Genomic DNA, 124,117 nt, shown 5'->3' on the forward strand with positions numbered 1-124,117 from the left:
ACATTTGTAGTAGTACTATTTATGTAGAATAAATAGCAAATTTTTCTGTGAAGGTGCGTTGATTTTTCCATCAAACAACTATACGAATATATAAATATATAAGATTATATTATTTACTATATTTATGAAATATTTCATTAAAATTATAACTTTAATGAAGTTTTTGAAATTTTTCTTATTTTTTAATAGTGTTTGAAAGCACATTTTAAAACTTATCTGTGATTTTATAATTATTTAGTATTTAAATAATGAATGTGGTAAAAATAATGACATAAAATTTAAAATAAACCACAGAATAGGTGTGAAAGGAATGAAAAAGTAAGAAATATTAGTAAAAAAAAATGATATCTTTTTGTAATAATTTATGTGGATGGAAAAACTTATTAAAAAAGTTAAAAGTATTTTGAAATTGAAAACAACGAAAATTATTAAGTTGAAAAAAAGTAATAATAAATTATTAAGTTGAATAAAGAAATAAAAGTAACATGTGAGCAACTTATACAAAGATAAAATCACATGGATGTAAATATTAATTTAAGAGTTAAATATGTTTTTGTCCCTCAAGTTTAAGTGCAATTTGGAATTAGTCCCTCTTCAAAATTTTGAACTAATTTAGTCTTTCATATATAAAAATGCATGAATTTAGTTATCTTAACCAAGTTTTGTTAAGTTTATATGACGTTTCAAGCGCATTTTATGATAGTATTTGAATTGTTTATACCATTTGATACACTTTGGCTTTAATATTAAGTCAAATATTATTATAAAATGCGTTTAAAATATCAAATAAACTTAACAAAATTTGATAAGAATGACTAAATTCACACATTTCTAGAGATGAATGTTTAAATTGGTATAAAATTTTGAAGAGGGACTAACTTCAAAATTCATTAAAACTTGAAGGACAAAAAACATATTTAACCTTTAACGATCAAATTGAATCATAAATTAAATTGAAATACATTTTTTACTTTTTCTACTTTTAAAAAACAAATTTCCTATTTATCCTAAATATTATCGTACACATTTTAAATGAAATGAAAAAGTGAAAGGATAATGTTGTTGATAGGGTTGGTGTGAGAAAGTAAAGGCACCACACCTAAGAGATATTATTACTTCAAATTCAAACGTGATCCTTATGCTTTTAAAACTTTGTGGTCCAAAACTTCTCCTTACAATCTACACTATTATTTACTCTTTAGTCCTTCTTACGATAAAGTGAAAATATTTAGTATATGAATAATGTTTACCTCTTTTATTTTCATGATACGAGCCATAGCATGTAAAATATTATATAAGAAATAAAATTAAATATGAAAACAATTCATAATTACACAGTTGAAATGAAAAAGAAAACACAAGGTATAAAATATTTTGTCTTAAGAAATTAAACAAAATTAATAATAACACCAGTTTAGTTTTTTATAACACTAATAACATTATCATTTCAACGATTTTCTAGCAAATATTTATTTATAAGATTATAAATTTACTTGTTATTCACTATTGGTGTAATTTTGTTATCTTATAAAAAATTGTAAAAAAATAAATTTAAAATCTATTAGTTTAATTTTTTTTATTCATTATTTTTTGTTGAGGATTTTCCAGAAATATCGAAACATATAGATCAAAAATTAGAATAAGTTAAATCGTGACTTTAATACAATTTGAAGTTTAACTAAATTTTGATAAAATATAAAATTATAAAGGGTTAAATATGTTTTTGATCCCTTATGTTTCAGTGAATTTTGAAATTAATTCATTTTCGAAACTCTATATCAATTTAGTCCTTCATCTTTAGAAATGTGTGAATTTAGTCTTTTTTACCAAAATTTATTAAGTTTATTTAAAGTTTTAAACGCATTTTATGATAATATTTGAGTTAACATTAAAGTAAAAATGTATCAAACGATATAAATAATTCAAATTCTATCATAAAATACATTTAGAACGTTAGATAAACTTAACAAAATTTAGTTAAAATGACTAAATTCACGCATTTTTACTAAATTGATCAAATTTTTTAAAAAAGAACTAATTATAAATTTCACTGAAACTTAAAAAAAAACATATTTAATCCAACTATATATAGGTTTGTATTCATTTATAATATCATAATTTCTGTATTCTTAATTGATGTCGTATTTCCTATAAAAAATTGTTTAATATTTTAGAAAAAAATTAAAATTATACAAAAATTAGTTATAATATGAAAATCACATTTAACATTGAAAATTTGATGAATTGTATAAATAAGAAAAACAAAAAATAAGTAAAGAAAGGGGTTAAATTGGCAATCTAAAGAATTAAATTATATGAAAGGTGAAGAAAAGAAGGAGACAACGTAAAGCATAAGCTCCTGAGAACATCTAATTTCCGCTTCTCAACATTATTATTGTATAAAGTAAAATTTGAGGTGCTTCTTTCAACAACCTAGTTTCTCTAATGTTCTCACCAAAGAACACCAACATGTTAAGACAAGTGTCATGTGATTGTGGGACATTTCGTAAATAGAAACTTCACCCTCCTCTCACCAATTAATTAATCAACCAAATGTCATGTCAACTTTACTTTCTAAAATTTCAAAAATAGTACCAAAAACAAAACATTCAATTGTGTAAAATTTGTTTAGGTTTTGCTTAGATAATGTTTAAAATATCTAAAAAGGCAATTCAAAAATTAAAATTAAAAAGTATAAATTTCCCGATTACTAAAATAAATTATGGTAGCATAAAAGTACATTTTTTTTATCACTTTTACTATTTGTTTAATAATTTCAATAGTATAAAATTGGTTAATGGTTTATCTCCACACAATTCATAAATAAAGAAGAGGTTCAACTAGGTTCACATATTTCCAATCATTAAGAAGAGGTAGTAATCAACTCACAGTTATAGATGTCAATAAAGGAAGAAGGTTATAATAAATTTTGAAATTAAATTATTACATTATTTGCTGTACCAAAATTTTATTATATATTTTATCTAAATTATTATATTTTAACTTATTAAAAAAAATTAAAATTTTCTATATATAAGCTCAAATTGATTTAGTTTCCACGTGTTAAAATTCAAAACTGAACCTAGCTCAGTTTTTCTCTTTGGTTCAGATTTTTGATCAAATTATGACATGCCTCCTGATAATAATGTCTTAGTGTTTCAAACACTGATTAATTAATTATGTATCATTACATATATCAGATCACATATTTCATCTAGATTTTCCTCTTTTATTTTCTTTTTGTGTATAATAAAAGATATTTTTAGTACAAATATAAATCTGGACAACTTTAACATATTAGGTGAAGGCGTGTATCACGTGTATTAATATTCTCCGCATATACTAAGATATGGCACCTGAGTGGAGCCCCCAAATATTATATTTAGTAATTTCAAACAATTATAGTTATTCTAATATAGAATATATATATATATATATATATATATATATATATATATATATATATATATATATATATTACTTGTAATGCAAATATATATAACAATAAATTATATTTAATCTGTAATTTAATACTAGATAAATTCTCAATTATATTTTTTATGATGTAATTTGATATTTTTTAAAGATGTTATTAAATATGTTTTCTATATTAATATTTGACTTATCAGAAATACTATTGACAATTTAATGTCATCTTCTTTTGATAGGGTGTTTTGTTTGTTCTTACATATATTTTATTCTTTGGTGGATTCATGTGTTTAAGACCATAGCACTTTGAGTATAATATTATTTTATGTGTCAATATTTTGTTAGTAACATCATATCTTCATAATAATAAAGACTGTGCAAATCACCCAAACAATATATTTTAATGCTATAAATATCATAATGAACTTAGTTAGTTTCTACTTCTATTTGTAGATTCAGCCATCTAATAATACATTTTTTTACTATTAAATAGACCGATAAAACTAATGTTAGCATATAAAGCAATTGGTTCATGTTATCAACAAAATTACTATTTCAAATTCATATAAATATTAATTATAATTATAAATTCAATACGATATTATAATACTTCTGAATTAAAATAATTTATGAGGTTAAAGTTTTTAACTCACTTTAACTGGAGTTTGCTTTGCAAGGAAAAACAACTCCATCATCACTCACAAACTTCTAATCAAAATAGATGAAACTCACATCATATATTATAAACTTATAATATTTTTCTTATTTCAAAGTATATATCAAGTGTTGATGAATATTATAAAAATATATATGAAAATAATAAACGATTAATATTAAAACATAGAAAGATATAGCAAATTTGAAAAAAAAAATATAAAAAAAGTAATTTATTCTAGACCTATTTGTAAAATCTAAAAAACATCCATTTTGTATTAACTATATCTTATAAACTAAAAAACAAAAACAATTTTTTTTTGGATAACCTTTATTTTATATATAAACACTATAGTTAATTATAATATAATATATATCTTAAGTTAATAAACATTTTTTAACTATTACAGAATTATATATTTTTTAGTAGAATTATAAATAGTATGTTGTCAAAATACAATTACTAAAAAAACAAAAACTTCCAATTTTGTTATTCAATCAGACAACTCTTATCCAAATACAACCACAAAATATTTTTGTCTCCCTTTATCTCTTGACACCCGCACTCTATACCACTGTAGCTCTTCAATGTTTTACTGTTCAAAAATCGTTTTTTTACAAATAAATTTTTGATAAAATTAACAAAATAAAATAATTATTTTTATAAAAGTTACAAAACTAAAATAATAAAGTTTTAGGATATCTTTTACCAAAAAAAAAATAATTGTTTGTCAAAGTTTGATTAAAGTTTGTCAAATCAAACTGTTAAAATATTATTTCCCTTTACTGTTACTTTGTTTTTCTTTTAATTGTTTAACACTAATAACACTATCATTTGTCCCAGTAACTTAAATTTTACTCTACCTTATTGTTCCTATGTGGTGGTACTTTAGTAGATAAACATTATGACAAAATATTTAATGAAAAAATAAATAAATAGACAAGAGTAGTACTATAGTTAAAGTCTTTGTTACCATATATAGGTACAACATTCGAGAGTCAAGATTTAAGTGATGTTATTTATTAGAGATTCGTTATTACCCTACACACAGGCAATCTTTGTAAACTAGCAAAATAATAAAAACAATTGCAGAATACAGAATAGTTGAACTTATTATTTTTTTAAAAAAAGTTAATATACACGCAGAAGATTGAAAAGTAAACTAAATTATTGGAGCGTAAAATTAGGTTAAAGTTGAGAGATAATTTTTGTGGTGGAGGTAACGAGTTAGGGTCTATATAAGGAAGCAAACCCTGGAGGAGGAAGATGCAAGAGTAAGTTGAGATAAAGAAGAAGCAGTGAGAATATGAAGTTGGTGGTGTTCTTGGTTGCTACAATTCTGGTGGCATCTCAATGCCATGGCGCTTCCTTCAGAAGCTTCCCTCTCCGATTGCCAACCGGTTATGGCGATGGTGCGAGTTACGGCGACGTAAGATGCGCCAGTTGGAGACTTGCCGTGGAAGCAAAAAACATCTTCGGCTTTGAAACCATTCCCGAACAGTGTGTAGAGGCTACAGCCAACTACATCGAAGGAGGACAATACCAATCAGACTCCAAAACCGTTAACCAACAAGTTTTCTTTTTCGCTAGAGACCGAGAAATCCATGAGAACGATGTGGTTCTGTTCAACATAGATGGAACCGTACTCTCCAATGTCCCATACTATTCTCAGCATGGATATGGGTAAACTATCTTCTCTTTCTTCTATATCAACTGTTTGTTTTTGATTTGTCATGCTCATGCATGACTTGTAACGTGTTGATTATTCTGATAATGTTATGTTATGAATGATTTTGTGAAATAGATCGGAGAAATTCAATTCCACACGTTACGACGAGGAGTTTGTTAACAAGGGTAATGCACCAGCATTGCCTGAGACTCTTAAGAATTACAACAAACTTCTGGATCTTGGGTTGAAGGTTATCTTCTTGACCGGGAGAAGAACAGACAAAAAGGCTGTAACTGAAGCCAACTTGAAGAAAGCTGGTTACCACACATGGGAGAAGTTGATTCTCAAGTGAGTTTTCATTCTCCTAAATGATTAAGTTTTGTTAAGTCTTTCGAGATAGGATCACCTGAGAGACGGTTAGGAATTCAAGTGTCGGTCTAAGTTCTATATTGGTTAGAAATGAGAAAGCACTATATAAGAATAAAGACCTATAAACTCATTGTCTTAAGGTTTTAGGTTGAGAGTAATATCAATTTCTTACATAGTTGGACTCAAATCTCATTAATATTGTATCTCTCCAGTAAAACTCCTTCTCTAATCCTAACAAGTTTAACTTTGGGTTTTGATAATGAAATTTAAAGTATTGGGTTTTGGTTGTAGGGATCCATCAAACAATCAAAACTCAGTTGAATACAAATCAACTGAGAGAGCGAAGCTGGTGCAGCAGGGTTACAGAATCATTGCAAACGTCGGAGACCAGTGGAGCGGTTTGAGCGGACACAACGTAGGCATCAGAACCTTTAAGCTGCCTAATCCCATGTACTATATTGAGTAGTTGATGACAGCAGTAGCGTGCTCCTATGTATGAAATAAGATAGGTCATGCAGAAATGGAATGAGCTTGAAATAGGAGCGTTAATGGCTGTGTATGGATTTGCTTTATGATGTTGTGATGTACGTGAACAAGACACATCAGAGACTCCACTACGGAGTTTTCTCTCTGTGCCTTTAATAAACTATGGAACTTTTTAAACTGCTATAGGTACATCTTTTGTTGTTGTTTGTTCAACGTAAAGTATTATATAAGATATGTGTAAAAGATATATATAATTAGCTAAGTTTTAAAAAATAACTTTTGGAAAAAGAAAATCATTATGCCTTTGTGGGACATGCCAAACAATGGATCATGTATGTTCTGAAATTTAAAAAACATTTGTAAACCAAACCAAACCAAAAAATTTAGATTATCATTTGGATTGAAATTTAAAAATTGATTCAACACTGTATGCACAACATAGAGTGGGAAATTGTAACATCCCAAATTTCGATATAAATATGGTTTTGGAGCATCAAAAGAAATTGATAATACAAGTATATATTAAATATATATTTAGTATAATTTTCAAAATTTATAAATAATTTTTCACAATATTATATGTAACTCTAGTACAAAATATAACAATAATATTTTAAACATCTCAAAACTTGGTCCTTAATATTTAGGCAAGCTTGAATGCTCTGCACATATATTTTAAAAATAACTTGCATGATGATATAATAAAGAATCTATAATCACTTCTAAAAAACTTATATTTTTTATCAATTTTGTTTTTAAATTTTTTTTCAAAGAAAATACTTATAAATTTTGTTATGAAAAAAATTGGCAGAAAATTGCTGTCAATTTTTTTACAAAATATTTTGTATAAAACACTTTTTATAATAAATTTTATAGATAATATTTACGAATTTTATAATTTTATAAGATTCTTAAAAATAAAATAACAGAAAAAAAAAATCTTTTTTTATAATTATCTTAACAAATTTATAAGAAAATTTACAAAACAGATTCTATATAATATAAAATTTTTTAATAGTGAATACAATTCTATTCCTATCGGATCTCATTTAATAAGTAATAACTCAAACTTAAAATAATAATATATAGCATATTATTACTCTCTCAAATAAATCATAGAATAATTAACACTTCCGGAAGACTTGATATATTGATTGAATTCTATAAAACCATCCACATACTACATTCGTCCTCTTTAATATTATGATATTCCATCAATACATTACATACATTAAATTCATAATTATGGAGATTATTAACTCTTACTCATAATTCATAGCATCAATGTACAACTTATAAGGTTTTATGCCTCTTCCCATAATAAAAGTTCTTGCTATAGCAGTGGGTAATATTTGATGGATCATGTTTTGAATGAATATTATTGAAGATATAATTTAAAAATTTTCTCAGCACACTTGACTGATAGATATTTTACACACGATTCTTTTACACATGTCAGTTGACGTATTTCTTAATAATTACTCAATTACTCACGGTTTTTAATTTTTCAAGCGAATATGGAAAATATATGTTACTGTTCTCACATTTTGTATTAGTAAATCAACATGTACACTATCTCACAAGCACTTGGTTAATTTTATCGAATCAAAATTATTGTTTTATCCGAATAAACAATATCAATATTTATTATATATGTTTCGGTACACCCAATAAATTTTACATTGTTTAGGAGTCGAAGTCAAGCGAAATTTAAATATTTCTACCTCTTTAAAAGACAAAACTGTGACGAACTCAAACGTTTCAAAACGGACAATTCTTTGGGATGAATCTTATTTTTGTAACATAAAATAATATGAATTTTATTCTGTTCTTAACATCTATATTTATTATAGAAATCAAATTTTTAAATACAAACATTATTTTGAATATTATATTCAACGTATTATAATAATTTTATTTCACCATCTATTTTTAAATTAGAAAAAAACATCGTGATGATTCATCAACATATTCAATTTAATTATTTTAGATTTTAGTATTCATAATTAGACATTTTAACACAAGTTGAAATATAATTAATTTATTATTTAATTTAATTTTTATATTATCCATCCCTTTGATAAATATTATTATATAAACAAATTATTCATAAAAATATAATAATAATTAAATTAATTATTATAATGACAATTAAAAAAAACATACAAAAATATGAGTTTCTAACTCCTCTTTACCATTTAGACAAATCATTTGGATATCTCAACCTAAAAACAAAAAATACTTTATTACAAATTAGATTATAGATTCATTAAAATCAATGTATGATTTTGTACGTAATATGTAATTTTGTACCTCATATATGTAATTTTGTACATACTATACATACATTTTCTTTTTCTTTTTCTTTTTCTCACATTTTCTTTTTCTTTTTCTCACGTTATTACATAAAGTAGAAAATATATAAGTATTGAATTTGTTGATGGGATCACAATAGTTTATATTTATCGATATATTAAAGAAAGAAAGAAAAAAAAAAACTACAAGATAAAAGCAATTATGATATGCAAATGAAGATTGACATGGGTTTGATTTCATTCTTTTATAAACCATCCATCATTAATAATCGATATATGATTTTGTACCTTATATATAATTTGTTACATAATATCTAAGTTATACATAATTTATGATTTTGTACATAATATATGTACATTTTTCTTTTATTCTTCAGGTTATTATCCTATAGAGTAATAATTGTATAATTATATGAAAACATAGAGTAGGACTATAACTCAGACTATTTGATTCTTAAGTCACAAACAACGTTTCAGCTGTTGTAAATGCTTATTAATGTTTCCTTCCACTTGAACTTTGACACTTCAATTTGATGTCATTTTTTGTCATTCGTATCGGCTGACAATCTGCAAGTACCCATTTAGTCATCTAGTCATCATGACAGAAGAAATTTTTTTCATATATTAATTTGTTGATTATTTATTATTTATTGGATTCAACTAGATTTTATTTTATGCATTTACTTCCTTGTTAAATTTTTGATTTATTTTAATAATATTAGTAACAATATTCATTTGGTATCGTGAATGGAACATGAAATATGAAACTGTGAAATATGATGTTTTTACTAAGTACTAATCAAATATTAAGCATAACGTATATTGTGATAGATGCTCAGTAATATTGTAGACAAATACTAGGCAAACCTGACCATGAAACTAATATTGCAAAACATCCAAGTTAATTTAATGGTTAATATTGTTAGACAAAGAAACTTAACTACTTGAATGATGTATAAACTAAATATTACCAAATAAGCTAAGTATGACCATGAAACCATGTCCATTGATGAGCAATTGAAGGGTACAAATCCAGAGAACACAGTAAAAATAACAAAAGAAATTATTTCTCTCTCTGATTGGCCGGTATGTTTAGACCTTCTCGTCTCCTTGCACTCTAAGAAATCTTTTTATTTTACTATATAAATTATCGAGAACAAAATATTTGTAACTAATATATTGTTAAGGAAAGAATAAAATTGTAACGATTTTTTAACAAAATGTCTACAAATTTACCATAACTTATATTTATAATTAATTTCTCACAAATTAGAGAAAATATATATTTAAAATTTAAATATTCTATAATTAATTTTAATTTAAATATGTAAAGTTATTATTTTTAAACATAATTATATTAATTAAAATACAAAATATAAATATATATATATATATATATATAAATAAATAAATTAAAATACATTTATGTCCTTAGTGGTCTATGTATTTAAAAATGTGTAACGTTATTTTTCATTAATACTATATTAATAACGTTAAATATGTGTCACGTGATACTTTATGATTTTTCTAGTCTTTTTTAAATTATCATACATCATAATAGTATTATGCCATCATGTTATTAACTTAATCTCAGTCCATATATTAATTATTTTAATTTTAATTTAATTTATATATTTACAATTCACTTAATCTCAATTTTGTTCTAATTTTTATTAAAATAACCAATTTTGTTCTTCTTTTGAAATTAATAACAAATTTAATTATTATGTAAATATAGTATATTAATATTTTTATTAAACTTGATACTTTCATATAAATATTGTACTACTATTTCAAAAATAGACATTAATTAAGATGAATCAAAATCTGATAATCGAACTAAAAAAATTAAATTGGAGACAAGGATAATATTTGAACAAACAGAAGCTTTCTAAAAAAATAGACTAGATAAAAAAAGAGAGAAAATTATAAAATTATCTAGAATATATATTATTCTATGAAAATGAAAAATCCATTTTTTAAATATTATTGATATTTCAACTTTTAACTTTGATTTCAAAAATTGTATTTAATATTAATCAAAAACAAATAAAAAGAATATAGAAAAAATCGAATATCAAATTCGAAAAGAATTGGAAAAGGATCCGTTTTAAACTTTATTTTTGTTATTATTTAACTTTGGCAAAATATTTAACATAACCCAGCAATATTTGCATATAATCCGGTGATGTCTGTATGTACTTTCATCCCATGATATTTTATTTTTCTTATTTACATTTAACTTAGGGTAATAATTTAACAATACAATAAATGTATTTTTAAATAAAATAATATAGTGAAAGTATTTTTGACATTTCGCACTTTATAGAATTGCTTTATAGAATTGCAGAAGGAGGAAATTATGAAAGTGTGAGTGTACGTAGAAATAGTCCTCAGAAAATGGGGTTTTCTTCCTGCACCCCAAATATTTCTTCTGCACCTCCAAACTTTTCATAAATTCCAAAACTACTCTTTTAGTGTTTTAAAATTTTAAATTAATCGATCTTTGTTTCTCTCTTCTATTTAATGCCTCACTTTCTTTTCATTCAATCCTAGCTGCTGCACACCCCCCAATCTCTCATCTGCCCCACTCTTCTCTCCAACTTGACCCACTTGTCGTACCCCACTCCTATTTTTTTTTTGTCCGCTGTCCCTCTTCCTTCACCATTCCTCTCCAACAGGTAAGTAAACATATCCCTTGTATATTTTAATTTTTTGATTGTTTCTGCCATGTTTGGTTGCTGTATGTAGTTATTATTTTTATTTGAATATAGATTTGTAAAAACACAAACCCGGAAGTCAATTATGGAAGTGGACTTCCATGGAACCAGTTTCGGTTGACCACGAAAAAAAAATGGGACTTACGGAAGTCAACTTCCGTAGTTAAAAGTGAGTTCCCATATATGACTTCCGTAGAGTGTGGCGTGACTTCCATACGCGGCGACTTCCGTAGGCGTACGCGACTTCCGTAGGCGTACGCGACTTCCGTAGGGCGTACGCAACTTCCGTACGTACGCAACTTCCGTACGTACGCGACTTCCGTACGTATGCGACTTCCGTAGGACGTACGCGACTTCCATAGGACGTACGCGACTTCCGTAGGACGTACGCGACTTCCGTAGGACGTACGCAACGTCCGTAGGGCGTACGCGACTTCCGTGACATTTTCCGTAATTTTTTTTACTTAATTTTAATTTTAATGTAAACAATTTTGATATTAATTAATTTTAATTATTATTAATTTTAATTAATTATAATTTTAAATAAGTAAAATTTAGAATAATTAAAATTTTAGTTATTTAAGATTTTGAATAATTTTTATTTTATTTAATTTTATTATTGAGTAAATATAATCTAAAAAAATTAGAATTTTAAATAATTAGAATTTAAAATAATTAAAATTATAGAAATTTACGATTTTGAATAATTTAAATTTTAATTAATTTTATTATTAAGTAAATATAATTTTAAATAATTATAATTTAGAATAATTAAAATTTTAGTTATTAACGATTTAGAATAATTTTAATTTTAATTAATTTTATTATTGAATTAATTTTATTATTGAGCAAATATATGTATAATAATTATAATTTTAAATAATTATAATATTGAATAAATAAAAATTTAGTTAATTACGAATAATTTTAATTTTAATTAATTTTATTACTGAGTAAATATAATTTTAAATAAATACAATTTTGAATAATTAAAATTTTAGTTATTTAAGATTTTCAATAATTTAAATTTTAATTAATTTTATTATTGAGTAAATATAAATTTAAATGATTATAATTTTAAATAATTATAATTTTGAATAATTAAAATTTTGGTTATTTATGATTTTTGAATAATTTAAAATTTAATTAATTTTATTATTGAGTAATTATAATTTTAAATAATTATAATTTTGAATAATTATAGTTTTAATTAATTTAATTATTGAGTAAATATAAATATAAATAATTATAATTTTAAATAATTATAAATTTGAATAATTAAAATTTTAGTTATTTACGATTTTGAATAATTTTAATTTTAATTAATTTTATTATTGAGTAAATATAATTTCAAATAATTATAATTTTGAACAAATTTATTTGAAATTTATTTTAATGTTAATATAATATAATTTAATTAATTATAATATTAATCAATTTTATTTATAAATAATTATAATTTTGAATAATAATAATATATTATAATTTTGAATATTAATAATTATAAATAATTATTATTTGTTCGAATAATTTTATTTGTAATTACAGACATGGCTAGGACAAGAGGAGCACATCGTGGTGGCTCAAGTTCTTCACATGCTGATGCTTCTGAGGTCATGAATAATCCTCTAAATCTTTATAGGGCCCAAGTGAAATTAGATTCTCGTTCACTAGATATGAATGCAAACATAGCAGAGAAAGTCAACCCTGTAGATGTCACACCAACAATCTCAAGTAATGGCAATTGATATTTGTTGGTTTTGTAGGTGGTGTCCATCAAGAATACGATATTAAATGCATTCAACAATTTAACAGAATCAGGATGTGTCCAAAACAGATCACTAACCACTTCAGATTCTTCTAGACATCTACTCCAATGGATGTAATTATCACAATCTAACAACATCATCAAGTGTTGTAATTCAGTTCTTGAACCTCTCAACGATCGTTTATAAGTGTATCTTGCATTATAAATTTGCTTTATCGTTGTGACATTACACTCACTATTTTCTTTGAGAGTGAGTAGAAAATTTGCTGGCTTGACTTGACTCTTAGACATGTCAACAAGCAAGGATTGTTCAGAAGATTTTAACCTCCCAGCAAATGGGTGACCAACTAGTGTATGAGACACATCATGGTTATGATATCCACACATTACCTTCAACATCCAACCATCTCCATTACTAATAGGTTTGCCTCTGAGTTTAAATGGACAATCACATTTTCTTGTGCCAGAGACACTAGGCTGAACATCGGATTTATACTTCCTATACTTACCACCCCTTTCACAGCCTAACAATACATACGTTTTCCTCCCAGGTTGATCAGTAGCTTTGTCAGATCTGATAGTGACAACAACAAAACCAAGATGAAATGCTATCCCTCGAATCCACTGAATCAACTCATCTCGTGTTGAAAATATATGATTAGTCGTAAAATTATTTGTATAGTCTTCATCACTCATCTTATTTCTAAAAGAAGAGAAATCTGAGATGAAACTCGAATTTACTTGTGAATCCATAAAATTTAAAGGGAGATCGTCCATCTTAGATAACTTTAACCACCTATAATCTAACATTAGTAATCAATACCACTTTTTACAAAATAAAATAAATATAAAAAAATTAAAATATTCCTCAAACAATTAAATAAATATAAAAAAATCAAATATACATAAACGCTCAACCATAAAAAAAAATAAAAAAAAATAAAATCAATAAAAAATAAAAATATTCATTCAAAAATATAAAACAAACACATAATAATTAAAACACACAAAAATATAAACAAAAAATAAATATTCATGTAAATAAAAGTTAAATAAATAATAAATAAAACATAAGTTATTATTCAAGCCGTAACAAAATTATAAATTACAAAATAAAATAAACTAAAATATCACTGAGTCTAAAAGCATGGAAGTAGAAAAGTGAAAGAAAAAAGAAAAAAGAAAACTTAGTATAGCGAAGTGGAAAATTGAAAAAGAAAAAACAAAGCTTAGCCATCTACGGAAGTGGAGTGGAAAAGTGAAAAAAAAAAAAAAAGCATGGTAGAACATAGAAAGCATCGGAAGTGGAAAAAAAGAAAAACAAGATAAACCACTAACTACGGAAGTGGAAAAAATTTACTCACCACACTACTTACCAAACAAATACTCGACTTCCGGGCGAAATATTCACTTAAAAACCGGAAGTCCACTTCCGTAACACTGTAAACATTTTACTTCACCGGAAGTCCACTTCCGATTTAATCATACACTTCCGGAAGTCGACTTCCGTTTCACACATACATTTCCGAAAGTCGACTTCCGTAGGAGGAAAAAAATAATTCGATTTCCGTAAAATTTCACTTGTCTCCGGAAGTCGACTTCCATTTTACATAAACACTTCCGGAAGTCAACTTCCGTATATGGAAAAAATAACTTGAGTTCTGCATGACACTTCCGTAAATAAAAATGACTTCATGAAATATTAAAAACGTACCAACATTTATCTCACACATAAACTTATCAAATATAAACTTCTATTCTAAATGCGTACCTCTTTTTCTGAGAAGAAACGAAGCAAATGGAATTTCACACCTCAACCACGAAATTTTCTGCAGTGAAAGTGAAAGTAAGTGTAAGTGCAACTGTAAGTGAAACTAAAGAGGGGTGCAGGGTATATAAACGACTGGCCGATAATTAATTCAGGCAGCCAACTAACTCTGCCATTCATAATTGTTTAATTATTGTGTCTACCTAATTAAACTTTTTTTAGTTATTTAATTTTCCAAGAGCATAAATGGAAGAGCATGAATATTTGAAGGTGCAGAAGAAATATTGGGGGTGCAGGAAGAAATCCCCCAGAAAATTAGCGAGCTGACCCAATGGGTTTGTAAGTCCATAATACGTAACAACCTCAGAAATAATTGAGAAATAATTGAACTGCACTTGTATTTGCACAAGTGGCAGTGGCACAAGAGTTAGTAAAACATGATAAATAAACATCTTAATTATTTTTATCAGTGAAAACACATTATTTGTGTTTAATTTTTTTATGACAAGAATAAATAATAAAATATAATTATATTATAAGTAATTTTTATAACTAATTATAAATATTTTTTATTTATTTTGTGATTAATTTTTATTTATTTAATTAAAATTAAATTTAAAAAAAAAATTGAGAAATAAAGTTGATAAAAAAATATAAATATTAAAAAGATGAATCTCTTTATATAATAATATAAATTATTATTCTTTTGAATTCATCCTTTATTAATGAAAAATGAATAAAATAAGTTCAATTAAAAAGAAAATTTTAACATCACAAATACGACCGTTGGTATATATATTTCTCAAAACAAATAATTATATATTTTAGAATATGTCGTAAAAATGTATATTTATTCAAACTTAAGATACTGTTATATGCACTATAATTTATTTACTTTTAAATAATAACTAATTTTAATGATAAAAAATATACTGATTAATTTAAATATTAATTTATAAATTAAATTTTTTTAATAATTAAAATAGTGTTTATTATGAATAAAAAGTATGATTAATTTGTGAATTGATCACAATTATTAATTACTAACAAAATTAATCTCTAATAAAATAATTAAAAACAAATTAATTTGGTAATAAAAATCGGTAATTAACATTATTCATCAATTTAGAAATCAATACACAAATTAATTATAATTTTTATTTTTAATAAAAAATATTTTAGTTACTAATAATTTTTAATTTATAAATTGTTATACAAATTAGTTTCATTAATTGTCTTTTATTGTTGCGATGTAACATTTATTTGCATGAGATTCATAAACTTGATTTCTTTGTGCATAATTGTCAACAAATAGATTACCTCAATTTAACTAAGACATATGCTAGACTAAACGAATATTGACTGAACCTATTAAATTGCCAATTATATATAAATAAGTTGTCTTGATATATTATAATTTAAGTTTGTTTATTCAAGAGTAACTCACTTATGGTAGTTCATTCTTGTAACCCCAATTATTCTAAAATAAAATCATAAAAATTTTATATTTCCACTTTTTCCATTATCTTACTGACAAACAAAACGTTAAAAAGAAGGTGGCATGTAGCTAAGATCCACACCCACTCCCACTTAAAAAAAAGTATATTAATTAATCTAATAATAATTGAAACCTAATGACGATGAATTATGCCATTTGCGATTTTTATATTACATTCAATATATTGAAATTTTAATATAAACACTACAAAAAATTATGTATATAATGATGTTTTTAATATGACGATTAATTAAAATTGTCGCTTTTCACAGTATAATACGTCAGTTTGATAACGGCCATAATGTACATGTATAATATGATGTTTCTAACCATCATCTTTTACATTGTCATATTATTATTTAAAATTGTGTCATTTTGAAACGCCACTTTATATAAAACATTATTTTTATAATTTTATGAAATTATTTCCTATCCCACTTTTGTCCCGATATCCTTTTTTTTTCAAAACTTTGTTCCCTCTCTTTTCTATTTCATTTTCCCACTCAACAATTTAATATTTTCTCTAACCCTAATTAAGCTCACTTCACCAAGACCAAGGCAGCCCCTTATCTGTTGCCTCTTCCAGACTCGAGCAATTGCAGCCCCTATCAAGCTTCCACGTCGCCAGACCTATGGAGCCGCAATCGCTGACGTCGCTACCCCCATGGTCGGCCAAGGCCAACGTCGGCGACGCCGTTTCGACTTCGCTCTTTCCTTCTCGGCAGTCTCTTCTTCTCGACACCAACAACACCAATCCAACCCCTGAAACCCGTGAATCTCGCAGAAGATGGGGGTGGTGATTTGGTGGTTTTCTGGCCTGGGTGTGAAAGACGCATGTGGTGCTAGTTCGGTGGTGAAGTGTGTGCACTTGATTTTCTGAGTACAGGTTGGAAATGATGGTTCATCAATGGGGATCGGAGGTTAATCAATGTAGGGGTTAAGGATTGTTATGAATGGTGGTTCTCTGGTTTTAATTATTTTGTTCAGGTTGGATGAATGGAAGATGAAGAGGATTATGATGGCCAAGATGATTGTACGAGAGCGGTGATAGTGCACAGTGATACTCACAGTTTTGATGGACCACATTTTGTTTTCCAGACTCAAACAACAACAACAGGGAGCACATCTTGGAGTGGTTTGATTAATTGGTTGGGCCTAGGTTTCAAGAATGTGATTGTTATTCAATGGAATTACATGAGATATGGAGAAGGTGAAAAGTTCCCTAATTTGAAATTATTTTGTTTTGCTCACTCACTGATTGATTCTGTGTTAAGACCTATCATTCTGGATTCTGAATAGGTGATGAATAAGTTATTTGGGGAAAAAAGCTACTTACTCTGGCTATATTTGTTACCCTGGCGTTGCAGACTTTGTGTTTGTAGACCGTAAAGATTGAAAGAAGAATAGAATTGGAAACAAAGGCTAAAAAGCATATTCAGAAACTTCTACTACTTGGTATAGTTTACTTAGTCAGTTTTCTTATATATCTTTTGTATATGTGCTTCGTTGATACGTTTTGAAGGTAAAATTAGTTAAATGGAGTGATTTATAGACACACTTGGAATCCAGTATTGTATAAGTGTTGATGATCCTAATATCTCAAGCTTTTGGGGTAGTTGGTGATTGATATGATAATATAATCATTTTTATAAATAAAATTTTATTGCAAACAGTGTTTTAGTTTCTATCGTTCTGGAAACTATTTGATAGATTTGGAATAACTCATTCAACAAGGTATACTTTAAAAGGTGTGTTAATTATTTTTCTCTTTAAAATTCAGAGTTTTCTATGTCCACTGCATATAGTTCGAAAAAGTTTTATTGTGAATTGAGTTTTTATTGAAGGTAGTTGAGTATATTATTTTTTAGTGATAATATTTTGTTTTCTTGATTACAGAGGCCACAACTTATAAAAGGAAATATGTAACTATTGTCAGTGGATCAACAACGGAGCCAGGCTTGAAGCACATGTTGCCGCATTTGCCACATTTAGAGTAATTCTATATTCAAATAATTTTTTTAATTTTTTTATCAACATAATAATAAGAAAAAGTGAACACCTTTTTTATTTATGAATTCGCCACTCAATATAAACACTTTTATCAAAAAAATCTTAAAAGAAAAATAATTTTTCAATATCAATTTAACTTGTTAAAGAAAGAGGATATTATAGGATATAAAGTGATTAATAAGTTAAATAGGAGATAAACAACAGAAGATGTAATTATGGAGCTTTATAGTATATGTTTCTTTACATTATTATTGTTTTATTAATTTGGATTTGGATAAGGAATAAATTGATTTTTTTTTCTTTTATTGTAGGATGTTGGTGAAGATCAAGAGCATGAAGAATGATAAAAAAAATCTATATGTTATAGATGAAGAGGAAGAGGAACGGAAGTGTTGTCAAGATAAATTGTATTTTTTTCTTTTTTTATTTATTTTGGAGAACATAATAATTTTTAATTAGTTGTAAACAATTTTCCTTATGGAATTGTAAACAATATTATAATATAATTTTGTAATATATGAAAATTTTCAATTCCATATTATATATTAGAATTATCTTATTTTATTTTATTTATATATTTTAGTAGAATAATATAATGATAATAGTGTTAGTTTAAAGTGTCGTTTTTCACATTATATTTGTCATTCAGTAAAAATATTACGTCAGTTTTAACTGACGCTTTTTGTCTCTTTAAACCGCCACTTTATACGTTGTATAAAATGACGGTTGTTGCGGCAGTTCATCTATAACCGTCATATTATACTTTGTGACAGCAAGAATTACGACATTTCAGGAAACCGTCACTCAAGTAAATAACGACAGTTAAAAATGATGTAAATTACAAAAATAAACATCGGTATTTACATGTTTTTTTGTAGTGAAAATTTTATATTATGTCAATGAAAGATAGGGTTTGGTAAAATATTAGTTAAAAAAACTATAGTCGATGCGTTACATATATATACGACTAATAAAAAGTTTTTCTATGAATTAATAAAAAAGAATGGAAAGGTTAAACTCTTTTCCATGTTTAAAACGAAGATATAATTTTAAAACACGGAGAGTATATCTTTTTGAGGATGAAAAGAACAATGTAAATAAAAAATTCAAATCATTGGGTTATCCTAAACTAGTATTTAAGTTTTGTTTGAGTTCAAAGTGAAATAAATAACAAAGGACTAATAAAATAAGTCAAATAAATACATAGTGCAACAATATATTGCTTATATTTTTCGAACAAAAATAGTGTTCTATTCTATTCCCTCACTTTCTTTTCTTTTGCTTAATGTCTTAAACCAACCAAAGTAGAAGGAGATCGATTCCACGATTATAATTAGAAATTTCAATATTATATAGGATTTTTCTTGCAAATTTGTTAAGAAAATTTGTAAGAAAAGAATTTTTTATGTTATTTTTTTTAAGAATTTTCATTGACAGATAATTCTTTCAAGAATTATCATTTCTTATGAAATTATAAAATTTGCAAGTATTTTCTACAAAATTTGTTGCGAAAAGTATTTTATACAAAATATTTTGTAAGAAAATTGGTAGCAATTTCTTGCAAAAAAAATTTCACAAAAAAATCTGTAAATATTTTCTACAAAAAATAATTCAAAACAAAAATTGACATAGAATATGAACTTTTTTAATAATGGATTTGAACGTGTTGCAAGATGAAAAAAAATGAATTCACCTAGAAAAAACAAAAATAAATCATTAATCAGGTGAAGAAAGAAGACGAAGTTCAACATAAAAGTAGAACATAAAGGAATAGAAAAATAAATTTCACGCATATAAAGTATTCAAAAGTTTAGAAAACAGAAAACTTTCACCTTGAAAATCATGTCAATCATAATTCCTTTAGTAATAAAATATTTGCTATCACACTATGTCAAGGAGAATATAAAATTAATAACGTTTTAACTTTTTCACTATTATAAACAACTTTTTAATAGAAAGTAAAGTCTGAATAATGCGGGCATAGTAATTAAACTAATTAAAAATGATCCATGATATATAACTTTGAATATAGTATCACGAAAATGGAAAGTTTATAATTAAAAAATGTAAAACATTATTTTCATTTCGTACACTGTTTATTTAATTACTGAAAATAGTAAATCACGTGGATCATAAAAAAATGGCTCGAGTATATATATTTACAAATATTTTATCCTCTATATGCAGCAAAAGGTATTGTGATCACAAATTGTCTATATAAAGAAGAAAACCCTAAGCCATGAAGGTGCAACAACAACACTGTAATAAGTTGTGATAGAAATTAGAATCAGTAACAGTGACGAGAGAATAATGAAGGTGTTTGTTTTTGTTGTTGCTATAACAGTAGCAGCATGGCAGTGTGAGGGTTCAGAGCATGGTGCAAGCTTCCAAATTTTCCCTCTGAGAATGAAAACTGGTCATGGTGGAAGGTATATTCCAGAAGTTTCGTGCCAGAGTTGGAGGGTTGGTGTGGAAGCACACAACGTTATTGAATGGAAAACTGTGCCTTTGGATTGTGAGGGTTACGTTGGAAACTATATGCTTGGTGACCAATATAGATCAGACTCCAAAACTGTTTGTGGTGAAGCTTATTCTTACGCCAACACCCTAAATATCACTGCCAAAGATATATGGGTGTTTGATGTAGACGAAACCACACTCTCTAATCTCCCTTATTATGCTCATCATGGATTTGGGTATCTTCTGTTTTCTGTTTTTTTTTCTTTTTTCTATTACTAATCATAATTCATATCTTCTTATAAGTATTGTTGTAAGCAAGTAATTACTAACACTAGAACACGTAAAGAACTCATTATTAGATATTCAATGCTATGTCACCATTTAAGACATTAGATATTTGATTTGGATAAACCGAAGATTTGATAAAAAATAAAAAAAAAAACTAGAAGAAATAGTAATAGCTTAAATTCTTAATTACATCCATTTAGAGAATAGTTAGGTTTTCAGTTAGGAAAATAATTTTTTTAAGTGGTTTTTCATTTTTTCATTTTCAATATTCTAAAACCACTTAAAAAATGTCACCTCATGTTGTAAGAGAAAGTTGTCAAAATTTAGTAGTCAAAATATCATTATTCTTTGAGTTAAATAACCTACTATCTCTCACTAGGTTGATTTTAGGATGGAATGAAACACTTTAATATACATACTTTTGTTTAGTATTTTATCTTGGTATTTCTACAACTTATATTTATATTAAGTATACTTGGTATTTTGACACCACACCTTTTTTAAAATTATTTGATACTATCCCTCATTACTATTTATTCTTTTTTTTTTCTAGAAATATAAAAGTTAACTTTTGTTAAGACTATTTTACTCTTCTAAGAATTGTCAAATAGTCGTCAAATAGTTTCAAATAACCTTTTTACTTATATTAAAATAACAAAACAATAAGATGGTTAGGTTAGTAAGGGAGTTTATGTATAATTTGTTTTCATATAATTAGTTCGTAAAATTAAATTTGATATTAATTATTTATGATCATGTGACTTTTTGTAGGGTGGAACCATATAATTCGACATTGTTTAATAAATGGGTTGATCTGGGTGAGGCACCAGCACTGCCTGAGAGTCTCAAACTGTACAAGAAACTGTTGTCGCTTGGCATCAAGATTGTGTTCTTGACAGGAAGACCACTGGAACAGAAGGCTATCACAGTTACCAACTTAAAGATTGCAGGATACCACAAATGGGAAAAATTAATCGTAAAGTGAGTTTCTTTTCACTATAAAATTTCCATAATCATCCATATTTTAATTCAATTTTATGTGTTTAAAATTTTATATTGATTATAGATAACACGAATTTATAATATATTATTAAGCGTCAAATTTATATTACAAATTATTAACGTTAATCGTTAGAATCAGCCAAAATTTTCTTCATATTTATTATTGTTATAATTATATAACTTAAAAAATAGCTGACCCGTGTTTGAACAAATGCATGGCGTGAAAATATAAACAACAAATTTCGTGACGTGTAGAGATCATTAATATAGGCTTAGAAAATATTTGTATTATTTGTTGTGAATCAAAGAAAGAACATGCTGAGTATCTTTTACATTTTCAACATATTAATACTCACTTCTTTGATTAATATTTTCCCAAAAATCATTAGACAAATAATATTGCAAAAGGCATAGTGATAAGTTTTGGCAATTATTGATGATATCGTTGACAATCAATAATATGAGTAGAGAGGACAAAGTTAGGGTAGGGTAGGGTGGTGGAAAAGGAACTTGGTAGGGCAAGGAAAAATAGTGAATCATGAAAAGAAACACATACATAGGTTAGTTAAGATTATTTTCATGCGTGGACAATAAATTAATAGGTGATTCATTACTAGTCTAATATCGGGTAGAACAGAATGTCCAATAAAATTTGTTAGGATATGCTCTAACCTGGTTCTAATACTATGTTAGAAGTGGACGAATAATGTTGAAAGTGAATTGCACTAACTTATATATTATGAATTGGCCTTATCTCTAATCGATGTGAGACTTCCAACATGTTTGTCCAGAACGTGACATGTTTCGGCATCAGAATTTACAGTCCAGATATAACTTTTTTGTGCATAATATAATGGGTTTTTGTTATAGGGATACTTCTATATACCATGGTAAGACAGCAGTTACATACAAATCAAGTGAGAGAAAGAAGCTGGAGGAACAGGGATACAACATCATCGGAAACATTGGAGACCAATGGAGTGATATTCTGGGAACCAACACCGGCGACAGGACCTTTAAGCTTCCCGATCCTATGTACTATATTAGTTGAGACTCTGTAACTATTATAGCAACTACTTTGCTCCTATGAATGGAATAAGATGCATACATGTAACAGTAATTGTTGTATGTGAGTTTCTCACAGAGTTTTCTTTTCTATGATCTAAACGCACCAATTGCTCATGTCATGAATTTGTATTAGTATTTATTTTCAACAAATATTTATAAAAGTTGTTTCTACACAGTCGTACCACATCGTTTAGAAATCGAGGTCTAAAATAATTTAAATATTAACTTTTCCTTCAATCCTTATGAAGATTAAATCTTACAAACTTCAAAAAAGTCGACGATATTCAAAAGAGATAGGATCAAAATAAAAATATTAGAAAAAAAGAAAATAATCTTGTAATAACTAAATTTTAGCGATTTTATGTAAAAATTTGATGTGATATTTTTTAAATAATTTTTACTTTTTTATTTTTTCAGTTCTTTATATTTTAAAACCACTTAAAAACTTAAAAACTTTTAAAATTTGATCGTTAAAATATCATAATCATAGAAAAAACAGTCCATTTTTGTCTTAGTTGAAACAAATGGGATATTAAGAATATTTTGAGAGTTGAGATATTATTCTTTAATGGAAGGAGATAAATGAGAGAAATGAATGAGGTGGAGAGCACAAAGTTCCTGTCGTCATCGCATCATTCTTTTTTGTCTATTATTCTCTTCTACTATTTAGTTTCTCTTCTATCCAAAATTATAAAACTATTTTGCTATGAGTTTTAAGTTTTTTTAGCAACAGTATTTAAAACTGAGTGTTTATTTATGTATGTTTTGTATGTTCTAGTTCTTTATTATGTTATGTCCGAATTTTAATTAATATTGTTTAATGGTTAAAGTTTGTATTTTTTTTTTCAACCAATTTCAATTACTATAAATAATTATTTCTGTGTTTTTTTGTCTAAAATTTTTCATAATTTTATTGGATCACTCTTTATTAATAATATAAGTGGTTACATTCCTTTTTAATTCAAGATAAGGCTAACTACTATAATACCGTTTCTTTATTTTATTTTTATTTGCTTAAAGTTTGCCAATCATTTTTCTCCCCACAAAATTCTTATGACTCTATTTTGTTTGATTTTGTAGATAGTGATCTTTAACTTTAACTTTCCACATTTGTCGATATATAGCTAAAACGTGCTCTATCTAGACCACCAATAGTAGTAGAAGGACCCTCCTAATAAATAGTGAGGTGACACTTAGCCAAACATGATCTTTTAGCATTGATCATAAAATAATTTATCTCATTATATGTGAGTATATACTCAATATTACAAGTTTATCTTTTTTTATTAGGGGTTTTTGTGTGTATTAATTGATATATGAGTAAAATAATAGAAAAATATAGATTCAAATACATTTTTCTCACAATTTTTGTTCACTTTGTCATTTTAATCCAGGTACCAAATTTCGTCAATTTTATTTAATTTGGTCATTTTTCTAAGACTGTTTAAATAACTTACGATAATGAATAATAAGTGTCACATGTCACTTTTTGTTTTTTTTTTTTGTTTTTTTTAATAGAAAATGTCCATGTGTCAATCCAGCAGTGTGTTACATATCGAAGTTAATATTTTATATTCAATTTGATCTCTATATTTGTTATTTTTTTTATCAATTTAGTCCCAATTTTGTTTGAAATTGAGCAATTTTATCTCTCTCGAAATTGATACCAAAGTTAATTTTATATAAAGCATCTAATTATATTTTTATTAAAATTCACATCTTTATTAAATATTTTTTTTTTGTTGAAAGTTACTATTATTTTAAAATTAGTCATCATCTTTCCAACTTTCGTTCTAATTTTAAATTAATTGTAACTCTAAAATAAAATATTTAATAAAAATTGAATTTTATTAAAAGCATCATTATAATATTTATATAAAAATTAAATTTAGTTTCAATTTGAAGAGGGACAAAAATAACTAATATAGAGACCAAATTGAATATAAAATATTGACTCTGACACGTGACACACGATTGGATTGACACGTGGATATTTTTTTTAAAATTAAAAATAAAAAATTCAAAATGACCACGAAATTACTGTTCATCACCTTTAATTATTTAAACAGTGTTAGAAAAAAATGATCAAATTGAATAAAATTGACGAAAATTATGAACTATTTTAAAAAAATATTAGGAATAAAATGACAAAACTGAACAAAAATTAAGACAAAAAATATATTTTAACCAAAAATATATATCAATTCATTATAGTTACCTTAAACTTTTTGCTTATTTATATTATTTTTAATAATCCTTATTGTCTAAATATTACAACGTTGGTTTAAGGAGTATTTCTAAGACGTGTTTGTTTTTTATAAGATAATGATATCTTTTTCACCTCAGTCATCTTCATTGGAGGATTTTTTTACATATTTTTGCTAATAGTAATGATTTATAGATGGTTTTTCAAAATTTTACATAATTTTCATTTCAGATTATAGAAAAAATTTGAATGAGAGGGTGGGAGACCTTAGAATTAAGCTAATTATAATAAAGTAAAAGCTTATCAATAACAATAAATAATTATAATAATAATATCCCAACCATCTTAATATCTCTTCGAGTTATAATATAAAGTTCTCAGATGTCTAATTTGGAAAGAAAAAACTCAAATTATGTTTTTTTCAAAATCTTTGAAAAAAAATATATGATAGTTCTACTATGGTAAGATGACATCGGTTAAGGTCATCTTTAATAATTGTCCATTAGAAATCAAATTTGTAATTTTGATTCTGATACCAATTTTTATAATCGAGTGTTTATACTAGATTAAAAGTTATAAATATTAGTCAGAGCATAACTCTTTCTATTTAAAAGTGTAACTGCTCAAACATGAAAATTCAATTGTATCTCATCCCACTTATTCTCTGTCACAGAATAATTAATTTCACTGAAACATAATATTAATTCTATCAAGTGAAAACACAACCTCACAATTCACACCACTCGTACACACTCCACCATCACCCACCACCATAGTTTTAGTTTCCACACAACCCCTTGAACTGTTCTTATCCTTGTATGGTGACACGAAGAAACATCCATTTCCATCATAATTCTCCCGACCAATATAATTAGTAGCATACTCAACATCATAATTAACGTGAGGAGTAAAAAGAGTGTTACCTTATGACCCAACAAATGGAATATCATGCTGGTAAAATTTCACATCTCTAAAAATAAAATATTCATAGATTCCAAATCATATTATTTTTCCCCATAATGGTATACCCCACAAATATACACTTCCGACCTTTAAGAAGAAAATGAAAAGTGTAATAAAAAATGATTTTTTAGGTGGACTTCATAGAAATTTTATTGCCGCAAATTTTTTACGAGGAAAATTAAAGCAAGTTTATGTAAAACGCAACATATAGCTGAGTGTATACGCAAGTTCTTAACAAAATAGTTATAATTGATTATGAATTTATGGTGTCTTTTTATATTTTTTTCTTTTTTACTGTTTGTTTTTATAATAAAAAATATTATAAATAAATAAAAATATCACCCATTATTTTACTTCTTTCTCACATTTTTTTTTTCTAATATATATATATAATCATTTTCTTCCACTCCATTTATTTATTCCATGCTATCCAACATATGAAAAAATCTCACTGAACACATGGTTCTTTATTAGTTTTATATAACTTGTGGGGACGTAGTGTCTCAGGATCAGGACGCTTTTAATATTTTATGACTTCAAGAACCAAAAATAATAAAAAGAGACCACTTATATATAATATTTAATATAATAATAAATAATAATTATAATAATAGTAATAGTAATAGATTATAACTCGTGCTACAATATGAAAATACGAAATGTATTAGTATATTTAAATTTTAATAATAATGAAGTTGTTTTTCTTTTTTTTCCTTGTTATTAGACATTAAGAAATAATGTTAAGTAACAATCATAGATGTTTACATTATTTGAGTTGTGAATAAATATTGATGATTTATTTGGATTTAATTCATATTAAATCAATTTTAAAATTAAAAATATTGTTTTATTTTTGTTTTAAACAAAATGATAAAATATATTATACTTTTAATAGAGAAAAAAAAAAAGACATGCAATTTTAATAAATTGTTTTATAATAGATTATAATACTGTAGAATTTATTATTCAATTTTAGTAAAAAAAGATTATATTAAAAGTGAATTTGAATATGCATACGTATTTGTTAATTGAATTTTAACAGAATTTAGTGAAATTGAGAATACATGCATTATGTTAAAGAAAAAGTAGGTGTGAGCAGTCCACATCTGAAAGTGACTGAGCATCTCAAACCGTACAAAGTAATTAAAAAGGGAAAAAGTGAAATATTGAAAAACCGAGCATATTCTTTCAAAATAAATCAAAATTTATTTTTTTCAAAATACTATAATTTCAAGTTTAAATTTTGATTTACAGAATAAATACAATTATTTAAATAAAATCAATATTATTTTATATATTACAAAAAATGTAAAGTAAATATTTATTAATTTTAAAAAATTTATCGAATAATTTTTTTAACGTAAAAATAATAATTTTTTAAATATGTTTAATACATTGAAAAGGTAAAAATATTTGAAATGATGACTACAGTATAAAGATTATAAAATATATTCCATGTTATATATTTGGAAATAAAACTTGAATATAACTAATAATAACTCTAGATTTAAAATTAAAATTTTGAAATGTGAAATTAAAAGGATTAAAATATTCTCCAATCAGAAATATTTATAAATGTTGTAAGCTTTTATGTTTCTCTTTTATCTTTTACTTAATTTTTCTATAAATCATTATAACAACAACAAATTTTGTTTCAAATTATATTCAAAAACTAATATTACAAAATTTAAATTTATTCACTCTTTAATTATTATTTTACATTATTTATTTTCTTAAAATAAGTAAAATTTAATTTCAGAATTTTTAATTAATTATTTTAAATTATTTTTTCGTATTTTTTTTGGCCTTTTATATTTTTTCCTCTCTAATTAGTTTTAAGAAGTAAAAGATCAGAAAATTATGTTGGAATTTGGTTTTTGGGAGTCGAATTTCGAAGAAGTTTCCAACGTTTGAAAAAAAAATCAATTGATAATTCTGTTTTTTAAAGATTAAACTCTCAAGTGTTACAGTAAACAGGTTTTGATTGGAAAAATAATGTTTAACTGAGTTCATTTGTGAAAAAATTCTAAAATATATTTTAAGAAAAAATATCAAAATTTAAATTATTAAAGGAATTAATAAACCAAAACTAGAGAAAATTAAAGATTATTAAATATAATACTTTACACTCAAACTCAAAGAAATAAAAATGAGAATGAAGAAATTTCCACCTCTTACTTAAATGAATTAAAAAATAAAATTAACATATATATATATATATATATATATAACTATTTTCGAAGTTACATCTTATCATACAGTACATATAATTGCTTTACTTGTAATTATTTTCATTTGTGAGAATAGAAAAAAACAGTTAACCAGAATAAGTTTAATAACTAGTAGTTATTTCTCCAACAACCCACTTTTTCAAAGTGTAAAAGTAATAGTATAAAAGTTAAAGAAACTTACATATAATAATAACATGTAGTGTAGAAATATCTTTAGTACTAAACATGTCCTTTATCTGACGTTGTGGAATTTTGAAAAAATAAAATAATAACAGGCTACCTAACTTTTTTATTTATAAATTGTTATACATAATAAATTTAGTAGGTCACCTAATACTTATTCATTATTAATTTTTACAAAATTCATGATATGAATCAAAGATTTTTATAAAGTACAAAAACCATTAAACTCAATTATATATCACTGAAACAATAATGTGATTGCTACGTGAGAATGATATGGTTGAATGTTTGTGCGAGGGGAACACAAACAAAATATTGGATAAAAAAACGGAAAATACATAAAAATGAATAAAAAAATTGGTTCATATATATATATATATATATATATATATTAAAAATAAAAATATAATACTTTTATTTATTCAACTATCATCATCATTATGTTTTTTTTTTAATTTAAGTATGAATTTAAATTTTATATTGGCTAAAAATAAAAAAGTAGAGCACTATATAAGGATAAAGACCGGTAAATTCATTATCTTACAATTTTAGATTGAGATTTGCGTCAATATTTTATATAATTGAACTTAAGTCGCATTGATATTGTATCTCTCCGATAAACCCTTCTATAAACTAAACCTAACATAAACAACGTAAAACAAGGGATTTAGTTTACCATTAATACATAAACATATCTGTTTTCAACATAAGTTTACTCAAGTTCTTAATTCCCATTTCTCTTTGTTTCTGACAAATCGTGCCCAATCATAGAAAAAGTTGTCCACAGATATTTTATCCTCAATGGAGGAGCCAGCATAAGAAGTTACTCTATTTAAGGAAGAAAACACAGGAGGAGGAAACAGCAAAAGTTACAGTACTTAGCGAGTGGTGATAGCAGTGAGGAAGATGAAGGTGTTCGTTTTGTTTGTTGCCATTGCTGCAGCAGCATGGCAATGCCAAGGTGCAGCATGGCGTCAACTTCCAAATTTTCCCACTCCGAATGAAATCTGGGCTCGGTGGCCACTACATTCCGGAGATCTCATGCCAAAGTTGGATACTCGGTGTGGAAGCACATAACATCATCGGCTTCTCGAGTGTTCCCAAAGACTGCATAGGATACATAGGGAACTACCTCGTAGGTGACCAATATAGATCAGACTCCAAAACCGTGTGTCGTGAGGCTTATTTTTACGTCAAAACCTTAAACATCACTAGCAACGACGCATGGGTGTTTGATATCGACGAGACCACGCTCTCCAATCTCCCGTATTATGCTGATCATGGATTTGGGTATGCATATGTCCTTTTTTTTGAGTTTTATTATTAGAGAATGATATTTTGACTACAAATTTTTGACAACTTTTTTTTACAACGTGTCATTCTTTAAGTGATTTTTTAATATTGAAAATGAAAAAAAAGAAAAAAATAGAAAACAACTTAGAAGATGACATCTAAAATTATAAGAGAAAGTTGTCAAAATTTAATAGTCAAAAAATTATTTTCCTTATTATTACTGGTTGGTTTTTCGAGCGAGAAAGAATTATCGAAGAGATACAATATTAATAAGATATGAGCTTAACTCATATATAAGAAATTATCTTCACTTTTAACTCAAAATCTTAACATATTGATTTATGAGTCTTCATTTTTATATAAAATTCAACTTTCTCATTTACGTGGAACTTAAACTCACAATGGTTAAGATGATTCAGCTCAATTTGTTTGAAGAAAGAAGAAAACTTAACAAAAGGAACATGAATTCATTTAGTTGACTTTCGTACAAATAAGGAGAAATGTAATTATATGTAAGTTATAATTAGTTTATACATTTCAAAAGTTATAGCTTAAATGTATAAATTCTTTTTTAATTTATAAAAGAATATATTTAATTTTGTTCTCCTGTACACAATTGTGAAAAATATATCCAAATAAATCTCGTATCTTAATTCCTTTTAATATGTCCAAATGCACATTTGTAAACTCCTACTCTTTTGAAAAGTCGAAATTTATCTTCTATAATAAATTAACTATTGCTTTAATTTATGGAAAAAAAAATGTGATGTGAATATTAAACAAAGATCCATGTTTTAGCTATAGAAACAAATCCAATCATGAACTCTACATTGTTTATACAGACACAAAGCTGAAGAAACAACACGTGGTTTATTTTGTGCTGTTTTTTCTTCTCCTATCTGAGTGTGACGTACGGATTCAATTTGATGTGCATAACTTCAAAACCAAAAAACAACAATAATTATGAGATCATGCACGTGGCATAATTATGTTGTTTTGTTATCCGGCAATAATAATATACTACATTTTCAGATAAGACTTTAAGTTTGTTTATGCTGATATATTGTAAACTTAACTTTTTATGAAATTTTTAGGAAGGATTGATTTTCTTTTAATAATTTGTCATTATTATCGAAGTAAAATCTGTTATTTGTATTATGATCATATTAGGATTTACAATTGTGATTTTATTTCTTATAATGATTATGTAAAAGTTATTATAATAATATTAGTGAAAATAAATGTGTTGTGTGAATGTTTTATTTTTTTTATGATAACAAAAAATAATAAAATTGTAATTATTATAATTATAAAAATAATCATAAATAATTTTTATAATTTTATTGCGTTTTATTTTTCTTCTCGCCTACATTTTAGTTATGTTTTTGTTAAAGATACTATATCAATTAGAAATATAGTAAAGTAATACTATATAAAATAATGCAAATCACGTCTTATAATTTTTAGGATTGTATTATACTTAAAACTAACTTTTTAAAATAATATCATAATCAAAAATATTCTTTAATGATATTTGTTATTTGTTGACTGTATTGATGTTTACTATGGAGTTCTTATAAAACTACTAATATTTACTTCAATATGCAAATTTATGATATAAAAATGAATACAAACTTCATTTTACAAGCTAATTTTATATAATTGAAATAAATTTAAAATTTATATCTTAAAAGTTTTGTAATTGAAATATTTAGAAAAAACTAATATGTTTAACATCAAATGTGTATGATGTTTGAACAAACTCTCAATAAATGGAAAACAAATGCTTAATAACGGTGTTAGTCCCTATGTTTTCTACTGATGATTAAATTTTTTTCTTTGTTTATTTTTTACTTAATATGATCCCTGTATTTTTTTTTTTAAATAATAAATGTGGTCCATTCCACTAGATCCATGTTAACATCGTTGAGATCACAGGCCAATATAATACCTATTATTTATACACGTTTCATGTCCTTATAAATATAAGAATAAAAAAAACTATTACGAGGAAAAAAAAGTAAAAAGATGAAAGCAATAAAAAGAAGAGAATTGATATGATTCATTCATAAATTTAAGAATGTGAAGTCGTTTTCATTAGGTAATGAAACAAGAGAATTGATCTGCAGCAAGATCCGCGGATAAATAGATAGAGACAAGAACATGTATTTTTTCCGAAAGCAAACAAAACGTAAAATGACAGCACGAGAAGACACCACAGATAAGACCCAATCACCTTTCGTCAAAGCCTCACACACAAAAAGTAAAGACAACTTATTCAGAATAAAATGTGACCAAACGAAGAAAAAAACAAAATGCACGTGTTGTTGGAATTTATCTGGGTTGCAAACCTCGTCTTATAAGTCGGTTTTGTAGGATTGAGTTAGATTTAAAACACATTTCTAACAGAGTATCAGAGCCAAGTTAGAGCTTATCCTAGCGAGCTTTCTTGAACTTTCTGTTTCACCCGATATCGGCGTGAGGGATGTGTTGGAAGTCTCACATCGACTAGAAATAAGACCAACTAATAATATATAAGTGGAATGCAAACTTCACCTTACAAACTAATTTTGTGGGGTTGACTTAGACTTAAAGTCCACTTCTAATACGTGTTGATGACACAGTAAGCATGTTTACTTAAAAATCCATTCAAAACTCATTAGATTTCATTGTCAAAATTGAAGTCTAAAAGAACATAAAGGTAAGAGAAAAAGTGGAACAATTTGCTGAAATCCTACGTATAAAGAAATTCAAATATGGGTATGGGCTATAACGTAGTGTAGCTACCACTACAAATGGACAATTGATTCCATTCATTTGACCCAGCTTAAAGATATTGTGTTGGGCCGTGTGGACAAAGAAATGGGCTCTTGAATAGATGAGCCCCATTGGATTGGACCAATAAGTGAGTCTAAAACTTCTAAAACTATCTAACTATCTTCAATTCTTAATTTTACGTATTTATTCATTTATAAATATATAGTTATCAACCGTGTCGATCATCATAAATGCATAAAATATGAATATTACAAAGACATTAAAGATGGCCATTAAGCACAAACTTGTAGTTGCATATGTAAAAAAATTATTTAAGTATTACTAAGATGTAGAAACTTTACAACTAATTAACTACAACATGATTTTATGTTGTCTCAAGACGCGTGTTCAAAACATTGATACACTAATAGAACAACATTATTTGTCCTTTTCACTCACATACAAATATTATTGTAATAATTATTTAAAAAAGTACATAAATAATAATTGTTTATTTCATTAATTTACAATGAATTTCAGAGGAAAAACTCAGCTTCAAAATAAGTTGAAAAAACTCTTATTTTAACAAATAAGTTTAAAAAACACTTATTTTAACAAATAAGTTTGTATGTAATTTAATCATATAAAATCATCAGATCATATATATTATAATTTAATTTTCAATAACATTTGAACTTCTATATAAATTATAATTACTATAAAATATTTGTTCTACTCAAAGATGTTGAGAGGTTTTGGTCACAGATTCAGTGTTTTTTTTTCTTTTTTATGGTGATGATATAAAAATATATTTATAAACTTAGAAAGAGTTATTATTCACTCTTTTACTTATGATGACTAGGTTTGGTCAAATAAGATGAAACAAAATTATAATTACTTGTATGGGTCTATTCGTGTAATGATTAAACCTTTTTATGGGTCCAAACCAATTTATGGGTTTGGGGCAAAATTAGATCTGCTGGATCTGTATGTATGGCACATCGCTACAGACAAAAAGGCCAGTTGAAAGCCCATACTACATATAAATGTAAATATATATATATATATATATATATATATATATATATATATATATATAAATTATTGGAAAAATAAGATACATGCTTCCTCGACAAAAATAAAATAAAGAACCTTTTACACAATCATAATATTACTATAGATTTGAAGATAATTTTCATAGAAAATAAAAAAAGTTATCATAGACAATAACAGCAGGACATAAAATTTTCATTCTTGTGTCCTTTTTTATTTTTTCAATGTTTTAAAACATATATATTCAGAATTTCTTGGGAGTCTGCGTCATGCATGGAGAAATTTAAGTACTGTCTGTATTCAGTGAATCAACAAAACTAAGTGTAGCTTTATTTAAATTAAAGAAAAAAAAAACAACTTTTGGTTTGTGTTATCCTTGTACCTCAAAAGTACTTTTGCCAAAACATTCCTTTTTACTTTTTCCGTTGTTGAAGTGCGTAGAAGTTCACATCAACAAGATTTAAGAAACACCAAACATAACCATTGAATTCTTTATATGTATATACTGTACCATCTTTTTTATTAAATGTATTTTTTCATAAAAAAAAAAGCATATTATGATGGTGTATTAAAATGTGAAATATCAGTGAAAGATAAGATGATTTTGAAGAAAAAATCATTAAACAAACTAAAAGTAATTGGAATTAATCTATATTTAAAAAATGTAATAATTTAGTATTCAGAAGAAGTAATATAAAGTTGTAGATGTGGCTTATATAATGTGTTAACCTTATTTAAAAACAACTTGATTGATAAACTTTAAATATAAGCTTTCTTATATCAGATTGTGTCTGTTAAAAATATACGTGGAAAAGAAAATTAATCCAACATTTCAATAAGACAAAGATTTACTAATATTACGTTAACTTAATTTAGAATTTGGATCCTCTGATGATTCTTTTGTTCTTCTGAATCTTTTATGATATAAAGATTAGTACTAATTTAATTATTTTAAAATATATTAAAAGAATAATTAAAATATCAATACAATATATTTTTAATTTTTTTTAATTTTGACAAAAAAACAGTAAAAAAAATTAATAAAAAATATAGACTTCTTAATTTGAAAAGAGTGAACTTGTTTTTCTTTTTTTGTCAATTGAAATCTTATATTCACACTTCGTACATAAAAAGTGATGATTAAAAGAATACTACTAAAAATAATCGAATATTTTTTTTACAAAATTAGTAATCAACCTGATAAGAAAATCAGAAAAACTTAAAAGAAAAAACAAAAGAGTAGAGAATAACATTTGAATATTTTTTTTTTATATCATATTCTTGAAGTGACGAAAGCATCAGCATAATTAAGATCCTGGACCAAGCAAATTGAAGCTCCATTTTCTTGAATTAAGTGCTTCTGCAGAACACTGTATAAAATATTGTTTGGTAATGTTGGAATCAAAATTTCACTGTGGGTATAATGTTTGTTTAAGAATGCACTTAATATATTAATCCCTTTTGGCCATTTCTCAACGTCTCTTTCTGTCTATTCAAACAATAAATTAAATACAGATTCAAGATATTCAAAAGATTCTTAATAATAATTAATTATAAGTAATGTGAGAACATTATTTAAACAAATAAAGATAAGCATGTCCACTTAAAAATATATCTCAGATTATGTATTGTATCTTACAATATATGAATATATGGTTAGAGGATTACTTGAAGTCCATTTTTCAACATAATATTATTTGAATATTTATTGTTTCGATTCTTTTTTATATATATTTTAGTATCTTGAAATTGATTTTGATATATTAAAATTATACAACGTTTCGAACTTAAAACTCTTCGTATTAACTATTTTATTGAAACAATATTAATCTAGAAAGTTGATATTTGGTTAAATATTTTTATTCATATTTTTATAAATTTTCAAATCATTGTTTGAGATCTTCACTCTGCACGAAAATATTGACGATGATGTATGGATGAGGGCATAATCATTCTCTAACAAGTGTGAATTACCTGTATTACCCCTACAGTAACATTTTTTTTTTCACTCGCAACCAAGCACGTGGAACATCATAAGATGCGAATGTGATGCAATGCATGAACAATACTATAGAAAAGCCCGTTTCAAATCAAACCCTAATCATTGCTGATATGAAATTTAAGATTCAAACTCTGCCTTCTGATTAGACTATCTCTTCATCCAACTTCACGCGCTTCTTCAACCCGTGAATTCACATCCCATAATATTTTTTCTTCTTTATTCATTTTTGTCACATATCTTCAAACTTTAATTACTCTATTGTTGCGTAAACTGTAATTTTACTTTTCAAAAACGCTATGATATGATCGTATTGCACTCATTACTCAGTTCGAATTTAGTTTATGATTACCACCACCCAAATACTAAAATAATGATATTTAAAGCATGATTATGTACAGTGAAAATTACATTTTTTTATTCTGTTTCTATTTATGAAAACATAATATATATAATATATATATATAAGGGTTAAATATGTTTTTATCTCTTCACTCTCAGTGAATTTTGAAATTAGTCTGTTTGAAAATTTTGGACCAATTTAATCTTTATCTTTCGAAATAAATGGATTTAATCATTTTAATCAAATTTTGTTAAATTTATTTGATATTTCATACATATTTTGTGATTGTATTTGAGTTGTTTACACTATTTGACACATTTTTCTTTAATATTAAGTAAAATATTATTATAAAACGTGTTTGAAATATCAAATAAACTTAACAAAATTTGAGTAAAATGACTAAATCTACATATTTCGAAATATGAAAAATTAAATTAATCCAAAATTTTGAGATGGACTAATTTCAAAATGCACTGCAAGTTAAGGACAAAAATATATTTAATCATGAATATAAAACAAATTAACTTCATAAGTTTGTTATTAGTCTAAATTTAATGACTTTGAAAATTCTGTGGGAATAAATTGCCAACTATGATGAGAACAGACAAAAGAAGGGGAACATGTAGCAGTGTCACTATTACTACCATTTGATGCTCTGCCATTGTAGATGTTCTTCCCACTTGATCCACACTAATTAGCTGCAAATTTCAGTAGCAGCATTGAACATTATGAACAAAATGCAAAACATTGGCTTCCTAATTTATTTATGACTCATAATTTTTCTGAACACCCACCTAACGTTCTTCCACTGTTGATTTGCCTAACACATGAAACACTATCAATAGCAAACACATTTTTCAGTGACACAGACATTTCAACAATAACTTGTCATTGAAACTAGTCCTAGTCAGCAATGTAAAACCCCACATAAACAAGACCCCACCTTTTTTATTGGACTTTGAATGCCACCATTAAGTTTCTCTCAGCAAGCTTTCCTTTTATGGCCATTAACACAAAGTGGTTTTAGTTCAAGTTTTCTATTCATTGCTCTTTCACTGCATTCCAAAGGCAATGCAGCAATAAGCACTGTGAAAGTGAAACTGTTGGAACTACAATCCAAACCAGCAATTAGTTAGTATACTATATACACCAGAAGAAAACTATGTTCTTGAAAATTACCAAGCCAAATTCTTTACTAGATGTAAATCATTTGGTACAAGAGAGAAAGGGCGTGATTGAAAAAAGAAACTCTTTAATTAAAAGAATGTACACAAGCAGAATCGAGAATTTCATCCCTGAATTTATAAGTTGTAAGCACAAGAGATAAAAAAAAAGAACAAATTCTAGATATTACTAACATCATTTAGTGTCCAATTGCCACTCAAATTTTCCTTGTGACTGTCAAAAATTCCAGGATTCTTGAGTCTGGAAGAAATTGGATGATGGCCTTTGCATTCTAACACTACTTATGCTGTTTCTTGCTGCCATAACCTCATTAAGTGAGAGCCTTTTCTTGGGTTCAGGTCTTTGTTTTGGAGCACTGTGAGACCTTAGTTTTGCCTTGAATGACTGAGTATTGGCCATGTAGTTGGGGAAATTGGAGCAAGGTCTGAAGAAAGTGTCTCCACAAACACTCTTGGCTGGTGTAGCTGGAGCATTAGGACGAGCATAGTTTGTGAAACGTGGTGTGCTATGAGCAGTGGAGAATCTGCACTCATCGACATTGAAGTACCAATCAAAATCTTGAAGGTGTCTGCAATCAGGAACCGAGATTCGACCAGGAACATGACAAGGTAGAGGGGAAGACATTGCCTGACACGACATGTCTTCTCCACACTCAGACATTGTAGAGGTAAAGCGCCTAGACCTTGATCGAGTCTTGTATGTGTCAATTTCAACAATCTTGGGACTCTCATCAAAACCATTCAAGGATGTTTCATAGGATGTTGGTAGCCTTTTACTGTGTGATTCACTCCTTGTTTCATCAAATCGTTCCTACAAGTACAAAAGGACACAAACAAATAAGACATTGTTTGATGATAGATAAATGAACGAAGCTGTTGGTATAGAAAACCAGGTTTTACCACAGATTTTCTTGCAAGAACTTCAGGTAGAAATCTGCTTTCTTTGCTCAAAGAACGACGAGCTCGCTGTGATCTCACAGCAGTTTGAGCTCTTATCAGAGCTTGCATACTGTGAAGAGTTGCAGCAGCTCTCTTTCTAACCAAGTACCCTCGAACAAGAGCCTGTATCTTAACCAATCCTTTCAGTGCTCTAAGAGCCTTCCGTGCCTGAAACAAAACATCATCAAGTTAGGTAACAAAGTTATTAGCCATGCTCAAATTTGTCAAACATTCAAATTTATCAGATATTGAATATGAACATGGTTTAAAAAGCATAGAACAGAGAAAAAAGGAGGGTTTAATATTTGAATGGAATATAATGGGAGAGACACTGTTTCATTAAGAATCTAAAATAATATTTGAGAGGAGACAAAGGAGTAGGAATCAAGCAAAACACTTCACTTGCACCAACCAAAAGACAGAACCACCTCAATCACAAATCAATGCAATTTATCAAACAGCAGACATTCATACCCACATGACCAACACCAATTTGGTTTGAAGCATCACAGAAAGAGAAGGCACATACCAAGTAGCCTCTGAAAAAAGTTTGGATCTTCACGGCAGCCCACTTCTCCCTGCTTCCACTGAACAATGCACCTCTACCCTGGCTTGTGAGCCTGACAACCGCCACGGCAGCCTGTGCGGCGGCGACGGCAGCATCGGCGGCGGCTGCAGTGGCAGCGGCAACGGCAATTGCATGTTTATTCTGCTCATTCTCTGTATCAGCAATGTAGGATCTGAGCCAGGTGTTATCTGTGGCAGGAACTGAAGATGGTGCATCCTTCCCTGGCTTAGCAAAACTCCACCTTTTCTTCTCCTTCTTGTCAGGAGCCAGCGAGCCTGAATTGTCGCTGTGGTCCTTCTCCTTCTTCATCCCCAACAAACCCTTGAACCACCTGCTAGCTTTTCCCATAATAATAACTTCACAACTTTTGTTGAGTCACGATCTGGAATGAGAAACGGTGCAAAGGGTAAGCGAAAATTTGCCTCTTGTGGCTAAAGATAAGAGGGGTTTGCGTGGGAGTGAACAAATGTAGCAACCAAGTGAAGCCAGATGTTATTGTTTCAATATATGAAAATTTTTAAAAATGGAGGGACAAAGAAAGTGGTGGAGTTTAGTGCAAAAGAGAGTGTATAAGTGTAAAGGGTAAAGAATCTAACAGAGGAAAAAAGTGATGGATGAAAAGATTAATAAACAACAAACCTTAAAATTAGAGTGAGTGAGTGGAGAAAACGGATAAAGATGGAACGTTTTTTTGAAAATAAACCTCTGACAGGACCTCGTGAAGAACTGCATTAGAGGACAAAAAGCGGTCACAGAAAGTTAGCAGAGGCTAAAACGAAAAGACATTAAAATAGTTGCTAAAAACTTTAAAACCTCACCCTTGAGTAAAAAGAGACAAGAATTACAGACAAAGCACAATGGTGAAATCCTATGAAAAAAGTGACAATAATCATAGGGAAAAGCCTCCAAAACCCAAGACAACAACACCTTCTTATCTGATCTTGAATTCAAAAAAGAGAAAGACCGCCGAATTCCCTTCCCTTCACACCCCACTCACTCTCTCTCTCTTTCTCTTTCTTTCTATGTTATACATTGTTAGTATTATCCTCTGCAATTATATTATTTCTCTCTCTAACTTTCTGGAGCAACGTGTAGTACAAATGAAAGATACCCACTGACAACAAACAATCCCGTGAGCTTGGTTCAAAGGGGGCATTGAGTCCCTCTCCCACCCTTTCACTATCTTGCTTTATTTGAGAGAAAAAAACTGGACTGTGAGTTATGTTCTGCAACCGAATAACACCACTTTTAAAGGCTAAAAATGAAAACTTGCTACCATTGATAGTACACTGTGCTGTGTACCATTCATTAATGGCTATACCAACCAAAGGGTTGCTTTATATAATCTTTTTTGTCCTGATAATACCCCATTTTTGCCCTCAAACACTTTCTTTCTCCCTCACCATCATCATCATTCCGTTGCTTTACCTTCTTCTCTGCCACACTTTCTCCCCCAAAAAAATCTGACTTTCCAAACCCCTTCAACCCCTTTGGGGTGCACCCTAACAGCAAACACTATCTTGATCTGATTTGGATAATTAATTATAATTCTCTGTTAAGATTCAAATTTTGAATTTAAATGTTTTTTAATCAGCCCTTTTTTTTAATTAACAATGTCTTGTGGGATTGAGGGTGTTATTGGGTTGTTTAAGAGGGAATAATACAAAAAGGACAGAATAAAACTCTAGCGTTAAGAACCATTTTTATTAAGGTGACATGACAGAAGAACAGTGTGAGATAAGAAACATTTTCTCCGAAGATTTTGCCAGACAGTCGGAATCCTAATAAATTGAATTCAATGTGCCCTTCTGAGTTTATCAGAATTCAAATGCATCTAATTATCATTAATTACCAGTAATTTCTCACAGTTTAATTTTTTTTTCACTCCCTAATGGGTCAATTCATGCCCAAACACACATTCAAACAAATCATTTCATTTCATATGATTATAACTTCCAAAGGAAACAATGCTGAGTTTCAATTTTCGGCTTCAACTTCAACCTTCTAAATCATCATAAACTATGGTTATAATTTTTAAGATTTTTTACACTGTAAATAACTAAACACGCGCTCTGTTATAACATTAGATAACCTTACTTGTTATGATGCAAGTTTTTGACAATCTTTTATCTATATGGTATAAAGGAACATCAACATTAAAGTATGAGAAAAAGCTGAATTCTAGGCAAATTATGATCAAGTGCAGCACACACTGGTTGTACCTGCATTGCGATTTTTGTGTATATGAGACCTTTGACTTTAGAGTTGTGAATGCATGATAACTAGATATGAAAGATTGGTTTGACTGTGTTGTGCATGGAGTGTGTAGTGTAGAAAATGGTTTGAAATCATTGCATTGAGCAGTGGAGTTTGGTATGTGTACGCATTGCTTGCTGAAATTGAGTGAAAGGGTAGGGACCCACCAAGAGAGAGTAGGTTGTGTTGGACCACCATTTCTTTCTTTTATGGCATTTGCCTTAGGTTGCAATTTGCTTCTCGCACCCCCAACTGCTTCTCGACTTTGTCCTTTTTTTTCTTTTTCTCTTATTTTCTCACGTTACTTTCGATCGTTAGAATTGAACGCTTATCATTAAATTAAAAGTTATAGTTATTAGTTAAAACACAATTTTTACTAAAAATTTCTAATTGTTAAAATTCAACGCTTATTATTAAGTCAAAAATTATAGTTATTAGTTAAGGCGCAACTCATTTTACTAAAGAGTATAACACAAGTTGAAACGCAACAATTTGACTGTGACCTTATCCACTTAACCTATGCCACGAAACAATTGATACCACATGCAACAACTATCACATAACCATTCTTCAACCCAAATACCAAAGCCCAAGTTATTTCTCGGTGCCACTTAGGTACATATAAACTTTTTTCCTTTTACAATAACCATGTTTCACACCACTAAAGATTAATTACTACTAAATAATACTCATTGATAAGAAACAAATGTTGTGAAAATACAATAACTATCTATTGATATGAAGTAACTAGGAAGTAAAAATTAGAAGAAATGTAAAAGTAGGTCATTACTTCTTCTCATCAAACTTAACAAAAAAGGTGATGAAGTAATAGTGAAAGCATTAATGAAAGATGGTGACGAAGGAGAAGAAAAGGAGTGCATTACGGCAATGGTTGAGAGAGACAGAAGTGATCCAGCTAATATATGTAATAAGAAGAGATTATATGTATTTCACTGAATTTAATATGTTAGATGCAACAACTATGATACTATTATAATTATAGCCTTTTTAGTATGGGCTCACATTAGGGTGGCTACTTCCACCATCTACATGCAAAATTTTGAATTTAAGTATTCTACGTTCTGGTCCCTTAAACATTTTTTCAATAACTTTTTTCTATATGTTATAAAATAAGTACTTTTCTCTCCCTAAAATATATCCTTTTTACCTTTTAAATTTAATTAATTATTTTTTTAAAGGTCTTTTAAAAAAAAATCATTAAAAAGTCATGATACCAATGAGATATGAGTTCAACTCACACATAACCGATTGACATAACTTTTAACACAAAATATTTGTTTTTAAAGATGGAATTGAGGGAGAGTGAGGGAATGAAATTGAAGAAATGCATAGGAGAAGGTGAGATTGTTTATTTTAAGGAACGAAGAGATGAAAGTCAAGAAATTAAAAGTAAAGTTTATGAAAATTTGTTAATGATATGATTTAAAATAATGTTTTAATATATTAAATTATTAGATTATAGATTTATCCCTATTATTAAACTTAGTATGAAATAAAATATAGTTATTATTACTATTATTAGTTTTAGTATTATTATTATTATTAAGTAAAAACATATTTGTTAAGTTGAAATTAAAATATATATATATATATATATATATATATATATATATATATATATATATATATTGTTGAATTGCTTTTTCTCCTAGTCTAGTCTCTTTATCAATGCAATGATGAAAATATTTCATTCAGCCTCAAATCCATTTACACAAATAAGTTCTAACCTTTCAAAGTAAATAACGTTCATTTATCATCTTAAACAACAAATCTCTTGAAACAAATACTTAAGTTTTCAACATTTTTTATATATAATATTTGTCTTAGAGATACATTAATAATCTTTTTATGATTTCCACAAGATTTTTAGTTTCATTTGTTTGCATGACATGACCATGATTCTTTTGTTAGGCAGAATTAATTAATCAATGCCGTATAATATAATAATAGAAATAAAAAGTCTTGGTTTAAATTTTGTATAGGATAAAAAAAATTATTGGAGATACTAAAATAGTTTGGTCATGGGAATCGATCAATTATCATACGGTTTTCCTTTTTCTAACTAGAACAAACAAGTTGATATTTTCAACTAATTAACCCACTTACGATTTCTCCGGTTTAATCAAGTAGGTTAGATGAGTCCAACTAGTATTTTTTTTTAAATTATTATCAATGTTTATTTTTATATTATCTGTCTAGGTCAAACATTATTAAAATTTTATGTAATATATTTATTTTTTTCAATAAATATTGATTATAGTTCATAATGTTAGTTTTCTTTATATTTGAGACTCATTAAAACAAAATTTTCAGGCAAAACATATTTAATCATAAATTGGATGCTAACAAAGTTGAATGGTATATATATATATATATATATATATATATATATCATGAAAATGAAATATTACCATGCAAATTCGTACGTGTTTTTAGGTAGTATATTTTTCAAAACTAAGATTTTGCAAGCTTCACATTGGTGAAATATAAGGTTTAAGATTGGATTTTATTTCGAAAAAAAGTAGTGGAAATTTTTAGCATAATTTTCATTTAACATACAAGCAAATTATATCGTTTAAATCTCAAAATCAAATTTTGGTCTATTTCCCAATATAAGGTTAAATATGTGAACATCCAAGTTTTCTTTGATAAAAAAAAACAACTATAAAAAATAAATTAAATTTCAGATTAACAGTGTACATTTAGTTTTTTATAGAGGTTTTTTTATGTAATTTTGTAAAACTTGAAAAACATTAATTTGCTATAACTTATATATTTTTATTTATTTATTTAATTATCTTAAATATGTTTTTTTTTAAGAGTATCTTGAGCAGGACTTTAAGATCACGTTAACTCTTGCTTTAATAAAACAATAAACTCGTAGCTTAAAAGTAATTTATTTTTAAAATCATGTTACTTAATATTTGAGTGTCACATGACAAACACTATTGGGTCAGACCAATGCTCTTAACGGCCCATCTCTTCATTGCGATGTCCTTTCTTTTTTCCTCAATTACTTTAAATAATATCACAAATGGGCTCATGGCCCAATATCTCTCTTTTTATTTCTTCTTTCTTTTATTTAGAATACATTAATATAAAGAAAAAGTTTTGCATGTTCTCTTCTTCTCCCCCTCTCTTTAATTTTTTTTCTCTACGATCTTTTTTGTCTCCATAATTTTTTATGACTTGAGAACTTTGTTTTTTTTTTTTTTAACGAGTCTTTAAGTTTATTTTTAGTTGGTACTTTAGTTGTTTTTTTGGAGTTAAAAGTTTCTGGGAATTTTTAGTTGCATGATTTTTTTTTTAGATTTCAAGCACACCCTAGACAGAAAGAGATTATTTATTTACCTCTTATTTCAGTTGCTATTGAATTGAAAACTTTGATATGAGTTGCGAATTTCCATTTTTAAGGTATTAGTGAATTTTATTGAGTAGAATTTGTATTTAACAAATTTCAGATTAATTGTGAGATACTGAAGAGGTTAAAAAATGTAATTACGCCAATTTAACACGTGAAATGGGGAAATTAAAGTAAGATATTATTTTGAATATGTATTGTATTTTGTTTTTGTTTCAAGCTTGGTAATTGAGTAACAAATTGTAGATGGAAGAAATTTCTTTTTGAGTTAGAACTATTACATGGATGTAATAATTTGAAAAACGTACACACTCTTATAAATTAATGATCATCAATTGATTTGATACAATTATTCATATAATTGATATACTTTATACTATTAATAGAACTCTTCCCATCAATAATAATACACAGAAAATTTGTTATTCATTCTCTTATTCTCTATTATTCCTCTTCTTCTTTACTATATTATTAGCTTTATTTATAACATACACACTATTAATCGAATTTAACTTGAAAGATTTGTCCAACTCGTAATAGTCATGGGATCTATTTGCCTAAGTCATAATAGTCATGGGATATATCTACCCAACTTGTAACAATCATGGGGACTTCTCAAACGTCTAGGAGCACTTATGGAGACATTCTCGCACTCGTTTAATCACACTCAGGCGTCTACGAGCACTCATGGAGACATGCTCCCATATCCTCATCATACTCAAACGTCTAGGAGCATTCATGGGGACATACTCGTACTCATATCAGGGCATTCATGTGGACATGTTCATCACACATAATTAATTCACTAACACAAAACATGACAATGCATATTGATACTCATCCAATAACCTTTATCACCAAGTGTAACATTAGCTCACTCTTTTAATATGTATATTTATAGGCTTCAATCTCACTCCTAAAATCCTAATACTTTTAAGAGATTTTAGGTGATCTATTTAATAACCACAACATTATATCTTTTCCTACCTTTGTATTTTTGTTTCTTAGGGAAAAAATTATTAGATATTAGAAATAAAATAACAAACCTTAATAATAATCTTTGTAATATACATAGATATAAAATAAGAAAAGTACTTTAAAGATAATTCCCATGCAATCTATGATCTTTTAAAATTTATTCTCTTATCATCAACTCTTTTATCTCTTTAGAAAGATATAAATAAATTTAGATTATAAACACCAATATTTCTTCAAGTGCCAAGGAATGTGTTGTACGATGTGATGCGGTGAATAAAAGCTTTAAGGAGTGTGCAACGCAGTGTAGAGAACCTTCGCGAAGAGTTTAAAAAGGTGTAGGGGAAGCTCACGATGTTGCGATGCTTTGAGGGGTGTGACAGGTTCATGCGGTGCAGAGGTTCACAGACTAGTGTTTGCATGGATGGTAACGACGAAGGCTGTGAAAGTGCAGGAGGAAGAGGAAATTCTCATAAGCTCGCGTGAGGGACATAGGTTGTTAAAGTGCAATGCAAATTAAATAAGTCGTCCAGGGGAGAGAAATTTGCTTATTTCATTGTGAAAGTGCAAGACAATTGACGATAGTTTCATGCATCTAACCATGGTGGTTTCTCATGTCGACTCCACTTTTAACGAGAATTATATTTATAACCATCGTAATTTCTCCCAATTTACAATTTTAATGATGATTATGTTTATAATCGTAGTCATTTATCCAGTTTTAATGACGGTTCTTTAAACAATCATCGTTTGCAAAAATTGAGAATTTGCCATCAGGTATTTTTTTACTATGATGATTTGTCAAACGTAGTCAATCAATGACATAGAAAGCTTTTTTTATAGTAGTATAGAGATGCAAAAGGGACACGTAATAAGCTCACTCCCCACAAATCATTTGTGATGTAACTGCTATGATGTCAACTGTAACATTATGATTTTTCTTAATATTTTAAAACCATATTGTTTAAGAAAATTAGTTGTTAATTAAAGACTAAAGAAAAATTGATTAATTTTTTTTTAAACCATACATCATATAATAGTTAAAATACAACATTTAATGGTATTGTTGTCTAATGCATACTATTTTCAACTATAAAAAAGTAAGACCTTTTAACCTAAAGAATAAGAGTTAAATATTTTTTTGAGAAAACTAGTTAAAATCAAACTTGTTTAAAGAAATATGTTCAACACCTATAACACATACATCCTTATTCTTAAAAAAATGAAAGAAAAACAATTGAAAAACCCATAAAAACATGAACATATATACCGCTTCTAGCCCACACTCAACTTTTTATCAACATTGTGCATCCATACCTACTTCATCATTTGGTCTCTACAACATACACAATCATCATAGGTGAAAACCACAACCACAAACAAAAAGGTAAGCTAATGTATAATAATGATTGCAATAAAAGAATTATCAATATCACAACACATAATTCAGTAGTAGTCATGTAGACTTGTCCAACTCGTAACAATCATAGAAACCTACGCAACTCGTAACAGTCATGGGGACCTGCACAGCTTGTAACAGTCATGGGGACCTATGCTCAAACGTTTAGGAGCATTCATGGAGACATACTCACACTCATATAATCATACTTATACGTCTAGGAGCACTGATGGAGACAAATTTACATCATCTAATCACACTTAGACATATAGGAGCACTCATTAAGACATGCGCACACTTGTCTAATCATACTAAAACCTCTAGGAGCACTCATGGGGACATACTCATACTCTTCTCAAAGCATTCATGTGGACATGTTCATCGCTTATCATCAAGTCACTAACATAACAAATGACAATGCATATCAATACTCCTCCTACAATTAACTTCTCTTACAACGTGACACTAAAAAACTTCTCACTGCCATCTTACTTGTTCCTTCATATATACTTAGCCACAATTTTTATCACCAATTATAATAATGACTCACTGTTTTATTTCATTATCACTCCTAAAATTCGATATACTCTTAAGAAATTTTAACTTATCTTTTTAATAATTACAAAATATCAAATATATCTTTTCCGACCTCTCTCTTTCTAGTTCTTAGAAAAAAAACTTATTAGATATTTCAGATAAAATACCACCACCTTAAGGATAATCCTTGCAATATCCTTGGAAATAAAATAAAAAAGTTATTTTAAAGATAATACTCATACCTTCTATTATCTTTTGAAAATAATTCTCGGATCATTATACATTCTATCTCTTAAAAATAATATAAATAAATTCAGGCTATGCATTAATATTCGTCTTATTTATACATAATGTTTCTTCAGTTGACAAATATTTTCTATACTAATATTTTTCATAATAAATATATTCTATATATTCTCCTTGATAATTCTTTAAAAGATTTTTTTAATGTTTTGTATACAATCACAATCACACACAAAATAAGTCTTAATATTTTTTTAATAATTATTCACCGAACATTTTATTTCTTAAAAATATTTTAAATAAAATAAATCTTTTAAATTAATAAACCATTATAAATCCTATCATAATATTTTAAAATAAAGATTAACAAACCATTATATTTCTTATCTTAATCTTCAAATACAATAAATAATAACAAACATTATATATATTATAATAATCTTTTTAAAAAAGATTTAATTATCACTTATTAACATCCAACAATATCTAGTATCTTTTCAATTAAATTATTATTAATTTAATATTTTTATTTAAAATATTTTTAATTAAATTATTACTAAACCTTTTATATTTTATTTAAAGCTAAAATATCTATTTAAGCTCGTTTATTTAATTTTTAAATTATTATAATTTTCTAAGATATTACAAGCCTAATTTTGAATGTTTATGAAAATTTATAGTTTTTTTTTAAAATAATTTAAATACGTAATTTCTTCAAATCGTCTTAGGATATACATTAATTAAAATCGAAGAACTTTTAAGTTCTTTTTCAGAAATAACATTAGTAAAATTTATAAAACCTTTTTTTATATCAAAATAAAAATTTAAAACCCTAAATATAACACACTCCTTTAATTAAAAAATATTCCCAGCAGTGAAGAAGTCGAGGCTCACTTTTATTGGAAACAAAAATTGTTAGCTACAGTATATACATTTAATAAGTTTCTTCTTCAAGTTTCTAACGTATAGTTAAACAACATTAAAAGAAACAAAAATTGAATGAAATAATAGAAAAAATAGTTATACTTAGAAGATAATTACTATAAAATACAAAAAATTGAAATAATTTACACACCCGAATGAATCATACTATCATTAATGGTAGTTTAAAAACACATCAACTTTCTTAATTTTCTGTGCCTATAAAAAAATAAATAAAGAATCTTGATGTAAATAAATATTAGCGCCTTAATACTCTAATTCTATTTTCTTTGTTTTGTTTATATCTTTTCGTAAATATTTACTATCCTTCGAAAACACCCATAATCTTAAAAAAAATGTAATATCCTTATCACCAAATCAAAATAAAAAATATAATATCCTCATCATTAATCCAACTTTAAAAATTGAACATGTTACATATATATTTATTGATACGGTAAGATTTTTATCTATAAACAAATAACCACTAATCTAAAATTAAGAATATAATATTCTTATCATTGATCCAATTTTAAAAAAATCAAGATATTACTTGTATTGATATTGATATGATAAGGTTTTTATCTATGATCTGAAAAATAAAATTTACAAATTATAATATAACTGAATTAAGTATATTGATAGTGTTATTTTCTGCTCATATAATACAATATTTTCAAATTAATATTCAGTACAAATGTAAACTAATTAATTAATAGATCGGTTGAAATATTTAACCCTAAAAAGTTTATTGAGGAAATGTTATCAAAAAGATTTTGGAGATAATTGATAATGCAGAAAAAGATATTAAAATTGATAAAATATTTTGAAGCAGTAATAAGATAAAATAAATAAGCATGAATGGATAAAAAAAAATCTTAAACGTGCGATTCTATAAATATCTGAGGAAAAAAAATCACAAAAATGCAAACCCCACCATTGCATTCACCGCGCTTTCTCTTCGCCGCTCCCTTCCAAACCTCTCTTTCTTTCAACCTCCCTCTGCAATCCCTTCCAAACCTTTCAGATCTCCCTTTTCTTTTCATCCTTTTGTTTTTACGATCTAGGGCTTTTAAATTTTTCCAATTCCTTGCACTTTCTCCTTTTTTGTTTTTGATTTGGTTTCTCCTTTCTTCATTGATTTCCCGTTAGATTTTCAATCGTGGGTTCCGTCTGAACGTTCGATACGATCTTTTTTTTTTGTATTTTTTTAAAATTGTTTTCCGGGTATCAGTTTTGTCTCAGGAAAAGAATAGGAAAAATATAGAAATATTTCATTTTTTCTTTTGGGTAATTGGGTGTTGAGATCATGGGGAGTTCGGAAGGGGTGGGAACATCGTCGAAGCAATACGGTATCACGAAACCCATTTCGATGGCTGGACCAACAGTTTATGATTTGCACAGAACTCTTGAGTTAGAAAAGGTTGGTTTTTTCTTTTGTGTAATGCGATATTTTTTTCTTTTAAGTGATTGTTGATGTACTTATTCATCTGAAAAATTCTTTCCTATGTTTACAAGTTTCTCGCTGTTTCGGGACTTTATGAGAACAATGAGGAAGCTGCTAAGAGAGAGGAGGTTCTTTGCCGACTTGAACAGGTAACGGGAGATATAAAGATAGAGATAGGGAGAGTGTTACGTGTTGGTGATTATTCGTTATAACGATTGTTGCGATGCTTAGATGATGTAATTGTACGATGACAGCAATTTATGTGAGATACTTTTACGTATTAATGGTGATGCCAAAGTAGGAGTTGTAGGGGCAAGTGGGGAACTATTTGTTTGATTAGGGGGTTTATTTCTTTTATCTGGAGTTTAGTCTAATTGAGTGGTGGATTTATGCTAATTATGGTTTATCAGAATTGTTCTGGGAGTTAATTGAGTGATTAATGAGAGCGCATTTTTTAAAAAAATTTTATGCTGATATTAATCATTATAGTTTGAATTGCGGTTGAAAATAATGTATAATAATGATAAGAATAAGAATAATAATAGTATCTTATTGTCCGTTAGTGTCACTTTGTACAGAACTATTTAGTGCAAGATGCAAAACCTTCAGAGTTAACCTTTTATGTATTAATTTGTTTTCTTTATTTCAGATAGTAAAACACTGGGTGAAGCAACTTACTCACCTAAAGGGATACACTGATCAAATGGTGGAAGATGCAAATGCTATCATTTTGACTTTTGGTTCTTATCGCCTTGGTGTGAGTATCTTACCTCCTTACCTGACATGAACACCTCGTGACTTGGTTATTGTTGTAGAATCAGGCAAACATGTTTTTGGATCTGTTTACTCTGCTTGGGAATGTTATAATTTTATAGTTTACTAGATTGTATTGGTTTTTTCTCTTGAACAATGTTTTACTTTGTTAAGTTTTGCATGCAATTTGCTGCACCTATTCTGCATTTTGTGGATTAGTTGATCCCGTTTTCATCGAGTTTAATGATGCAGGTTCATGGTCCTGGGGCTGACTTAGACACAATATGCATTGGACCTTCCTACGTGAATCGCGAGGTAGAATGTGAATGCAAATTTTTTTTTTTGTGTGCTCCATCAAAATAATTTTTGTCTGATTTTTCATGTTTTCATCATCAGGAGGATTTTTTCTACACATTGCATGATATCCTAGCTAACATGGAGGAGGTCTCTGAATTGCAACCAATTCCGGATGCTCATGTCCCAGTTATGAAATTCAAGTTTGATGGAATATCAATTGACCTCCTTTACGCCAGTATTTCTCGCATGATTGTACCTGAAGTAAGACAAATAATATTTTTTTGTACTAATTTCTCAAACAAAAGAAAACGTTTATTGTTCCAGATCTAGTTCTGTATCATCTGGTTTTTGTCATATTTTCTAACTGTTTTTTATTAATAAATCAACAGGACTTGGTTATATCTGATATCTCTCTCCTATACAATGTTGACGAGCCTACTGTGCGAAGTTTAAATGGCTGCAGAGTTGCAGATCAAATTCTAAAGCTTGTTCCTAATGTTGAGGTGTTTCTTTAGACCTTGTTTGTCTTACTGTGCTACGTCTTCCATGTAATATTATTCATTGAGTCCCTAATACTTTTAATACATTTACTTTTTGTATGTCTTATAGCACTTTCGTACAACACTTCGTTGCTTGAAATTTTGGGCCAAAAGACGAGGCATTTATTCCAATGTGAGAGATATTTTAAAATTTCCCCTTATTTGCTATTCTTGTGAATATGTTCGTTTATTTTGAGTGCCCACTTACACAGTTATTGGCTAATTTATTTGTGATTTTTAATGTTTTTTCAGGTAACAGGTTTTCTTGGTGGTGTTAACTTGGCACTTCTTGTAGCTCGAGTGTGCCAGTTGTATCCAAATGCCGTTCCGAGTATGCTTGTTTCTCGATTCTTTAGGGTATATACACAGTGGCGGTGGCCAACTCCTGTCATGTTATGTCCAATAGAGGAAAACGAACTTGGTTTTTCTTTTTGGCATCCTCGTAAAAATCCTCGTGACCGATCCCATCTCATGCCAATTATTACTCCTGCCTATCCCTGTATGAATTCTAGTTATAATGTTTCTACAAGCACGCTTCGTGTTATGATGGAACAGTTCCAATTTGGCAACAAGATATGTGGGGTAATCACTATTATTTTTTGTTGAGTTTGATAGGAATAATTTGGACATAGATATTGATTTGTTATTGGTAATTGATTCCTTTGTTTTTGTCAAAAAAATCAGGATGTTGAACTGAACAAAGGTTGTTGGGAGGATCTGTTTGAACCATACAGTTTTTTTGAAAGTTATACAAACTACTTGCAAGTTGACGTAGTTGCTGCTGATGTTGATGACTTGCGCAATTGGAAAGGATGGGTGGGATCACGCCTTCGGCAGTTGACCTTGATGGTATTTTCATCTGTTTTACCTCTGTGAAACCAAGACATTTAAATCTATACATTAGAATTAATGTAGTTCACAACTCCGGGGTACATTTAGTTGGTGTGCATTTGATTAATTTGGTTCCTGTTTGCAGATTGAGCGTGACACTTTTGGGAAGTTGCAGTGCCATCCCTACCATCATGAGTATATGGATACCTCAAGGCAGAGTGCACATTGTGCTTTCTTTGTGGGTTTGCAGAGGAAGCAGGGAGAAGTAGTTAAAGAAGGCCAGCAATTTGATATACGAGGAACAATTGAAGAATTTTTGCATGCTGTCAATATGTACATGTTCTGGAAACCAGAGATGGAGATTTATGTTTCTCATGTTCGGAGAAGGCAAATTCCATGCTATGTGTTTCCTGATGGTTATAAAAGATTGCGATCATCAAGGCCAACCTTAAAATGTGAGAATCATAAACCATTTCGTAAAAATGAGGTTTCTGGGACTGAACATGTTGAGAGAATTCGTAAGAGGAAGAACAATGATGGGTTGGGTGTGAGGGAGGATGCAACACTGAAAAAGAAATGTACCAGTCTTCCTGAAGGTAGAGGGGCAAGTAGCAGTGTGTCTGATAGTCAACAGTTGTCAAGCAGTGAGCAAGAGTTGGGTAGAACAGACTCTCCTGAACCTGCCTCCAATTCTAGTGGGACTGCTTCTGTTGCAAGTGATAGTGGTTCTTCTGAAGATATTGGAGCCGTATCTATGGCAGGTTGTGTTGAAGATAACACCGGGGGTGTTGATACGATGAACAATGATGTTAGGTTTGAGAGTATTACATACGGGAACGGTTCTGGCACACTGGAGAACAGAGTGACAAGTTCTGAGGGAGTATTTCAACACGATCTACAGGTGCAGTTGCAGGTTTTGGCTTTCAATTCCTTCCCGAATATTTCCTTACTCTGTAACACTTTTTTATTACCATCTTGATATAATCTCTTGTCTGGTTAGTAGTGCAGTACTTTTAGTCATTTAATCATTCTTTCTTTCGTTATCATATACTGTAACTGTGTAGAGATTGTACTGCGAAGGGCACTGTTGTGCAAGACCTTCCCTGAATCTGTAAGGCCAAAATGATTACATGGCTTATCGGTGATGCATAATTTGAAGTGAGACGTTAGATAGGGGATGGATAATAAGGGTGTAAGCGTGCACATTTGCAAGATTTTGCATATCTACTAGCATTGTATTTTTTCAATTTATAACTTTCTTTTTAGATTATTATTGTGAACAATGTCGTGTACCGATGAATTAACCATTTTTCTTTCCGGGGTTTTTATGTAGCAAAATGCAATGGTAGGGATGGTTCTTGATTCTACAGGAAAGGTTCATTCGGAGGCGGTGCAAGAACCAGTGATAAGGCATGCTCATGTTTAATAATGATTGTGTTTAGAGCTTGAGCTTGACCACTTGTATTTTGTCTTTATGTTGTCTCTTGTGGTTGTTTGGTGTATATTACAGGAGACTGGGTGTGGCATCTGCAGTGTGAAGACTCATGCAGTGGAGAAATCAAGGGGAGCCAGCAATTTGGGTAAGTAGTAATTTAAATGGCTGGCTTTCATTTCTCTAATTTTTTCAGGCTTGCTTGGCCATTCAAGCTTGCAAATTGCAATTCATCGCATCAAGCTGAAGAGCTGGAGCTGGGATTTGTCAGCCGCCACTTGTACAGTTGCATTTTTTATGCCTTTTGACTCAGATAGCCTACACTATATCTTGTTTAGGATCATCATCCTAAACTTTTAGGGCCTTTGTTCACCTTTTTGGGTTTTGTTTTTCTTTTTCATTTGCTTTTTCTAGGGCTAGGGAGAGAGCAAGGGCGAGGGTGGGGATTTGGTTATCTAGTGTTTTCTAGCAGAGAGGGTTCTTACTTTATTATACTCATATTCTTGGCTACTGTCTTCCACACTTTTAGTATATAAACTTAACACTGTACTTCTGCTTTCGCCTTTCCTCCTCCTCCTCCTCCTCTAACAATCATTAACATTCATTCATAACGACAAACAAATTAATTATCAAGAATGAATAAGAATTAATAACTAAGTAATGATTTGTTAATAGCTTTTATAGTTTCTTATATGTTTTTAAAAATTATTTTTATATAATAATTATATTTAATCTATTCTTAACAGGCCAATGTCGGACTCACAACTACTGTGGGGACTTACCATTCACAAGAAAATCATCTTTAATCATACGTGGGGTGTTATTTGAATCTAAAAATTGTTTATATTTCCCATAACCACAATAACCAGAGAGAATAGAGAGAATGTCGAAGACCATATTTAGATCAGCTGGTACCACGATGAGAAAATGCGACGGAGGTGGCGGAGCAACAAGCCACGGAGCTGGCTCAGAAGAGACCTCCGGCAAATGCTGCCGGCGCTGAACTAAAGATAAGGCATAGGTTATATCAAAATTTTTCGATAAAAAAAAATTGTAAAAAGTTGCGAATAATTCTGTGAATTTTACCAAGCTTAAATAAATGTAATGAAATTTCATTTTCAGCACGAACTTAGGTTTTTGGTTTTCGTGGTTGAATTGTAAATCAACGGTGCATTTAGTTTTACATTTTAATTCTCGTGTTCTATCACTTAAATATCTTAATAAAGTTTATAAACTTCTGATTAATTAGATTATATCATAAACTTAAGTGTATCATCAAGAAATGAAATGCTATATTATAAATTTAACAAGAAAATTTACGTTTACAAAAAATGCTTAACATAATTTATTTCTTTATTCTAATCGCAATTTGACACAACGTTATTTGTTCGCGGAGAAGTTGGTTTGTTTTTGTCGCGTTGTTGTTCCAATTTTGCGTTTCCTCGTACACACGTCACCATCACCCAAATTTTTTTCAATTACGGAAAACAAAATTCTGAGTTGAGCATTACACACGAACAACTATTCAGTCACTCTGTTTAGTTCCAATTAAACAGTGACTTAAGCTTTAACTAAAATTAATTAAATTCGTTATTCGTTTTCCTAATTAGCCGCATTGGTCAATAGTATATGTTTCTTTCCGCTTTCTATTTATATGCAAGAGCATGATACAAGGGAAACAGTTGGTTGCGCGCCAAAGTCGATCGTGAAAGCAGAATGAGGAAGGTGGTGGTGTGTGCGACGGTGATCGGAGCCGCGACGGCGTGCGCCGTGGGTGCGGTGGCGGTGCAGAGCTACGTGAGGAAATGCCGGCGGTGGGGAAGAGCCATGGAAATATTGCAGGAATTGGAGGAGAAGTGTGCGACGCCGACGTGGAAGCTGAAGCGTATTGCGGATGCCATGAACGTGGAGATGCACGCTGGCCTTGCTTCCGAAGGTGGTAGCAAGCTCAAGATGCTCATCACCTACGTTGATAAGCTCCCAACTGGGTACTGTTCCATTCTTTTCTTCATTCAATCTACGATCTTATTCAATCTCTTTATCATGCTGTTGGTTTGTTCTTATGCATCCCTTCCCTTTTTAGGAATGAGGAAGGACTATACTATGCCTTGGATCTTGGAGGGACTAATTTTCGGGTGTTACGTGTGCAATTGGGAGGCAAGGAAGGAGGTATCGTTTGTCAAGAATTTACTGAGGTGTCAATTCCTCCTAATTTGATGGTTGGGACATCAACTGTGAGTTCTTTTTTTCTGCCGTCAATTTGAAAATCTTCTTCTTTGCCCACCACCTGTTTTGTTTACTCCTTTCGCAACAGTTGCTGATCTTTGTGCAAATGATATGAGAAACAAGACCAATCTAAAATAAATTGTGATCCAGGAACTCTTTGACTATATTGCAGCAGAACTTGGAAAATTTGTTTCCGAAGAGAGTGAAGATTTTAAAGTTCCTCCAGGTAGACAGAGAGAGATAGGTTTTACCTTTTCCTTTCCTGTCATGCAAACGTTAATTGCTTCTGGGAACCTTATCAAGTGGACAAAAGGCTTCAACATAGAGGACGCTGTAAATCCCGTTTCCTGATTGCTTTGATGCCTTCTCCATTCTTTCTCAGATTCAATATCTCCTTGTCTGTTCATTATAGCATTTCAGAGACATAACTTTTTGATGATTTATTCGTATGTATAATAATTGAATCACAATGTATATTATAATACACAGTATCATCTCATCTTAGTGCACTACACAATGAATCACAATTGTTCATTGTTCATATTCTTCATTGTATATTTTAAATGTTCTATCAAAACTTGTTAAAAGGATCCCCTATATATCTTTTGGTATTTTCAGACAGTTTACAAGAATTCCCCTAAGCTCGTTAATGTGGAAGTAGTTTAGTTCGGAAAGTCATTGAGTGTTTTAAGTTTTATCTATTAACCAGTTAATAATGCTGAAACTAATAACTCCGGAGAATGGAGGGTTTTAGACTCTAGAAACTTACTACTTCTTTCACCTTTTTTGTACTTAGTTTTGTTGTTGTTTGAATAGGTTGGTAAAGATGTTGTGGAAGAATTAATGAAAGCCATTCGGGAACGAGGTCTTGATATGCGTGTAAATGCTCTGGTAATTGACGGTTTGACCTCTTCCAATCTGCATAACAATAGTTAAATCACTAGACTTTGAATCTCTTTAGTCTTTTATTGATCTTAAGGAAAATGGTTTTTCAAGTTATTATCTCTGTACTTATACATTCGATATCTATGCTAGGTCAATGATACGGTTGGAACATTAGCAGGAGGTCGATATACACACAAAAACGCCATTGCTGCTATTATTTTAGGAACTGGAACAAATGCTGCATATGTAGAGCGTGTTCAAGCAATACCAAAATGGCATGGTCCTTTGCCAGATTCTGGAGAGATGGTGAGCAATTCCTGTCATTGTTTCCTTTGGCAGAGTGTGTAGTCTTAACAATGGTTACATATGATTTGATATGAATGAGATTAATGTGGAATCTTGACTCCAGGTTATCAACATGGAGTGGGGAAACTTTAGGTCATCACACCTTCCATTAACTGAGTATGATCATTCTTTGGATGCTGAGAGTTTAAACCCTGGTGAACAGGTTAGTTTGTGCTACTTCTAAGCTTCATCTTCTCTTCCTTAAAAAACGAGGTTATGTAATTTTATTTTTCAATCACACCTCAGATTTTTGAGAAGATAATTTCTGGCATGTACTTGGGAGAAATTGTTCGTAAAGTAATATGCAAAATGGCCGAAGAAGCTTTACTTTTTGGTGACAATGTTCCCCCAAAACTAAAAGTTCCGTTCATATTCAGGTATAATGTCAGGTTTTTGTTTGGCCACTCTATCAATGTTATTTTGTTTCTTCAGTATTTTTTTGTCTATTGTTTTGTGGGACGGGATAATTTTGTGATTTCCATTTAGCTTTACCAAATAGTATTTTCTCTATCATGGCACCAACCTAGTCTTTTGATTAAGATAACGTTAGTGTATGAATTTTGTGTTACACTTAAACTCTGTTCTATACATAAAAGTTTAACGAAGAGTAAAGTTAGTGTTGCAATGGTTTAAGGAGTTTCTTCCCGTAATACTCTTGATCATTCAAGAAGATATAAACCTTATTAAATTTTGCTACAAATACACATCAAAACAATATTGATCAAAATCAACAACATTAAAATTGAAAGCGTTTACCAATCGCACTAGAAATAAATAAGGATTAGAAATTCAACACAACCTTTAATCTCTCAAGCTTTGAAAACACTCAATTCGCTACTTTGATGACAAAAGTTATTTCAAAGATCGATAATGAATCTTTATTTATAGATTTTGAAAATATTAATTTAAAATAATTTCTAACACATTTAATCAATTAAATCAAGATGCTAATAAAATAAAGATGCTAATAAAATAGTCCAAAACAAAATTTGAAAAACAATTACAACGTATCACACATTTTAATTGATTAAACATGTTTCTCATTAATTATTCAAAATAAGTTTAATCGATTATAAAATATTCTAACCGATTATAATTAGGAGAGTTTAAAAACACTTCAAATGTTCTCGGGTTTCTATTAGGAACAATTTAATCAATTACATATATAATTAATCAATTAAAAATGCTGAAAAACATTTTATGTTTGAATTTAACTTTGTAAAACCATTTTCTTTCAATTTCTTTTAAGGTATGCTGTGTACTAAATTATAAAGTCTTTATGAATATTTTATGTAAAGAACACAAACAAAATTAAAAGAAAACTTAATTGTAAGACACTTTTTTACCATCAACCTCTTCAATTATCATCAAAAACATCTTCATCTTGAGTCTTTGAAACTCTTCTTCAAGTTCAACAAGATATTGTCGCAAGATGCATATGCTTGAGCATCAATCTTTTCCTTTTATTTGTTAAGTTGCTATGATATTCTAACCATGCTTGCCCTTTTAAGTTAACTGGTAGACAAGATAGAAGATTATGAAAACTTTGGAGCATTCACTAAATCATCCATCAGAGATATACTTAGGAGCAGTTAATTAGTGAAAAAAAACTATATTTTCTGTTTTCACAATTTTCTCTAAGAACTTCAAAAAATGAAAAAAAAAAAAATTAAGTAAACTAGTGAATGTTTTTTCATGAGCTCCTTGTGTTGTGCTGCTTATAATTACTGGTATTGTGTAAAAATTGTCTCATGACCTTCAACACTGAATGTGCAGGACACCAGACATGTCTGCAATGCATCATGATTCATCTGCTGATCTCAATGTAGTTGGAAGTGTTGAGAATATTACTTAATATCTTTTTTATTTAAATTAGTTTTTAGAAAATATTTCAGTTTTAGAGATATGTGTCAGTTTTAGAAATTTGTTATTATTTTAGATTAGGAGTGAGATATTATAAATATTTTATACTTGATATTTGTTATATTTTGCTCTATATATAGAGTATATCAATAAAATACAAAAACATGTTCCTCCGTATAACATATCACATATATCTCTTATATCTCTCATATTATCAAAAGCCCTAAAATTCCCAACAACTGGTATCAAGAGCCATTGTTCTTACTGTCGATAGAATGGAAGGAAATATGTCACACGTCGCTATTCCACTCTTTGATGGTGAAAGCTATGATCTATGGGCGGTAAGGATGCAAACATATCTAGAGGGGCTAGATCTATGGGAAGTTGTGGAGGAAGATGATGTTCCCTTGTCTGAAAATCCCACCATGGCTCAAATGAAAGCGCATAAAGAAAAGAAAACGAGAAAGGCAAAGGCAAAATCATGCTTGTTCGCAGGTGTTTCACAAATGATTATGACCAGGATCATGACTTTAAAGTCTCCCAAAGAAATATGGGAATACTTGAAAGCAGAATATGAAGGGAACGAGAAGATTCGAGGCATGAAAGTTTTGAACTTGATAAGGGAGTTTGAGATGCAAAGAATGAAAGAGTCAGAGATGATTAAAGAATACTCAAACAAATTGTTGGGTATTGCCAACAAGATAAAATTGTTGGGAAAGGAGTTTTCAGATTCCAGACTCGTTGAGAAAATTCTGGTGACGGTGCCGGAAAGATATGAGGCATCTATTGCTTCCTTAGAAAACACAAAAGATTTGTCTACAATCACCTTTACAGAGGTGATACATGCCTTGCAAGCACAAGAACAACGAAGATTGATGAGAGAAGATCATGAGGCGGTTGAAGGTAATTTAAATTACACGGAAGATAATGCTCTCATAGTCAAGAAAAATATTAGGAGCAAATACAACAACACACAGGTTTTTCCATCTTGTCCCCATTGCAAGAGAAAAGGTCATCAACCCAATTGGTGTTGGTGGAGGCCAGATGTCAAATGTCACAAATGCGGTCAATTGGGACATGTGGAAAAGGTATGCAAATCTAAAGATTCTGAAGAAGATGTTCAAATTGTGGAGAATAAATCAGATGAGGATAAATCAGAGGAAGATCTACTTTTTACAACATCATGTGTCACAACCAACCAATCTTCAAAAGATTGGATTATAGATAGTGGTTGCACAAACCATATGACTCATGATAGAGAAATTTTCAAGGAGCTGAATAAATCAAATATTTCCAAGGTAAGAATTGGGAATGGAGAACAACTTGCTGTGAAAGGTACAGGAACAGTTTCAATTAAAACTCATTCAGGTATCAAATTAATTTTTGATGTCTTATATGTTCCTGAGATTACCCAGAATTTGTTAAGTGTTGCTCAATTGTTAGAGAAAGGTTATAAGGTCTCCTTTGAAAATAAAGTATGTGTGATCAAAAATGCAAACAACATAGAGGTATTTAAAGTCCACATGAAAGACAAAAGATTTGCGCTGGATTTTATGAAGGAGGAATTTGATACAAAGAAAGTGAACATGAAAGAATGATCAAAATTAGAAGATAAATATCTTTGGAAGAAAGTAGATGTTCAAGTGAAGAAAGTAGATGGAGGTTCACATTTTAATATTCACAAAAGGTCCAATGCCACTCCAATGAAATCCACACCGAACAAAGAAAAAGAAGATGATGCTGATATAAGAAGAAATATGAAGGATGATGCCAAATTGAAGAAAGATGTGATGCCATGGAAGAAGGAGAAAAACAAATATTGCAAACACAAAAAGAGGAGAAAATCAAGCATCAAAAGATGGAGAATCAAATCTGAAGATATAAAATAAACAGATATTAAGCAAGGAGGAATGTTGAGAATATTACTTAATATCTTTTTTATTTAAATTAGTTTTTAGAAAATATTTCAGTTTTAGAGATATGTGTCAGTTTTAGAAATTTGTTATTATTTTAGATTAGGAGTGAGATATTATAAATATTTTATACTTGATATTTGTTATATTTTGCTCTATATATAGAGTATATCAATAAAATACAAAAACATGTTCCTCCGTATAACATATCACATATATCTCTTATATCTCTCATATTATCAAAAGCCCTAAAATTCCCAACAACTCTTATATGTTATGTTTCATATGTTATGGTTGTGGTCATGGTTATAGTTATGGTCATGGTTATGGTCATTGAGAGATTGTGGTTCCATATGGTTATATGACATTAGTCTTACACATATAAGACCTTAGACACCACTTTACACCAAAACCTTAAGGCAATGTTGTTATGGGCCTTTATTCTTATATAGTGTTTTAACTTAGTCTTTTCTATCCAATGTGGGACTTTTGACTCACACTTGGACTATTCCCAACACTCAAACACTGAATGTGCAGGACACCAGACATGTCTGCAATGCATCATGATTCCTCTGCTGATCTCAATGTAGTTGGAAGCAAACTGAAGAACATTTTCGAGGTATATAAAATTCTCTGTTCTGTTTGGATTAAGATTTTCCAACAAGCTTTTCAGAGCTTCTTTATACTGACATTTAGAAAGCTCATTCCAATTCAGAGTGATGTCAAGGTTCTTTATGTACTTATAAGTTATAATAGTCACAATGTAATACATTATTTTATAGATTCAATATAATATATGTAGGATACATACCTGTATATATAAATTCTTAAGACATGATGGATATATTATTACAATTCTGCTATTTCAAGAACATACTTTATTCTTATTCATTAAAGACAATGCCCTATGTTTTTATCATGCACACGCTTCTATGTTATCACGTAGGTTTTTCAAAAATCGAAGGTCTGGACATTTCTCAGACACATAAATACATGAACCCGTGTCCAAATTTTCAATATTTTATTTCTATGAAAAACCTTCTAAAGTTAAGACTTGCTGAGTCTAAATTCTCTATTGGATTTTTTTAGTATTATGCTTTGTTGAACATTAAAAATAGTAATATACTATGTTGTTTAAAACTTTAAATTATCACAAAATTAAGCGGAGAATCGAAATTCTAATTTTATGAGGTTAACTTTGTTGTCGGACTTGTGAATCAGATATCTGATACCTCCTTAGAAGTGAGGAAGGTGGTGGTGGAGATCTGCAATATCATTGCGACCCGTGGTTCTCGTCTTGCTGCTGCTGGGATATTAGGTATCTTGAAGAAGATGGGAAAAGACAGTGTGAGTGATGTTAAGGGTGAGAAGAATGTGATAGCCATGGATGGAGGATTGTATGAGCACTACACTGAGTATAGCAAGTGCCTAGAGAATACCCTTAAAGAGTTGGTTGGAGATGATGCCTCAGAAAGCATCATCATTGAGCTTTCCAAAGATGGTTCAGGAATTGGAGCTGCCTTACTTGCAGCCTCTCTGTCGACCCAATAACTTGATGCACAGCATCATGATATTGGGGTTTGTATCAATTATTTTTTTGTGGTGGCCATCGTCCATTTATGGCCACAGTAGAAGTTTTGGGAGTTGGGAAGGTTGACTTTCTCAGCCTCTAATTTAGACCAATCTTTGCCACCTTTTCTCCTCACCATTGGTTTAAGTTTTATGTGTATTCAATTCTTTCTGCAGGATTCTGCAATTTTTTCTCTTGCCTTGTTAACTTCATCGATCTGTTTCTTTTCTAGTCTCGATGTTTTTTAAGAGTTTTGTATTCTATCTATTTATGAATCGATAACCATTGCATGCAAATGGTGTTGTCAACACGAAAGAAAATATTTACACACATTACTTTATTATGGTGAAATCAATACACGCGCATTTCTGAATTAAATACAAAAAAAAAAAACTAACTTGATCTTTTGGACTTGAAGATCTAGTGAGATATTTTTTGATCATGTGATGTTGTGGGAACATAAATTAAATTAGGTGTTTAAACAATAAATACGTTACATTACCTTAACCTTCATCCGTTGCCACAAATTAAAACCTATATGTTAGGCATTTCCTATATGCTATCACCAATGCTGTAAAAAACCTCCTCCTACTCCATTTTCTATTTCTATTCTAAATATATTACAATATTTTAACCATTTTAACTTTTAATATTATGATGTGATACAAGTATAATACATTTATACATTTCAATAAAAGTAACATTATTTTTATTTATTTTTAAATATAATTATTACTTTACAAAATGGGTGGACTCATAACTTTATAGGTTGGTTCAACCTAAAGTATATTTAGGTTGGAAGTTAAATATGTCGGTAAAAATGTCCTAATTTAATTTATGCCACAATTTATTTTTTTTTGGTTTAGTTTAATTTAATCTATTTTATTGAATTTTCGGACCTTCTCATTGTAATCCCATTTTGATAGTTTTAACAAGGTGTCCCAACATTATCCTATTTCAACATTAAAGTTAAAAATATGTCTAATATCATCATTAAACGTAAAAATATTATTTTAAAAGAGTTAAAGTTGGAAAAAAAAGTGTAAATAACTGCACTTGCTTCTGTAGTATATGGTAAATGGGGAAAAAAAAAGAAGAAAGTCAAATGTTTGATTGTTGCGTCTCTCTCAAAACAAACAGAACTAATAGGATTAGTCCTTGGTCCGCTCTATACTTCTTAACATTAAGCATGTCCATTCACCAAGAAAAAGTTAATGTCACAAACATCACCAAAAAAACCATTAATGTCACAAAGGACCATAGTATCGTGGGTTTCGAATTTACCGTCAGACCAACATGTACGTGGGGAGTTCCAAAGGATCTAAAGGACAAGAATTAGGTATGTTTTAAAGCAATGCTTTTAAGTGAAAATAAAAGAAAGAAAAACTGCATTTTGCAACATTGGAAGTTTTGACAGAAGCAAAACAAAGAAATTCATGATGATCTTTAATTCCACATGTATATCAAAGAACACCTGGCAGAAAAGTCTAACACTTGATCCAAAATCTATCTTTAGTCTCATCACCAGCTAGTAATCCAGTAATTTCTGCACAAAAGGTATCTATGTATTCAAAGAATGGTGCAGAACAGGCTTGTGTAATTACTGAAAACGGTTCTTAAACAGATGCAATTTAATAAAAACTGACACTGGATAAGAAACAGATCAAGTAATAAGATGCTGAGATTAAGAAGGCAAGAGAAAAATGCAGAATCCTCCTGAGAGAATTAAATACATGAGCTTAGAGAAATGTTGGGAAGTAAATGGTGCAAAGACTGGGTTAAATTAAGGGGTTTTGCAAGTCAACCCTCCCAACTCCCAAGAATACTGTGGCCATAAATGGATCATGGCCACCACAAAAAATAATTGATACACATCCCAATATATCATGATGATGTTCTTTATTATAAGCATCAAGGTACTGGGAGTGAGAGGCTGCAAGAAGAGCAGCACCAATTCCTGAACCATCATTGGAATGCTCAATGATGATACTTTCTGAGACATCTTCACCAACCAATTCATTATCGCTATTCTCTATGCACTTGCTATTCTCAGTGTAATGCTCATATACAGTGGTATGTAATGTATCTTCATATGTTGAATCTATATATATGTGTTTAAAATAATGTATCTTTGTATCAGATACATTATAACTATTTTATCAATTGGAATCAGCTTTATAAACAGCAGTGTAATCAACTAGCTGTGAAAAGCTTACTTTTTATATATGTTTTTTCAGTTTGGTTCCAACCACATTGCAGACATGTCAGTGTTGATGGTCATGAGACAAATTTTACACAACACTAGGAGCTCATGCTGCTGCAAAAACGTTTACTATTTTACTTAAATATACTTTTTCTTCTCGAAAGTTCTTAGAGAAAACAGTGAAAAGCAGAAGGAAATTCAACGTCACATCAAAGTACTCGTGTGAGTATATCTGATGGTCGATTCAGTGAATGCTATGTTTTCATCATCATCTTCTATATTGTCTACCAGTGAATTGTGTGATGATATTTGTTCTCTCTTAACACGTGGCATGGTTCTCATCGATTCTTTTGTTCTTTTGACAGGTGCTTTTTCAGATATCAAAGGTTCAAGTACGTGTGCTGTTTCAGTCTATAACTAGAAGTTTGTTCCTAAACAAAGGAAGAACACGATTGCAAGCAAGATGTGGCAAAGAAGCCACGGGTCTTCAGAGGAGAGGAAACTGGAGCTTAGGCTTGGTCCACCTAGCGAAGAGTCTTTCGATGAAAGCATCAAAAAATACATCACAGAAAGAAACGAATCACCGCTCACTCTTGGTTACTTTTCACCTCATGAAATTTTCACTTCTGACAAACCAGGTCCAGGTGGGGTTATGGTGCCCAATGCATGGAGTTACCAACACCAGGCTAAACCAAATGTTTCATCATTTTTTCAACTCCAATCAAGGTCACAAAACTTGTTAATGATGAGAAAGGAAGTGTCACAACAACTTTGTTGTGTAGAGAACAAGGCATTCTCACCCTCTTATGCAGAAGCGACCGTATGCACAAGGTACTACTTTTCTCTTTTGTATACGAGGTTTTTAAACTGCCTCTGCTGTTTTGTCACAGTTTTTGATATTGTCGGAAAATAGAGACAAACATAGCCTATGCAACACGTAACTGTGATAGCAGAAAATATTTAACCCTTAATGTTTCAGGTTTCAGACAATATTGCAGTTGCAGAACCTTTTTAAAACTTAACTTATATACCTATATTTATTCAACTTTTCATGATTATATATATATATATTCATTCTCAGATCACCTTTGATATTGTTGTAATTAGTCCATGCAAAAAAGCTTTGTTTCTACAGCATTTTGGATTATAGTTATATAAGAATAAATTTTTTATTGAATATTTTTACTGTTGATGTTGTTGCTGAAATTTTTTGTATATGAACACCAAAAGCAGAACTGTTTCGGATCCAGTAGTGGGTTGGCCTCCAATTCGTTCCTTCAGGAAGAACATTGCAAGTGGAAGCTCTTCAAAGCTGCCTACTGGGTCCCAACAATATCAACATTTTGTTCCAGACAACGTTGCTAGCAAACAACCTACTTACAACTGTGGCAAAGGCTTGTTTGTGAAGATCAATATGGATGGTGTTCCTATAGGAAGAAAACTGAACATTAATGCTTATGACAGCTATGAAAAACTTTCCTCTGGTGTTGATGAGCTCTTTAGAGGCCTACTTGCAGGTTTCACTCTTAGCCTTTTAGTGAGGTGGATTTACTCATATTTGTTGTTTACACAATTGTTTTCAATACAGAAATTTGTTTCTATAATAATAAAAGTAATTCAGTTAATCTCAACCTTCGTAAAAACTTGCTAAATAGAAGGAAATAACATCTGTTCAACAAATTCCTGATGCACATTAATGCATGCACACTGATGCACAGGTTCAATTTCTAAGCTATGTTTTATACCAATTAAGTTTTATATTTTTCTTTTCATTCTTCTCTGATAAGGACTCTTGTTGCAGAGATGAAGTTATCTCATATTGCCTCTTCCCACTGTTTTTCTGCACAAAGAGATTTCATTGCTGGTGGAATTCAAAACAAGGGAGAGGAAGAGAAAGAGAAAGGCAACACAGGTTTTCTGGTTGGAAGTGGAGAATATACTCTTGTTTATGAGGATAATGAAGGAGACAAAATGCTTGTTGGAGATGTACCTTGGCAGTAAGCACCTTATCAATGCATTTTTTTTTTCATATTCTATTGCATGACTATACTTTGAAGCCAAGATATACACAGATTACATTGTCATGCAATGTATATAAATAAACACTAGACTAAAAGTAACTCTTGCAGTTTCATTTTTCTCTTTGCCACAGTTTGATTATCATCTCATGATGTAGCTATTGTTAGAAATCTATGATTCTTGGAAGCTGTGATTGCTATTATTATGTTATTCTTTTTGAATATGTTTGTTTTGCAGCATGTTCGTGTCGACAGTGAAGAGGCTGAGGGTGTTGAAGAGTTCTGATCTTCCTGCATTTGCATGTGAGTTTGACTCTTTTAATTGAAAAGAACTGGTTCATTATTTTCCTCTCTGATTTTTTTCTCTGTGATCAATCATTGAACATTTTTTTTTTCTTTCAGTTAGAAATAAGCAAGACTAGCCACACTACTTGATTTGGCAATAAAGAATGAAGCAGTTTGGGGCATTCTTCCATTCTGAAACTCCAAGACTAAAGAGTGTTTTTATTTGACCTTTTGGTTCTTTTCAATGTTGAATATTAGACAATGAAATATTCAATTAATAAGTAATGTTTGTATCAAGGAATGTACCTTGTTCTTACTGAACTTCTGATTTGTTTCTGCACGTGCAAGAATAAACAAACTCATGTGTACTCATGATTTTGCCTTTAACTTAGTTCTTAGTTTGAAAATGGATCACAAATAAACAAATAAAGAATTATTTATATATATATATATATATAATTTAAAAGGATTATATAATATTTATAAAAGTAAAAAATTTTATATTAATTTATTGTTTTACTTGTTTCATTTTGTAGATTTGGTAAATGAAAATTTTCTTTCTTTCTTTTCTCATTAAAACATTGCTTTACAACATACCTAAATCTTGTCCTTTAGAGCATTGAAACTCCCAAAGTCCTTGTTCATCTGATGGTAAAGCACAGACCCACGACAATATGGTCCCTTTGTGACATTAATGTTTTTCTGTTGATGTTTGTGTCATTAATTTTTTGTGGTGAATTCATGTTCAGAAATAGTGTGGACCAAGAACTAAGCCTAGTTTTTGTTTAGTTTGAGAAAATGGACAACAATTAAACATTTCACTTCGTATTTTTTTTTTTCTTCTCCCTTTTAGCAGACTATGGAAGTAACTGCATTTATTTCTACTTTTTTCGAATTTAACTCTTTAGAATAATAGGAAGTGCCTAAGATAGGTTTTAAAAATGGACAATGCTTAGTTGTGATAATCATACACTCATATATCTCACAACAAATATATTTTTTCTTCGTCTTTAAATCAAAGTGCTATGATAATTGCTTTGGTATTTTTATAATAAGTATGCATACATAATATTTCTACTACATCTATTTTTAAAATTTGAAATGATAAACCAACTAATAAGAAAATAATCAAGAATATTTTTTGTCATGTTATCTATTGAAATATTAAAATAAACTTTATAGTTATCTATATCTGTTCAAACTTTGTGTAGGTTTTTGGAAATATTAGGAAGATATTCATTATTTTGATATAAAAATAAAGTGATGCATGTATTGGCGTCTGGTTTGTATTGTTCACCATTGTCTTCAACCTCAAGAAAACACCTTTTAACAACTTTTCCATTTTTTTCTGCTTCTAAATGTCTAATTTGGGTACATATTTTGTCCCTGTTTCATTTTACAGTACTTAAATATAAACAATTTTGAATACACACAAATGAAAATTTGGTGAATACAAACAACTTAAATTTTATTTATAAAGATCATCTCTTAATCTATTTTCATTACTTACTTTAACCATTCTAATGATTAATTTTCATGTTTTTGGCTAGTTATTTATATTACTAATATAGTTGACTTTACAAGTAATGTTAGTTATGAGTGTAGTAAAAACTCGGAACATATCAAACATTTCGGTAAGAGTGGTAAAATAGTTATAAAAGTCTATAAGAGTGGTAAAATACTAATATAGTTCTAATGTTTTTAGGATTTAGGATAAATATTTTACATATTCACACTTCCTTGCTTTATGATTTTTTGAACAAAGTCAAAATATATACTTATGAGTTTTGTTCTTAAATGAAAGATATGAGTCTTTCCAATATGACACTCTCACTATTACAACACATAAAAGTCATTTATTATTTGGCATTTGATTTTACTCATTAACTAACATTTGAATCTATATAACTTTATTGCATGTTTTGATAATAGAAAATGTACAAAGTGAACCTAAAGTTACAATAGAAAAAACTATAACATCTTATCCAACTAAGATTAGATATAGGTGAAAGTATTAGTAAATGTACAAAGTGAACCTAAAGTTATGCAATAAAGTTAAATTCCTATACAAAATTATTATATTATCAATACCTGAAGTATTTAATTTAAGTTGAATCTATATACCAATGTATTTTTAATATTTTAAAAATTACTATTTTAAAAACTACATTTCCCTTCTAAAAAAATACTTTAACTTAACAATAACTCAACATAGAGAAGTATAACTGATGATAAATCAATAAATTATTTTTAACCCACCCAATCTCCCATAATTCCTTTTCTTTTCATGTTATAGTTCCAGTGTGGGGGAGAAGCTAAGAGATTTCTTTTAAAATAAATTGTTTGATAATATTGTGAGTTTATTTTATAAATTTAATTTCTCTAATACTAATAAAATTTTTAAATGAGATTTAGACTAAATTATTTGTATGCTTTAGATTATTTAACCATAATTGTCTATTTAAATTAATGTTATAGAATACATTAAAAGAAAAACTTTAAAAACTCTTTATTTTAAATTCTCAGCAGGTTAACCTGTTTGTTTTCATTTGGTAGAAGTAGATGAGCTTGGTCTAAAACAACTTTTTTTGTTCTTGTTGGTGACAAACTCGGCCCAAATGGACCCTATTAGCCCATTGAGTCACATTTTTTTTGGGTTGCGGTCTAAAGAAGGAAGAGAAAACAAATGATTGATTGGATGAAATTTGTTTAAGAAATCAAACTAATTGTGGATTAACAAGGTTGGGGAAAATTATATAACATTTAGCGAAATTAAATTAATACAATAGTGTATAAAATAAGAATTTGCATAAGATTTAATTTTTTAAATTAAAAAAATAAAATTCAATGTCATTTATGCAAGGCGCAGAAAATTAGTATTCTGTATGTACTTTTTTTTTCTTCATCGAATATATTGATCATACATATATAGAGACAAAAAAAAATAGCAATGAGATTTTAATGTACCAAAACGAAACAGTAAAGGCCTTCTTTTTAATTTGAAGCTATTGGACCAACAGTGATCCAGGAGTGAATAAGATGGAAAAGCCCAACCCATAACGAGGGTACAAAACAAAAGTCTTAACTTCAAAATAAAAACTAAGAAAAAATAATCGCCCACCGTGGGGCTCGAACCCACGACCACAAGGTTAAGAGCCTTGCGCTCTACCAACTGAGCTAGACGGGCATGTTATGTAAAATTAATAATATAATATATAACGTTGTAATACTTAATTTTACATTTCTTATTACATTTTTTTTCACATCTTGCCTGACTGTTATATTTGTATACATTGAAATAATTTCTTAAATTTATGATATAATTTTCTTTCTATTTATATATGTATACAACAAAGCTATTGTATATACTTACCAGATTTTTAATGTGAGCGAGAAATGGAGTATATTTTTTCATACTATTTATATATTTTTCCAAATTTATACATTCTAAATAAATTTTAAATTGGGATACATTTTTAAGGTATGATTTTTTTTATCAAATATTTTTAAGGTACCAAAAAAAAAATTATTTTTATACCTAAATCAATTAATACTAAAAAAAATTGACACCTTATTTTCTTCTAAGAGGCATAAAGCAACAAATTTATTTACTTATATCTTGAACCATCTTGACAAAAGAGATCAATAAAGTAGAGAAGAATATGCAGATTATACTGTCAACTAATAAGAAATAAACTTTCTATATAATAACGGAAAAAAATATCATATATATATATATATGTGTGTGTGTGTGTGTGTGATCAAATAGAATTTAAAAAATTGTCTTTCTTATTTTATAGCACTATTTAAAAAGTTATTTTCTATCGCCATGGTTGGTGCCAATGAGTTGGTCGTCTTTATCGCAATCCACATGGCCTATTTTACTATAATGCTTAATTGGGCCTTTTTTCTGGCACCCCTAAATTTAACCTGCACTCCCTGTGGAATGGTGGAATGATCCGTTTGTCCTTCTACAAGTTCATGAATATAAAAAAATAAAAAAATAGAAAATCATTTAAAAGATCTTATTTCATATTATAGGAGAAAATTGACAAAATTTAATTTTTAAAAAATTATTTCATTAATTGGGTGAATAATAATATGAAAAAGTTTTGACGCGAGGTGATGATGATTCGCAGACAAGATCCAAGTGTTGGGGGAAGCATAGTGGAATCGCAAACCTTGATGAACCACATTATTTGAAATCCAAAAAAGAATGATTTTTGGTTAATTAATTAAGATGAAACGTAAATAATGAGTTGGTGTATTATGTATGATTGATGATGTTTCTTGAATACACATGGCTTTGGAAGAAGGGTTTCACATGCAAGTGACGTAGCTTATGGGTCCCACATATTTTGCCTAATCTTTCATTTCGTATATGTTCCAGGGATTAGGTTGATTAGGTATTATTAACAATTCAAGGAAACACCTAACCTAATTTTCTTTTTCTTTTCCAACACTATATTTTATGACATCTTCAAAACATATCTTACGCTTTTTCATGGTACTATTATTCATAGTTCTACGAATAACTAATTTTCTACTCATAATAATATCAAAATCGATTATTAACATTTTTACATATATCCTTCTTGCTATGTGAGAAAAGATCCAAAAAGAATTGTATTAATAATAAAATTCCTTTAAGAAAAAAAAAAGTGATAACAAATATTAAACCAGAAATTCCGTATATTGTCCAAAATCCGGAACAAGTGGGTTTAAAAACAAAATTTGTTTATTATAATGTGTCGTAATTAAGATTCGTAATTGATGAGATGTGTGTATCTCATAGATAATAGTATAATTTAGAGTTCCACGTGCGTGAGTCTTCCATTTTTATGTTCTATCATTCTTCTTCTCATTCATTCAATACTCAGAAATTTTACGACCTTCATATAATTAATAATTTTTTTCCCAAAAACCTTCAATACTCAGAAATTTGAATTAACCTTCAATGATGAACACTTAAGCTGCATGGATTAAAGTTCCACATGGATTTAACTATTTAAAAAAAAACACTTTTTCAACATTTACATGTATCATTCATCACACTCTAAAAGAAACAAGTTACACCAGAATAGTAAAAATTAGGTGTGTTTGGTAGTTTTGTTTTTGTTGTTGAGAATATGACATCACTAAGTTGAATTGAAGGGGGTGATTATGGTGGTGGGGTATAGTTTTTCATCTTCCACTAAATGGTGCCATGCTTTTTCTGGCATTCCCTCGTTAATGGAGACACCCACACTTTTTCTTCACTTCAATTGCACTTCAACACAATATAACTCCTGCATCATCTTTAGTAAAAATAATCCTCAAATTTAAATTAATTTATTTTCGCAAGAAATAATAATATTATAAATTAATGTTCAAACTGAATTGGTAAAACAATTTACACGTCCCACTAATAAAAATTTTATCATCAGAAAGCAGTGAATCATACGATGTCCATGATGTTTCTGTTTGTGTCGGTTTCGGCGAGTCAAACAAGACAAGGTCAACGAGGAGAGTCTCCGATGATTTGAGAAATCCTCCTCGGCGAGGTTTTGTTTTGGTCACATCGGACACCCCTTTTGGGTGGCCCCACTTCCCAAACTGTCCTTTTCCTTTTGCCTATTGCCAGCTATTTCCTCTATTGTGCCTTCACCTTTCCGTAACCATATTTTTTATTTCTCATATTACCCTCACTTCTTCAAATATCATACTTTCATTTTACGAAACAAGATTTTTGTCTATGGGCCACTCCTTCTAATTTTGTTCACTTTACAATTTCTTAAAAAATATATATACATATACTTCAAATTAAATTCATAACATACATCTATTGTTTTTTACGATAATTACTATTTTAAAAACTATTTCAATCTCAATTTTCTATTGATTGTTATTGTTATTTTAAATGACTAAAAGCATATTATTGAAAAAAATATGTTAATATATTTTTGGGTTAAATATGTTTTTGGTCCCTCGAGTTTCAGTAAAATTTGAAATTAGTTAATCTTCGAAATTTTTGACAAATTTAGTCATTCATTTTTAAAACTGCGTAGATTTAATTTTTTAATCGAACTTTGTTAAGTTTATTTGACATTTCAAACACGTTTTATGATAATATTTGAGTTAACATTGAAACGAAAATATATCAAATGGTGTAAACAATTCAAATACTATCATGATATATGTTTGAAATGTCAGATAAACTTAACAAAATTGAGTTAAAATAACTAAATTCACGCATTTTTAGAGGCGAAGAACTAAATTGGAAGAGTTTCGAAGATAAATTAATTTTAGATTTCACTAAAACTGGAGACATAAAAACATATTTAATTCTATATTTTTTTACTTAATTTTGTCACTTGAAAAATGTATTTAATATATAAATCATTTTAACATAATAAGGTTAACAAATTATATCTATTCACTTTTAAAAATTGAAAATTAAAACATATAGAATTTAAAATTTAAAATTAAAATGTATAAATTTTTGAACCAAAACGAATTCTATAGATATTTACATTAAAGTAAAGTTGATGGACTTCATAGATATTTATCACTCCTGAGAAAAAGTAGTTAAAATATATATATATTTACTTATTTTCAATTGGGCAAATGAATAGAAGGGAGGGGTGAAAATGTCAAAAGAGAAATGTGTGTTGAAGACAATGGAGTCTGCCAGGTGAGGTGGGTGGGTCTGAAAGTTCCCTCTTTGAAGGTCGCTTTCTCTTTTACTGTGTTCAGTGAGGGATTTACCAGTTACCACAACCAAGCAATGCACGATTAGCCCTTCCAATTCCAATCACATACAAACACATTGCCATTACAAATGCTCTCTTTGGCCTCTCTTCCTTCGCTTTTTCTTCTTCCCTTCAGCTTCAAACCCCCCTAACTACTACCATTTCTTTTACTTCCACCTTTTTGTTTCCCGCACTTAACCCATCTTCCATTCACTAATCTCTCTTAACTTCTTTTCCTATTTGTGTTTTGTCATCTTTCATCAATTTGTTAGAAAGGACCAAAAACAAGTTCTTCTGTCATCTAAGCTGGAGCATCGAAATCCCATCACTTTGCTTTCTAGTTTCTGCACAATCTGGATTTTCCTTTCCTTTTTCCCGACTGAATTTGTACTTGGTTGTACTATTCTCCTTCAAACTTAGATCAAGTTGCTTTCTTTCTCTGGATCAAGCTCGCTGTTTGCTTCATTTTCATTGACCCTTTTGCTCTAAATACCCCTCACTTAAATATTACCAGTCAATGATGATTCTCGTGAGAAAACCCCATTGGGGGTTGCTTCTCTTTCTTCTCCACCTTCACTTCAGCACCTGTTACTCCACAGAACCTATGAACTGTACGGACACAAGCCGCGTTTGCACTTCTTTCATGGCCTTCAAGCCTGAGCCAAACCAAACGCTTGCTGTGATTCAGAGCATGTTTGATGTGTTGCCGGGTGACATCACAGTTGAAGGCAACGGGTGGGGTTACATGTTCATAAGGAAGAACTGTTCTTGTGCTGCGGGTATCAAGAAATACTTGTCCAATACCACCTTCACTGTGAAATCCAATGAGGGGTTGGTGTATGACGTGGTGATGAATGCCTATGACGGCCTTGCTGTCCTTCCCAACACCACCAGGAGGGCCAGGAATGGTGCTGTTGTGTCTCTGAGGTTGTTTTGTGGCTGCTCCAGTGGACTGTGGAACTATTTGGTCAGTTATGTGATGAGAGATGGGGATAGTATTGAGTCCTTGGCAAGCAGGTTTGGGGTTAGCATGGATAGCATTGAGAGTGTCAATGGCATTAGTAATCTGGATAATGTCACAGTTGGTTCACTTTATTACATACCACTTGATTCTGGTTAGTCTTTCCTTGCAATCTTCCTCGGTCATTTTCTTGTAGTCTTTTGGAACCAGTTTCTTCGCATGTTTTTTAGAAGAAAATGAACCTGACTTTCCAACAAGACAATGCGTAAGTTAAAATAAATAAATAAAATTAGAAAAACTATACGAAAGAAGTTCTACAAATTAGTTCATGTATAAGCTAATTTTAGACAAGTAAATTTCAATTTTTTTTCTCATTTTCTTTTTCAAAGGAACTTACGAAAAAATTTGTCCAAACATACCTTATGGATTAAAGTGTGTGTTTTTAGTTTGAGAGGGTCTTGTTTTGGTTCTCTTCAGTTTTGGTCGAGGATGTTTTAGACTTAAGTGTTATATTGCTTTGTGCATCTGCTTACTGTCAATTTTTGAAAGTCTGGATAGGATGTCTGAGGTGGGGCTGTTGAGGGTTATGTAGTTGGGATTTAGGAAAAAGGTGATTGGATATAACAGTGATTTTGAGAATTGTAATGTTAAGATTTTCTTAAGTCACTTAAATAGAAAAGTATACTTTATCAAAATAAAATAGAATTTCAGGATAGGTTATAATTCACAAAGCAGCTGGCAAATGAAAGATGATGTGTACATTTAATGAGCTGATTATGAATTGAAAGTGATTTCATTCACGTAGTTGGGAATTGGTAAAGTTCTTGGTTTGGCATTTAATGTGTTAAGAAAATCATGCGTGTGCGGGAAATACCTACTACTGTCAATTGCTTAAAAGTTGGAAGAATTGTTTATTTTTCATGCATTGATTACTTTGACTGTTTGAGGAACTAGATTGGAGGGGTTACGGAGTGCATTTAAACAGATTTTTCTTTGCATCTTCTCTTTGCCCTGAACACAGTAGCATTCTGTTTCGAAACGAGATTGATTTACTATTAAATCAAGTTGTAAAGTGTTGTGTTATCTTGGTAGCAGATTGTTGACAAAGAGTGCTTTATGGTAGTTTCTCCATGCAGAGTGAAAGTTGAAGAATATCATATTTTCTATGTTGCTGGTGTTAATCTGTCTGAGATCTTGAGCTTAAGTCAAGGAATGTTATCTCTGGTTATATATTAGTTTCCTTAGGTTTAGGACAAATATGATCTGTTTTGAGGTGGTGGAAGTTGCATTTCTGTTGTAGTTTAGTTGGGAGAATATGCACGGAATGACCTTTTTTATTGAATGGCCAAGCTGAAATTGCTCATTCAAATATTTGCCCATGTTCACTGCTTCAATGTTTTACGTGCAATGGATTTGTTTATATTCCTTTAGCATTATTTAGTGATGAACCAGTATTCCAAATGTATCAGTGAAATGCTATAATATTAGGCACCCTTGAATCCTTACCATTTCAATGGATTGCAGTTCCTGGTGATCCTTATCCCCTAAATAATGCTGCTCCACCAGTTCCTGTTCCCGCTCCATCCTTTGATAATTTTTCAGGTACTGATCACATATGTGAAAGGAAAATATCTTTCTTTTGAGCTTGTCTGTCATGTCCCCTACTAAATACTACGCACTTAATTTATTTAATTAATTTAATTTTTTGGTTACAGCTGATCAAGTCAACCACAATGCTCATGTACCTTTAGGATGGATCATTGGGGGCTTAGGAGTTGGTGTGATTCTAATTGGATTATTAGTTGTGATTCTCTGTGTTTGTATGAGATCATCAAATTGTTTTGCTGATGATGCCAGAACTCATGAGAAAGATGCCGAGGGCAAAATTTCTCATAAATTCCACATTCTAAGGAACCCAAGTTTTTTTTGTGGTTCTGGAAGGTACATATGTGGCAAGCATGTTGAACATAAGCAAACAGATGCTGAATCCAGCAATCACACGATTACCATTCCAAAAGTCTCAAGTAACTATCTACATACTGATTTTTCATCAAGTGTTTATTGTTCCTATTGATATCTGAAAACTTTGCTTATATAACCTGCATTCATTTTCATTCTGTCACCATTTTCCTATTAATGATTTGTCCGTTCGAATTGGAATGGATAGATAATAATATGCTCATTATTATTGCAGCTCTTGGGCCTGATGTATTTGAAATGGACAAGCCAGTTGTCTTTACATATGAAGAGATTTTCTCCACATCTGATGGTTTCTCTGATTCAAATCTACTTGGTCATGGAACATACGGTTCTGTTTATTATAGCCTCCTTCGTGATCAGGTTTGGGGTCAAGTACATGAAGAGTTGAAGTTTGTTATGATATATAGTGGGTATTTTTTTCTCAGACCAATTTTACTTGAATCCTTGCAGGAAGTTGCTATTAAAAGAATGACTGCTACTAAAACAAAAGAATTTTTGTCAGAAATGAAAGTTTTGTGCAAGGTTCATCATGCCAATCTGGTAATTTCCTTTCTAACTATCCAATCAAAATAAATTATATGATTTAATTTTGGAGTCAATTGTATGGCACATTTCAAAAGCCTGAGTTGTACTTTTGATTGATATTGTCAAGGTAGAGTTGATTGGCTATGCAGCTAGTCAAGAGGAGCTTTTCCTAGTTTATGAATATGCTCAGAAGGGTTCACTTAGAAGCCATTTGCATGATCCTCAAAGTAAGGGTAAGATTATGCATCTATGCTTTGGTTTGTAGAATATTAATCAACACTGTTGTATAGACTCCTGCTTTTACATTTAATGTATTATTGTATGAACAAGTTTAAGCTATGCTTTTATGGTTTATTTTCAATTTTTTGTGTTGCTTACAGGTCATTCCCCACTTTCTTGGATCATGAGGGTTCAAATTGCACTTGATGCTGCCAGAGGCCTTGAATACATACACGAGCACACAAAAACTCATTATGTACACCGTGATATCAAGACCAGTAACATATTACTTGATGCTTCCTTTAGAGCAAAGGTAATAAAAAAGTATAGGCTGCTACACTATTTTAATTTCAAAATGTTTCACATTTCTTGGTTGTCGTTTGTCTTACATCTCTTTTGTCTTCTCTAGATTTCAGATTTTGGGTTAGCAAAACTTGTTGGGAAAGCAAATGAGGGAGAAATTTCAACTACCAAAGTTGTTGGTACATATGGATATCTTGCCCCAGAGTAAGTAAAGTCACCAACAACTTTTTCTTTTCACTCATTCCTCCTGCATAAAATAATATTTTTTATTTCTTATACTTTGCAGATATTTGAGTGAGGGTCTTGCGACAACTAAAAGTGATATCTATGCATTTGGTGTTGTCCTTTTTGAGATTATATCAGGAAAGGAGGCCATCATTCGACCAGAAGGCACAACAACAAAAAATCCTGAAAGACGTTCATTGGCATCCATAGTAAGTTCTGCTTACAATATGTTGTTTTTAATAACAGTTCTACTGAATGTAGTTCTGCCTGGTTTTACGTTAAAGATTTTTAAGGTGTAATGTGAGTAACTTTAGCAGTAATTATCTCATCTTATCTGCAATAATATTTGATGTTCAAAATAAAGTCCCACAATTTGCAATATAATATTTTAAATTTATAAACTAACAAAAGTGACTCATGTTATTAACTAATCTGCAATTTACTTACTATGTCAACCTACTGAGATGGTTGAGTTGTTCTGTAATGAAAACATACATATAGAGCACAGAGATTTGTTGTATGAGCCATGTGGCAATAGATGAATACATACATATAGAGCACAGAGATTTACGTTCAAAATGTTACACCATTTATTGAATAAATTTCTGGCTTCTCGGACCTTGCCTTGATGTTCGTTAAATTGCAGATGCTGGGAGTTCTTAGGAATTCACCTGACTCCATGAGCATGTCAAGCTTGAGAGATTACATTGATCCAAATATGATGGATTTGTATCCCCATGATTGTGTATTTAAGGTCAGTTTCTCCATTTCACTTTTTTTTTTCTCATTTTGGATATCTTGGATCTATTGACCCGGAAAATTGAAGACAATGCAGCTCAAACCTCAAAGAATGGATATTTTCATATCTGAATTGAGCAATCCATGCAGCTTTGTAATATTAGTAACATTGCATTAAGTTTGTGTTTGGTTCAGCGTTGGAGAATTGATTTTACCTGAATCCATTCTCCAAGAATTGATTTCACCTGAATCAATTCTCTAACGCAGAAACAATAATTAGTTGCTTCACATTCAACGTGAATTTTTTATTCTTTAATTGATTTTGGAAACCAAACACGTAGTGATTTGAAATTTTTTATTCTTTAATTGATTTTGGAAATCAAACACGTAGTGATTTGTTTTTTTGTTGTATGCTATATTAGATGGCTACACTGGCAAAGCAATGTGTGGATGAGGACCCCATCTTACGACCTGATATGAGACAAGTTGTGATTTCACTCTCACAGATTCTTCTGTCTTCTGTTGAGTGGGAAGCAACTCTAGCTGGAAATAGCCAGGTTTTCAGTGGCCTTGTTCAGGGAAGATAGTTTACATAACCGGATTCATTCTTTTTCATTTTTTTCTCTGTATCCAGCTCTATACCTTTTTGGTGGGTTGATGATAGTGATGGATCCATAGGAACAGGGACATGTGGGTCAATATCCATTTTTGGCCATTTATTTTGCTTAATGTCTTATGGGCCATACCTTGATTTTTGTGTAGAAAATTTTGGATGTATTTTAGAGTGTGATAACGAAGCTAAGGAAGGATCTGATAATTTATTGTTCTGTCATTTGTATTGATGAAAGTTGTAACTCGACATTAAACTATGTTATATTCTTTGATTCCTTCCATGTCTTCTGTTCATGTAACATATTCTTGGGTTTTATTGAGAGACATGTAATGTTACTATCATGTCGCGTTGTCTAAATAATTGTATGTGTAAACCAAATTTACAATATTGGGAAAGAAAAAAATATCCAGCAATATATTTTTAATACATTTTATGTTGTTTATTGATTAAAATTTATTCAAAATTTTAAAGATTAGGAGTAAAATTCATTAAATAAGTTGTGGTATTTACAATAGTAAAGTGGGACGTTTGAGTGAGTTTTAACTGAATCATTCATGTCTGCAACTTAAAAATATAGAAATTTGAAATTGTTGTCGATAAATTTCTAGTGCAAATTATTTTATATAAATAGTGTATAAACAAATTTTAGAAAAAGAAAGTACAATCATTTTAGTGTATTTAGTATGATGGATTTAAAATTATTTATTTAATGAAGGAGTCATGATCCAAACAAATTTATGGGCCGAAAAGTCCAATAGAAAACCCAAGAAAACGACGTAGTTTGGTGTAATCCCGCGTTGGCGAAAAATTCAAATAAGAGAGAGACATTGTAGAGAATAGAACGAAGAAGAACAGACGAAGAAGATGGGTTTGGGTAGTGAGGTTGAAGACAGTGATCTTCATCGTCTTCGCTCCGATCTTTCTTCTCTTCTCCATCAGGTGCGTCATTCTCTCTCACCTTTCTTTTCTTTCAATTCAATCCTTTCAAACGCACACAATTTCATTCTTCAATCTGTTCAAATACCAGAGAACCAATGCAATCATTCATTATTTATTAACCTAACGCCCAATTTTTGGGAACGTGTAATTATAAAAATTGGATTCGCAGATTGATGAGCTTGTCGTGCGAGCCATTGAAGTGAATAATAATAATAATGTGATAAAGAAGAAGAAGAAGCAGAATGGCATAAGCAAAGATGACAAAACGCAAATTGAATCTTTCTCCCGAGTCCTTTCTGACATGCTCTCTTCTTTGAAGGTGAAACCTTACTCAACCCTATTCTTTGTTTTTTAATTTTACTGTTTTTTTTTTCTAATTTGCTTTGCTCTAATTGTAGTCGTGGGTCCCCAAATTTCAAAATGCACTTCACACGGAAGAAGAGACAGATTCATACGATGATGAAAGCAGAGCGTGTGATAGTCCTGAAGAGACAACCTTAAGTTTGGTGTCTCCTTCACCGCTTGTGTCCTGGCGTGCCAATTGCACTGTGGAAAGAGGTAGACAAATGTTCATGCTTACACCTCTTCCGTTATCATCCAAACACCACAAACAACCTAAACCACAGTTCCCTCCGTCCTCATTAGCAGTCAAACCAACCCCAGTTAAGCACCAACTGCCAAACAACCAAGACAAGGGATCCATGCTTCTTGTCATGACTCCCTGCCTGAAAATGTCCCCTCCCCAATCCTGCCTTTTACTCGAACCTATTTCCGAAATGAAGCATTTGGGTGATCACAAGTTCCGCAAGGGCACTCCCTATCCTGTTGGGATACGTTACAGTGACTCAGAATCTTCTGGTAGTGATGATTCTTCGCCGGATTTATCCTTGAAGTATCCGGAACTCCTTGGGATATGCCGCGATTCTAAGCCGGGAATTGGAAACAAAACAGTGGAAGCATCGCCGGATTGGTTTACCTCACCTCCTAAAACATGTGTTTTGCTGGAGCCACCTGATGATAATATTGATGATCGCTTGTGTGTACACGTAACTGCCAACGTTCTTAATCAACAAGCCGGCAAGTGTAAAGATGGTGATGGTGATGATGTTTGCAAAGATCATAGTGACCGAGGTAATGCTTATTGCAATTGCTCGTCTTGTTTGGATAAATTTATCAATAAGAACATATAGAGAAGAAAATGAAAATGAAAATATCCATCTCAATTTGTCAAAAAGTTAAATATAGCATCTTTTATGAAATTTGAATTGTATTGTATCTGTTGATTATAGATTATGGCTTGTGAGAGAACTTCAAATCATCTTACTTTTTATATTTCCTGTAAATGTTTGTTGAGGATTTTACCAGAAATTATTGGAGTCGTTGGTTAACACTTGACATGGATTTCATGCATGAAAATAGCTGTTATTTTTCTCTTATGTGCAGATCATTTTGTTGGGAGCTTAGAACACGTAGAGCACACTCCCATGCCTGAAAGCTCATTTGAAACTGGAAAACGACCTGGTGAAAATACTTTGAAAAGGGAGTTATGGACTAAGTTTGAGGCAGCGTCCACTTGGGGGTGTCAACCTAACTTACCCACCGATGAAAAGAGTGCCCACAAAGGGTTTCTTGACCTACTGGAAGAAGCTTCCTGTGATGAATAGTTTAAAGATCTCAAGATGTCAAAGAAGATATAAGCAAAGAATATCATCTCACTTGAAAATTTTGCCTTGTAAATGCTCCTTCATGTTGTAAGATTTGTAGAAAAGAATTTGTTCATGTACTCACGGGCAAATGCGTGCCAAACGAGCATTGTTATTTTCTCTATAAAGAAACTGCAAATTTATGGAAAAGTTTATTTTGTATTACTTTTTAAAACTTTCTCTATAATTATATATTGTTTGACATGATAGTAGTGAACCTTCATAAAAGTCTTCTAAAACTAGGGTTGTTAATCTAGGGTGTATAAATTAGGGTTTCTCAATAATTCCTTCTCCGAAATAAACTCGGTGGTTTATTTCTATAGACCGTTAATCTTTTCAAATTAATTAGGGTTTATAAAAACTACATAAATAACCTTTCAATCCATGTTCAGAAATTTAGTTAGGGTCTTGTGACTGCAAGTTTTTAGAAACATAAATTTGGCTCTTCTCCTTACTAATGTTGAATTAATGAGCATATGTAATTTAACTTGGAAGTAAATTTTTACGGCTATTTATAAGTTGCTTACTTGGTCTCTCCCATTCACAATGTAGTTTATTTCGATATTACCGCTTAAAACATCCTTAATGCAACTTTATTTCGTCCTTGTGACTTTGCACTGTCAGTTCACAAATTTTGAAATTCCTTTCTGAATCTACGGTTAAGTATTAGTTCAGGCTGATAATTATATTCTCACCTCCACGAGTAATACCCAAGCCACTTATCAACTATTCGTGTTTTAAATAATGAATAATACCTGTCTAAAATTATTGAAGTTAATTCACATTCGACAATTATCTTCACTTACCAATCGTAGAATGATCTCCACACCAGAAACTAAGCCTTCAACTCATGGCACGACCAGTACTTTTTACTGGCAATCCATCAGCTATCACTCAAATTTCACCATTTGATAAAACTATCACAACATGACCAAAGGCACAAAAGCAAACATGTCTGAATCAGAATGCCACAACATGACCAAAGGCTGTAATTTCATTGGCAAGCAGGTCAGATGAACATTGAGCAATGACAGGATTCTATTTGGTCTGACATGCTTTTTACACTTAATTATTTTTCAATCTTTTCTAATATAATGGTATTGAAAAGAAAATCTATATTAATTCAACAGCTGCCTACACTCTGAATGTATGTGCATCAAGTTAAAAATGGTCATACAAAATTATGGGATTTGTCGTTGGCATTCTTCATTGAAGCACAAAGGCGCCACGAAAAATTCAGCTGTCTGCAGCCACTCATCCAACTACCATTTCGTTGGACCAATTTGCTTTACTTCGGCAGCATTTGCATCAAATAATCACTCAGACAAGTAATCTTCTGCTCCACTAGACTGATAGTTGTCCTGGTGTGAAGCACCTCTATGTTGGTGTTCTAGACCATCGTCCATGTCTAGACGAGCTCTCTTCGAGGAATTGCCCCTTGAACTTGTATAAACCTTTAAAGCATTATAATATAGGAAATTATATTTATGCGTTCAAACAAACCGACAAACTTAACAGATAAATTCAGTGCAATACCCCAGTATCCTTCCGCTCAATCGCAGCGACACTAGACCTCCGTCTTACGGTCACTCTTGAAGGTACTGGACATTGCTCAACTTCTTCACCTGATCTTCCCTCTTTAGCCCTCTTTTTTCTTAAAACAAGTTTAGTCGGAAGAGGCTGCATATCAAATTTATAATAAAATTAACAGATCGACATTGCGTAATCAAGAAACTATGTTCCAATCCTTAGTTAAAAAGACAGATACTGGCTCCAGAAAATACCAAGTAACGTGCTTCTGAGTCATCAAATGCAACCAAGAATGTTGTAGGATCGTCTGCATCGTCACCCCGAACCTATTAAGATGATACAAAATTGTCAGAATAGTGTTAAAAGGGGAATTTATTTTAACATTGAAAGGGTTAATGACTTAAATTAATTATGGAAAATTTAAAGCCAGTCATGTAATTTTATGGTCTTTGAAGTATTAAAATGATTCAACGTACATCCCAATGATACTCGCGAATCCAAGAGTACGAGACATCTTCATTTTCATCATATATATCCTTTGACAGCTGCCATCACAAAGTTTAGACATTTCCAGAAGTTAATACATAATTATGTACAATAACTAAAGCTTCAAAATCGAAATCCATACATAGATTTAATGCATACCTCTCCTGGTGCTGGGGCCATATATGCCAAAAACTTTTCAGGATTAGCAGGATCTGAACTCGTTGCAACATAACTCTTCATAACTGCCTGCAAGCCACAAAATGGATAGGAATCAATCTAACAACATTCAGCAATTGGCACCATGATTCACAGGAGCCAAAATATTATTTACTTCATATCTCTCATCAGTTGCTACTTTCAAACGCATATAGAACCAAAAGACCAACAATCAGGTAGCTAAGAAACCGGTAATTTAGCCAGTACTGTCGTATTGACAAAGGCAAATTGAATTTTCAATGCTAGATAGCTCCACCACAAATTATGACAGAGTTTCCTTTTTTACATTATCATAAGTATTTAACCAGATCCTAGCTGATAATCTTTTTAAAAGAGGGGATATGTGAACAACTGATCATTAATACATTCATCTTTGCAAAGCTTACCTTTGATTCAAAGGCGTCACGAACAGATTTGTCCAACTTAGCATACATTTCTGAATCGGCCGTGGGAGCATTATCAAATGCAGCAACAACGAACTGATCATCATACCTGCAAAGAGGTCAGAAGATATAAGGCAGCTTTAGTTATTATGAAATATGAATGTTGTCTAACAGTTTGCATCGTCTATTATCAAAAGATTAGGCTTTAATATCACAAACATAAAAGACTGATGAATAGAACATCAGGGTGAGCAATAATGTTACTTGTGGAAGTTAAATATGGTCATCGTACCTATCAAAATCGGGCAGTAATGGCATAACCTCAAGAGGATACAAATCTTTGTTCGTTGCATGGACAGGATCAGACTTAGCTGCTTCAAACGATGCTTCAATTTCCCTGATTTGTCTTTCCCTAAAATAGAGATTTCAATTTTAGTTAGAAGATACAAATTACTTTCACATAGTAATCCATATGTCGACAATTGACTTTGTAATGGTGGAATATACTTACCTACTGTTTAGATTGTCCAAAATGCCACGCCCCTTCATCTCTCTCAGCTCCTTAGCTTGTTTTTCAGTTAAAGACTACAGAAACGTTCATAAGTTTTTGCTTGTAGAGTGTAACGCATCATCATGTCAATATATAAAGCCTAATACCTGTTTTGTGGACTCCATGCTTAGAGGAGATATATATTGTGTTTTGACAAGCCACGCTACACCTTTATCAGTAGGCCTCTCTTTTCTTTTTATGCCATCTTTTTTAATAGGTGTAGCAGCTTCATCATCCCGCAACAGTTCCTCATCTTCTGGAGCAAGAGGTTGTCTGCCACTGGGAGGACTGTATAAAAAGGTTCACCATACCTTCTCAGTTCGCATAATTCATTCATTCAAGTATTCAAATTTACAAAAGGAACAGAGGACAGTACTTGTAAACACTGAGATCAAGCAGGTCCAGAGGTATCCCTAGATCTGGCTCCACAAAAAGCTTGGGTTTGTACATTTTCTCCAGGGATGTGATTGTATATTTTGCATATCTGCCAACAATCATAAAATTACCATTAGATTACATACTGATTTTTATCCGTATATTTCCTAGCTACAGATGTAAAGTGCCGATAAGATAACATACTGATCTTTATCTTTCTTGAAAGCCATAAGCTTGGGCTGAGCACTTGGATCTGGAAGTTCATTTCGAAATCTTTAATGAGAATACACAAAGAAAAGTGTCAGTGTTAGAAATAAGCACGACAAAACCACAAGGTGGCATCATCGAAAAAATACAAATAACATTTGCCCGCCTTATGGATCATTGCCAACACCAATACAATGTCAATTGAATTGAAAAAACACTCGAAAACATAAAATGATATCAACATACTCACTTGAGCTTACACAAAAATGTCGTGGGCTTCTTCAACCTATTTTCCACCCTCTCGGCACTCAACAAAGGAGTGGATCTCCTTTCTCCCAATCGAGACCCTGCAATCATGCCATGCCCCTTCCCAGACGACAACAGGTGAGTCTTCTGCAGAACACTGTTCTGGGACTCCTTGAGCTGCTGCCTATGCTTTTCCTCCTGCCTCTGCTTCTCAAACTCCCTCTTCTTCCTCAACCTCTTTTCTTCCTCCGTCTCAGTTCTGCCAGGAGGCCCATTCACCTTTTTTGCTGGCACGGGAGGCTGGTGCTTGTGCTGCTTGTGAGCAATGCCGTGATTGGAAGGATCATATTCGCGGCGGCCGGACGTGGAAGGATCCTTGAAGCGCCGCTCTTCATTGTTCTGAGTTGCCGGGGGAGGAGGAGGGGGCGAAACAGGAGGAGGTGGCGGCGGCGGCGACAACGGCGGCGGCGGCGGAGGTGGCTGGTTGTTATACTGGTTATTAGAGGGATAGTAGGCGGGAGGAGGTGGTGGCGGCGGAGGCTGGTATGAAGCCTCCGGTGGCGGTGGAGGTGGTGGCGGATATGGATAGTGAGGGTGATGGGGATTTGGAGGTGCATACGGAGCATGATGTTGATTTTGATGTTGTTGCTGCTGATGGTGATAATTGGAATTTGGAGGGATTTGGGGAAATGAAGCATTAGAGGGATCTCCGTAAGCACCCCAATTTTGATTATTATTAGTATACTGATGATTCCCACTGGGAATAGGGTTTTGAATTTGACTCGATTGCGGAGGGAAGGGCCTGTATGAGGCCATTCCTTTGAACCACGAATCGCAGGCTAGGGTTTGAATTTGAACACAGCTGAACCCTAGAACAAACAACGGCAATATTAATAATGATCAAAACCAAAGTGGGTTCCCATTACTGAAAATCATTGTCCTGTACCTCAAAGTCGCAGAAAAGGAAATCGCTGCACACCGGCGATGTAGAAGCAGGAAGAGGTGATGCAGAGGAACACAGAGCAAACCAAATTGACGCACTCAGATGAATTTTGTTTTGCTTATGAACACAGTTTCTACTACAATCTTTCTCCCTTTTCCTCTTTCAGTAATCATTCCTGGGACTCGAGGGTTTGCTTTTGAATTGGGGAAAAAATCAGGTAATATAATAGGATTTATTATCAAATTCATCTTTATTTTATAGGTTTTTTTATAGATTAGATTGAATTTACCTTTTTGTCTTTTTAAAGGATTAATGCAATTGTTTACGTAAAAAAAGTAATTTAACCTTTAATGTTTGAAAAAATAAAAGTAAAAAAAAATATTTTCCATTATCAATATAAATATGATGAAAATTAGAAAAAAAACATTACAAAACAAATATAACATAATATAGTACCGATTTTAACTGTTATACTAATTATTAATAAAATTAATTTTAATTATCTATTAATCAATAAGATAAATCTTTAAAAAAATTGTATTTCCTGTCTGTTTTACTGTAAACATGTTTAAATTATTAATGGAATTTTAATTTTTCTAAACTATAAAGGATTAAATAACAAAAAAAGAGGTCAAATTGAATTTAATATATAAGACAAAAGATAGATTTGATAATTTAGGCTCATTAAAATGTATTCTTACATGTTTAAATATTGTAGGATGGAGCATTTGGTGGGAATATTATTTTTAACATAAATTATGGTAATTTTATATTTGAATGGAGACTTTCAATTTATAATATAAGTTATTTGGTTTGAAATTATTTTATTTGGATCATGTTATTTTGACACTCAATTAATTTTTATACTTCTTTGACATTTATATGTTTATTTTTCATATAAATGTATTTATTTAGTAACTATTTTATTCTAAAAGTGAGTTGTGTAGTGATTCTTCTATGTTGCAAAACATTTTTCATTTTATCTTTTGTTTAGCTTATTTTCTCTGAGTCCTCCATAATAACCATTTGTCTTAATCTATCTATAACAATAAAGGGGATTCCTCTTTATGTGTTCACTTTTCATTTTTCAATTTTACCCTTAATTATTATTTTAAAAATTAATTATTTTAAAAAATAATTATTTTATAATTAGTTTATTTTTAATCGTTTTTTTAAATCTTTTCTATTTTGACTGTTATTCTAAAAACTTTTTTTAACAGTTATTTTATTTAACAACTATTTTAAAATTTATTATATATGTTTTAAAAATAAATATTATTAATCTTATAAAAATTAAAAAATGCGGATATACCGGCGCGACAGCGCCTGTGTGTTCGCTAGTTTAGTATAATAAAAATGTCACTCCGTTAATAATTGTCAAACTAAAATGACAATTTATACATTTAGAGGTTAAAATAAAAATATATATTTGTAGAGATTAAAAAAAAGCATATTTATAAGTGCAAAAAATAAAATATAAGTTTAATAACACTATCATTAAGATGACATTATGGTTATTATGAAAATTTTATTGATATATTATGTTGGGTGTGTGTAAATCCTTATATTAGTAAAATCAGAATATTACTTGAAAGTGGACTATATTTATAATTGAACTATTAATTTTGTTGATATTTTAAAGTGTTTGTATAAAGTTTATTTTGTTTATATCAAATGTAAGACAATATTAAATGATTGATTTTATAAGGATTTATAAAACAATTTAAGAGTGCATATAGTTATATAAATGATATTTTAATACTTTATTATTAAAAACTTAAATTATAAATATAATTTATATTAAACGAGTCTCATTTTATTTAAATTTTCATCTCTACAATATTTTTTTTAAACTTTTTATATCATCTTTTTAAGATTATGACTTCATCATTCATCTCTTTGAAGATTTGAACCCACCTTAAGACTTTTGGTGTAGAGATAATCATAATTGACTAATTAAATTTGTGATTAGAGTAAGTTCTTTCTTTACTATTTTTCTTGATTTAGTTTTAATCTTGGTTACTATTTGTGATTTTAGATAACTCAATTTGAAACTATGCTCTTTTTATGGTCACGAGGGGTATGTTTAGATCATTGATATAGTTTTTCTTTGTATAGTTATAGTTATTTGTGATAGTTGAGTTGTATGGTGCACCTTTGGGTGTGTGGGTTCTACTTTTGAGGTAAAAGAAATTAGTAAATTAGAACAAAGCTAATTGAGTTTGAATGCTTAGGATGAGGTAATGGTTTGATTGATAGTATTGGATTATGATGGTTTGATTGATAGTATTGGATTATGATGCGATGGACTTATCCTTATTTCGTTAGTATCTAATTCACATAGAGTAATATATTTAGTTTTGAGAGATCAAGAGAGGTTCCTGCGTGCTTTGATATGAAACAAGATTGAACTACCAATACTTGAAGAGAGACTTTGGTCCTAGTTTACTACTCAATAGGAACGGACTCTGTGAAAATATAAGATAGTATGTCAAGTGTAAAATCTCTGAGTCTACTCAATATATATGTCTTTCATAAATAAAGTCAAATTTCTAAGTAATTGAGAATATTGTGAATTGAACCACTAGGTTATAATTACATATATGTATATAGGTGAAGTCAAATTTAATATAGACATTTGATTTTTTAAAAATATAACAAATGATTGAATTTATAAGGGTTACCACTATTGTAAGAGAGATACATCTTATTAAGTTATTATTATTGTTTTTTGTGTTTCGTTCATATGCTATTATACGATAAGAGAATAATACAAGAAGTGGTCGACAATAATAAAACTACTAATATGCTATTATGTGAATAATATTTACACCTTTATATAATTGTATTTTGCACTTTTATCACTTGTTAAAAGAGTTTTAAAATGGTAAATACAATATATATATATATATATATATATATATATATATATATATATATATATATATATATATATATATATATATATATATATATATATATATAATAAAATAAATGATTGATTTGTCAGAGTTTTCTTATTTTATTATTTCATTGAGAGAAAGTTATTACATTGTTGATAAATTTTATTTTGCGAATTTGTAAGATTTTTTTTTTAATAAATTATCCTAGCATCGCAAAATTTCTGTAATGAGAAATTGACTAAATTTTTTAATATTTTTGTTTATTGCTAGAATTTCATCCAACAAATTTTTTATTAAAACTAAAATATGTTTTTTTCTTTCTATTTATTATATTCTTATAATATATTTATATTAGAGTGATTATATTTCATGAAAGATTGTTTATATATATATATATATATATTTTTATAATATATTAATAATAATATGAATGATAAAAATGACAAGATAATTTAAAATGCTAATTTTATATTATTTTAATAAGATTATCAAGTAGTTAAATTTAAAATAAAAATTCTCCATTTTTTTTCTGTTTCTATTCAGACTTATGTTCCAAGATTCTGATACTTGTAGTAATGCCTGGAGAAAGACGATCACAATGTGTTTGTTGGTAAGTTTTGACAAAGCCTAAAAGGCCTTCTTTTAACCAAATATTATAATGATATTAAACTCTGAAACATGTGAATTAGGAACATGTTATGTTATTGATTGCAGAGTTACATTACATGTATATTATATATTATATATATATAATATATAAATAGTTAGTATAAAGTACATGAGTAATATTCCTGTAACATCTGAAAACAAAATTGATATTTTGAAAACAAAATATCTCAAAAGGGTGAGAACATCACTTCTGTGTGGTGAATACATATTTTTCTATGCTACAAGATTCACCAATTACATTTTTTTCCTTATTTTGCAGCTTTCATCAGCTCCTTATTTGGAGCGACATGCTATTTCCTGAGGCCCAGCTTGCCTTGCCAACTGCACCAAACAAACAACACTGCTTTAACAACACATTGCCAAACACAACAATTTTACAACACTATTTCACTCTTCTATAATCTTCCTACCTGAAAATAAGCTTCAAGTTTCTTTCTAAGTGTAGCATATTCTTTCTTCAATTGTTGAAAGCTCCTCATGCATCTGCAAGAAAAAACAATAGTATCATTGCTTAGGAAAATTCACAATTGGGTCATGTTTTTGTTAGAAATTCAAGTGTGAGTCCCACATTGACTAGAAATGAGAAAGTAGAGTACTATATAAAGATAAAGACTTATAAACTCATCGTTTTCAGATTTTGGGTTGAGAGTGGTGTCAGTGTCTTATATGATTAACCTGAATTTGCAGTTTGAAAGAAAACAAAAAGAATCAAAGAAAGATATATTACCCTTCTGCATTTCCTACTCTGCAATATTCTCTGAACAGATTGCACTCTGCTTTCACCTTTTTGGCTCCTATGCTGCAATCCATGTAAAACAGACAAAGGAATTGAAATATCAATAAAGGTGATACTTTTAAATAACATTTCACCTTTCTTTTGGACTATTTTATATTTACCTTGAGCTACTTCCTTTGAACTGATGCATAAGAGTGTCCAGCTTGTTGAAATCCAGAGGGTTTTTCTCTTTGCTACAAGAACAAAAATGAACAAATTCATTTATCAATTTTTGCTGTCAAGAAAAAAGAAAACACAAGAGAATGGTGAAATCAAATTAGCTTACAGAGCCTGCTCTATGCTTGAGATTAGCCGTGACGAATCACGATAGTGAAGAGTGACAATTTCCTCAACAAAGTTGGGATTTGCATCATCCTGCAATTCCTCCAGTTGGATAAACTGTTCATCCAGTAACCCCTGCAGAGAACCAATGTTAAGGTTTGATTTTTCCAACATTTTTTCTGTATGTTGCAAATTGGAATAAAAGAGAAAAAGATGAGATTTTGAGTCTAGGTTTTCTGCTGAGTTTTTATTACCGAGTCTTCGACATGCATTGATGTTGGTCAATGCATCAAATTTTGAAGACTCGGTAGAATCTAAATTCATGTACTGGAGAAGAAGATTAGGATGAGGGAAGAACCTGATCAAAGAGGGACTGTTTCATTGCAGCAACCTGTCTGCGGGATTGGTTTCTGTCCATTGGAAGAGAATGTGAGGAGTGAAGAGTGAAGGAGAAGAGGAAAAGGGTGAGAAGGTTAATGAATGTGGTGATTGAAGGGAGTGCATGAAAGGAAGGTGGGAAGAGAAAGGGTTTTATAGGAGAGAAAAGATGTCAGGTGTCTAGGATCTAAGAAGTGAGAAGCACAAGACAAAAAGCTTCACCTTTTGTTTTTGATCATTGATGTGGGTGGGGCTCATGGAAAATTGGAATGTTGCATTGCATTGCATGCATTAATTCTCATTCTCTTTCACACATTTTTACTTCATAAGCAAGCACTCACTGGGAGGAAGAGTATCTTCTTGAATGGTATTTGCACATTTGAATGATATTATATCACCAGTACTCATATTTTGTTTCTTCTCCCTTCACATGACATGGATGGATATACACGGATTGATGGATCACGTACTTATTCTTGTAATTTTTTTAAAAAAATCGCATATTCTGCTAAAATATTTAAGATGGAGTCGTGAAATGTTAGCTACACATCGCCAGAATAAGTTTCGAAAGTCTTAAATCGACTAAACATAAGATTGATTAATAATATAATATCAGAATTATCAATTTTAATTTATATAAAATTTGTTGTTTGTTAAATTTATTTTACTGGTTGTTACATCATGTATTAATATTTAGTCTTATGGAGAATAATTTATTGAATAAAAGAAAAAGAAAAATAGAATTATTATGTCTGGAAAATAAATTGGTTGGAAAAGATGAAACTGTGGTGAAGATGTAACAGATTATTTTACAATGGAAAGAAAGTGAGTGTACGGAAACGTTGCGCCATCATCGAGCATCGCATTTAGTTGATGTTGTTGATTGCGAACATTGCAACAGAACATTGAGATGACATTATATACGTAGACGCATTTTCAGTCCAAATCCATTTCAATATTTTTTCAATTTTTTTTATATATTGGAAATATATTATTTTCATTTTTCAAAATACAATAATGCTTCACGAACTTTTTTTAATAGTATGTTTATGGAAAAAATGGAAAATTAAAATTATTTTTTCTATAAACTACTTTTATATAATTGTTAATTTTTAACTTATACATAAACTAATCTTACAAAGTATCTAAAGATATTATTAATCAATTCATAATTCAAAATTAAACTGTTTATTTACTTTGAAATATTACAGAGAGTTTTTTTTTTTTTTTTTAAAGTTAGCAGAAGAACTATTTTTAAAATATAAAAGCAAAATTAAACAAAAACAAAAACTGAATAAAACATAAAAGATAAATATCATTTATATAATTTAACCTTACCCAACATAACACTTATGAAAATATTTAACACTTAAATGTTCTTATTAAATATGAAATTACTATATATGCTTTCTTTAAGTTATCTAATTTATTTTCATGTAGACTTTTTCCTTTTTTTAACATAAAGTAGTATAAAATACTTTAATTAATATCTCATCTCAATTTATATAAGTAGACAACATTGTCTCGTGTCATCATCATGTGGCACCACGTTGAAAAAAAGGTAGGTTATGGACATTAGATGTGAAAGAAGAAAAGAATAACTACAATCTTTTTCTCTTCCCCTTTTTAATATCAGACACACCAAATTGGCATATACTATGTTCTCTCTATTAACTCATGTCTGGATGATTTTTATTTATTTTTTCACTAAAAACACACTTTTGAAGCCAGAAAAATTAAATAAATTTATGAAATATATTATTCATTTTTTAATCTGCATATTTCCATGCATCTCAGGCTAATAATTTATGGTAGGGAAAGAAAAAGAGTTTGGTTGGAAAAAAAGGAAATTAAATTAAAAATTAAAAATTTAAATATCCCTTAAATATGGGTATCGCATGAGACAAAGAATTTATCCTAAATAGCTCAGTGTTGATGATTGAAAAAACCAAAAAAAGAGAATTGCCTTTGTTAATTGCTGTTTGTATCATCACCATGCTTTCATAACAGTACTCACATTAATTAAATAAGATTTCTAGAAGGAATAATTAAATAACTGCGAGAAAGAAGAGTGGAGCAGACCGTTGATTCTATGAAAAGACATCGATAATATTTAAACCTGGTTCTCTTGTCTGATCGTGACACATTATCCCATTCCTCATCAAAATTATGTATTTCATATCAGATGTGATACAATTATAGTTAACAACGTAGAATAATAATAATGTATATGTCAGAGAACAGCAATATATTAATCTTACAATTATGAAAAATATACGTTAAAAAAAATTCAAGTGTGAGCCTAAGTTTTATATTGGTTAGAAATGAGAATACAGAGTATTATATAAAGATAACGATCCGTATATTTATTGTGTTAACGTTTTGGGTTAAGAGTGGTGTTAATGTCTTCTGTAGTTAGACTTAAATCTCATTAATGTTGTATTTTTTCAATAAAAGATTATCTGTAAATCTAACAAGTGGTATCAGTATCACAACAAAAAAATCGGTTCAGACGAGTTATGATCCTTGCAGGAAAGTGAAAAAGCAGAGGTTTTGGATTGTAAACCTAACAATATCAGTGTTGATAAGGAGAAACCAATATTGCTTCAGTTCTTCACATTCACTTTTAACCAAAATCATTTTTGAAAATTGTTATGCTTTCAAATGCTCTATGGATAGAATTCACGAAGACCCTTGTTTGAAAAAACATCGTATCTGCATTTATACTCGTATGTACAATGATTTGTATATATTTCTGTGGACAGAAAAGGTGAAGGGACATGAAAAAAAAGTCAACTGCTTTCACTCTACAAAGGATTTTTGTAGGACACGTGCCCTGTTGTTTGTTGTTTCCATTAGAATATCGAAACACGTTGCACTTAACCATGTTGAATGTGATTGCAGCAGTGAAATGCAATTTAACAGTGAGTTGTTTATTTCTTTTTTTGCCTTATTAGTGCATCTTTTTGATGAGATGTAAACCCTAAAGATGGAGAGAAGAAAAGCATGTTATGTTACTGTGAGAAGGGATGGTGCAGAGAGAATAAGGAAGAGGGGAATCAGCAAGTGACTAAAAGAGGGAAACAAAAATAAGAGAGAAAAATTCCCAATGATTGACATGAGAATTTTCGGGAAAGGGAAATAAGTGTTGGAGAAGAGATACTGAAACGAAAGGACTAATTCAACCCTCTTCCCCTTCTTCTTGCTGCTCCTTTTCTCCAATAGCATATTAAGTGTTTGATGTTTGTTTTCCATGTGTGAGTGGTCACATCTGTTTCTTTGTAAAGAGTTAAAAAGCTTAATGTTTTGAGTGAGTGGTGGAAGGAAAGGGATCAGAATCAGAATCAGAATCAGAATCTGGTTTCTTAGTCATTTTCAAGTTTGGCAGATTGTGGCTTATTTTTTCCTTTCTCTCATTACTATCTCCTATCTTGATAAGGATCCCACCGTGGACAATGATCATTCCTACCTATACTTGCATCACCGATCTAACACCAACTACCACTAAAATATCTTTTCTTCTTAGCCAATTGTAGAAATACTTGTCCAAACCATTTAAAGGACATAATATCAGTGGGTAGCATATGCTGATGTAATTGTTTCTGCTACGACCATGCAGAATCACCATTACCAACATAACCCAAGCAATCCAAAAAATATCACAACTATTGTCTCTCATTTTTTCATGTCCTTTTTTTAAACCACCAAATTCCTTAGTCACTAACTTAGCAATACCAGCATATCAGATTAACATGCACGTAACCATTCATTGCATATACTATTAGTAGTTTGTTAGCAGCACAGTATCTATAGTTCTAATTCATTTTTCCAACTCAAGAAAAATGATACACGAAAAGTGGAAGAAGTATTTAAACTACGTCGCATCAATCGAAGGCAACAGGAGTTTTCGTCAAGACATGGTCAGAATCATGCATTCTCAAGCTATTGTCTGTTTGAGACTGAAGTTCCACGCTTAGCTCCACGGTTCTGTCATTAAAAAGTATATCAAAAAATGGAAGAGATATTTAAACTGCATTTGACCTTAACGAACGATGATGAATAAAAGATGATTATGTGATACGAAGAAGATTAAGAAGAAGTTAAAAATAGTTTGTGGTAAAGGGGGAGAATATTCTGAGAGAAAAGGGAGATGGAGGCATTGTATTCTACCACAGAAGGGGTGCCACGTCAAAGAATTAGCTTCTGAAATGGGTTGCCACGTTGAAGCATAAACAGGAGAAGGACCTGAAAAAAGGGTAATGCTATTCTTTGCTTTCCTCATCAAGAATGTTGTGAATGGAGAGAGGTTATTAGAGGTTAGCTGAAGTTGCTTTCTGAGTGACTCTGGCAGCATAAATTCTGCTCATCTTCTTCACAGCAGAATCCATTGCTACCAACAACACACATTAATTGTTGAAAGCAGCTAAGCATGCCACTAAAGACAACTTTTGATCTGTTCTCCAAAAATTTTATCCAACAGAAGATAAGATGAACCAACCAGACATGATCCTCCTAGTAAAACAGCAACATCAAATGCCAATGTTGGACGATAGACAACTGGCCAAATCACTGAAAACAAACACACTCTCTCACAGATGCAGTTGTCACCATGTCCAATAGACACACAATCATGGTTTCATATGCTTCTATGTTGTCATAAAGTTCTTATTCTTCACAAAACCACAACCAAGCCTCAATAATTGTCTATACGTTATACAAATCACACCAAGTGTAAAAAAAGATCCAAGAAATTGTGTGAACACATCACGTGCCAAATTGATGCTTAGATCCTTTTGGAACATGGTTAAATCTATTTGTTTGTGTGTTGTAATCATTTTACAAGGATCAGGGAAAGAAGAAAATATAATGTTTGATATGAAAAGAGGGAAGATTTTTTGGGATTTTTCCATGAGATAACATTGGTGAGACAAGTGTTGAAAAATGGTAACTAATGCTGTCATGTTCAGAAGTTGTTCCTATTCACTTCCTTGCAAGCAAAATCCATTTTTTAGAGTCAAACTCTGTATTTAAATTTATTAATTTAATCATTAATCTTTCTAAATATTAAATTTGAAACTTCATTTCAATCAATGAAGACTTATCTCAACAGAGTTCTTCGTTCCAATTCCAATTCAAACGTTTGTTTATATCTAGATAACTGTTGTGTTACTTTCTACAATATAGTAATAGGTTATTTCTATTATTATTGATACTATTATGTTTTATTGTTATTTTTTTTCAATAAATAAAAGTTATTATAATTGGCTTACCAGTTAACGTTACATGATCCATTTTAAACAAGAAAAAAAAATAATAATAGAGAAATATTGGTTAATTATTTCTATTTTTTATTTTAAAACTAAATAGTACTTAATAAATTCATCAGTTGAGTTTTTTTTTTTTAATTATCAAAGAAAGGGTGGAGGGGTTAAAGTGGTGAAACAGGATTGCGGACAAATTTTTATTAGATATTTGTGTATCAATAATATAAAATTATCAAAAAAAAAATCCATCGAATGAGTTTTTATTATTTTTAATTGCTAAAGATAGAATTGGAGTGTGATTCACACCGTGTGAAAAGATATTAAGGTCTAAGAAATTTGTTAATAAATATTTACGTGAAAATAATTATCTAATTATAACAAGATTGTAACTATAATTTTTATAATTTAAAATATACATTTTATGATATGATTATTGTTACATGTGAATAATTGTGAGACTGTATTAGAGCTACAGGGATGAGATATACATTTAAAAAATGTGGAAGTTTGATTGTGTTCATCTTTATTTTTAAAATACGTTTTTTTTTTCCTTCATATTTTGATATGTACTTTTTTTTTTGTCTCATTTCTACTTTGTCGTATAATAGATATACTTACATCTGTTTAGTTATTGTTTTAATAAAAAAAAAGCCACACACGATGTTATTACTAATTATATATATATATATATATATATATATATATATATATATATATATATATATATATATATATATATATATCAAAACAGAATGTAAAATAATAATTAAACAAAATTAACATAAATATAAGAAAAAAATTATGAAAAGTGGTGTGACAAATCAGTTACAAAACTAAGAACATAAAATAAGGTGCTTTTTAAGTTAACTAATAAAATAAAGGTTATTTTAGTAATTTAAAATTATGACAAATATTGAAATAAGTGGGAAAATAAATAAATACGTACATATTTATTTTAAAGTTAAAAAAAATCAAATATTACAAATATTCATATTCAATTAATACAAAAATTTAAAATTGTGATGAATTTAGATAATACCCACAAAACAAAATCTTGTGTAAACTTAATTCTCGATTAACACATGAAAGACTACAAATAACTTTGTATAGCAATACACATACTCAACTAGTTATTATGATTTGTATGGAAAATTTATTTATTTTAGTATGCAGCACTTAAAGTTGCTAAAAACTTTGATTATTTTAGTTTTTGGATTAAATATATTTTTATCTCTCAAATTTCAGTAAAATTTGAAATTAGTTCTTCTTCAAACTTTTTGACCAATTTAATTATTCATCTTTAAAAATACGTGAATTTAGTCATTTTAATCAAATTTTGTTAAATTTATCTGATGTTTCATTCGTATTTCATGATCGTATTTAAATTGTTTACACGTTTAACACACTTTCGCTTCAATGTTAATCAAATGGTATCATAAAATACGTTTAAAATGTCAAATAAACTTAACAAAATTTGGTAAGAATGACTAAATCCACACATTTATAAAAATGAAAGACTAAATTGGTATAAAATTTCGAAAAAAAAGACTAATTTCAAAGTTCATTGTGATTTGAGGGACCAAAAACATATTTAACCCTTAGTTTTTGAATGAATAAAGGAAAAGAGGCATGCATAAATGGTATACCAGAATCTAAACTATTGTATGTGGATGCTTACAAATGCTTCATTTTTTTTTTAATTTAAATTATTGTCAAATAAAATGTAAATCCAAATACAAAATATTTCAAGCTCTACTTAAGTCTATCTACCTACATTAACAACAACCTAAACTATATTTCACCAAATACAATAGCATAAAACTGCATGAAAAGTATAAATAAAGAAAACATTCTATAATAGTAAAAAAAAAAAAACCCAAGAAAATAAAAAATGAACTATTGCCACTTCACCGGTAGTTTCTATAGGCCGGTGAATACATAGAGTTCTCAGCAAACTTCACCATATCTTTTGGTTGAGGAAGGTTACTAGCCAAGCCTGATCAAGAATGTGAATTCAATCTCATTAATTTTCTACACTATTTCAAGGAGAAAAAACATCAAACAGAAAGTGTGCATGTTTGGATTAACATTTGGAATGTTAGGAATTTCTTTTACTCTCAAAACAACAACTTTCTCCAGAATTTAATCCAAACATAGCCAAAGTTTTCAGATATCAAAAGAAAAAGTAAAGTGTACCAAGCTCATAGGCCTTAGCAGCCACCTTGGCTGCTATGTGTGCTGAAATCTTTCTGATGTTTCTGAATGGAGGGTATATGAGTCCCTTATTATAGTCCTCTTGAGTCACCTGTGAAGCCAAAGCTTCAGCTGTTCCAAGAAATAGGATTTGTCATTTGAATTATAATTATCCTAAGCTTAACGTTTTAAGTAAATGTTTGAATTTCTTCTGCATTACCAGCTGCCAGAAGAAGGTCATCATGCACACGAATGGTTCCAGACATTATCAAACCAAGACCAAATCCAGGGAAAATGTATGCATTATTGGCCTGATTAACAAAGAACACATTCATATTAATAAATTTCATTCCATTGGATAGAGAAATTTTTGACATTTTTTACAAACATATTGAGACCTGGCCAGGCACAAACACTTTTCCACCATATTCAACTGGGCCAAAAGGGCTTCCACTAGCAAAAATGGCACGTCCCTGATTGAGATAAGAAATAAATGAAAAATGATACCAGTTATTAATTACTCATTCATTCCAACCAAATAAGTAGATAATAGCTTTGTGTTCTTGATATTACCTTGCTCCAAGTGTAAGCTTCTTCAGCAGTGCATTCTGACTGTGATGTTGGGTTGGAAAGGGCAAGAATAATAGGTTTCTACAAGCATTACAAATGATTGATAGATTAGCTTCTGTAGCATAAAAATGCAGAGTGAATTGATTAACATGTTACCGCATTAATGGAAGCCATAGCTTCAATCACTTCCTTGGTAAAAGCTCTCCCTTGTCCTGATGTTCCGATTAAAACCGTTGGCTTGATTTTCTGAGAAGAAAACATTGAAATGTAAGAAATTTGAAACTACTTCTCTGTGGGTGAGAGAGAAAGAGAGATATGGAGAGCCATACATTAATAGCATCTACAAGTTTCTGAACAGGTTCATGTTCATGAGCCCAGGGTCTCTTAAAATGTTGAAGTGAGTCTTTGCGGGATCTCACAATCAACCCCTGCAAAAGTAGGAATGAAAGATTGATGCAATGGTAAACAAACAATTGCTTTCTGTAGGAAAGAGCTAAATTAGCTTTTGTAAAACCTTTGAGTCCACCAACCAAATGTTCTTGCGCAATTCTTCTACTGGGACATTTGTCTGCCAAGACAATAGTTAGTTTCTGGAGAAATCTAAATCGTTCGTTCAATGATCATGTAAAAAATCTAACCCTTTTTGAAGTTTCAAGTGCTATGAGTTCTGCTATTCCAGTGCCAGCCTGCAAACACAAACCATGCAATTCAAGTGAACAATTCAAAGTAATCTGATAGTGTTCAGTACTCTCTTCTTTTCACCTTTTTCTCTGTTGTGAAATGATTAGGCTTTGTTATCTGTAGGAAACAATGGAGAAGGAAACATGACCCCAGAAGGGTAATGACTTACCTCTCCAGCACCAAGGAATAAGAACCTGTGATCAGTCAAGTTTCCCCCAACCAATTTCAGAGCTGCAACTAGTCCTGCAAGAACAACTGCTGCTGTTCCCTGAAACCAAGTGGATAGAATAGAATATAAGAGAAAATTATTGGTTACCAAAGTATCTAAATATATAATTTAAGAAACGAATTTCTCACCTGAATATCATCATTAAAGACAAGATGTGTTGACCTGTATTTTTCAAGTAGAACAAAAGCATTGTGGTTTGCAAAGTCTTCAAACTAAAATATAGCAGAAAACAAGAAAAGTTGAAATTAGCAAGTGTTGCATACTTCATGTCCAATTACTCGAGAAATGATGTCTTTGTATACTTCTTAGTACCTGAATAAGGACTTTTTCACCATAATTCTGCTTGACTGCAATCATAAATTCGTGTAGAAGTTCAGCATATTCCTGGAAACCGAAAAGGTAAAAGCAAATTTATTATTGCAGTACATTAGATGACAGAATGCCTGATGTTAAAACTGAGGCCAAGTAAATAAGACAAATTATGAACCAACCTGCCCAGTTGCTCGTTTATGCTTGAGCCCTATATATAATTCTTCATTCAACAACTTCTCATTGTTTGTACCCACATCGATGGTAATAGGTAAGCACTGAAACAGTTTGATTATACAGTAATACAACTTTAACAACAAGTTGAAGACTATACACTTTTTTATAAACAAATGCAGAGATCATTGGAGCCACTCTTCACAATCTTCCAAAATTAAATGTTACCCGGCAAGCAAACTTTGAAATAGAACACTATAACACTATTTCAACATTATAAAAGTATAATCTGCTACTCAAATTTCAGTACCATCTTAAAACAAAGTAACATATCACAAGAAGTTTGTAACAGGTATAGTAGACCAAAAATACTTACAGCAGAAGGACGAACTCCACCAAGTGCTGAATATAGAGAAAGTTTTCCTACCGGTATTCCCATTCCCTGGTAATACAGCATTAGTTACCAAAAGAGAGATTACAAAACATCACAAATTTTATACATGGTGAGTATAATACCTGACAGCCAAGATCCCCAAGACCCAGAATTCTCTCTCCATCAGTCACAACAATGACTTGAATGTTCTTCTCAGGCCAATTCCTTAGTACTTCAAGAATCCTCCCTCTTTAAAACGCATCCAATAGAAAATGGAGTAATTTCTTTTAGACACAGTACATTTAACTAAAAGGTAAGGACAGAAAATTGAGGAGGATGAAAGTGCAACTGAACTCAAACTTACTTCTCCCTCAAACTTATATAAAGTCCCTGAGGATGCATGAAGATACTCCCATATTTCTGGCATGCTTCGCCAACTGTTGGAGTATAGACAACTGGTAGTAACTCCTCAACATGATCAAGCAGAAGCTTGTAGAACAATCTTTCATTTCTCCCCTGCAACCCAGCAAATAACTAATAAACATTCAATCCACATTATCACATGGTTCCAGAAACTTATAAAAGCTAGTATTGTTTTTATTGAATGTTTTACTTTCAGTAACTTTTTTCTAATTTTGTGCCAAAGTAAAATTGAAACGGAGAGACAGATTAAAAGCAGTTTTCTTTTTTTTATAAAAATCTGCCAGGCACCTGCAGATCCATCATTGCCACGTACTTCTGCAATGGAACTTGATACTGGCGTATGTGTTGGATCATTTTTTTTACCTGAACAAAAGAAGCATTGATAAATATCAGTCAAAGTAGAGTAGCCCAACAGCCACACATAATTTCAACATTTTACTTATTAAGATTAAACTATTCACTTGGTCACTATAGTTGTCTTCATTTTAAATTTTAGTTCCTATACAAGAAAATGATAATTTTTCTTGCAGCAGTTAATCATGTATGGAAATTCTTAGCGGTGGTTTCATACACCAGAAGGTTTTTCTCTGATAATACTGATAGAGATTAAAAGCCTAACTGTTATGCAGAAGTAAAGACAAAAACTTTCGGGTTTTCCTAAAGATACAGAACTTAATAATAAAAACAATTAAAGAGAGCAGATCAATATTTTAACTTTCTACTAAAAGGGTAACGATACGTTGAGAATCCAATAAATTTATTCATCCATTTCACACTCACTATTATGCCCTTTTTCCTCTTTTCTGTCAAAAGATCCTACTGGTTATATTAATTTATTGGGTTTTCAATATATCAGAAACGATAATCAGGAAAAAGTTATGTGATGAGATGATTAACCTGAGTTTCTTGAGAAATAACAGATGGGGGAAGAAGGCCACGCAAGAAGTGGGTTTCCCTCTCTTCTTCGGTGAAGGCGAGTCCTTTGTTGAAGTGTGGATCTCTCAACAAAGTATACCCACTAAAATCCAATCAACAGTGTCTCATTCATTCATTCATTCATTGAAACAAGAACACAAGCAAGAAAAATTCAAGATCATCAAAAACAAGTCTCACTCACTCACTCACCTTGAAACAGAGACACTCCATGGAGTCACAAACTGATCCTCCGTGGCCTTATCCTCGCCGTACACGTCCCGGACGCCGCCGCCAGTGATTGGGGTTTCGCCGACCGCCGTGGAAGTCCCATTTGCCTCTTTAGCCATCACAGAGCCGCCGTGAGTTTTGCCGCTGGTCGAAGTTGGAGCGCAACACGTGACTCTCGATGGAGCAGAACGCCTCCTCCGTGAAGCAGAGAAGTTACTGCACGAAGACCACCCACCTATGCCCGACTTGCACTGTGGGTAAAGTTCACACGAAAACGGGAAAAGGGATATTTTATGAATGCCCAGCCACACAAATCAAACGATCTCGAAAAAATTACAAGAAAAATGGCTTCTTTTACGTTGCTGCTATACCAACTTTTTGCCAAAAATAAATAATACAGTTAGTTAGTTTTACTGGGTTGTGAGTGAGTGTGTGGAATGTGGACTGGGAAGTGTTATAGTGTACCATGAAGGAGCATGCATTGGAGGAGAACATGATGATGCTGAAACAAGTGTATGACAGAGAGAAAGTTGCGGTTTGATCACTGAGTGAGTTGAAACAAAGAGAGAGAAATGAAGAGAAAAAGAGAGAGTCTCGAGGAGAAAGAAAGAAAAATAGCTGAATCTTTCCTCGTTTTTCTCTTCTCTCAATTTCTCTCTCTCTCGCTCTGTGTTCTTTGCCTGTGTTGTAAGATACATATAGCCCCCATGGAAGAGAAGAAAGGTACGTCATCACCATCATAGTATATAAACTTGTAAAAAAATTATATTATTAGTCAATTAATAATCATTAAGGATATAATTTTTCATGTATATAATGTATGATTGCCATTGTCCTTCGACTGTACCATTTTTATTTTAGTTTAATAGGAGAAAAATTCTACTATTTATTACACTAAAAACAGTTTTACTTGTTGTTTTAGGAAAAATTAAGAAATAAAATTATTTTGTTAAAAAGTATAATATTTTGTTAAAAACATTTATCATAATAGTTTTTGTAAATTGTTTATGATTACCAGTAAAACTGACTAAATGTGTTGCTTTCTTTTTTTATTAGAGTCTTTTTTTCTTAAACCTGTCTATTATTTTAATACTTAAAAATATGCTATTTATATATTTATATTGATTATATACTTACTTTTTATTATCGTGAGATTGAAAATATAAGACAAGTAACGTTTATTTATTGTGAAATAAAAAAATATAAAAAATAAAAATAAACTTGGTATTTATTTTACAAGAATTCCCGTGAAAAACACAATTATTTGTGCGTTCTTTGAGATTTACATAGAATAGTGTCTTTTTGGGTGCAAGAACGAATGAAGAGATTGTGATGGTGTGAGTGAGAACAAAAAATTAGGTTACATTTTAGGATTGTTGTGCATCTGAACGTTGTCGTTTAGCGTTGTTGCTGTATATAACGAGAGTGTGTAGATTTAAGAACAACACCTTCCAAAATTAGGATTAGTGATCGGAGGAACTTCCAATGACTATGAATTGAAGTTTCTGAAGTTAATTTTTGATTCAATTTATTTCATAAAATAAGGTCCTCTGTGTTACTGAAAGACAAACAAAATTGATTAATTTAAAGCAAAGTTAAAATTAAAGTATTTCACAAAACAATGAAAATAATGATACATGTAACCATTTTATTTATATATATATATATATATATATATATATATATATATATATATATATATATATATATATTCTTTTAAATCATATAATATATAACTATCATTTTTGCTCTCTTTATATGTATATTAAATATTGATACATCTTGTTGATATCCATGAAATTTTTTAAAAAACTAAATTAAGGAGACAAATATACTCCAATAAGTATACCTTCTACAATTTAAATCTGACTTTTTTTTTTTACTTAATCCTTTTAGCTAAATGGTATAAAAGAACACTTAAATATGTTTGTATTAAATGATTTTTTTTTAAGTTCTTAAAATAGTTCTTTATTTTTTGTCCAATAAAATTCGAAATTGTTTCTTGAAATGAGATAAAAATTAGATTTTAATATTTTATAAAATGATCTCATTTTTATTTAATTATGGAAAAAAACTCTATATTTTTTGTCTGATAAATTTTGAAATATTTACTTTTAACTCTCATAAAATGTATAAATTTTTATTTTATTTCTTTTATTTTCATCAGTTAAAATTTGAAATTAACAGTTCTAGGTTTTAATATTTATTTAAATAAAAATAAATAGAAACGTATGTTTTTCATATTTTAAAATTTTAATAAAAAAATTATTACATGCTAACAATATATGAAAATATCAGTAGGTACGATTTAGAATAGTAGTCATTTAAACTTTTTTGTTTCTAATACATAAAAAATAATATCAAAGATCAAAATTCAATTTTAAAGAGACTAAAAATAAAATATTTTAAAAATATATTTAAGCTTAAAAAATACTGTCAGAATGGTATTTTATATTTTATATATATATATATATATATATACCGTGGACGAGTTAACCGTGTTTACACACTTAATTAAGAATCCACATCAATGAATGATAAATTATATAATTGAAAATGTGACACAAATTCATTTGTCGATTCTTATAAACTTTTAAGTTTCTTTAGACTTACTTTTTGTTTTTTAATTATAATTTTTATATGATATACAGTACATAATGAAATACAAAAAAATTTCAATTTAATATTATCCTTGTAATGAATGAATTTTTCTTCTTGCTTTTAAGGGAAATCTATATCATTTTACTGCGAAGCCTAACTTTTAAATAACTATAAAAATATTTATATCTTAATAAGTCATTAGAAATTATAGAATTAAATATATTTATAATAATCGTTATTGTTTTAAATTTTAATCTTTAAACTATAAAAAATAAATATAAATATTTCAACATAATAATATTACTTTTCTTACGTATTAAGTGATTTTAGACTAACATTTGAATTAAAATATGTTAATTATAAATTGAAAACTCTCTAAAATCGATAAAACTCAAAAATCTGAGAAAAACATCAGTATAAATAAATAAACTCTCAATTTAAAACGTCATAAAAAATTTATTATTTTTAAAATTTAAGACTAAACTAAATTAAAATTTGAAAATAAATTTTAATTTTTAATACAAATTTAAGAACTAAATCCTTATTTAACTTCAAATTATATTAAATTGTAAGAAATAACAAGACTAATTTCCCACTAAATTAGAAAGAGCAAACACCACACAAAGTGATTGATTGGGATGACAGGGTTGTCCCTTCTTACGTGGTGGGAAGGACTTCTGACCCCATTGCGTTCAAATGTGGTCTTTTTTTCTAAAATAAAACTATTAATATTCTAAATCATTATTATATACATAAATTATGAATTCATTAAAATATATTTTGTTAAATTTCTATTAAGGACAACACAAATATGATACTATAACTAGATATTTGAGTAAAAGTTCATCTCATGTGGGTTTGAGTTTGAATTTTTTTCTTTTATATTTTTAATGGATTCGGGTTTGAATTTTGTTTTTCTTAAAATTTTGTAAGTAAATTTTTAATCTTATGGCAAAAGGAATCCGTCCCTTTAATAATTGTTTGAAGTCTTCTCAATTTTAACAAGGAATTATTATATTAGTTGAATATGGTATGAATATGTACATGTTTCTTTTGTCATTTTAAATGATTGAAACTTCTATAATTTATTATGTAACTCACAAAATTTATTTTTAATATTTTTTATTGTTCTTAGTTTGTTTCATTTGAATTTTTTTGTTGTAACATTATATTTTATATTCTCTTTAAATCAAATAGTTTATAAGATAAACATTTTATTTATACTCATTTATAATATTAGTATCTATCATTTATTTCTTTCAGATGAGAGTATCTAGCTCTCATTTTCATGTTTTCAATCACATAAAATATATTTGATATTACATCTTTGATAATATAATGTGGATTATTTTGTAAAAGAATTATTTAATTAAGGTTTAATAGTATTTTTTGTCCAAATTTTTGTTATAATTATTCAATAAATTATCGCAATTTTTTCGTCTCAATAGTCCTTATTTTTGTTAACATGCCAAGATGCATAATTCATATCATCATGTCTAATTTAACCTAAAATTCAATTTCTTTTACTTAATATTATACATTTTTTAATTAATTAAATAAATTATTATTATGTAAATGGACAAAAAAAATTCTTAACATGATTAATTTGTATTCTTGAGATATCGACTATTGTGATGAATTATTACCCAAAAAAAAAAAGGTATTAACTATGATATATATCCATTACTAGTCAATTCATAGAAGCATTCACAGAAAATATCATTACCAATTGAACGAGAGAACTTAACTTTAACTTACATGGAAAAAAAATCATTTCAACGAACGACCCAAATAAGTAGTATGATGAATCTTCAAAAGACATAACATCATAACATCGCGAAGGTTATAATTCAAGTGTGAGTCAAAGTTTTACATTGAATAAGATAGACAAAATTAAATATTATATAAAAATAAAGATCAATAACATCATTCAAGTATTGCCTTCAAATTTTGAAATAAAAGTGATGTCAAATATCTTATATGTATAAGATCAATATCATATAACCATATAAAACTACAATTTCTCGATTACTATCACTACAACCCTATAACTTATAACCTGACACCTCGAAAATAAGGGAACAAGAACTGCGAAAGCGACCGATACTGATGTTTTAGCCACATAAAAATTAGGTCATTCCCTATTTGGTTTTCCATTTAGTACTTTATGCTTCGATTTGACACCATTTATCATTGATTTTGTCTTCAACCTTAACAAACTCAGACCTCAGAAATACAATAATTTTGAAGTTTACAAAGTCGTACCAGAATACTAATGCTGTATAATTTTCTAACAAACTCAATTTAGTCCTTTCATTCTTTAAATTACTTTACTACTGTCCCTTTTAGTCCAATTGGATTTAACATCATTAACTTTAGGATTCCCAGAAAAAACAATAATGTCACAAACTTTGTCCTTTTGAGAAGTTTAGATTTTGCATGCAGTGAGCAAAATCAAAGCAGAGAAGACTAAAGCCAACTTCAACTCCAGCAGAAGGGTCAATGAAAGTTGAAATGCTTACTGAAAATTGTCTTCTATAATATAACTACTTTGTAATGAGCTGATGAACACCATTTGACTCCATTATTTAATGCAGAATTAGTTTGTCTCAATTAAACAGTAAAACTCATTGCAAAGTTAATCAGAGAAAAGTTGCAATAGGAAAACAAAAATAGACTGTTCTTGACAAAGAGTTAATGCAAAAGAATAAGATTTTATCTATTATTGTTGCAAGAATCGAGCATAAGAAAAAGCTAACTTGTTCTAGGTACCAAACCAGACTGATAAAAGCATGAATGAGATGATTTACATTTACTGAACAACTCTCTACTAGCAAAACTATCGTGGTCATCTATTAATCTTATGAAACATGTTCCATAAATCTTGAGCATGGACTCCAGCCTCAGTTATTTACATACAGAAATCGATACACTGTTACATCTTGGTACAGCATAACTTGCTCATACAATACAACGTTGTAGCTCTTTTATCTTGATTGGAAGTTCAGTGTCTTGATGCAGAAGGAAAATACAAAGGCAAAGAAGACAGTGAAAGCTACCAAAACTGCAGCAACTGGACCCATGAAATCAGATTTAAACCCGTAGTGGTTTTCAATGTATCCTTTAACAGTGAAATTTATGGCACTCCCTGGCACATCAATTGGGTCCTCTATATCTCTATATTGAGAGACAATTAATCCATACACAGTCCATGCCACTGGGCAAATCCAGTAATACCACACCCACCATTTAGGAATTTTCTGAAAAGATAAAGTTGGTGGAAGAGTTATGTTAGTAAAGATCATGCAAGATAATGTTATAGTGTTTATGAGTTTAAATAAAAACTAGAAGGGTACTCACTGGTCTTGGGATAAAGAAACCAGAGAAGAGATTGAATAGTCCATAGAATGCTGCTGCAAAGATTGATGCCACTTGGTGGTTTGGTGTGATGGAAACAGTCATCATACCATAATATGTGAAGTACAAGAAAGAGAAGAAGCTGACAAAGAAGAACCAAAAGAACTTCTCCACTTTCCATTCAAAGTTCACCATGGCATAGATTAGGAGTGAGTAATACACAGCTTGGACAAATACATAAGGTATTTCGGCAAAAACCTGCAATTGCAAATGCATTAGCACAATGATATATAACACAAGGTAAGAACATGATAACAAGAAACAAATATCATTGTTCTTTGTGGTAAACCAATCCACCAACCTGTGCTAGGGCATAAGGCAGAGGAGCATACATTCCAGCAGCTCTTTCTCGATAGAACACTGTTCTTTCAACGGCTACGATTGGTTGAACAGTTTGGCAGTTGTTAATGCCGACAAAAATTACAGCAGCATACATTGCTCCAATGATCATTGTAAGGTCGCTTGAGTTGTCCCTAAACAAAAATAACCACATAAATTAGCTAAAACTTAGTACTAATGGTTGAAGAAGAGTAGAGTTAGATTTCACAGAAAGCAACTCTCACCTATTTCTGCCAATTCTCCAAAATATTGTTCCTATCATGAGGGCACTTGCCAAGGTGAAAAAGAATCTGACAAGATTATAATCTGGACTCCTCCAATATGTCAGCCACTGCTTCCAAAAACAGGATTTGAATTGCCCCAGTGCAGATTGAGAGTATTTAGTGGGGAAATACAGATCAGTGGTTCCAGGTGGGGGTGTGCTTAGTTCCTTTACAAGGGCTTTGTTTCGCCTGTTCAATAAGCAAATGTGTTAGCTCAAACCAACAGAAGTAATAAACTATTTGAAAATGTAGGCATTCTAGTTGCTAGTTGACTCACTGAAACAAAGATGAAGATTTGTAGTATTCAGCAAAGTCCATTCCAAGCCGAACTTCAGCTGCTACAGAACTCACTTCTAGCATCCATGTTGCTGGGTTGTACATCTCTTTAATCTTTGGGACCCCTGGAATTGCCTCAAAGTATTCTATAATCTTGTGGGAATTTCGGCCTAATGGTCCTGAGTAGATCACTTGCCCTCCTCTTTTCATCAGCAAAAGCTGGACCAAAAAGTTTTCATTAAGCACCAAAGAGGGTATAAGCGATACAGAGAAAAGAAACACACCATAAAATAGTTTGTAGGTTGGTTTTTACCTCGTCAAAGGCTTCAAAGATATCAATGCTAGGCTGGTGAATTGTGCAAACAACTGTTCTTCCTGTGTCCACAGTGTTTCTCACAGTCCTCATAACAATAGCTGCTGCTCTTGCATCAAGTCCTGAAGTGGGTTCATCCATGAAAATGATTGAAGGATTTGCAACAAGCTCAACAGCGATGGTCAACCTCTTTCTTTGCTCAGTTGACAACCCTGTAACTCCTGGAAGCCCCACTATAGCATCTTTCAGATTATCCAGCTCCACCAGATCCATCACTTGGTCCACAAATTGCTGAAAAGATAAAAAAGATCAAATTTTTAGTTCACCCTTCTATGACCCCAAGAGAAGAATGAAAGGGCTATAATATTGTTGAGTACTTACTATTTTCTCCTCCTCATTAACTTCTTTTGGTAAACGAAGGAAGGCAGAGTAAATCAAAGATTCACGAATGGTAACTTGGGGTGAATGAATATCAGTTTGTTCGCAGTAACCAGCTACCCTTGCAAAGGTTTCTTGGTTCTTGGGGAACCCAGAGATTCTAATATCTCCTTCAATGTAGCCACCAGTTTTTCTTCCTGCTAAAACATCCATTAAAGTTGTCTTCCCAGCTCCACTAACTCCCATTAGTGCAGTTAGCACTCCAGGCCTAAAGGAACTGGTTACTCCCCTAAGCAGTTGTAGCCTATCTTCAGTCACACCTTGTGCTTTCATTTCCTGTAAGAGTTATTAGAGTTAGAACTTACTTTATAGGTACACCATGGATTGTTAATGGTGCATGTCATGAAATTATACTAAAGAAGTAATCGGATCCTTACTGCAGGCATGTCGACGTAGTAATTGACAGTGTCAAAGGACATTGCAAGTGGTTGAAAAGGTAGAATCATTCCTCTTTTGGGGGAAACTCCAGTAGCTGAATCATTTGCTGAATCAACTTTTCTTAATCCACTGGTAGCTTGGCTACCCATTCTCTGCATTGCAACTTCTCCTGAAATGGTTCATATAACACAAACCGTATTACATCAATAAGAACATACTTTTAGCCAAAACATCAAAGATTCTAAAGTTGTGTCCTTTAACACTTACTTGCATTGTTTCCATCAGCAGTAGATAATGATCGAAGCATTGAATCTTTGTTGGACTGTGGGGGCCTTACAAGCCTAGGTTCTTCGTTGGTGTCTCCTCCAATCTCCATTTCACTTGCATCTTCCTCTGAAATAATTGCTTGTTTCTTTCCAAGAGCTAGTGCACCAAACAAGAAAAAAGAAAGGATTTTTATTAAGATGGAAAGTGAAACGAACAACTTGAAAGATTGATAAAAGTTAGAGCTCTTACGGTTAAGGTACATAAGCGCAAGGGTGAAGAGAACATTGTAGAAAATGGTAAAAGCAAAAAGAGCAGCGGCTCCTATCCAGTACCATTCTTCTTTAGCAAAAACATCAAAGTTTCTTAGTACTGACAGACCCAATGTGGTACTTCCATCCGAAGATGTCTGCAGTCAAAGACATGTTCAAGTTAGAAACCAACGAGTTTCTTCTGAGTTATGTGCATTTTCATTTTTCCAATTAAAAAGCTTCTGCTATTTACCTGTGGATGCATCCACCTTGGAGCAAACATTTCATTCACAGCCAAGGAATTGAAGGCATATGTCAATGGTGACACCCAATAAGCCCACACCCACCAATCAGGAATTTCACCTGTAACCATTGAGCATGTATGTGAGCACATTCTTTGAACAAATGCTTTTGCTTAAAAAGTTTGGATTGTCACTCACGTTTGGGAAGGATGAAACCTCCAAGCAGAAAAATAAGAAGGAGCATGAGGGCTCCACCAGTGTTAGCTATAATCATTGTTCTGCACACTCCAGAAATGACCCTAAACATGCCAGCTGCCATTTGTTGGATGAGAAACACCACCAACAATTGCTTGAAGAACCTAAAATTTAGAATAGGCAAGAAAAGGCTCACTTAGTAATTACAAACACATCTCATCATTATATGATGTTGATCAAGAGACAACACAAATATGTTGTCAGGTTGCTATGCGATTCAAATTATGTAAGAAAAGAAAAGAAAAGAAAACGGATGAGTTTACCTGCTAGCTTCAGGAGCAAATCCTATGGTGTAGTAGGTGACAAGCACCCAAACAAGAGACTCAAAAACAGAAATGGGAATACGCAACAAGAAATTGGGGAGGGTGTAAGTCCAAGCAGGGTGGAAAAGATGGTCTCTGTGCTTGTAAAACACGGGAAGCCTTCCAATTGTGAGAGCTAGCTCAGCAAAACCATTAAACATGTTCATGATCATAGAGAACAAAATTGCACCAATGTAGAGTGAAGCACCATCTTCATTATCTTGGTGCATTTCAGTCCTCAAGAACAATGTTGCAGATATGATGGCAATGATGATAATTTGGACTGTCTTGAATATGTACACGAAGGAGTTCCTCTTAATCAGCAGCCACTCCTTGTCCCAACACGCTTTAAAAAGATCCATTGTCGGCACAGAGTTTTTACTGTATACAAGAGCTGCTTTATGTGCACTTGACTTATCAAATGCCACATTCAACTCACTCTCAAGCCTCATTCCGACATGGAACCGCTTGAACTTGTTTGCAAACTCTGTCACTGTAACATAACGGTATGGCTTGTTTTTGTCTGCCCAGTATTGCTCCTGGTCCTTCCTTGAAGTAACCTGTTCAAAAAATTAACATTGTAACCTGTTTTCTCAAATTAAGACACACTCATTCCAAAAGCTTTTGTTTTTCAGTTAACACGTGTCATAAAAAAAAATGTTCCATGATTGGAACAAGTTATATAGTATTTGTTAAGCCAAGGTACATAAGTCATGTGATGTTTCATAACGTGATTCTGTGATGAACACACCTCTTGCAAGAAATCAGCGGTTCCTTTTCTTTCGGGACAGCGAAAGCCACATGATTCAAAGAATTCCACGATGTGCTCACGTGGGCCCTGGTATACAATCTGACCCTCAGAAATGAGGATGATGTCATCAAAGAGATTGAAAGTCTCAGGAGCAGGTTGGAGAAGAGACATTAAGATAGTTGCTTCAGTGAGGTGCACAATCTGCTGCAAGCACTTCACAATCTGATACGTTGTGGAACTATCAAGACCCGTTGATATTTCATCCATGAATAGTGTTTTTGTGGGTCCAACAATCATCTCTCCTGTATAATCAAACCATAGCCATTCATTGTAAGAAATTAGAAATCATAGTTAAGCATTAGATGTGTCTTTCTTTGGATTGTCATAATCTATCTATATCTATCTATGTATCTATCTAAATTCAGCACATATCGTTCTGCATATTATATATACTAAAAAGATAAGATAAAAAGTAAACTGAATAAAAAACATTCTTGGACAAATAAACAAGAGTTTAGTTGGCAAAAGTCCACGTGGCCACGTTCTCTTAATCTTAAAAAATTGTGTGGTTGAGAATGACTATATACAACTTGTAGCCACCTTCCAAAGCATGATTAAAGACAGTGTTGGAGTTGAAAATGAAAACATTAGGTGCAGATACAGATAAACTTCGATGTTCTCAGTAATGGTTGATTTTATTTTTCTAACCTGTGGTAACACGCTTCTTTTGGCCACCTGATACACCTCTGTGCATTTCATCACCCACTATGGTATCCTTGCAAATATCAAGCCCCAGAATCTGTTTAATTAACACAGCAAAAAGAATGATTAATTACAACATTAAACAAATCGTTCGGCACTGTCACTACCCATAACTCGTTGATTATAAAATGTGTAATTTATGAGGGCAGTTAGGGTAGTTCACATGACCACTAGTGATGCTCTGATAGGGACCTTCTTTGGCCAAAATATGTGTTGACAGTAGTCAACATTGCAGGGTAGGTGAATTGAAATTTTTGACAAGAAATTAAGAACATTTATTACTAACTCTGCCTCGTTTTTCTACGCAAAAAACACAAATGTTGAATATTTTCAACAAGAAAAAGAAATCACTTACTTTGAGTGTGTAGTCGGTGATGAGACTGCTTTCTGTTCCTTCCATTGCAGTGGCCTACAGAGCAAGAAACAAATCAGAACACTTCCATGGATGAACCAAAATTGAGATAATTGTTGACTTTTAAAATCACATAATTATAATTAATCATTAATTGGGAAAGAAAAAAAAAATTACCTTCATGAAAAGGTCAACGTCTGCCTCTGGAAATATGCCAGCTTCCTTTTCCCTTCTAGCAAGCTCGGTTAATAGATCTATAATCACATCAATTAAGAGAAAAATAAAACTTTTAATACATTATTGAAAAGGGGAAAATGGGTTAAAGAGAAAATGTTGAATCAATTACCATATCTAGTCCCTACTCCTAGACATCTAGCTGAGAAATCCAGTGTTTCTTTTACAGTCATTTCTCCAACATGAACATCATTTTGGCTAATATAAGCTGAAGTCTTTCTAGGCACAAACTCATCAAGTTTGTGTCCATTGTAAGTGATTTCTCCCTTCACCTGTTTCATAAAAACCAATAGTTTATAATGTATCATCACTTATTATTACTATTCATCATCGTTATTGTTATGTATAAAGAATCATTTTTTAAGTAAAAATGATGGGGCTGGAGTGTACCTTCAATTCAGGGTCCAATTTTCCGGCCAATGCCAACAAAAGGGTCGTTTTCCCTGAAGATGGGGGACCTAATAAAAGGGCCATCCTGCAAAGAAACCATACAGCAAAAAACAAAACATATAAGACCAACTAGACTAAACTTATGTTTATTTTGCTTAACATTGTTCCAATCACACTATATACTATTTGTATAACACAACTTGGTTATGGTACCTTGATGGTTTAACAATGCCTGAGGCATTCTTAAGAATAGTGAGCTTTGTCCTCTTAGCTGTACTAATGCCACAAATACCAAATAATGATTCAAGAATGTTCAATGCAGAGTTTGGCAGGGTTGGCAGAGCTCTGCTGCCGACATAGGAATTTGCCTCAACCGTCAAATTTTGGAACCTCACTTCCACCGTTGGAAGTCTGATTCCGACCCTGAAATTAGTAAAACAAAAGAGATAAATAACAATTAATGTTGTACTATTTTGAATCATGTAACAGCATTAATTTGTTTAAAGAATAAGTTAGCTCCAAAGATGGTTTCACATTCGGCAGTAGCAATTTCATCCACTCAAGTAGTAGGTTTGCATGAACAGTATGGTACTGACAGAAAAAGCAGGGCATTAGGTATGCTTTGAATTCGATGTCTACTTTGTTTTGACAAATTCAAGTTTGAAACATGACGCTTGATTTTCAAAGGTTTTAAAAGAATAGCTTTGACAGAAATATGAATTAATGAAGCATTTAAATTTAAACTACATCTGCAGCAATATTCATTTGTAGATCTGGTTCCCCTCTACTGCATAGCACCAACATGAAAGTGTTCTATAATTTGATTTCATCTTCATCAAATGACAGAGACATGTTCAAAATGGTGGGATAAAATGAAAGACGGCACAAAGTATAAATAATCACAAGAGAAAGCGAGGTTTTCTAAAAACATTTTGTAATTCTGGTAAAATCATCAAAGGTTTTTGTAATTCTGTTAGAACTTTGAAGCCAGAAATCTGATTTTTTTTTGTTTGGTAGGTGAAGTGAGAACAGCACATGTGAAAGACTATTATCTAGACTCACTTGTCAATTCTGTTTCTGAACTTCCTGAGAAACTTTTCATTGTCTTCTTCGGCAACCTTGAAAATCTTGTCAATGATTTGCTGTCTATCATTCATGTCTAGCTTCCGAACATCAACTTCCTTGTGCAGAATCTGGTTCCCAGGTTGTTGCTCACCACCTTCGGCAAAGGTTTGAATGATGCTCGTTCTTAATCTGTCATAGGTGGGAAGCTTTTCTATGGCAGCCCATTTGAGAGCTTCTTCATCTTCATCAACCTGAGAAGTTCTGCGAGAATACCTTCCACTCGCAAACACTTCCTCCATTTTCCAACTTGATCTGCTTATGCTCCTGCTTATGCTTCTGGTGAAATTCCCATCCATTTTGCCTCCCCTTGTTCTGAAACACACTCAAAGTTAAACTCCGCTTAAGAACAAAACATGGCATCACTATTTTCCTTAAAGCATGTTTCACTAACTCAAATCAAGAACCAAAGATCATTTTTTTTACATAAACAGAACACTCTCTTGTTCATTTTCTTCTCTTCCATATATCTCTAAGAGAAAAAACATGAAAAAGTATACAAACTTACATGAACACAACAAGGACTAAAAGAATCCTCAACTAAACTCAAGGAGGTTGCACTCTCTTACGAGTATGATTCGTGTTCTCCCTCTTTCTCTTCTTTCTATTCACTTCATGAGAGTGATTCCGAGATATTGGCCAAGTAAGCTGAACTGAGTATCAGTTCTGGCTTTCAGTTTCTAGATGAAACGAATATATAGGTTTATATATATATGTAGAATGAGTTTGTGGGACAGGGTGGCTCTACAAGTTGTGGAAGATAAAAACCTGTTACTTTCTATCTTCCTAACAAAAATAACGAGTGCCCTTTTGCCATATATTATACTATATATATATAATAATGAAAAGCACGTTCCTTGAGTTGAATGTAACCATGGTAACAAAGCCCGTTCAAACATGACCAGCGTTTCCACTTTCGCACCAGCTTCCTTATGAATGCGTCTTGAAAGCATTCGCATTCATTTTCTTAATAAAAAAAAAAAATCATATCTTTTTCCTTCTCTCTTAGTTAAAATCTTGCTTCTAGGTATCAAAGGACAATTGTGCCACGTGACTCTTTCTGGGTACACGGGGAAATGGGGAAACGCATATTTTCATATTCAGTTTGACTATAGTTTGCAGCAGATTAAAAAAAATGCAGTAATATCTGACAGATTACACTAATTAGTGTTCAAAAATTCAATTTTTTTTTCTGATTGTTTCCACTGCAGACCAAATAATAAGATATGAACTTTGAACAAACCAAATAATTAATGAATAGATTATCTCTGTGACATTCCTTTCTCATGTATTTTTTTTTTCTGTAAGGAAAATGCTTTGTGTGAAAAGTATATGTTGAGAACAGAACAATAACAGATGAAGTTCGACCGAACAGATTGAGTAGAAGGAGGAATTGACATGTGAAGTGTGTTTGAGACAAAATAATGTGTCTTGTTTGACCAAGTTTTGCGTGTCATTGCCAATTGCCATGCCCTTTGCAATAATTGGTGAAAGAAAACAAAAGGTCTTCTATGGCTGCTGAAGTCTAAGGTAAATTGGCCCTGTGCTTTCCACTATGTTTCAAACCGTTAACCACTGTAATAAATACATAAAAAATATAATAAATTTACCATTAGCTTTAGAGTTAATTTATTACTAAGTTGTATTTTTTGAAGATTAATTGCCACTCAGATATTTTATTCTCTTTTATTTTGAGTATGTATGGATTAGTTCATCTATGTAATTTCTAAAACAAACTAAAAGAACTGAATGAATATTTAAATTCGTTTATTAGTTTACATTACTATGTTTTTGGAGAGTTGAAGATTTTCTATTGATTTTCTTAATAATGTTATCTGTTAAACATTAAAAATATACTGTACGGTATTTTAAATATTTTTTTATTATATTTTAAAACATTGAAATTAGTATTATAAAAGCAAAGTAGAAAATCAGCACGAAGAAAAAAAATCATCAGACAATTCAAATTTGTTTTTTTGTTTTGGAATTAAGCAAATCATTATTATTTTTAAGCAAATTAATTAATTATAATAAATTTTGCCAAATCACGTGTAAAAAGACTTCACTGAATTAAATTTAATGTCGGAGTTTTTTAAAATCACAAGTTGTCTATTGTCATAATATTTTTTTTCGAAAACATTCAAATATGTAGCTTCTAAAAAGAAATGAACCATTTATTTGCAAAACCTAACTTATTAATTCACTTAGTAAATTAATTAGTTAATTTAAACTAAATTTGGATTCCGTCGTTTGATTATGTCCTTGGGATTTACTCAAAGAAAAGTCTTTTGGAGTAAGAAAAAATCATACGAAAATCAAATGTGGTGGGCTACTACAAATCTTGTCTCATGATATCAATTTACGTAATGATTCATGTAGAGATTATCCAAAACCCTAAACTTTGGTAGGATTGTAAACAAAATATCTCATTAATAAAGGGAAGTTTCCACAACATCTCAATCGTGGTTGATGATTAGGTTTAATATTACTATCCAATTCAGTTGATGATATATTTAAGTTTATTAATAATATTATAATTATTTTATATGTGAATCTAATAATAATTTTTTTGTTGAGATTTTATTGCATTAAAATAATGAATTTTTTCATATTAATTAAATATAAACTATATTGATTTATTTTTGTTGAGATTTTATTAATATTTGAATATGGCCATATGTTAATATTTATTTATAATATTTCGTGACTCTATTAATAAAAAAACATGTCGAGAATTATCTTAATTTTTGTTTAGTTAATTTTATCTTTGCATTAACTATCTATTGATTCGTGACATAAACTTAGGTCACACACACACACACACATATATATATATATATATATATATATATATATATATATATTCTACCGTTAATCCAAATGTAAATAACCAAAACTGTCTTTAACTTCTTTTAAATTAATGTGTTCTTCACATTACGTATACATGTATACTAGAGAATCCTATATCCAAACTAGTGTAAATAATAATAATATTAATAACTTACTAATGACAATAATAATTTATTAATAATATTAACTTAAACAAAGCCTTAAAGATCATTAATAAATACATTAGTGGATCTTCTTACCTTTGGACTATTTTATTGTTAAAGATCATTTTTGAACTTTTTTTTACCTAAATAAACCATTTGGATTTTTTTTTTTAAACTAGACTTTTTTTTTACTGTTTAAGTTCAATTTTTTTGTCACAACCATGCTTTATCTAATAATTTTGGAGATAGTTTATAGTTGGAATTATGTTTTTTAAGGAATGAATTCTTAGCAACTTTTTTTGTCAGTTTTTTAGTTTTAGATATTTATTTATAATACATTATTTTATTAAAATTTTTGACTAACTAAAACAGTATTAATTTTGTTTTTAAGAGTAAATTGACGTGGTTAAGTCGTTAAACCTAATGTAGAAGAATAATAAAACATTTTTTACTTTGAACATGTTTAACTTTTAAATCGTTACATAACCAACAATGATGTTAGCAAATCATAAAAAAATTATTAAGTGTGATTAGAAGAATAAAACATTGTTTTGTATGTTAGTTAGCCCTTTAACAACAACGAGAAGTAACCAAATAAAGGATTTTTAATTTTCTTTTTCTCTTTATCCCTCTCATATTTAAAAAAAAAAAAAAAAAAACCATTGTTGACTTTATATAACAGTTCACTAACTCTTAACCACCATGCACGTAACAAAGTTTCTATTTTCTCCAACTATTCAGGGTAGTGTATACGAAGTTGTTCCATTGGGTTGACTCTGACATGTTCAAAAGTTGAAGAAGAACATTAAAATCTGTGTGAGATCAATTCTCACACCAACCCATTGTGGACTTAATGTGAGAAAGGAATATAATTTTGTTTCCATTTTTTTTTAATTTGTGAAAGGTTATGGTGAAGAATCTAAGTATGAGTCTAACTCTTACATTGGGTAAAAATAAGAAAGTGAAACTCATAAACTTATTGGCTTAAGATTTTTTGTTGAAAGTAATGTCAATTTTTTATACGGTTTGACTCAAATCTCATTGGTATTTTATTGACTCAAATCTCATTGGTGTTTTATCTCTCTAATAAAATCCTCTCTAAGACTTCTAGGTAAACGTCTTCTTTTAAAAAGAATGACGGTGTAAGTTATTTTCTTTATAAAACCTAACAGTTATTTCCTTGTAAGTTATTATTTAGAGTAATTTTCTTTTTTAATGTTAACTTGTAGTCAGATATTGGCTATGTAAATTAATCTTGCCTAATTCCTTTTTGAATTCAAAATACAGTTTCTTAAAGATTGTATAGTGATATTTTTGACATGTTGAAAATGATTTTGGGTAGGTGCAAGAATAATATTTGTTTAGAGGAGTAAAATTATAAAGAAATATTTGAAATTTAGATTACACCTAACTTGAAAAACATCCTCCCATTATTCACCATTCTTATGATATTATAATAATATATAAATATTTATTTTAAAATTAAACAATTTAAAAAAAATCATTTCATTTTTTTTAACTGAAAAATCTATATCTTTCTTTTTTTTCTCTCATCCATTACAAATAATATATAAATACATAGTTATACTTATAAAGTTTAATTTTAAATAAGTTGGTCAACATATACGGTCGTTGGGGAGTTCAATTTCTGAAAGCTACGTACAATTTTTTTTTATGAGATTGTTATGGCCTATTAGGTCAACGTAGAGTAAGCACACCTTAATTTTTATATATAAAACCTATTTTCAGCTTTACAAAAATAAAGTTATCATGCATGCAATTACGCAAAGTCGTATTAATTAATATGGTTGAGTTTTTAATGACCTGATTTGGACTTTTTAATGAAACTTTATACAAAGTACCAACTTACCTCAAAAATACATCAAGCCAAGTTTTCCCGTTGTAACAAATACAATATATTCATTGAGCTTATAGTTGAAAATTGCATAAAAATATATAATATTTATCAGTTTTCAACCTTTTTTTTTTCTCAACCGAATATTTTTGTTCTTTTTATGGAACTTTCATTCTTTAGAAAGTAAAGTTGTTTCTTAAATAAATATGTTGGACGACTATAGTTATGTCTTAGATTTTAATCATTATTAAGTTCTCATTAAGTGTCTGGTTTTCGTTCATTAAATTCCTTTCCATTTTATATCACTAATTTAATGACTTTCATATATATATATATATATATATATATATATATATATATATATATATAATATGATATTGTGAAAACATATGCGTTGTATTTACTTTTTTTATATAATAAATAATAATATGTTATTATTATAATTATAAAATTTAATATAAATAATAATTTTAATTTTAAAAAATCTATTTAAAGGGTAAGACTGAAAAAATATGGACACCAAAAAAATATCTTTTTTTATATATAGATATATGGATAAATAACGGAATAGTGTCTAAAAAGTCATAGAAAAACACTATATACTCCCTTTCCCTTTGTTGTATCTAATTTCTTTCTAAAGATGGTTGGTAGAATGCATGTAAGGATGAGAAAGTTGTGATTTTAAATTCTGTGGTTCAGAATTATGTGTAAATCTGTCTCTTGTAATGGTAGCTTGCAGGTTTATTTGTAAAAAAATTTAAATGAAAAAGAAAAGTTTAATTTATTTATAATTTTAAAATCTTAAATTTAAGTATCTTGTTGAAATAAAGACTTAATCATATTAAACACATAATCCTACACAATGTTAAATGAGAAATTTAATGACAACGAGACCTAATTTAAACTTATATAAAAAAACTCACATGTCGATATTATTATTGATTGGATTTGGATTTTTAAGAAATATTCAACACAAATAAAATATACAAGTTAAATTAACATAAGAATTTGACATTACTTTCAATTCAAAAATTTAAGATAATAAATTTTTGAATCTTTTTCTTTAGTGATGTTTAACTTTTTCATTTCTATTTAATATTCCTAACAAACTAAACTAACGTAAATAAATGAATTATAAAATACATTTGGGGTATTATAGAAAGACGAGAGTGATAATTTTGGTCAAATTAAAAGTTTAAATTGAGTTACTCCATTGGAGGAAACCCTAGAAAAGGGTTGGTGAGTGGCGAAAATGATCTGTTAATTTTGTGGTTCAGAGTTGAGACTTGAAATATAAAAAAAAGTAGGAGTTGGATGAACAAACTATCCCCTCTTTTCCACTCTCGAAGAACCCTAGAAATGAAATTCAAAGTCTTTGTTATTGTGTACCTTCTGCTTCAAACTTCAAAACTCGTGACTTCTTCTTCTCCACATTTTTCTCAAGCAATTGTTTTTTCGTATGTCTTTTTTCTGGGTTATGTCATACATGTCAACTATTCAAACATGCTACTTTTGTCACTTTCTAACTATCACCTACAACTATACTTACTAACGATGCTCTCTCATGTGTAGAATATATACGTCGATATTTTGACGATTAAATTTTAACAATAGTTTCTTACGATCTGAGATTATATTTTTAAGTAGTTTTAGTATATAAAAAACAAGAAAATGAAAAATTATTTAAAAAATGTCATTTCAGACTGTGAAAAAAATTTGTCAAAATTTAGTTATTAAAAAACTTTTTTTTATATTATTAATTTTATTTAATAAAATAAATTATTTTTGTGTTAGAGATTCTATATCAATCAGAGATTAATGAAATCTCATTTTTAAAGTCAGAATTTGTAAAGTTGAGTTACACTTAAAATTCATTTCTTAAAATTGTATTTAAATTATTTAAAAAATTTATCCTAATGAGATTTGTAATTTGTTATACTTGTTGCGTCACTTTATCTAACTGCTACCGGTCCATCATTAATCTCTAATTCACATTCGATATGTATATAATGATATTTTGATCCATTTTTTTATCTACTTTTAACCTATCATTTCAACCATCACATTACATCATTAAAAACAATCAAAATGGATAATTAAATGATGATTAAAGTGATTGATCAAAGATGAGTAAAAAAAATAGTCAAAATGTCATTATCCATATAAAATATATTTATTAAATATATTACTCAAGTTTAAAATATAAGTTTGAGTTTACTTAAGCATTCAAGCAAGACACCCATCAATAAAATATTATTAATTGAAAATAAATATCTTTGTTTATTTTCAATAGCATATTAAATACTTTTAAAATAAACTAAAACACGTAAGTGTAACACAAGACAAATGGAGAACACAGAGACTAAGGAATCTCCAATTCCAAGCATCATTGAATTGACGACTTGTCAATTTGCATAAAACTTGCAACTTGTGAATATGAAACTTGTGAATATGATGAAAACAGATTTGGATTTAAAGTTAATTGGACATAGACATAGTAGTCACTGTAACTCAGAAAATGTTACAGAAGACAATG

At 30.0% G+C, this 124,117-nt stretch overlaps 11 protein-coding genes, 1 long non-coding RNA gene, 1 other non-coding gene and 1 pseudogene across 22 annotated transcripts; 8 read left to right on the forward strand and 6 right to left on the reverse strand.

Annotated features, from left to right (window-relative positions):
* The first annotated feature begins 5,345 nt into the window (after positions 1–5,345).
* LOC114166449 (stem 28 kDa glycoprotein-like) lies at positions 5,346–6,791 on the forward strand. The gene is made up of 3 exons (XM_028051184.2): positions 5,346–5,767; positions 5,889–6,101; positions 6,414–6,791. Exons 1-3 carry the CDS (start codon positions 5,391–5,393, stop codon positions 6,586–6,588), a joined length of 765 nt encoding a protein of 254 aa, XP_027906985.1. The 5' UTR covers positions 5,346–5,390; the 3' UTR covers positions 6,589–6,791.
* Positions 6,792–17,178: 10,387 nt separating this feature from the next.
* Positions 17,179–19,241, forward strand: LOC114166379 (uncharacterized). Of its 2 annotated transcripts, XR_003599910.2 has the most exons (4): positions 17,179–17,887; positions 17,977–18,132; positions 18,574–18,670; positions 18,999–19,241. It is a non-coding gene; the product is annotated as an uncharacterized LOC114166379 (long non-coding RNA). The 2 variants fall into 2 exon arrangements; XR_003599909.2 differs by having other exon boundaries at positions 17,180–18,132.
* Positions 19,242–20,916: 1,675 nt separating this feature from the next.
* LOC114166097 (stem 28 kDa glycoprotein-like) lies at positions 20,917–23,624 on the forward strand. Its single transcript, XM_028050757.2, has 3 exons — positions 20,917–21,383; positions 22,207–22,416; positions 23,308–23,624. The coding sequence occupies exons 1-3, from the start codon at positions 20,998–21,000 to the stop codon at positions 23,486–23,488; spliced, it is 777 nt and encodes a 258-aa protein (XP_027906558.1). The 5' UTR covers positions 20,917–20,997; the 3' UTR covers positions 23,489–23,624.
* Positions 23,625–37,765: 14,141 nt separating this feature from the next.
* On the reverse strand, positions 37,766–40,686 carry LOC114166446 (protein IQ-domain 26-like). The gene is made up of 5 exons (XM_028051183.2): positions 40,043–40,686; positions 39,864–39,950; positions 39,186–39,606; positions 38,618–38,824; positions 37,766–38,528 (listed from the first exon to the last, which is right to left on the reverse strand). The coding sequence occupies exons 3-5, from the start codon at positions 39,570–39,572 to the stop codon at positions 37,935–37,937; spliced, it is 1,188 nt and encodes a 395-aa protein (XP_027906984.1). The 5' UTR covers positions 39,573–39,606; positions 39,864–39,950; positions 40,043–40,686; the 3' UTR covers positions 37,766–37,934.
* Positions 40,687–49,855: 9,169 nt separating this feature from the next.
* On the forward strand, positions 49,856–55,357 carry LOC114166212 (nuclear poly(A) polymerase 4-like). 4 transcript variants are annotated; one of them, XM_028050904.2, is made up of 13 exons: positions 49,856–50,360; positions 50,456–50,533; positions 51,034–51,141; positions 51,390–51,452; positions 51,534–51,695; positions 51,824–51,937; positions 52,044–52,106; positions 52,226–52,555; positions 52,658–52,822; positions 52,950–53,717; positions 54,138–54,214; positions 54,315–54,384; positions 54,983–55,357. In XM_028050904.2, exons 1-12 carry the CDS (start codon positions 50,247–50,249, stop codon positions 54,340–54,342), a joined length of 2,070 nt encoding a protein of 689 aa, XP_027906705.1. In that variant the 5' UTR covers positions 49,856–50,246; the 3' UTR covers positions 54,343–54,384; positions 54,983–55,357. The 4 variants fall into 4 exon arrangements, with proteins under 4 accessions (XP_027906705.1, XP_027906707.1, XP_027906704.1 ...); XM_028050906.2 differs by having other exon boundaries at positions 52,950–53,705; XM_028050903.2 differs by lacking the exon at positions 54,983–55,357 and having other exon boundaries at positions 54,315–54,795.
* A 92-nt stretch (positions 55,358–55,449) lies between these two features.
* LOC114165663 (hexokinase-1-like) lies at positions 55,450–63,286 on the forward strand (annotated as a pseudogene). The gene is made up of 12 exons (XR_014984952.1): positions 55,450–56,224; positions 56,320–56,470; positions 56,613–56,795; positions 57,279–57,353; positions 57,498–57,653; positions 57,757–57,855; positions 57,939–58,069; positions 59,469–59,527; positions 61,781–61,814; positions 62,006–62,087; positions 62,690–63,046; positions 63,215–63,286. The product of XR_014984952.1 is annotated as a hexokinase-1-like (transcript).
* Positions 63,287–64,562: 1,276 nt separating this feature from the next.
* Positions 64,563–67,951, forward strand: LOC114166653 (auxin-responsive protein IAA18-like). 3 transcript variants are annotated; one of them, XM_085667926.1, is made up of 7 exons: positions 64,563–65,111; positions 65,276–65,463; positions 65,607–66,072; positions 66,472–66,758; positions 67,043–67,238; positions 67,498–67,562; positions 67,666–67,951. In XM_085667926.1, coding segments are annotated over exons 3-7 (918 nt in total). In that variant the 5' UTR covers positions 64,563–65,111; positions 65,276–65,463; positions 65,607–65,704; the 3' UTR covers positions 67,668–67,951. The 3 variants fall into 3 exon arrangements, with proteins under 3 accessions (XP_085524052.1, XP_027907213.1, XP_027907216.1); XM_028051412.2 differs by having other exon boundaries at positions 64,626–65,111; positions 67,662–67,951; XM_028051415.2 differs by having other exon boundaries at positions 64,626–65,111; positions 66,475–66,758; positions 67,662–67,951.
* A 2,707-nt stretch (positions 67,952–70,658) lies between these two features.
* Positions 70,659–70,731, reverse strand: TRNAK-CUU (transfer RNA lysine (anticodon CUU)). Its single transcript has one exon. It is a non-coding gene; the product is annotated as a tRNA-Lys (tRNA).
* A 3,519-nt stretch (positions 70,732–74,250) lies between these two features.
* Positions 74,251–80,113, forward strand: LYK3 (protein kinase family protein / peptidoglycan-binding LysM domain-containing protein). 2 transcript variants are annotated; one of them, XM_028051611.2, is made up of 11 exons: positions 74,251–75,390; positions 76,761–76,838; positions 76,952–77,260; positions 77,431–77,576; positions 77,667–77,756; positions 77,869–77,968; positions 78,122–78,273; positions 78,370–78,467; positions 78,550–78,697; positions 79,135–79,242; positions 79,649–80,113. In XM_028051611.2, the coding sequence occupies exons 1-11, from the start codon at positions 74,793–74,795 to the stop codon at positions 79,811–79,813; spliced, it is 1,992 nt and encodes a 663-aa protein (XP_027907412.1). In that variant the 5' UTR covers positions 74,251–74,792; the 3' UTR covers positions 79,814–80,113. The 2 variants fall into 2 exon arrangements, with proteins under 2 accessions (XP_027907412.1, XP_027907411.1); XM_028051610.2 differs by having other exon boundaries at positions 74,254–75,390; positions 77,869–77,974.
* A 443-nt stretch (positions 80,114–80,556) lies between these two features.
* Positions 80,557–82,646, forward strand: LOC114166786 (uncharacterized). Its single transcript, XM_028051612.2, has 4 exons — positions 80,557–80,778; positions 80,948–81,097; positions 81,177–81,909; positions 82,222–82,646. Exons 1-4 carry the CDS (start codon positions 80,704–80,706, stop codon positions 82,440–82,442), a joined length of 1,179 nt encoding a protein of 392 aa, XP_027907413.1. The 5' UTR covers positions 80,557–80,703; the 3' UTR covers positions 82,443–82,646.
* An 811-nt stretch (positions 82,647–83,457) lies between these two features.
* Positions 83,458–87,640, reverse strand: ELF7 (hydroxyproline-rich glycoprotein family protein). Its single transcript, XM_028052045.2, has 13 exons — positions 87,421–87,640; positions 86,479–87,343; positions 86,226–86,294; positions 86,023–86,130; positions 85,754–85,934; positions 85,608–85,681; positions 85,389–85,508; positions 85,100–85,205; positions 84,657–84,743; positions 84,488–84,556; positions 84,266–84,337; positions 84,018–84,161; positions 83,458–83,935 (listed from the first exon to the last, which is right to left on the reverse strand). Exons 2-13 carry the CDS (start codon positions 87,288–87,290, stop codon positions 83,798–83,800), a joined length of 1,980 nt encoding a protein of 659 aa, XP_027907846.1. The 5' UTR covers positions 87,291–87,343; positions 87,421–87,640; the 3' UTR covers positions 83,458–83,797.
* A 3,474-nt stretch (positions 87,641–91,114) lies between these two features.
* On the reverse strand, positions 91,115–92,619 carry LOC114167472 (histidine-containing phosphotransfer protein 4-like). Its single transcript, XM_028052562.2, has 6 exons — positions 92,405–92,619; positions 92,051–92,181; positions 91,887–91,958; positions 91,717–91,788; positions 91,400–91,472; positions 91,115–91,310 (listed from the first exon to the last, which is right to left on the reverse strand). Exons 1-6 carry the CDS (start codon positions 92,462–92,464, stop codon positions 91,263–91,265), a joined length of 456 nt encoding a protein of 151 aa, XP_027908363.1. The 5' UTR covers positions 92,465–92,619; the 3' UTR covers positions 91,115–91,262.
* A 6,729-nt stretch (positions 92,620–99,348) lies between these two features.
* Positions 99,349–104,465, reverse strand: LOC114166152 (NADP-dependent malic enzyme-like). 2 transcript variants are annotated; one of them, XM_028050823.2, is made up of 20 exons: positions 104,249–104,465; positions 103,766–104,034; positions 103,538–103,658; positions 102,929–103,003; positions 102,582–102,733; positions 102,361–102,466; positions 102,221–102,286; positions 101,853–101,948; positions 101,674–101,745; positions 101,490–101,573; positions 101,302–101,400; positions 101,090–101,137; positions 100,966–101,019; positions 100,781–100,879; positions 100,608–100,697; positions 100,455–100,532; positions 100,280–100,354; positions 100,102–100,192; positions 99,885–100,013; positions 99,349–99,684 (listed from the first exon to the last, which is right to left on the reverse strand). In XM_028050823.2, exons 1-20 carry the CDS (start codon positions 104,276–104,278, stop codon positions 99,596–99,598), a joined length of 1,923 nt encoding a protein of 640 aa, XP_027906624.1. In that variant the 5' UTR covers positions 104,279–104,465; the 3' UTR covers positions 99,349–99,595. The 2 variants fall into 2 exon arrangements, with proteins under 2 accessions (XP_027906624.1, XP_027906623.1); XM_028050822.2 differs by having other exon boundaries at positions 102,582–102,751.
* A 4,613-nt stretch (positions 104,466–109,078) lies between these two features.
* On the reverse strand, positions 109,079–117,533 carry LOC114167292 (ABC transporter G family member 36-like). The gene is made up of 22 exons (XM_028052343.2): positions 117,242–117,533; positions 116,674–117,048; positions 115,825–116,034; positions 115,612–115,696; positions 115,334–115,493; positions 115,165–115,241; positions 114,991–115,044; positions 114,582–114,672; positions 113,874–114,175; positions 113,084–113,682; positions 112,764–112,924; positions 112,577–112,686; positions 112,325–112,481; positions 112,076–112,231; positions 111,808–111,977; positions 111,374–111,706; positions 110,993–111,283; positions 110,681–110,898; positions 110,365–110,592; positions 110,103–110,274; positions 109,745–109,999; positions 109,079–109,644 (listed from the first exon to the last, which is right to left on the reverse strand). Exons 2-22 carry the CDS (start codon positions 117,030–117,032, stop codon positions 109,372–109,374), a joined length of 4,461 nt encoding a protein of 1,486 aa, XP_027908144.1. The 5' UTR covers positions 117,033–117,048; positions 117,242–117,533; the 3' UTR covers positions 109,079–109,371.
* Between the last annotated feature and the right edge of the window lie 6,584 nt (positions 117,534–124,117).

Source organism: Vigna unguiculata, chromosome 10, assembly GCF_037176805.1.
Source record: "Vigna unguiculata cultivar grain cowpea cultivar isolate G323 ecotype 2 chromosome 10, ASM3717680v1, whole genome shotgun sequence".
Classification (NCBI taxonomy): Eukaryota; Viridiplantae; Streptophyta; class Magnoliopsida; order Fabales; family Fabaceae; genus Vigna; species Vigna unguiculata.

Coding starts and splice junctions, on each gene's coding strand:
- LOC114166449 (XM_028051184.2), top strand. CDS start 5,391: ATGAAGTTGGTGGTGTTCTTGGTTGCTACAATTCTGGTGGCATCTCAA. Junction 5,768..5,888: donor TATTCTCAGCATGGATATGG/GTAAACTATCTT, acceptor TTTGTGAAATAG/ATCGGAGAAATTCAATTCCA. Junction 6,102..6,413: donor TGGGAGAAGTTGATTCTCAA/GTGAGTTTTCAT, acceptor TTTTGGTTGTAG/GGATCCATCAAACAATCAAA.
- LOC114166097 (XM_028050757.2), top strand. CDS start 20,998: ATGAAGGTGTTTGTTTTTGTTGTTGCTATAACAGTAGCAGCATGGCAG. Junction 21,384..22,206: donor TATGCTCATCATGGATTTGG/GTATCTTCTGTT, acceptor GACTTTTTGTAG/GGTGGAACCATATAATTCGA. Junction 22,417..23,307: donor TGGGAAAAATTAATCGTAAA/GTGAGTTTCTTT, acceptor TTTTTGTTATAG/GGATACTTCTATATACCATG.
- LOC114166446 (XM_028051183.2), bottom strand. CDS start 39,572: ATGGGAAAAGCTAGCAGGTGGTTCAAGGGTTTGTTGGGGATGAAGAAG. Junction 38,825..39,185: donor CTTTTTTCAGAGGCTACTTG/GTATGTGCCTTC, acceptor GTTTTGTTTCAG/GCACGGAAGGCTCTTAGAGC. Junction 38,529..38,617: donor TTCTTGCAAGAAAATCTGTG/GTAAAACCTGGT, acceptor TTGTACTTGTAG/GAACGATTTGATGAAACAAG.
- LOC114166212 (XM_028050904.2), top strand. CDS start 50,247: ATGGGGAGTTCGGAAGGGGTGGGAACATCGTCGAAGCAATACGGTATC. Junction 50,361..50,455: donor GAACTCTTGAGTTAGAAAAG/GTTGGTTTTTTC, acceptor TATGTTTACAAG/TTTCTCGCTGTTTCGGGACT. Junction 51,696..51,823: donor CTCGCATGATTGTACCTGAA/GTAAGACAAATA, acceptor ATAAATCAACAG/GACTTGGTTATATCTGATAT.
- LOC114166653 (XM_028051412.2), top strand. CDS start 65,705: ATGTGGCAAAGAAGCCACGGGTCTTCAGAGGAGAGGAAACTGGAGCTT. Junction 66,759..67,042: donor CTTTAGAGGCCTACTTGCAG/GTTTCACTCTTA, acceptor CTCTTGTTGCAG/AGATGAAGTTATCTCATATT. Junction 67,563..67,661: donor TGATCTTCCTGCATTTGCAT/GTGAGTTTGACT, acceptor TTTTTCTTTCAG/TTAGAAATAAGCAAGACTAG.
- LYK3 (XM_028051610.2), top strand. CDS start 74,793: ATGATGATTCTCGTGAGAAAACCCCATTGGGGGTTGCTTCTCTTTCTT. Junction 77,577..77,666: donor ATAGCCTCCTTCGTGATCAG/GTTTGGGGTCAA, acceptor GAATCCTTGCAG/GAAGTTGCTATTAAAAGAAT. Junction 77,975..78,121: donor GCATGATCCTCAAAGTAAGG/GTAAGATTATGC, acceptor TGTTGCTTACAG/GTCATTCCCCACTTTCTTGG.
- LOC114166786 (XM_028051612.2), top strand. CDS start 80,704: ATGGGTTTGGGTAGTGAGGTTGAAGACAGTGATCTTCATCGTCTTCGC. Junction 80,779..80,947: donor TTTCTTCTCTTCTCCATCAG/GTGCGTCATTCT, acceptor TTGGATTCGCAG/ATTGATGAGCTTGTCGTGCG. Junction 81,098..81,176: donor ACATGCTCTCTTCTTTGAAG/GTGAAACCTTAC, acceptor CTCTAATTGTAG/TCGTGGGTCCCCAAATTTCA.
- ELF7 (XM_028052045.2), bottom strand. CDS start 87,290: ATGGCCTCATACAGGCCCTTCCCTCCGCAATCGAGTCAAATTCAAAAC. Junction 86,295..86,478: donor ACATTTTTGTGTAAGCTCAA/GTGAGTATGTTG, acceptor TTCTCATTAAAG/ATTTCGAAATGAACTTCCAG. Junction 83,936..84,017: donor TTGAGCGGAAGGATACTGGG/GTATTGCACTGA, acceptor AATGCTTTAAAG/GTTTATACAAGTTCAAGGGG.
- LOC114167472 (XM_028052562.2), bottom strand. CDS start 92,464: ATGGACAGAAACCAATCCCGCAGACAGGTTGCTGCAATGAAACAGTCC. Junction 91,789..91,886: donor TTCAAAGGAAGTAGCTCAAG/GTAAATATAAAA, acceptor CATGGATTGCAG/CATAGGAGCCAAAAAGGTGA. Junction 91,473..91,716: donor AGAGTAGGAAATGCAGAAGG/GTAATATATCTT, acceptor TTTTTCTTGCAG/ATGCATGAGGAGCTTTCAAC.
- LOC114166152 (XM_028050822.2), bottom strand. CDS start 104,278: ATGTTCTCCTCCAATGCATGCTCCTTCATG. Junction 102,752..102,928: donor TGGCAATGATGGATCTGCAG/GTGCCTGGCAGA, acceptor AATGTTTATTAG/TTATTTGCTGGGTTGCAGGG. Junction 100,880..100,965: donor TTTGGTTGGTGGACTCAAAG/GTTTTACAAAAG, acceptor CTACTTTTGCAG/GGGTTGATTGTGAGATCCCG.
- LOC114167292 (XM_028052343.2), bottom strand. CDS start 117,032: ATGGATGGGAATTTCACCAGAAGCATAAGCAGGAGCATAAGCAGATCA. Junction 110,899..110,992: donor TCTTTGAAGCCTTTGACGAG/GTAAAAACCAAC, acceptor TTTTTGGTCCAG/CTTTTGCTGATGAAAAGAGG. Junction 110,000..110,102: donor TGCCTTATGCCCTAGCACAG/GTTGGTGGATTG, acceptor TTGCAATTGCAG/GTTTTTGCCGAAATACCTTA.